The sequence below is a fragment of the Aulostomus chinensis genome, chromosome 2 (assembly GCF_037954235.1).
Source record: "Aulostomus chinensis isolate RoL2024-O1b breed Wild chromosome 2, RoL_Achi_v1.0, whole genome shotgun sequence".
Taxonomy (NCBI): Eukaryota; Metazoa; Chordata; class Actinopteri; order Syngnathiformes; family Aulostomidae; genus Aulostomus; species Aulostomus chinensis.
Genome location: NC_141321.1, coordinates 27,650,122 through 27,772,017, shown reverse-complemented (window position 1 = coordinate 27,772,017; position 121,896 = coordinate 27,650,122). Strand labels below are relative to the sequence as shown.

The 121,896-nt window shown below is 40.9% G+C and overlaps 2 protein-coding genes across 5 annotated transcripts; one reads left to right on the top strand and one right to left on the bottom strand.

The window, feature by feature from the left end:
* Positions 1–525: 525 nt before the first annotated feature.
* Positions 526–6,102, bottom strand: LOC147269646 (ubiquitin-like protein 7). Of its 3 annotated transcripts, none has more exons than XM_086188371.1 (13): positions 5,772–6,101; positions 5,577–5,696; positions 4,831–5,218; positions 4,223–4,399; positions 3,807–3,926; positions 3,597–3,682; positions 2,095–2,179; positions 1,924–1,981; positions 1,693–1,826; positions 1,478–1,527; positions 1,225–1,395; positions 1,020–1,133; positions 526–848 (listed from the first exon to the last, which is right to left on the bottom strand). In XM_086188371.1, exons 4-13 carry the CDS (start codon positions 4,395–4,397, stop codon positions 708–710), a joined length of 1,134 nt encoding a protein of 377 aa, XP_086044497.1. In that variant the 5' UTR covers positions 4,398–4,399; positions 4,831–5,218; positions 5,577–5,696; positions 5,772–6,101; the 3' UTR covers positions 526–707. The 3 variants fall into 3 exon arrangements, with proteins under 3 accessions (XP_086044497.1, XP_086044506.1, XP_086044487.1); XM_086188380.1 differs by having other exon boundaries at positions 5,653–5,696; XM_086188361.1 differs by lacking the exon at positions 4,831–5,218 and having other exon boundaries at positions 5,772–6,102.
* On the top strand, positions 5,643–78,197 carry cd276 (CD276 molecule). Of its 2 annotated transcripts, XM_086188391.1 has the most exons (8): positions 5,658–5,936; positions 11,993–12,088; positions 24,169–24,516; positions 26,154–26,450; positions 55,359–55,496; positions 58,904–58,945; positions 66,595–66,633; positions 77,348–78,195. In XM_086188391.1, the coding sequence occupies exons 2-7, from the start codon at positions 12,043–12,045 to the stop codon at positions 66,615–66,617; spliced, it is 894 nt and encodes a 297-aa protein (XP_086044517.1). In that variant the 5' UTR covers positions 5,658–5,936; positions 11,993–12,042; the 3' UTR covers positions 66,618–66,633; positions 77,348–78,195. The 2 variants fall into 2 exon arrangements, with proteins under 2 accessions (XP_086044526.1, XP_086044517.1); XM_086188400.1 differs by lacking the exon at positions 55,359–55,496 and having other exon boundaries at positions 5,643–5,936; positions 77,348–78,197.
* Positions 78,198–121,896: the final 43,699 nt, after the last annotated feature.

Genomic DNA, 121,896 nt, shown 5'->3' with positions numbered 1-121,896 from the left:
GACATCAAGAGGGGACGAGGCTGATTGATACTCTAAATTGACCGTAGGTGTGACTGTGAATGGTTGTCTGTCTCTATGTGTTGGCCCTGTGATGGACTGGCGACCCGTCCAGGGTGAACCCCACCTCTCGCCCAAAAGCTGCTGCGATAGAAAATGGATGGATGGATATCTCTCCGTTAAGAAATGTCTTCTTCCCATTGCTCCGTGACTTCAATGACTTTTCCAGGTTTTTCATAACTGCCTGAACCCTATATTTGGTGGCACGTTTTAACTTGCAAGTAAGTAATGTTATTATGCTTATATATATATACATATATACATATATATATATATACACACACACACACATATATTACTGTATAAGAAGCAAACAAAGATGAAAAGGCTAAATCAGAGCAAAAATCAAGTTGATTAATAATTTAAGTTGCACAAACTTATCCTGATAAATAGAAAAAATTGTAGTCAGAAAAACAAAATCAAATGATTAAACTTAATGCCTCCAAGCAAATGAACACACAGACGAGTTCAGGAGTTCATAAATTTATTACATTAATAGCCGCATCAGTAACAAAATCTAGATGAACCTCTCTTTACACAGCTGGATACTGAAGGTAAAATGAGGCCGCTATAAAAGCTTGTGTGATCAAGTTCCATGAGGCTCGTTCGAGTTCTCCCTCCATGAAAGCCTGAGTCCATGGGGTAAGAGCTCAGAGTCCTGGGCCTCCAGCAAATATGAGCTCCAGGGCAGCCTGGATGTCACCATCTGTGGCCTGCAGAGCCCTCAGCATCAGCTCCTCGTCCTGGATCCCCATGTCCCTGAGCTGCTGCATCTGAGACTGCCAGCGGCCCTGGTAACACAACACAAAAACACTCAAAGAATGCACTTCCATCTATAGACCACACACAATCTACTGAACCTGAAGAAACACATCATCTCTGCATGAAGACGCTGGCTGTATTCACCTTCCACTGCTGCCAATTAAATAGATGTTATCTGTGTAAAGCCTGCGTGGCCTCACCTGGAGTGCAGTCATGTTGGTGGCTTGCAGAGCTTGCTGCAGGGCCTGGCTGAACAGATCATTACTGACCGGGGTCCCTGCTGGCATGGGGGCTACACCACTAGATGGGTCCGCCTAAAAATCAAGACAAATAATTGAAGAGGAAAAAAAAATTCGACTGATGTGCAAAGTTGTATATGTTTGTGAAGCTTTTAATGAATGTCACCTGGCTGGCTGTGGTGGGAGTAACCGCGCTGCTGTCAGGGGTGCTGGCGAGGGCCAGAGCTGTGGCCAGCTCACTCTGGGTTATTGGTCGAGGGCCTGTGGCGCCCGTGTGGCTCAGAGACACTGGTCGTATCCCTGCTGAGGCTCTGTTGGAGGGTCCTGCTGGGCTCCCCTGTAGCATACATGAAAAAAAAAAATCACATCCAGAAAAAAAAAACAGTTTCTAACATTGAGGATCGAGCAGATGGACTCACAGACTGGAAATCTTCCTCGTCGTCAGACATGCCCTCAAACATGAAGCCTCCTGTTTTGAAAAGGGCAAAGACATTCTGACATTGGAGCAAAATGTGACAAAGCACATTAAAGAGTCAGTACAAGCTGGTAGCATTTGCTGTCAAACTATTAAACCGATGCTCCGTCTTCCTCCACAACCTCTGCCTGCTTCCTCTGATCTGTTCATCCTTCTTACCTGGCATGTCGCTGTACGAACTGGAGGAGACATTGCGGGAGGAACTGGCGCTGGACTGAGCGGGCATGCTGCCTGCCACGGAGTGCAGGACCAAGATGATGGCGTTGACGAGAGCCGGGTGTGAACTGACTAATCTATGAAACACACAGACACCAATGTAAATCACCTGCACTGCGCTACTCCCCTGATTATCTCCTAAAACCAATAATAACAGAAAAAGGTCACACTCACATGTCCAGCATGCTGGGGTCTGTGAACTGCACAAAGAGATCTTTGTCTTGGAGCACGCCTGAACATGGACAACAGCATTAGCAGAAATGTTTGCAAGCTGCATTGAGATGGTACAATGGTGTCCAGTAAAGACCTGCTGCCCAGGACAGAGGAAGACCAATCCAGTCTTACCTAGAGCAACTGGGTCTGACCGGAGTCCTGGCGTGGCCACAATGATCTGGTCCAGAGACTCTTTATTGGTCAGCATTTTATATACCTGCACAAGAGAGGAAAGAGAGCAAATCTTATGGTAAATGTGGCCGCAGCAGTGGTAGAAGCAGTGAGTCAGACAGTCACAGAAGGAGACAATAATGATTTAGATACTGCACAACACTTTAATCCATTATATCTTGGCCATCTGTTATAGAGAAGATAGTTCACATCGATGGAAGTACATCAGCGGGACGACGGCATCACCACCGATCACTACAACGCACTGTTCACCAAACGGCACAATGACAAATCTGGATATAGATGCTGGAGCCCGATGAGAAAACATTACGTGTGCTGTTGTGACTGACAAGAGAGATGAAAAACTGCAGAACTTCATACGTGCATCACAAAAGCAAGATTGGGTAAGAATGTGCTCTTTCTATCAGCTCTATTCCTCGATGGTTGTTTCACTGGTAGCAACATGAATTGTACAACTACGAACTAAGACACGTTTGTGTTGAGACTTGAAGTACATGTAAGCTCTCCCACTGAAATGTGAACAGCTGTGAGGGCAAACGACGGAGACTAATCACTTCAGCCTAATCGCCTTCTGGTAAAGGACAGTTTCGACTTTTTTTTTGTGTCCTCAAACATTCCACAAATTCCTGCAATCCACAGAGTGTTTGACAGTGTGCAATGTTTTACAAAGTTAACATTTTGTGTCTGATCTGTATTTTTATTACACTGACCAAATAAATCAGACCAGATACTCTGGCTTTCTGCCAAGTGCCAATTTGTATGGAGAAATGGGATGAAGGGATTTCTTAACAGAGAGATATCCATCCATCCATCCATCCATCCATCCATCCATCCATTTTCTACCGCTTATCCTGTTAAGGGTCGCGGGGTGGCTGGAGCCTATCTCAGCTGCTTTCGGGCGAGAGGCAGGGTTCACCCTGGACAGGTCACCAGTCCATCACAGGGCCAACACATAGAGACAGACAACCATTCACACTCACAGTCACACCTACAGTCAATTTAGAGTATCAATCAGCCTCGTCCCCTCTTGATGTCTTTGGACTGTGGGAGGAAGCTGGAGTACCAGAGAGAACCCACACAGGAACAGGGAGAACATGGAGACTCCACACAGAAAGATCCCGTGCTCAAACTGGGGCTCGGACCCGGAGGGTGAGGCAACAGTGCTGACCACTGCACCAACGTGCCGCCTCTCACAGAGAGTTAAATTAAATCTAAATCTGACAATTAGACACTTGTGACTGTTCCTCTCTGTTTGGATGCAGAACAGCAGAGTAAACCACTGGACATGAAGATTCTCTATAACCTGGACCAATGAGAACCTTCACAGCCAGCTCTCTGCTACCGTTGAGTGGTTATATTGTGGTAGAGTGGTTAAAACTAGAGGGTTCATCCTGTGTTTGCTGTTGTCTGTGCGTGTGTGTGTGTGTGAGTCCTCATCTTACTGAGTCTCTGTAGGCAGAGTTGAGAGAGTGTAGCGCAGCATGGAACACTCGAAACTCCCTTGCTGCAGTTGCTCTGTTCACTGGCTCTAAATGAAGAAAATGATACGAAATGCACTCAAAAAACAAATCTGTGCTCAAGTTTGGAGTTTTAGATTGATTAGCAGTAAAGCTTCAGCTATTATTCAAAGCCAAAGTGACACTCAGACACACCTGGACTGCTCTCAGGCTCTGGCCAGTTCTTCTTGAGGATGTGTAAGGTGGATCCTGGTTGAATCCCACAGGCATCCAGCGTAAGCTCATCCTTCAGTTTACGTCCACAGTGAACCAGCTCTGATGCAGAACATGGACACAGATCCAGCTTCAGTTGCGACAAGTATTCCTGGCATCAGGGTTACTGCACCGTGAGTCGCACGGCATAATGCACCTTCAAAACGATGATTGTCGCAGCAGCAGAACATTAAAATATACATTTAGCAGCTTTACTCTTCACAACATTAGATTTAACTGCCTACATATAAACATAGGAAGCACTACTCAAAGGAGGTCAGTGGAAAGTAGAGCATAGCCACAACACACGTTTAAATGTGTATCTATTACTATCAGAGATGAGACATGCACACACCTACCTATTAGCTCAGGGTCAGGGATGGAATCAGGGAGCTGAGAAGCAACCAGCTGTTTTAGTGTCGCTACTCTGTATCCTCCAGGTGGGACATCACCCGGCATCATCTCTGGGAAGTGAAAGATGGATTTGGACTGATCCACCAGCTTCAGGGATAGGCGCCATTCTGGAGAAGCCATCTCTAATGAGCACCAACAACGCGTAGAGTGAATAGTATGACAGACACTAAGGAGTTGCATTTTCGGTCATTTACGCTCGTGACGGTTGTGTTGGCAAATAGGATGAGCGCAATCATGTACACACTAAAGTGATGCAAAATTAAAAATAAACGAAAAACGTTGTGTTTTTAAGAAAAGGGGGTCTTGACAAATAAAAATGTGTACAAAATGTTTCTTTTAAGCTTCTACGGACACTCAAGGCGACGTAATGTTAGCAAAGCTGCTACACCGCCGCTAGCTGCTAATCCGTTCGTTTAAGGAACAGTCGGTTTACTAAATTCAATGTCAGCTGTAATTTTGTGATACAGGTCTGACATAATACACTGGTAACTCCAAAAATAGACAGCGAAATGCCAAATAACTGCACAAATTAATGAAAGAACTGCACACTCACCCTATTATTGTTGACACTCGACTCACTTCCTGGTTTTGGTCACGTGTTATACGTAACGTTTACCTCCATTGTCCAAACACAGGAAATTTTACATTCCTGTGGTTTTTACTGTATTTTGGCGGAACCTCCCTTTTCCACTCGTGGAAACACCCCGCGACTAAGAATAATCCTATTTATATGACAGCACCAACCCATACATTAGTCCTAGATGCTTCTTTCAAGTATGTAATCTACACTCGAGTTCATGCTTTTAAGAGTCAAATTCATTTTTTTGTTGCATGGTTTTCCAAAGATATGTCCTGTCACTGGCAAATGAGTTTCCATAAAGATGTATCTGGATCTGCATGTGTTTTCTTTTCTTTTTCAGGACATATCAATCATCACGCATCTGAGGGAAAATGAGACAAAAAAGTGTGGTAAATAAAAGTTTACCCTCAAACTAGCCATTTGACATCCGTCCAAATTGAGAGCAAACTGAAGTGGTAGACAAATCTTTATATATATATATATATATATAAATGATTTTATATTATATATATATATATATATATATATATATATATATATATATATATATATGTATCATATGATATTGTGGAAAGTTTGCTTATTATAAATGGCTTTAGTGATGCGTTTAAGGACCGTTGCTCAATACGTTCACTCTTGCAAATAAAAACTAATCTCAGCATAGCTGCCCCACTCGTGTATTTTCCAATCAGTTAATTATCAAAAGTTACAGTATTTACACAGCAAATGTTCCAGGTCGGCACTGGCAGCAAATGGGTTAACATGGAGGTCGGGACTCTGGCAACTCTTTCCCACCTCGGAATGACATCACAGCTGGACAAAGCAGCAAGGAGTGGTTTCTGTGAAAAGAAACCGTCCCAAATCAATGGAACATACACGCACAGTTTGATAAAGCAAATCGAAGCTTTACCCACCGTCAGAAACAGACTCTTCTGGCGTCGGTAGCGGTTATTCAACGTGCTTTGATGTGAGGGGAATGAACTGCTGTGAAAAATAACGTCGGCTGCCTGTGCTGGAAAGAGAAGAGTAACCGCCAGTGGATGGTTGGTGATTTTTTAAAGTGTCGCCGTTCTAACATGGTAAGCCCAAACTAACTATCATTGACAACAAATGCTAACATGGCTGCATGCTATGTAGACCTAAACGTAACAATAAACTTCGGTCAGCAGTTATTTTCAGCAACAGCTGGCGGGGAGGCGAGAGACCCCATTGAACTCCTCACAGACAGGATAACGGTTCACACAGTTCTTTCTGCTAATGTCTGTATTTATTTCTATGTTTTCTGCAATTTTGAAGAACGCTAAAGGCGCGTTAAACTAGCGTAAACTATTAAGCAGATGCGGCTAAACTATTTTGAATTAAAAAAACGCTGCGCCCCCTTCAGACATTAAGTGAACACTGCATTTAATTAGAGAAACATCTTCCATAACTCAAGTATGGATTCCATTATGATATTAACAGCTTACATTCATGTGGTGCACATTTACATTTTCTTTTTCTCTGAGCTCAGCCTGTCACACAGGCTCGATTTGTGCAAATGTGTGACCTCACCTGGGGACATAGGTGAGGTCATGGGTTTATAGATGGATAGAAAAGTGGAAAAAAGCATTTTCTACCACATAAACATAATTTTTTCAGACTCTCCTCTAATACCTTATGCATGTGTTGCATTAGCGAATCAAACCTGAGGAATAATATCAGACTAGCATCTTCCTTTTTTTTTTTTAAACGGATACTTTGATTGTGATACCCGTTCCTAAACAATACTTTTTTTCTATACCAATTAAGATCCATTTTAACAAATAGAAAATTAACATTACATGTACCAGCTAGTGCTGGACAATGAAGCAGAAATGTATCAAAAAACCATCGTTTAGAATTAGTTAATTCGGTAAATACTTTCCGTTTAATAAATCAGCATATTCACCTTACAGGGATTGTGGGATGGTTATTAGGATAGTGTAACAACATGCATCAAGGAATCGCTCTTTCTACAATTCTACAATTTCATTTAGCAGACGCTTTTGTCCAAAGCGACGTACAACACAAGCAAGAATTTAGACTTAATTAAGGAAAAGTCCATAGGAAGCGCAAAAGTGCTTCAGTTGTGATTTGGTCACAGGTACTGCCATCTAGTGGCAGAAGAAGTGTCGCCCCCCCTCCCTTTTTTTTTGTTTTTTTTGACAGACATACAACATCACACAACACAGTTGGTGCTACACAATCAGTAAGTGCTGGGTCTTGGACCCTCTGACTTATTCTACCCCACAGGACAAAGAGGAGAAGAGTCAGGCTCTTTAATCCCAAAGTAAAATCTAATGCAATTTAGAAAGCACTTTAAAAACAAAGTGCACAACAAAGCGCTGCACAGTAACAATGAAGTACTTCACAAACATGCAAGAGCAGGCAACAAGCAAGAAAACTACAAGTAAAAGTTTATAAAAATCTTTATATTGAGTTGAAGTCATGTCACCCAGCCTTGGGCAACTTGTAGATGTACTCCTTTGGGTGTTGAATGACAAGGCATCTATTGATATTTGATAGAACTGAAGGAGTTTGGTCGGTGAGATGAAGGCATTGAAGTTCGATACCCAGCTCTGGTTACAAGTAGGATTTTATGGGGCCACAAGCCAAAAAGTTTGGGAGTTCTTGGCAGAGGAGCTGCTTCACTCAAGGCTGCAATGCCGTTTCTTGGCGTTGTGCTGCCTTTATCACGTGCGTTTGCAGCTGTGCTCTGCTGGCAGGTACAGCTTCCTGTGGGATGTAGAGGACGTAGTATTTACCAATCTGAGAACTTGTGTGGGACGTGATTACTGATATGGTGTAGAAATAATGATGTAATTTGACGAGATGAGGGTGGGATGTGGTTGTAGTTGGTGACTCTAGGCGGATGATAGAGTTATTTCATCTCCATTCACGTAAATATCAAGCTGCTGAAGGATAAAGGTTACACTGAGTTGCTTTACAAATGCAGGATGTTGGCCGATACCTCACATTTCATTTCCCGCCATTAATCTTATACTTATCTGGCTTTGTGAAAAAACATCTGTCCTACACTTTTAAATGCTTCAATTGCAAACGATCTGTCACATCACAACCTACTACGATACTTCCTCTTTGGGCATTTTATTCAGCTTCAGTGATGCGGTACGCAGCCCCTTGACTTAAAATACCCAGATAGAGAGTTCTTTTGGTTAAAGTCTCCATTCAGAATTCTCCAGTAGTAAAGGTATAAATTAAGTATTTGTTGTTGGAATTACTAAAGTATCAAATGTTATCCCCTAAAAATACTCAAGTAAAGTACAGACACCTCAATATTACACCACTTGGGTTAAAATATTTCCTTTCCACCACTGGTTTCAGTGATTGAGAAGAAAGATTGGAGGAAAAACCGTCATTCTACTTTTAACCAGCTTTCATGAAGTTCATCAAGCTTTTTTTCTGTTTAGGAGGTGAATCCACTCATCCCACAGAAGGTTTCCTACTGCCACCCTTTGGATTACAAAATCATTCCATGATGCAGTTCTCCCCATATGGGGCTCGTGTGTTCCGGGTCGGGAATGTCCTCATAATCCAGGGCTGAATGGTTCCCAATGGTTTGAGGAGCTGGATAATGAAGCCAGCCATATGCCAATCAGAGATTAGGGTCCAGAGGGCCAGTCAGATTCATTATATTAATAGTGACTAAAAATGGCCTTGTCCTCCAGGAGTGGAGTGAACTCAAGAGTGCTACTGTCAGTAAAACATCGCTGAGATTTCTCAAAAGATTAGTGCGCCGGTTCCATGGCCATAGCGAAACTGTAAATCTTAATGTTCTGTGATACTTCGAGAATTATGATTCACTACTGCAATTTATAGCAGTTTAGTACTTAATCTCTCTTTCCTTTGACCTCTGTAATAAGATTAATAATCCATAGTGCAGTGTCACAATGAAATACACTCGTGGTAATGGCTCAAAAGTTGATGACCAATGACTAAAAATATAAGAGTCACACCATCAAACAGTCTTTCATTCTTCTTCCATGTTAATGGCCTTAATTGAGAGGTCACAATCATTAATTCTACGAGCAGCACTGAGTTCTGAATAGAGAGCCAGCTGTAGTTTTCATACACTGGTGAAACATTCTGAAGTGGCTGCTTTCTTAATAAAACTTTTAACAGTTGAAGTTTGCTTTATTGTATTATTCTTTCAGTTTTAACAGTGCTTGGCATGTTTTGATCTTTTATAATGAACTGAATTGTAAAAGTGGAATCGCAGAATGGAAAGAAGAGAAAAGGATTTACATGCTGGCATGGGGTGGATAAAGAACTTGAGTCATTCTGTTAAAAATCCCTTTGATGGCTTCCTGGTGTCTGGACAACATTGCCGAGTCAGACTGTGGTTTGCTATGTTGGCCTATTTTTCAGGTCTTGCTTTAAAGAGGAAAACTTGTGGGAAATAATGTCCTCTCTGAGAGAATGGCTGTGATATTTTGCCCGGTCTATCCTTCATTGAATATTTATTCCCATTTTTTGTATCTACATTCAGCAAATAACCCATTTTCTCTGCCTTATCTGGGGAGGAGATTCAGAGTTACCACTTTCTTGAATTGGCAGACTAATTTGAAAGTCCAGAAAGCAAGTGGTGAGCCGTGCTGTGATGGAAACTTTGTGATGAGGTTGTATTCCTTCCCACATCCTCTCTGCTGAAGCCATAATAGTGTAAACGGAACCATACAGGAAAAAAAAAAAAAAAAAAGTTTTGGTTTGTTGCTTCTCCAAATGTACAGTGTAACACTGCAGTGTGCTGTATGTGTACCAATCTCAAGCACAAGTTCAGCAAACCTTCACACCTTTTCCAGACAATTAGTTTGCAGGAAGTGTTAGTGAGATCCTTGCATGATTAAATTCCAGAAAATGTCCTTACCAATATAGCTATGGTTGAGAGGACTTGGAAAATGAGGCAGCCTGTCAACCTGGCATGGCTGACACGCTTCCTAGAGGGGAATTTTGTGTCCTCTCTCGCTCTGACTCACTGATGCAGTCATCGGCTTTTGTTACTGAAATGTTTTTGTTATCCGCTGATTTATTTCTAGACTCTCGATGAAATCATGAATTCCTCTGCTAAATGACAACAGAAACACAGATTTTATAATTGGACAAACTGAGAGTTTTGCTGTCAAAAGCCAAAAGATCAACCAGATGTCCAACAACACTCTGCTCATTTAACTTCTCTGAATATATGATGTCTGAATAATGTATCAGGTCACTACCTTCTCATGAAAATAGAAGAATTAGGGATTTGAGGTGTGAGCACATTTGATAATTTTTATATAAAACTACACTGGACTTTACTTTCTGATGTGATTAAAATGTCATGTTTTTAGTTTTGTCTAAGTCAGTCTGAGTGTAAATGGGTTGATAAGTACATGAATAAGGTGACTTCACTCTCTGGTTTGTGGACTTGAGTTTGGCAATCCGGCGGTTCCCATGGAGACTTAATGCTAACAGTTTTCCTGAAAGGGGAATATAGTTATGTAGAGCACCATAGCTGTTTTGCATATGATTATTTAATATGGCTGTAAGGGGTCTTTGGGGATTGATTTTCTTTTGAAGCCGTCTCTAGAGGTCACTCTAAGGACTGTAGACTTGGCATTTCGGTATTAGCTTCACTTCTGCGCCTGGGAGGTTGCTGCCTGTGTCAGTGATACACACACACACACACACACACACACACACACACCTACACCTACACCTACGACTGACCCCGGGGACTCTTGGAGACTGAGATGAATGGGCTGAAAACATCACCAGGATTGTCGCATTTTTCTACAAACAAAAACTGCCCTCCGAATCATTTGAAAAAAAGGCCCTAATGACATAGAAAGCTTTTAAAAATACAATGGTCATTCAGCTCTTTCACGCTGTCTCAGGGAGAGTCTCCTGCCTCCCGGGTATTAATAGGAAAATGGAGCATAAGAGGGCAGACAGGGGGACATGGATAACTCATCATGGGGAAATGGACACAGACAGGAAGCAGACCTCTGTGCCCTTGCTTTTATGTGCTAAAGAATGATGTGTTGCTAAATCAAGTTTTGACAGGAAACCAAATGGTGTGTGAATGCTGCTAGATTGTTGGTCTCATCTGTCTCTGCTCAAGGACGTGACTGATGCCAAAAAACTTGTGTTTTCATCCAATTTTTCTTCCTCTGCTCTCATCCACAAACTTGTAGTCAGCATATATTATATATTCACCCTTACAGTTTCTATCTAGATGTCCAAAAATCATATTATGATATTTCAACAAAGGTGTTCATGTTTCAAAAATGGAAGCAGGTTTTTTTTTGTGTTATGGTTAAAATGCATGCTATGCCTGTGTTAGAGAACAAAAAGCCTGTATTTTTAAGGTTTAACAAACCAACACACTTTGATGAGAACGCATCTTCAGTGGCAGAGAAGCTTTTGCTTTGTCGCTCTTAGTTTCCACTTCAGTTCAACAAAAGCAAACTTCCCTCTTCCTTGAAACATGTTTGAGCTCATTAATTCATGATGGTGAATACATTTATCAGCTGCCTTTTATCACCTCGTGATGATGTTGATTTTTTTTTTCTTGAAACACAGACTTGTTTTCTGTGAGTCTGAAATCTATGCAGCAGCTTTGCATTAATCCCAGAGGACTTGCAACAAGCAAACACCAACATAGTGAAATATCTCCCCTCTGATAAAACATTTGCTAATTGTGATATTTGAGTTTCACTGTGAAGATGATGTTTGTACAGAGATTGAGACACTTGAAGACTTTGGTTTTTCATTTTCATCTACGGAAAGTGGAAAGCTTCTCTGTAATCATCACAACATCAGAGCTGGTTGAAAAAAAATACATACTAATAACCGACACCATCAGAATCCAAGTGCTGTTGTAACTGATGATAAGTCACACAAAAAAAATACATCCTGTACTTAACAGAATATTTTGTGTGGTCTTCCCCCACTTGAGAGAGCAATTAAGAGAATACGAAGACATTGTTTCTGCCACTTACTTATTACCCTTAAGCCCACACATCCTGAGTGGTTTTGTTTTGTTTTTGTCACACTATTGTGTTACTGTAGTTATTATGATCTCGCTCCTCAGTTGTCTGTGTCTTTATCCCCACAGCCCTGCGTCTAAAGAGGTTGACCTGCGGTTCAAATCCACCCTGGGAGACCATGCTGTCCCTGCTGCTTCCCGTGATGCTGGTCGTCCACGCTATGGGTGGGTTTCACCCCTGCTATTAGATCCAAGTCACTGCGGTGGAAAAAAACACTGCCTGTTAAGCAATATGCCCTGCTGGGACCATTAGCCCCCCCCGCCCCAGAGGCTTCCCTGGGCAAAACAATGGTTCCGATGTGACTACTCCCAAAAATAATGTGTCTGTGGCTGCGAAGTTAAACCAGCCCTTTTTAAACTCTCATCTATTTGGAAAAGTTGACAAAGAATAGAGTCCTGTCTGAAGTAGTAAATAGATATTTTTCCACAATAATCCCTTATTTTGCAGGCTTACAACTCTCTAATGTGGTAGGGTTTTTATTTTATTTATTTTTTGTTCTCATAATTCAGCCTGTAAAATAGAATAGTGTTAACCTTTTCCAGACAGATGAGGAATAGAGCTGGGGGCAAGGGTGAGGCCTTCTACGAAAACTGCTACAAGTGCAGTTTTTCTGCTGTGACTCAGGGAGTGCGGTGTGCAAGTCATCCTCTTATATTTATAACACTGGGAAGGAGGGTGGTGGTTGATGTTGCAACTAGGATTCATAATTCACCCACTCAAAAGTTTTACCTCTGCAGAAAAGGTGCTCGAAGAAAAACTCATGTCATCATAAAAAAAAACCCAAAAAACAGATTTGCTGGGCTCACTTGACAACATCTCATGACCCAATAAATAAAAGAAAAGGACTGAACATGTCAAAAGCAGAATCAACACTGCATATATCATACAGCTACCCTTCTCCCAGTGGGTGTGCGCCTGACACAGAATGTAAATTAAAATGATATTCCTTTATTTATGTGCTGCTTGAAGATATAAGAGGAAGTCCACTTTGAAGGATTTCTTCTGCAGAGCGTAATCTTAAAATGTATTCTCCACACACTCTGGTGAACCTAAAAAGTTCACTGTCGAGTTTTATTGTCCAAACCGCCATCAGTTAAAATGAGCTAATTTTTTTTTTTTTTTTTTTTGCCTTTCTGCTCTCTGGTTGAGCTGACATCCTCCTATAGGCCATCAGTGGCACATTCCAATCTTGACTCAGTGGACCTAAGTGTCTTCAGTTGTTCATTAGGGACCTATTCTCTCCCAGCACAAATGGGCCTCCGGCCTGCTCATTACTGGCTGTGTGGCATCCACAGCCTGAATGACACCTCTCACTGTGAAGGTAGAGGAGGAGGAAGAGGAAGTGTCAGGGGGTTGATGGAGCTCTTTAACTCACAGGTAATGGGCTATTGTAGCTCATACAATGATTCAGTTTCTCTGCTAACTGGAGCACTAAGTGAATTAGCCGGAGTCTAGTTTTAGGCAGTTGTCTGTACATGTAACATGATATGATGATACAGAAGCACTGCATGCTTTACAGAACAGATGAGGGTACCTTATTCATATGATGTGATCTCAGTAACTTATGTTTGTGATTTAAAATTCGTCAACAACAGATGCAGTTCATCACAACAATGACAAATGTCAGGTTTCATATCTACGCTGCGGCCCGGAGGCATCACGTTTTTGGATTTTACATCTGTATGTCCCAGTCTCCCAATCTCAGGAATGCCTGAGTAGAATGTATTCAAATTTGGCACAAACCTCCACTAGGACCCAAGGATGAACTGGAAAGATATCCTGGTCAGAGCTCAAGGTCACTTTCACGTCACATTCTTATTAACCTGATATTACAGGAGGTCCTGTAGGAAATTAGATCAATTTTGGCACAGAAGTCCACTGTGACTTGAATATGACCTGAAAATGATTTGATGATAAAAGGTCAAGGCCAGTACCTCCTTACATATCTCATGAACACCTTGATTGAATTCCTTCAAATATGGCACGGGTATTCACTTGCTTGAGGACAAATTGAAAAGATTTTGGTGGTCAAGGGTCTGGAGCACTGAAACACCTTGAGAGAATTTCTCCTAAAACAGTGTACATTCATGTTGTACAATGCTCAAAGTCATGCAGCTGGTATGTGGCATGTCTAGGTATTTTTTGAACAACTGAAATTGTTGGAAACAGTGGTGTTTTTCATGAGAACAGTGCATGCTGGCAAATTAAGGTGAACCTTTTTTATTTTTTACCATTGTGATGGAAGTAATTATCTCCTTTCTAAAGACTGTGCGGGGATCCATTGGTGACTCACTGGAAATTTTATTGTGGTCACCAAAAAATGAGTAGAAATTCTTCCAGTCTTATTTTAGATGTGTTTCTGTTTTAGACTTTTTAGCCAAATGAGAACCTTGTTACTCCTACTTTGGTCTCATTAAGTATGGTCGGGAATGATAATTTATGATAAGGCTCAAAGTTTCTGTCCTGAAGGCTGGTGACTTGAGTGGTAGGGAGTTTTCATTTTTACTAAGTGGTTCCATATAAAAAAAAAATAAGATTGAAACACCGATCTAGCTAACACAGGTGTATGTATGAGCAGCTGTTTGTCTGTGACATCGTTGCTCGGAAGCCTCCTGGTCTCTCGTTGGGATTTACTGCAATCTTCCATGTATTCATCCTTGTCTTCCCTTGATCACTTTAGCACATCTCCGTATCAGTAGATGTTCATTGATTTCTGTCAACATACTTCCTGTCATGAGAACAGTATTTGCAGAAGGACAACTCATGACAACACTGTCATCCCACACAGGAACATTCTGTCTGTGGTTCCCAGCTGCATGCTGACTCAGGAGTCAGTGGCTCCATTTGGTGAAACCTCTCGCTGTGATGTTACTCACACAGCACCGCACAGCTGCTGTGTCATGTCAGATGCAAAGTCTGTAAGGAGTAATGTGTTTATGTATTTAGTTATTTATTTATTCATAGAACAGATAGTCTATGAAGGAGTCAGAAACTTGCTACAACAACGCACTCTGCTTTTGAACAGTGACGATGCTGTGGGCCTGTATTACAGCTCTCATCAAAGTCCATCGCAGTTTTAAGTGTTAAAAAGAAAAATCATAAATTGTTAATGAACAGTAATAACAAAACCACAACAGTAGCTGAGTACAGTAACATCCTTGGCTCAGTCTGGCACAGCTTACAGCAGTGTCAGCCGGTGGCAGAGCTAACAGGAAGCTGCCTAGCTAATTGCTTGTTGTTGTCTTACTCTCTGTGAAGTTAGCGCAGAGAGTTGGCTGCCAGAGCTCACAGTGTTTAACACCCAAACAATGAAAGAAAACTGTATTCATGCAAATGCAGGGGTAAAAATAAATAAAAAAAGGAAGCTGACCTGATTTGACTCTCAGTGATGGGAGCTGTAAGGTAATTCAAATTAATTAGCATAATTGGATAGATTGCATCTTGTGTAGTTGTTGGCAGTCACACATTATGGAAGGGGCCCCTGGAGCGTGAAAATAGCTCGCTCATGCCTGCATCTCTGGTGTCCTTTTTAAATGTCTGATAACTATAAATGTCCTCTTCCTGTCCTCCTTTTCTCTTCACAGCAATTGATTCTGCAGAGAGGGGCCGCTTTAGCCTGTGCAGAAATTCAATTTAGGGTTATTACCCCGTATCAGTAATGTTCTTGCTAATTTGATTGCGTCCAGTGAAGTATCCTTTTAAAAACAGTTGAAGGCAGGCTCAACAAAGATTGGTTTCGCCGCAATGCATACATAATGACCAGTCTCTGTTGGCTCTCCTGTGTCTCACTGTTTCCCCATCTCTTTTTTTCTCACTGTGCGTTCATTGAAACAGAGTGCATACCAAACAAGCACCTCATGATTATTTCAACAAGTCCTAAAAATACTGCCTTGTGGGATTGTTTAAAAATTGATTTGGGTAATATGCCGTGATTGCAATTCTGGAGGGAAGAAAGGCCTGGAGCTATATGTGGGGTCGACTGTGTGTCTGGTGGGCTGTGATGAATGGGTTGAGGGGTTGTTGATCTGTGCTTGGAAAGCATTACAACTACCGATGTGCTGAGGAGGCAACCCAGTAGCTGACACAGGGAGACCCCAGGGTGTTGCTTTAGTTACATAGTGGTGGGGATGCCAGGCATGGTGCTTCTGTTGTCTAGACAACGTGACTCTTGCTGTGTAAAACTATGAATCAGCAAATAATGCGCCTGTGGATGAAATAAATATCTCATAAGGTAGCAGGAGTAAAAACACAGAGGGCAGACATTTTCAAGAGTTTATGTAAATAATTTTGCAACAACATTGATTACACAAAAACAGCTACTAATAGATAGTAATGGGGAACCCAAAGTTGCTGCCTTGCAGTTTGTGCTTGATTTTGCAATTCTTCTCTGCTCATTCTGCATTTCCAAAAACAACCTGCCATCATTGGAAATAACTTCCATTCATCTCAGTCTGACCCCATGGCCCTGCTGCTACCTTGGGGTGCTTCCTTGTTTGTTGTGCCTCCCTTTTCCATTCCCACCCTCCAGCTCATCAAAGGGTTTTCCTCAGCAATCACCATTAACTGACTGCCAAAGCCCATTAGCAGGTTACTGACGGGGTATGAGATGGCTTTTACCTTTGAAGGAGGCAAGACAGAAGATGCAGAGACGGAGGGCAGGAAAAGCAGAGAGGAGGGAAAAAAAGAAAATATCACAATAGTGAGTTCCATTGTGATTTATGACTGCTGAAAATAAGGAAGTCAGAGTCCTTGTCTCCCCTATCTGCTTTCACCTGCATCGCTTCCTGAGCGAGGGGACTTGCACTCCACGACGACTTGCTGGAGCTGCAATGGGAAAGGAAGAGATTATGTTTAGAGCTTAATGTTGAAAGTGACCCTTTAACACTACAGGAGGTTTTAAGTCTCATTTAATCTCATCCATATTGTGCGTCTTTCTTTGAGAGGCCATTTGAAAAGCAGCACTCAAGACACACATCCTTTTCAGTTCGCTAATTTTAAACCAAACCATGCTTACTGTGCACACTCTGCGCACACTCTTAATGATTTCCAGATGCTCTTTTATGAATAGGAGTATTATAGACATCTGCATCTGTTGGAATGAAAAAGCTAGCTTTCCTTTCAGACTTTTGCAGGGATTGGTTATATCATGAGAATAATCAGTATGAGCTCACAGATCCTTTGAGCAAAATCCTTTGATGTTCAGGTGGTGCAAAATGTCCAGAATGAAAATGTGTTTGACTGCACATACATGCATCAACAGAGGGGGGCAGTATTGTAAAAGCTTATGTGTTGGTCTCGCCTCCTGGCCTGACTAAAACCTTCCGTCATTGCAGTCTGTTTACCTTGTCAATATCCCCCCTTATATTTGCCCAATGCTGCTGCTGCTTGACTCTCCTTGTGAATGAACTTATATTAGTGTTTCCCCCCATGTCATTTGTTGCGGTAGGGCTTCAGACATGCGCTTTGAAACATGTACTGTGTTGATCGAAGGGCTCCATTGATTGTGTAAATACTTCTGCACACTGTCTGTTATTGAACAGTTATTATCTTTATGAAGGTGAGCCTGTGAGGCACTAATATGCGTTTGGTGAATGGTATTGAACTAAGGCATGCTGAAGTGTTGTTCCATTATTGCTTATTGAGCTTAAATGCCTTGATATTTAATCACATGTGTGTGTTCATGTGTGCACCCTGGGTATGTGTGATGCATACAACCTTTAAACAACATGTGAAGTCAGTAATGAAAATAGACTTTGTGGAGAGCATTAGAAATTACTAACTTAAATAATGAAATTGTGTGTGTGTGTTTCTGCAAGATAGTACTGCGGTCCAGGAATCTGTGTTGTACTGTGTACACGTGTGTGTTTGTGTATATGACTGTTATTGGTCATGCTGACGGGAACCTCTCTGCTCCAGAGCAGCTTTGTAACAGCGACTCGATTGTAGTGTCAGAGTACCTCGTGTCCAATCCCTCAGACTTGGTTGCCGTGAAGCTGTCAGGAGTCATACAGGTGTGGAATATCAATGTGTTCTTTGGCCTTTGGGTGTCTGTTTCTGCATGAAATTGTATGTGTGCATGCGTGGGGTGATGTGAATATGGGTGAGAGGCTGAATATTATCCGGCTAATTTTTTTTGATACTGATACCCCTGATCCTCCTTATCGATTCTACTACATTCTGATTCTTGTGCTTTTTTTTTGTACCTGTTATGTCATTCACTTCACTTTTCAACTTTGCTAAGTATGATTACAATGTGGGGGATCTAAGCAATTGACTGAATTATCTACAGGTTGCTTGCTTTCAATGGGTCCCATGTTAGGGCTGTTCAGTCTACAGATGGTACATATATTTCTGTTGAAGGAACTGACAGTATGGTGTCAGCCTATGCTGCAGTGGTTTGCTTGGGGGTTAAGCACAAGGCCCTGATTGCTCCTCTTCAAAGCAACAAAGAACGGCCTTAGAAGGCAATGCACCAAATGAATTCTTGTTGTTCTAGGTTTTCTACTTTTGATGTATAGGGGAGCACCACAGACCCTTTTCTCTGTATTAGCTGATCATGTCACCATTTTTATGAAAATATGATCTTTCTTTAAATAAGGTAGCTATCCTCTGTTATTTCAGGGTTCTCATCACTGCCTCCACTCAATAGTTTCTGTGCACACCGTTCTGCACCTGTTGTTCGTATTGATGAATTATAACTGAAGGGGAGTATACTGTCCTGCACTCATAAGTAACAGAATTTTTTTTTTTGTAACTTAGTATAATTTGGTTTTTGATATGAGGATTTTTTTCCCCCTACAACATTACCACCATAACACTGGCCATGTGAATGAGAATGTCACATATCATGCATCCCTATTCATTTTAACCATTTAGCCTTCTAATCAGTAATAGAAACACAGAAGTCAGGCAAAAATTACCTAAACAGAAAGCCATCAACATCTTGCAGACAAAATGTTCTTTTAAACTCTGCCAGTGCAGCTTGAACTAGAGATGTTAATGGTTTAGCAGTTAACTGCAGAGATTATTTTAGACAATGTAAATTGTTCTCTTACGATTCAGTTTAAGTAGCGCTTGCAGTATGCTGTAGCACATTAAGAACAAGCACCCAGCTGCCACCATGATGGCTTACAGCCAAAGACCACGTTACTGCTAGACCAACGTGTTACCGATGATTGAAGCAGAGAGCAATGCATTCAAAGGACTGTAACTGGAGCCTGAGTATGTTATGTCATTTAGAGCTAATGTGACTAAACACAACAAAAACCACGCAAATCAAGCTAGTCTGGGCAGATGTGCTAATGCTGATGAGCCACTGCTGGACATCTTTTACGAATGACTGCTATGGCACAACTACCTGTCCATTTATTGATCCTGACTGGGTGGAGCAGTTCAGTGTGATCCTACCTCAGCACCTCTCTGTCCAGTGAACAACCTTGCTGAGATGGCGGAGACCTGTGACCTCAATGGCCATGTGCTTGCCTGAGTCCTCACTAATACCAAAACATTGTGGCCCCACTCTACAGTGCTTGTTCCTTCGGGCTATTAGGTTTGGGTTAATGGCTGCCAGGTTATGGAAAGCAAAATCAACTGAAACTGGCATTCGGACATTGAAGCCATATGGGGATGGAACAAAACCACGCTGTAGCCGGGACATGGCACAGCTTGCCGTAATGGAATCCTTCAATTAAATTCCTATTATCACAGCCGCTATTTACACAACTAGATGAATGACTGGGTGAATTTATTTATGGACTACTGTAGTGTAATAGTGTCACCCCAGTTATCTAATACTGTGCAGATACTGTATTTGTGAGTGCATGCAGCCCTCAACTATCTTTATCTGCCAGGGTGATGTGAGATATGTCTGGATTTTATTTACCAACAGCCGTGTGCATCAACCTGAAAACAGCCTCTATATAAAAGCTGTTATCCTCATATTTACTATCTGCCTGGACCCCACACTTTCTTATACTCAGCCTCCGTGCTCACTTTATGTGCCTAGCTAGCTTAAGGGCCTCCCATGCCTTGCACACCTGAGGAAGGTACTATCAGGGGAGGTCTTGACACTGACAAGGTGATGGTGTGTCTTGAAAGTAGAGAGGAGTGTGGTGTGAAGATCACTCGAAGACTTCTCTAGCCAGTCCTATGCCTTGCTGCTAAGCAGGGCCTGTTACCAGTGTTCGAAATGACTGTAATGAGTTTATTTCATGTCGGCTGTGAAAGTGCCCGTCTCTGTCTCGCAGGCACTCAAACAGAGCTGAGGCCCATAAACACAAAGTGCAGCGTATAAATCCCCACACTCTGACGTCCCCCAGCCTGTCCTCTATGGCTTCTGAGTATCTCCTCATCGAGAGGGGAAAAAATAGATGCAAGATCCACACTAAAACTCTGGAAAGACATAATGGATCCACGGTGCAGCCCAACCCCTGACCACAGACCCACCTTCCTTATTGTTCTTAACCGCTGCAACTTGCACTTTTCTTTTTGAAGAGTGCATGTTTTTCATGACAAGAGCCGACAACTCAAATAGCAGTCAGCTAATACACAGAATATCTTTGTTTGAAAGGGCTTGCAGATCAAAAACAGCCGAGTGTGCATGCAGTGATATGCTTTGGCTCATGGCATTTCACCTCTGACGAATAGGACATCATTTATGTGGTTTCCATGACGTCAGCCAGCCTAGCTTGCCCTCATCTCCTGTCCAAACCCCTCCCCTTGATGCAATGCAAAATGCCTCCCTCCTTCTCTGTCCAAGTTCAGGTCAGTGTCTCTACACAAGGTCCTGTATAGGCCCTGCTTTCTCTCGAGGCCATTTAGCGAGTAGTAGGTCACTGGTTAAAGAAGATTCAAGTGGAGGAGGAGGGAGGCGTTTCGTCTCTATCTTCTATCTGACACGGCTTTAGTTTGCGTTGAGGAATTAATGTGTGACACTCCACCCCAGCCTCTCTGTTGGTTTGTTTTCAGATATTATCTTAAAGTGTGAGCTTGATGCTGGCTGCTCTGTCTCTCAGTTCCGCTCTTCTCATCCCCCTCCCTATATGAACTCAGGGGTGTGAGTCATCATAGGCTGTTTGGGTAGTGATTTAATTGCTCTCAGTCTCTGTCTGTCTGTCTGTCTCTCCTCCTCTTTCCTCTCTTTCTCCCTCCTCCATTTTCAACATGCACACTAAGAGAAGGCTGTCACTGACCCTCTACTCCTACAAAAAACACCAACGACCTATTCATTGCTGCAAAGGTTGGGCCACCTCCAAACACACCAAAAAAATGAGCATCCCAGAAATGTGCTCAGTTATACCCAATTGATAGTGGCACAATACCGCCTGGCATGCTTTGCCCTGATAGCTCTTCTGTTTTTTGCTGTGCTGTAGCCCTGCTGTGAATGAATAATATGGGGCAGTAGGAAACCACAGCATCACCCGAAGAGCTTTTGTAATTACAGTGAAAGAAAAACCCCTCTTCTGTTTTCTCCATGGGGGTAAGAGGATTGTGTTGCTTATGTGTGCTGCATGTCAGAATTGCAAGAGCATCATTTTAAGTCACTGCTTACCCATATTGTGGACATGCTTTATTCCCCAATTGCTATCAGTTATCTTGCTTAGGCTGGGATGTGCGGCTGCTCCATCTTCATGTCTCTTTCCTTTTTCTTTCAAAAATCATATTCAGTGAATTATTTATTTTTTGGCATTCACACCTAGGTTAAGAAACTATGGGTTACATTGAGCATCTGAGCATGTGTTTATTAAAATTACAAATGTAGCCAGTAGGTGGCACTGTTCCTACAGATGAAGGTTGGTGGTGGTGTGATGTGAGGAGGCTACTTTGTTGGGATTGGCTGAATGTAATTGAAAATAGGTCTGCCTTGACTTGGCACTACCATCCGTGTATGAGGCCTCTCAGATGAAAGACTTGTTTGTTGTTAATAGGGAAAGTGATTATAGCACCGCTGCAGAAGTTAAATCTCACTCATACCAAAGTGATCCAACATTGACGATAGCTGGGTGATAGACAGAGTTCAAAGGGGGGTGAGGGGGCTAAAATGCCACAGTGATTATAACAATTAGAATGGCTGAGCATGAAGAGGAGTGTATGGCTCCAGGGGCCGCCTGGCTTTTTTCTCTCCTGTGATGCTGATGAGTGTCTCAGGTTTGTATAAGAGCAGACAGGGATCAATGGAGAGTGCTGACTTGAGAATACTATGAATGTACTCTGAACTGCCTGAGATGGCTACTAATCCAGAATAATTATGTGATGTAATGTTATCTATTGCCCTTGTCTACAAAAACAATGCACACCATTATGTACGCAACAACTCACACACATCCATGTATACAGATGTTGGAGAATATTATTGAAGCTTTAAAGATAAATCACTGAATTTATATGGACAGAGCCATCACCAGGAGGCACAGCCTATAGGAACACAAAATCCTTATGCGTACTTCAAGATCCCTCCTCTTCCCTCCAGCCCTCATCCTGTCTCACTAGCTTCCTGCTAATACCCTGCATAAACAAATGGGTAGTGTCTGAAGCAACTGTGGCATATATCTTAAAATGCAGCTCTGATTTTGTTCTTAAGGTTGAAAACAGCAAAAAGAATTCATGTTGTGCATGAGTGAATACTTTACATATATCCTTAACCTAGACTACATAGTTTCCATCCATCCATTTTCTTCCGTTTATCCCGTTAAGGGTTGCAGGGGGGGCTGGAGCCTATACCAGCGGCTTTTGGGCGAGAGATGGACGGATCGCCAGTCCATCGCAAGGCCAACACATAGAGACAGACAACCATTCACACTCACAGCCATGCCTACAGTCAATTTAGAGTATCCAGTTAAATTAGCCCCCATTTGCATGTCTTTCGACTATGGGAGGAAGCCAGAGCACCTGGAGAGAACCCACGTAGGCACAGGGAGAACATGCAAACTCCGCACAGAAAGATCCCATGCCCGAGGCGGGACTCCAACCTGACAGAACCTTCTTGCTGTGAGGCCACAGTGCTGACCACTGTACCACTATGCCACCCTAGTTTCTTCTAATGTTATTTTGTGTTCATTTTAGACTACCACGGTGACAAGTGGGCACTGTGTGACACAGATTATGATTGAAGAGGAGTCAAGTCAAGTCAATTTTTTATTGTCTAGCGCCAAATCACAAGAAAAGTTATCTCATGACACTTTACAAGTAGAGCAGGTCTAGTACCTCACTCCTTCAATGAATTTACACCCAACAATTCTCCATGAGCAAGCACATCCTGCAACAAGGGCGATGAAAACCTTCCTTGGAGCAGATCTGGGTGCAATGGGGACGGCCTTCTGCCTTGGCCGGTTGGGGGGAAAGAGAGCAGGAGGGCGGAGCAGAGACAAAGACAGATAATGGAGGAAGACAGACATACAGAAGGAAAGAGAGGGACAGAGGTAAAGAGAGAGAGAAAGGGAAGAAACTGATGGACAGATGGGGACGTGAGCAGGTGGTGCTTTGGGTGGCCGCTTGAGCCTCTTCAGGTCTGTAGCCCCCTCCAGCAGCACCCGGGATCTGGGATGGGGGGAGCCTGAAGGCTCTGGCGAAGAAGATGAGTTAGTAACACATATGAGTATGATTAATGTATAACACATATAGGAGGACAGAGAGGAGGAGAGAGAAGCCCAGTGCACCATGGGAGATCCCCTGGCAGTCTTAGCCTATAGCAGCAAATCTAAGGGCCAGCCTCAGCAGCCCTAACTATAAGCCTACAAGTCTTAAGTCTGCTCTTAAACATAGAGGGGGCGTCTGCATTCCTGATCGAAACTGGGAAACGGTTCCACAGGAGGGGAGCTTGATAGTTGAGGGCTCTGGCTCCCACTCTACTTTTAGGAACTCTAGTAACCACAAGTAACCCTGCATTCTGGGAGCTAAGGCTTCTAGCTGGATAATAGGGGACTAAAAGCTCTGTCAAATATGAAGGTGCCTGATTGTTGAGAACGTTGTTTGTTAGAAGAAGAATTTTAAATTCTATTCTGAATTGGAGGAGACTCTACTAGTGTTTTAAAAACATTTTGTGTTGAACTGACAACACCAAACTGATCTGCTGGGTCATCATGACTCGGAAAGGTTGAGGACTGCTACTCGAACACATTCCTGTCTCAGCACAGTGTAATTTCTGTTTGATTTTATTGTAACTTAAGAAATATAATTATATAATTTCATATTGTATATTTTTATTTAAAATTACTATCACTCATGTGCCCCCCCTCTGTTCTTGCAGCTGAGATGGAAGTGTATGTCCCAGAGCAGCCAGTGGTGGCGCTGTATGGAAGGGATGCCGTACTCAACTGCTCCTTCAGCTACACCAACTCCTTCAACCTGTCTGACCTGACCATCTTCTGGCAGCTAACAGATACCAGTAGTGTGCATGGGTACAGGGACGGACAGGACCGGCTGGAGGAGCAAGCTGAGCGCTTTTTTAACCGTACCAGCCTGTTCCCCAAGCAGCTGGGCCATGGCAATGCTTCACTCCTGCTGAGCAGGGTGGTTGTGGCTGATGAAGGCAGCTATACCTGTTTCGTCAGAGTGCAGGACTACGGCAGAGCTGCTCTGTTCTTGCAGGTGGCCGGTGAGTTAAGCTTTGCATGACACTTAAAAAAAATATTTTACACAAAATGGCATGATAAATGTAAGTTGGGAAATTAATTGATAATGGAATTAGCTGCAGCTCAGAATGTGCATTAGGCAGTGTTAAAAGTGAGTTGTAAGTTAAAATTAAGTACATTTCCATATGCCTACATCTTTCAAACTCTACTCACATGTTACAACTTATAAGAAACTACACTAGATGTAACATGAAATGAACAAGCTCTGCAACAGAACCATACATAGTTAAAATTGCAATTTCTGCCTTTTCACTTTCTGTCGACAAAGTTTGAATGTAAGAAAATTACAATGCTTCGAAGACTTTAACAGATGAAAATAAATTATGTTTTAAGGATTTTCTGTTAAGTCTTAGCACGTTAAAATTGATTATATTGGAAGTGGTTTGACCTCTGTGTTTATACACACATATACAACACTAGTATGCAATAAAATGTGCTGTGCACTTACCTATGTTGAGGGTGATTTAAGATAATTTCTTTTCACAACACATGAACAAGTGATAAACAGTTTCCTCATGGCTGCTTAGCAGTGTGTTTGGTCAATATGCACTGATTGTGGCCTCTGTTGTGGTCAATAGCTGCTGACGTTGATTATTAGCTGCTGTTTTGGTCAATCAGCCATCACAAACGTCTTCTCTGTTTGTATGACTACATCACCCACCATCATAGCAGAGAGTGATTTATTTATTTATAATGATGCTTGGTGTGTCTTTCTTCCATCTGCACATTCCTATGTCTGCTGTTAGACTGTTCCTGTATTCTCCAAGGATGGATGTGCATTAGGCAGTGTTAATGAATAACATTTTTTCCTCCTGGCTGGCAAGAGGGAAAACAATGTCTCCAACAGTGACAAATTGGTTCCATTTAATGCATGAGATTTATAGATGTTCTATTTTTAACCAACATTTATAGTTAACATTGTATATTTGCTGCTGTTCTGGAAGGAAAATTCAAGGAGCTTGCAATGGAAATCTTCTTGTCAGTCAAATGGACAGCTGAGGAAGTTAGTGTGCAATCTGTCTTTGTGTTGAAAGTGCATGTTTCAAAGAGCAGCTCGGATGAATTTAATTCAACTCGCCCTCAGCTCCACCCCATTGTTTGCAGTGCAATGATTGGCTCTGGGAATTCAGCAGTAACTTTCTCCACCACCTCTGTACTCATGTTTTAGCTCAAGGATTGGGATTTCAGCCGAGGTTGAGGATTCACCCCTAACCCCCACCTCTTTACACTCTTTTCTGTGCCCCAGGCTGAGTTGTCCCAAATCTATGAGCCTGCCAATTTTCCCCAGACCTGCCCACTGCCATCTCTTGTCTTAAATCATATTTCCTTTTATGGGTTGGCTCAGTGTTTTAGAGAGAGAGAGAGACAGAGAGAGAGAGAGACAGCAGTGTTTGAATGTAGAGTTGCCATATCAATATGTGCCATGTCTGAAATCTGTGTCTGTGGGATCTCAAACACTATGTTATGCTAAGCTCACTAAACATAATTAAGAATTTAATGGGAGTCATGTCAAACAGTTTCCAGCATGAATTTCACTGCAGTCTGATTAACTCCAGCACACCAACACCCTGTTTCTTTACACACTTCCTCTCTTTCTCAGCCCCCTACTCCAAGCCTGTCCTAACTTTGGAGACTGAAATGAACCTGCGGCCAGGTGATGAGGGGGCCTTGACTTGTGTGGCCTACGGAGGGTATCCAGAAGCTTACGTCATATGGCAGGATGGGGCCGGGCACAACCTGACAGACAATATTACCACTTCAGTGGTGGCCAATGAAGAAGGGCTGTTCTCTTTGACCAGTGTACTAACAGTTGTGCTGGAGCCCAATAGTACCTACAGTTGCCAGCTGATCAACCCCCTACTGGGTGACGAGGGCTACGCTTTTGTCACAATCACAGGTAAGTGAGAACTGTATCTCTCTTGTCTTCCTCATTTTGATGCAGAGTAAGAAAGCTAATTGTCACCAGCTACCCCCAGTTTTAGAATGTTACTGGCTGTCATTAATCTTGCTTTACCTATGCATATTCTGAATTTCTTATTAAAGACTTGTATGCTTTTGTAAATCAATCTGTCTTTCTAAAGTTCCTCTATTTCCTGATAAGAGTTAAAAGAAATGAATGAGAAATAATGAAATGTCCAATTAAGCATTGGTAAGCATAACCTGATCTTTTCATTTGCATTGTTAAATTAGATTAGTGTGTGATTATTTCCTAAGTGTCAAATAGTTTTTCATCACATATTTCAAAAAGGGAAAAGAGAGACCGTTGTAGGTGGAATGATTGATCTCATCTGCAGGAAACTAACCAGAAAGTAGATGATATATTTACTGTTCTATAATTGTATGATGTCCTCTTGAGCATGGGTGGGACTGTATCTATCCTATATGCTCGACCCACCCATCAGCACGACCCTCCACGCATGTCCCACTGGCCCTGCTGCCGTCCTTCTGTGGTAAGTGCAACGGGAGCGCCATGTAAGGCGGGCCAAGGCTGGGTCTCTAATGGGAGCATCACTGTGTGAAATAGCTCATAAATAAGTAGAGGTGGCCCAGGCCTTCTCTCTGGGCTAGGGTTGGTGATGAAGCTGGGGCTGTTGAGGCGGAGGTCGAGGCAGAGGTCATGGAGTGCTGCTCCACTGGGCTGGGAAATGACTGTGCTGTCTGGAAACAGGATGGCCAATTGGCAGAGCAGACCTGCTGGATGGCGAAGGTAGGGTGGCCTCTCCGACAGTTTGGTTGGCCTCTTTCAAAACATTACAGATAACCAGTCAGAGGGACCATTGGGGCAGTGGAAAGGTATTAAACACATGGTGAGAATGAAATATAGCAGTAAGGTAACGGTGTTAGAATAGTCAGTGGCTCCCATTTCCTCTCTCCCTTTTACTGAATTGATGTCATTTGCTATGCTATTTGAGGCTTGGTTGAAATAAATATGAACATTTTATTACCTTTCAAGTTGGTCTCGCCTCCATTTCCATTCTATTGACATATCATACTTGCATGTTGACAAAGTGGATCGATAATTTAGATGGTCATGTAGTTTAGGATTGTAAATTTGAAAAGAGGGTTTGTATTTTTTCAAGGTACGATTTGTAGGGGATCTGAGGAGGCAAGGGGCCTCATATTTCACACTCCACTGGAATAGGGGGAAGTGCAAAATGTGTGCACCTCTGTTGTAGAAAACAATACAATGCTGACATATTAAGCATAAACTAAAAGTGAAACTGTCACTTTTCCAGTCACTTTGATTTAAGCTTTGGACATTGATGGCAAAAGCAGCAGAATTGGTTTTGTCTATAGGGTGGATAGGCTGGGACACGACTCTCTAACAATGATAGTGCATCGGTATCAAGAATTGAGGAGCTCCAGAGAGTTACTGTCTGGTTAGCGACATACTGTAACTCTCAGTTCTGGAGTATATAGACACAGCCTCTTTTGTGTTACACTATATGTGTCAAAGTCTGGCCCATACCAGAGGAGACCTTGAAACGTACTACCCAGAACCAAACTGGACTGTTAATTGTTACAAAGCTTAAACCTTGACCCAGCCAGAACCAAGAGATACATACAGTACCTGAACTGCCACACTTTCAAAGCTGCTAACTATTATTAATGTTAAAAGTCACACATTGTCAAAACATTATTATCAAAACTTCTTTCCTTTCCAACCTAATGTCATAACCCTCTCCTGTTACCTCACTGAGATTACATCACCACTCATTTTCCTTAGCGCTTTGTATAGTACACATAATGACAACACCCATGAGACCTGCAATAAAAGAACAGGCATTGTCCCATTTGACCCATTATAATCTGTATTGAGCCTATTGCGGGTCTTGGAAGTCAGAGTCTAGGTAGAGCCAGGAAGACCTTTCCTGCAGTCGCTCACCATCGCTGGATTTAGAACTCAGGAGTGAGATTAAAGTCAATCCATGGCTTCTTTTTGCAACAGAGAAACACTGTTGCTTTGACTTTTACTGTAGGTTTTTGGTCATGATTCTTCATCACCTACCTGCGCCCTCAATGCCACACTAGGTTGGCCAGTCACAGTAAAGGCCTCCTGTCAGATATTTCTTGGAATTTTAGGGATCAAAGAGCCAGTGCAAAGATGGGGATAATTTGGATGCAGTGAATGACAGGAACTGTAAGCATGTTGCCACAGCCAACTCTAGGGTCAACAGGTCCTGGTCTCAGGTATGCCTGAATTATGAGAACTCCTCTTTGTATGTGGTTGCTCTCTCCTTGTCTGTATTTTTATTGTCCTTCATGTTTGTTTGTTTTTTTTTTTAACCAAACATTGCTGTTCGTTTGCCAAAATTCCCTGCTCCCATCTTGGAAGTGAAGATAGGCTTTGAGGAGTGAAATTCCTCTTCTGAGTGTCACGCTCTGCTCTTCTCCAAAATAAAGGAATTAGTCTGAACAGACTCAGTTAAAGAAACTGCCCAAGAGCAAACCAGTCATAAAAAAAGAGAGTGGTGTGCTCAAAGAGTAATGCAGTCATTGAAAACTGTCTTAGTAAAACATGTAAGATTAAGCACAAGACAGTAAAAGGAGCAAATAAACATATGAACTGAGGAAGACCCATAATTAAAACAGTGGTGATGATGATTTTCAGCAATTGGTCTACATGAATAAGAGTAATTTTTTTAGTAGGCACGCCAGCACAGCTTGATGATGGCCCGACTTGTTTGTAAACACACAGAAGATTTACAGTATTTTGTGTGCGGCGATACAACGGGGGCTTGTTTGAAATGAGAATGTATTTGCATTTGTTTACAACAGCTGGTGTGTGCTTAACAGCTTCTGTAATTAATTTTGACCCAGCAGAACTCTTCTGCTGGAGAAGCAGAGTGTAAAGTGTGCTGAGCTGGGGTTGATGAACACAGCTTGCTGTATACACTTACAAACGCAGTGTACTGCTCACCACACTCAGGCTTGGGAGAATCCTATTAAAAAAATGGGTAGAATCGACTTACATTTCTAAATGGACTATGACAGAAAAAACAGGAAGAAATGTGTGTGTGAGAGAGAGAGTGAGAGGAGGGAAAGATTGAGGGGGTAAAGAGTGCAAGTATGCTGGAATTTCACACTCTCCCCAATGTGTGATTGGAAAAATTACTATAGCAATATAAATCTCCCCCAGGCAGAACAGGAGTTTGACAAGGTTAATTTTGAGAAAATGAACCCTTTACCCATACTGAGTGGTGCACTACGTATGCTGGTGTGAGCTTCACTAGAAGTCTGTGTTAAGTGATCCATGTTAATCTCTGCTATAGTTATCATCAGTGTAACCACCTCACCACAACCGTCCTGCACACAGTCATTGAGCATCTCTGAGACGTTATTGATTTCTGTAAGCTCACCATGTGGCGCATGGTGACTTTTTAAGCCAACAGGCAGCGTTTGGTACCACTGGGGCAGCTTCTGTCATCAAATCAACCATATTTGCTTGCTTAGCCAGATTGGTTATGTACCTCACTCCTCCTCCTCTTCCCCTCTTTATAGCTTCACACTCCCAGTCTATTTTTGACCACTTGGCACTCTTCAAAAAACAATTATGTTCTTGTAGTTTTTGTGGCTCAAGAGTTTCTATTCTATCGTTGTTGTTGTTGTTGTTTTTTCACTGATCCTTTTCTCAATGTAGAGCTTTAGCATCGTATCCCATCTTCTGGAGCCGTTTGATTGCTGCAGTGTGTTGTGTGATGGCTTGATTTCAGGACACGTCACTGAACAGCCCCTCCAGCACCACCCCCACTCCGTCTGCCAGGTCTTTCAATGAAGATGGTGCAATTTCTCCGACATTACTATGCTAGCACAGCATTTACAGTGAACAGTTTTCAGATGGACATAGAGTGAAGAAAGGAAGAAGGTGGAGAGACGTGGCAGGGAGAGAGAGAGACAAGGTTAGGAGTGGTGAAAAGTGGATAACAGAAAACAAGATGGAGATGAAAGCATTTGCTGAGCTCAGTTGTGTCACTACGGCCTGACAGTCAGAAAACTGACTTGCTGACGGAGAGGGAGACCACCAAATGATGTGGAGAAGTCTTTCTGCTGAGTTTTAGGATCTAGCTGGCATTCTGGGGCTTTAACTGGGCCACACAAAGGAAGGGCAGTGCAACAGCACTGAGTGTAGGGCTTGTGAGGTTTTCTGAGACTTGAAATACACCTTATCTTCATATTCTGATTAGAGCACATGGTCCATAGGTGAGAGAAGAGGCACAAGTGCATGGAGATCATTCAAACAATTGTAAAGCAAATTGCTGCTACTTTACTGGAAATTTGATCTTCTTTCTTGTTCAGAGGTGATATACAGTGTCACAACCTGTTCTCCCTTGATTTTGATTATTTTCTACAGTTGACAAAAATCAACTGATTTATGTTGTATTGTATTTTCAGGGAAGTGTTCACAAGTCAAGAGTAAGATCAGGTACAAAATGCTAAATAAGTCTGTTCTTAACAGGTAGACTGATGGATGGTGCCCAAAACCTAAATTAGAAGGATGATTCCTTTACAAGACATAGACCAAAAAAACTATTAAAGTTGTTGTGCAACACAGGCTCATGTGCCTGACTCACTGCCACCTTCTTCCACCTTCTGTGCTATTCTGAGTCAGCCATCAGATTCACTCAGTTTGCAGTCTAGCAGTGCTCTCCAGGCCAAACTTGCCTACTGGCGAACATTTAAAAAATAATTCTGTGTCTAAAGCTCTCAGTAATAATTGTTGGTAGGATATATACTCACTGGACACTTTATTAGGTACACCTCTAAAATGTAATAAAACTCTGCCATTCTACTTTTTCAGAGATTTCTTTTAATCTGTTTTTGTTACCACTGCCAGGAATAGAGCACATTCAACTTGGTTTCATTGTTGAGGTCATGCTGGGTGGAGATACTGCATTTAATGCAATAGTCTTTGTGATATTCTGCCTGTTGTGTGAATATAAATTGGTTGACTGAAATATCTGTCACTGCAATGGAGTCCAGTTCAACGTCACTGCAAATAACAACCTCAATAATAAACTTGAAGTTAAATTGATACACTCAGTGTCAATTCAGACAGAAAATTATTATCTTTATAAAACAGAATTAATGACAGAGCTGTTGTATTGGATCACATAACATTGAAGTGAATATCATGAGAAGAATTCAGGCCTGTTTGTCATAAATAAATAGAGCAAATGCATAAAGATGCAGAGTCAATTTTATTTGTCTAGCGCCAAATCACAAGAAAAGTTATCTCATGACACTTTACAAGTAGAGCAGGTCTAGTACCTCACTCCTTCAATGAATTTACACCCAACAATTCTCCATGAGCAAGCACATCCTGCAACAGGGGCGATGAAAACCTTCCTTTTAACAGGCAGGACCGTTGAGCAGATCTGGGCGCAATGGGGACGGCCTTCTGCCTTGGCCGGTTGGGGGGAAAGAGAGCAGGAGGGCTGAGCAGAGACAAAGACAGATAATGGAGGAAGACAGACATACAGAAGGAAAGAGGGGGACAGAGGTAAAGAGAGAGAGAAAGGGAAGAAACTGATGGACAGATGGGGACGTGAGCAGGTGGTGCTTTGGGTGGCCGCTTGAGCCTCTTCAGGTCTGTAGCCCCCTCCAGCAGCACCCGGGATCTGGGATGTGGGGAGCCTGAAGGCTCTGGAGAAGAAGATGAGTTAGTAACACATATGAGTATGATTAATGTATAACACATATAGGAGGACAGAGAGGAGGAGAGAGAAGCCCAGTGCACCATGGGAGATCCCCTGGCAGTCTAAGCCTATAGCAGCATATCTAAGGGCCAGCCTAAGCAGCCCTAACTATAAGCCTACAAGTCTTAAGTCTGCTCTTAAACATAGAGGGGGCGTCTGCATTCCTGATCGAAACTGGGAGGCGGTTCCACAGGAGGGGAGCTTGATAGTTGAGGGCTCTGGCTCCCACTCTGCTTTTAGGAACTCTAGTAAACACAAGTAACCCTGCATTCTGGGAGTGAAGGGTTCTAGCTGGATAATAGGGGACTAAAAGCTCTGTCAAATATGAAGGTGCCTGATTGTTGAGGACGTTGTTTGTTAGAAGAAGAATTTTAAATTCTATTCTGAATTTAACAGGGAGCTAGTACAGAGAAGCCAGTACAGGAGAGTCATCTACCACTTTTCGCCAACACGCAGGCAGCAGTGTTGTGAACCAGCTGGAGAGTCTTTAGGGACTTATTGGTGTAGCCTGATAGAAGGGAATCAGAGTTTAAGGACAGATCCTGATCAAAGAGAACTCGGAGGTTCCTTACTGTTGTACGGTAGTGGGGTCAAGGTGATGCCATCCAGGGTACCTATCTCATCAGATAGGGTGTTTCTAAGGTGTTTTGGGCCCAGCACAATAACTTCAGTTTTGTCAAAGTTTACTAAAAGGAAATTATGGGTCATCCATGTTTTTATTCCCTTGAGACAGGCCTCCAGTTTTGTCAGCTGATTTGTTTCATGTGGATGCATTGATAAGTACAGCTGTGTATCGTCTGCATAACAGTGAAAATTAATCAAGTGTTTCCTTATAATGTAACCTAGAGGAAGCAGGTATAGGGTGAAGAGGACTGGTCCAAGCTCAGACCCTTGTGGAACACCATAACTGACTGTAGTGGTTTCAGAGGGGTTATCATTAGTGAATACAAACTGAGATCGACTTAGTAAATATGACCTAAACCAGTTTAGTGCGGTTCCTTTAATGCCAATGACATGTTCCAGTCTCTGTAGAAGGATATGGTGGTCAATCTGATGCTAGTAGGGGGTCATTGGTGACTTTGACTAGTGCTGTTTCTGTGCTATGATGAACCCTGAAACCTGACTGTAAATCCTCTAATAAGCTGTTGCTATGGAGAATGTCACAGAGCTGTTTAGCAACTGGTTTCTCCAGAATCTTGGAGTGAAAAGGAAGATTTGATACCGGTCTGTAGTTGGCCAAAACTTCTGGATCCTGGGTTGTTTTTTTGTGAGAAGGGGTTTAATGACTGCTACTTTAAAGGACTGTGGAAAGTAACCAGATAACAGCGACAAATTGATCATATCTAAGAGAGGGGTCTAACGAGGGATAGAGAGTCTTTAAGCAGCTTAGTTAGGATGGGGTCTAGAAGAACAGGTGGATGATTTAGAGGAGGAAATTATTTAACTAAGCTCTTGAAGGCTAATGGGAGAAAAACTTTCAAAGTGTATGTCTGGTCCAACAGTCCCCTCTAAGGATTCTGGGGTTGTAGGTGCCGTGTTGTCAGCTGATGGCAGGAGGAGAAAAATCTTCTCTCTAATAAGGAGAATTCTGTCATTGAAGAAGTCCATGAAATCTTTGCTACTCATTGAAACAGGAATACTTGGTTCAATTGAGCTGTGGCTGTCTGTCAGTCTGGCTACAGTACTGCAGAGGAACCTGGGGTTGTTCTTGTGTTCCTCGATTGGTGCCGAGTAGTAGACGGCTCTAGTTTTACGAAGGGCTTGCTTATAGCTTTTAAGGCTATCTTGCCAGACTATATGATACTCCTCCAGTTTCTGAGTTTTTTGTTTAAGCTGTCTGGTTTTGGAATTGTACCAAGGTGCTTGTTTCCTTGGATTCATAGTTTTCCTTTTTAGAGTGGCAATCGAGTCTAGAGTGGTTCGTAAGGTGCCTGCTGCATTATCGATAAAATGATCAATTTGGGAGGGACTAAGGTTGACAACAGTGTCCTCTGTAACAACGGGACATGACACTGAATTTAGCGCCAATGGAATTGCTTCCTTAAATCCAGCTTCAGCCTGATCAGACAAACATCTGGAAACTACAGTTTTCCTTCGTGGAGTGTAGTCGATTCGTACTAATTTGAAAGCGATTGATTGATGTTCAGATAAAAGCGCATTCTTTGGAAATACAACTAGATGTTCAGCTTCAATTCCATAAGTTAGGACGAGGTCGGGGGTGTGGTTGTGACAGTCAGTGGGTTCATGGACAGACTGATGGAAACCAATTGTGTCTCGCAGAGATATAAATGTAGTACCCAGACTGTGGTTATCAACATTCACATGAATATTAAAGTCACCTACAATAATGACTTTGTCTGTTTTGACAACTAAACTGGATATAAACTCTGAGAATTCGGATAAGAATTCAGAGTAAGGACCAGGGAGACAGTACACAATAATAAATAAAAGCGGCTGAAGAGTTTTCCAGGCTGGATGAGGCAAACTGAGAAAAAGACTTTCAAATGAATTGAAACTTATTGTGGGTTTGAGATTTATTACTCAACTTTTGTCAAAAATGGCAGCAACTCCACCTCCTGGGCCAGAGCCTGGAGGAATGTGAGTGTTAATGTGACTGGGAGGAGTGGATTCATTTAGACTAACATACTCATCATCACACAGCCAGGTTTCAGTGAGACGGAGCAGGTCAGTCCAATTGTCAGATATCAATTCATTCACTAATTCAGTTTTTGGCGTCAGCGATCTGACATTTAATAATCCACATCTAATTTTGATATTCTTTTGAGATAACTCAGTGGTTGTGTTAATTTTTATTAGGTTTTTCTGACTGTCTCCTCTACAAGTAGAATTGGAGTGAATTACCTGATGTGGTCGGGGGACAGACACAGTCTCTATGGAGTTTTGGGTGGATCATTGCCCTGGTGGACGCGCAGAGAAGCGTGTAAGATGTGGAGATAATTGCCACATCAGCTACAGTAGCTGAGATGATACAGATCCACCGGATGTCATGCAGACATATGCAGCGGGCATTGGTAATTAGCATAAATTGTCAAACTCTGGATCGCTGACCCATCCTAGTTTACAAATGGTTCTATCTTGGCACATTGTGAAGAGATGGTGTTTGGTAGATGGTTTTTCAAAGGCAGGCGGACTTTGTTGTACAGTTTTTTTGTACAAATCCGCACTTGCTATTTTTGAATGGATACCCAACATATCTGGCGTCATATCTGGAATTTATTTTTTGTCAGAATCTCTAAAAATATTGTGCAACTTTGTTTGTGTGTGTGTGTGTGTGTGTGTGTGTGTGTGTGTGTGTGTGTGTGTGTGTGTGTGTGTGTGTTAAATTGGTATAAAAGTATTGCTTTGCTTGAATTGCCAAAGGGCCAAATAGAAAGATGCAGTGATCTACTGGTTCAAAGGTTCTCTCATTAGAGTGAGGGTGGTGGTGAAATTGCAGTAATTGCAATTATTCATGAAATATTTTTCAGGCATATTTATGCTCTCCTTCAGTAGGATCTTCTATCCAAAGCTCTGTCAGTCAACTTTTGGGTAAAATGTTTTTCAAAATCACACTTTAGCTTGTAGCATCAAAAACACACTTACTAGTCCTTGTTCTTGACTGAGCATAGATTTATTTGAAAGCAATTTATAGAGCCTTCAGAGAAGTAGAAAACAGCCACATTAACGAGTGTGTTGTCAGTACAGCAGTAAGAAGGTAACTTTCCTGATTGAGTCCAGTATTAATTAGTGCCCAGTGCACAAACATGCTGTCTTCCTCTTGCTGACTGTGTGTTGTGTCTAATAAGGAACCCAACCTGGGAAAACAACAAACCAGACAGATAAGGTAATGTAGGCAGCACCATTGTAAGCATATTCATTCCTGTCAAGATTATGAGCTCGCACCTCTTGTCACTGTTTTGACTGTTGACTTTGACTGTGTCCTCTTCTGAGCTTTCAGTATATGAAATTTTAACCCTGGAATTATGGCCCAGAAAATGTTATTTGTCATGCTCCCAGCCTTACTGTTCGGCTCTGAGGGATTGTTGGGTTGGATTCAGTTGTGGGCAGTTTCTGGTCCGTGCTTCACTCCACTAGAATGGTACAATCAGACAGATAAAATGAGCTCTGCTCTTTTGTGCGGGGATTTAGTTTTCCTCTATTATGGTCCCTTCTCTGCCATCTTGACTTTTTAGAAGCTTTTAAAGCTTTTTGCAATGGTATGATGTCAAAATTATTTTTCATTGCAAGAATTAAAAGCTTGTGTTTTTTCTTCCTGAACACATTTTTTTTTGTGTGTGTTTGTTTTTTCTGGCTTTACTTCAGGCATTGTTCTGTGAGGGGCTCATCGTTTGGACATGTGATGTACATTCACGGGTGCATTTTTATTATCTACATATATGCACCTGCGGTTTCATCCTGTCTTCCTCATGCCATCCTGAAAGTCATCAAAGACCATAATAGCAAGGGTGATCTGCCACCTTCCACAAATAGCAGTTTGACATCTTTATGCCAGTCGGGTGGAAACCCGTCTCTCTCTTTCCTCGCCCGCTGTCCTTTTCAGGAGGCTTTATTTATGGTGGCAGTAAACGCACAAAAAGCCCTCTTTTGTTATTGATCAGGTTCATTTTTATTTGGACTCACAGCAAGGACTATCATTGGTACTGGTGGGACCTGCAGTGTACATTTCACACAGCTTCTGCTAAATCCTGTAAGAGGGATTGGTTTCGGGAGGTCTGGCTGGCATCAGTCTTTGCTGAACGATATGAAATCATTTTAGTCTCAGCTTTTCAGAGTCACTGGGAGGATAACCACCAACAAATGGCTGGGCACACCTTCAAAGTTTGTTCTTTAAATTATTCAGTCCATTTATTTGATGCTTAAACTCTGCACCTGATAACACCATGAATTATTATCCCTGCAAAGGATGTTTGCAAACTCAGTAAATGACCCTGTTGTGTGGAAACAGTCCACATTAGAGTCGGGCAACATACGAAGAGCATTGTCTGGCAATGTAATGTGTTTTCAATTAGGAGACGTTGTGAGATTTAGCTTATTCTCAGGATGGGTTGCTCCTTTCTTTAGTTGCTCTAGAGGCCAGTAATTGATTATCAAGTGTGAAATGGAAGTTAAGAATGGTTTGAGTGTGGCTGCGTCCCAGTGGAGAGGCGTTTGAAGCCCGCTATAGTGCTCGACTCCCTCACCTCGCTCTGCACTTACAACCTGACTTAAAAATATAAGTACCCACTTACTCACTGTGTGTTAAGAAACACACCTCTTACAAAGCCCTTTATTTAAACCCCAGTGTCAAATATCACAGTAATGACTGTAATTAAGCTGTGCAGCAGCCATACTCCTTATGATAGCAGTTTGAATGGACAGCGGCTTGTGATGACTCACAGCCCTTTCAGGTTGCATTAATATCTTCCCGCTAGCTCGAATTCTGTAGCCACGCCTGTCTCCCCAGAGCCTGACAACTTTTCTCTCTTAACAGACAAACTGTCCACGAGGAAACAAACTCACTCCTCTTTCCTTATTAATATTGTCAACTGTGTTTAATTTCATCACTTGCCCTCCTCGTGTGTGTTGCCACAGTAAGTGCAGCTCTCTGTCAAAGGCAGAGACAGCTCAGTGACCCACACCAAAAGAGTCTGTCATATCTATAATGTATCTGTCTCTCTGCTTTCAGCCATTTACTCTGCCAGATGAAGAGTGATGCCATTTGTAATGTGGGGTCATTTTCCTGATGTGGTTGTTAGAGGGGTTAAACAATCCAAACACTTTATACTTCTAAGAGTATTTCACAGTACCCTGCCTGTGATTTGGAACCAAGAAATTCATTTCAAATAAACTGAATTTCTTATTTTATTGATTTATTTATTTCAATTTTTGGTTTGTTGATATGCTAAATATGATTTAACACATCATTACATCCATACTCATAGAAAGAAACATCAGTGAAACAAGCGCTGGGATTGTCTGAGCTTCATCAGACACTGTTTTATACTGCAAAATGGGAATGAAGATGGCTGTGAAGGTCAGATTTCCTGAATGAAGCACTATCTCTCTCTCTTACACACACACACACACACGCGCGCTCTGTGATATATGCTATTTTCATTATGTACTGCACTGTACACTCCTAAAACTGTGTCTTACTCTCAGTGATATACAGTATCTCGAGTGTGTAGTTGCAGCCTGTGTGTACCGGCTGAATGACAAACTATGCAGGCTGACAACTGATGTCCTTGGATTTCAATATTTCACTGCATAATGACACATTACATTATGTGATGACACTGTGAGCCTGACGGTGCAACTGATTATAGGGTTGAAATGCACTACGTGCAGCTGTCTGTTAGTCATTTTGAACCGTTGGTATTTAGGTTTGGACCAGTTAAGGTTGTTCACTGGACTTGAGCTGCTTAAATTTCAAGAACAACTTTAAATATACAGGAGCTCTAAAATATCCGACCGTACATCCAGAGATAAACGTGAATGTGTCCGATTTTGTATTGTGTACCACAAGACGAATAAGTGGCGGTACTCCAAAGCAGGAGAAAAAGCTGTCAAGGTTACAGAGTAAAATAGGATTCAAGTTGTAATCCTCCAGAGTGTAAATCTGCCATTGATTCTGAAAGAATGTCGTAACACTGTTTTTCTCTATTTCCCGTTGTTATTTACATATGGTTTGAACTCGTAGTTTGAAAAGTTTAAAGTAGGCCTTAGCACGCCTTTTAACAGTGTCAAAATATCTTATTTGAAGAAGACGACTAATTTTTACATGTGGTTGAAGGTCTCCCTTTCATTTGGGTGGACTGGGGCCTAAATTGCTCTAATATGTAATTAAATGAGAATGGTATAGATAATTGGTAATAAGAACATAGATTATGCATGCTATTAGGTTAAATGTACATGTATGCACTGCACAGTTTATGCCATTACCTAAAAACTGTAGTCAGTGTGCGTGATGTGTGGCGAGAGACGCACACATCCCTTGCACCATATGTAAATGTATACAGATTAAAATCAGGTTTACACATTCGAATGCTACATATATTTTGCCTCTTAGACAGACGTACAGATATCTCTCCTTTATAGATAGATTCAAAGTTGAGAAATGACTGGTTTGTTCTGGCTCCCCTTTAGATTTACGAAACAATTTATAGTCTAACTTCAGACCTCATCATTTGATAAATATGAGGATAAAGGGCCTTCATTAGCTTTCCATGGTGTAGTCATTAAATTAGTTCTGTGGTTAGAACCATCCTCATGGGACATCGGTTTGAACATATTGTTCCTAACTACTTTCTCAGCCACCGCCTGTTCATTTTCTCAGACTGAATATCCCAGCTCCCCACAAGTAAGAGATTTAGAGGCACTTTTTCAGTCTGTCCGAAGGTATCCTATTTCTTGGTCTCGGGTCGGAGATGACAGGTGACAAGCAGTCAGAGATTAAAATCAGATCCCAGTTGGAGACCAAACAGAGATTAAAGTCAGACAGTCAGAGATTAAAATCAGAACCAAGAGCAAAGCCAGAGATTAGTCATAGAAGTTTTCTGACGTCACATCGTCAATCTGGCCCCTCAAGCAACAGTTATCCTACTAGAAAATTATTCTTGGGATGACACATCCCTGAGAGTGATGTTTAAACCATTCAGGGTCTTGAACAAATGATTTTGAAGCATTTGCAGGAGTGGAGCTCCTCTTTACTGCCTGACGTCAACAGCCCACAGTGATCCACAATGGACCAATCTACTTGACTCTTGAGTTTGCTGCCTACATGACTATCGATACAAATCTAGTTTAGAAAATAGCCGATAAAGCAGTGCACTGCTGTCACTCTGATGGAGAATTTGCTGGTTTGTAAAATGATAAAAATGACAAGGGTTACAATTGAATAGACCTAGCATTCGTGTCTGGTGATTTGGGGTTGTAAGATATTTGTGAGATGGTTTTTTTTTCAGGAAGTCACAATCCACAAGCCGTTCGGAAGTATCCTCATGAATCTATTTTTAACAGTTAGTGTTTTAGACATCTCTCAGTCCAGAAATTCTCTTTGATGTTACCTCCCACCAACAAAAGGGATTGATACGAAGAATCTATCATGAGAAATGTCCTCACAGACAGCAACCACTGAGCACCAAGAGTATTAGGAGACTGAACTTGACATCTTACCTCCCTGACATCAACAACTTCTTGGTTCCAACAGCATTTACGTGAATCTAAACCAAGACAAATGTTGTGTGATCATGTCAGAGGGTTTTGGTTCTTGAAGTGAACAGCTAACAGGAATGTGCTGACCTGCTCCAGAGTTTTATCCAAGCCTTGCTCAAGTGGATTCAGAATATTCATCTGTCTCTCCGGTAACCACCAAAGACTGCAGCAGATGAAAATGAGAAATGCTGTTTTATAATGAAAGCCCTAGGCAAAAAACATACAGAGCCATGTCTTTTTAAAAAATCTGTCATTATATATTCTCCTAGTAATACTGCAGTGGGAGATGCATACTAAGAGCTCACACTCTTTGAAGAGGTCCAGGCAGTTCTTTAATCTTTTGGATAGAACTACTTGCATTGCATTGTGAAATGGGGTTAATCTTACCTCTGTCATTTTGTGTTGAGATATGTTGTCATGGAAGCAGCATCTATTGCTACGGAATGGAACCAAAGCTTTGTTTCCTGTTAAGCTAACATTGACACTTGTGTATCATGCATGGATTATACCTCAATGCTTTTCCAAGTCTAACCACAGATATAATGTTAACAGAGTCAGCAATGTCCGGGGAAACTTTTGCAAAAGATCTGTCAAATATATAACTAGAGCATTCCAGAAAAAGATAAGCGTTGAATCGGTTTAGCTCTGCTGTTTCAGCTTCATGGCAATCAACAGAGACAAGAAGCAAATGTGAAAGATTATTACAGAAGTTAGTGCAATCGCTAGATGTGTTCCTGACTAAAATGAACACTTCAAGGGATGGTTCAATAAGTGTTGTGTTAAAGTTCATATCCTGGATGATATTTCTCACTCACTTTGCACTTTACTGATGCAACATAGGAGTTGTTTCAGCAATAGCTGTGTACTTCACAGAGTGTCTGCAGAGAGTTTCAGGCAGCAGTTTGTTCCTGGTGCAATGTTCCTGGTGGAATAACCACAGTTTGTCTCATCTATTGTGTTCAAGTGGCTTTCCACCAGTGTAGGTCTGAATATTGTTTGTCTCTGTCATTGAATTATTTTATGTTTAATGAGCCCTGTTTGTGCTTTAATCTGGTCAATTTATCACAGAAATAAAATAAATTCTAACCCTCTCAGTGGGAGTATGGAAGGATAAGATAATGCTACAGTACATTCAGGAACACATTTTAAAGCTACACATCAATACCTTTGTACTGACAAGTGGTGAAAGGTAAAATTTATAAAAAGATAACGTTATACTCAGCAAGCTAGGTACAGTCTGTGCTCATCTTGTACTACCACTTAGTTCCCGTAACGTTAAGGATCCATGGCTCCGCTCTGATCTCTTCACAGTTTGTCACCTGTGATAGTGTGTTGCTGAAGAAGTCTTGACTGCTCCAGAGGTCTGTGCATGTGGTCACAGTCCTGATCTTAACCCAATGGCAGTAGGAAATTTTAGCCAATTATACTATAATGTAGCATTGCTAGAGGACAGCAGTCTGCACAAGTTGACTTAAGAAACATATAGCAGCTGCCCAGAGGAGAGTTTGGGAATGGAATCAAACGGTAAAGCTGGACTTCAATCCATGCTAAAAATGTAAAATTTCCTTGTTTCTTCCAGTAGGAGTGGACACCCCTGCTTCATGGTAATATGCTGCCCCCTATTGATTTTGAGATTGAAATTAGTAACCTTTTTGAGACTGACTGCAAATTGTACCTTTTCATCAATATGTGTAATGTCTGCAGGAAATTTGTTTTTATGGTCTGTGTAAAGACGGTGGCACGGTGGTGCAGTGGTCAGCACTGTTGCCTCACAGCAAGAAGGTTCCGGGTTCGAGTCCCGGCTCGGGTACAGGATCTTTCTGTTTGGAGTTTGCATGTTCTCCTTGTCCCTGTGTGGGTTCTCTCTGGTACTCTAGAGTACTTCTTCCCACAGTCCAAAGACACCAAGAGGGGACGGGGCTGATTGATACTCTAAATTGACCGTAGGTGTGGCTGTGAGTGTGAATGGTTGTCTGTCTCTATGTGTTGGCCCTGAGATGGACTGGTGACCTGTCCAGGGTGAACCCCACCTCTCGCCTTAAGGCTGCTGGGATAGGCTCCAGCCCCCCTGAGACCCTTAACAGGATAAGTGGAAGACAATGGATGGATGGGTCTGTATTTAAAAAAAACCCAAAATATTTATTTATTCAAAGCCACAGCATCTTGGGGATCAAATCAGACCTAAAAGGAGACAAATATTGCAAGAAAGACAAGTGCAAAGGAAAACCAGTATTTGTGTTGCTGAATGTGCAAAAGATTATTATTTCTTTGACCGACACTGCAACAAAGGGATATAAAATTGCTTGAGCTCACATTTAGAATCAAATTTGTGTGTTTTGCAGGATCAGTGATAAAGGGTAAATTGACTGGTTCAGTGTTGGACTTTTTGTCTTACACATGGATGCAGAGGCTACACAAACATACACACACTCATAAACATACACACACTCATACTCAAACACACATACACACACATACTCACATAAAAGCACACACTCACATGTTCATAGACTGATTGTGAAGGGGTTCAGTTTCTGGCTCAAGTCAAACCAGGAATCTTGTGATTACCTGACGACCTGCTCCAGATCCGGAGCCAGAGCTTTGTTTTAAATGGTGCTTTATGCTTTGTTTATTTGTTGTTGTTGTTGTTGTTGTTGTTTTTTAAGCTTTTGTCCTTGTCACTCTGCTCTCAGCTCCTCTCTTTGGCATTATCAACGACACAGTCTGTTTTGGTAGTGATAGCTGTCACTAGTAATCTTCTCCTACACATCCTTGGCATCTCACAGGGAGCTCTTGTTTTTAAAGCTAATTAAAAATTTAGACAACACAATGGTGTAAACTGATTATTGCACCCAAGGTACGTCTGCAGTGCCGAGATGGCCTACTGAAGAAATTAAGCAACCGAGGAAAAAAAGGGAGAAAATCAATTGTCCACTCTGCCTCCAACATCTTAATGCCACTCTCACAGAGAAGGATGGTTGAAAGTGATGGAGTCTCTGTCAGTTGCTAGACATCAGAGGGGGTTTTAATTGAGGCCCCAGTGGGGCTGGGAGGGACATGGGAAACGCTGAGAGCTAGCCAGGATGTGTCAGATGAGGTGGAGTGTCCACCCATTCCAGCTTGACATGGACCATAGAATAAACATAGAAGACACAGCTGCTAGTTAACCTGCTGGTAACCTGCCAGAGTTGGAAATGATGGAGGAACCTTTGCCAACAGCGACGGACTGCTAAATCCACTTGTATGGCATTCGTAATATTTGTTGTTGTTTATAAACACACAGAGGAGTAACACAAGTAGTGGTTGTGTTCGAGCTGCAGTACACTTTCAAATAGTGCTGCAAAATTAATAGCAAACCACAGTATGACTTACTGGAATTTTTAAATTGTAGGAAGCCTCAATGTTTGTTAAAGCCTAATTGTGTGCCACAACCCCATTTAAATTAGTTACCCCCCAGAGATGTGCTGCATTTATATCATATTTCACAGAGATAAGAAATACATCTTTGTTTGATAAAGACCCCCCCCCCAAAAAAAGACTATTATTATTTATGAAAATCAGAATAATGATGTAAATATTAGTATTCCCTTTAATACTGTTAGGGTTGGGCGATTAATCGAATTTTAATCGTCATCGCGATATCAAAATGTGCGGTTAACACGTTGCAAAAGTCATGTGTCCACGATGAGAAGTTCATTTTCACATGCTGCGAAAATTAACCAATCACATGCGACGTTGTTAAATTCGCTGCGCGTTCGGCCCATGACATTAATTGGTGGTGTGGTGATAGCGGACATTAGGAAGCTCGTGGCCAGTGGCGCGTTACGTTGATGATGACGCAGAGAAAACGAGCGAGCGCGAGGAAAATGAAGTGGACCTGGTGGCGGAAAAAAAAAGCTCCTCACTAATTTGGAGCTATCTTGGTTCAAACGAGACGATGTCGTACAAGCCCAGATACGGTGTAAAACATGTGGGGCGGTCATGGCAACTATGAGGGGAAACACGACCAATCTTCATCAACACCTGAAACACCACCACAAAGACCTGCACAAACAGTTCAAAGACAGCCAAGGCGCAAAACAGCCGACAACACCGAGTCCGCATGACGTCGAAGGATTGCAGCAATCGTCCATTTCTGTGAGTTTAGCGAACACGACTCCGCAGCCACTCGTTCGCCCTCCGAGAGGCTCTTCAGCGCGTCAGGGAATGTGGTTACACGTCAGCGCTCCTGCTTGAAACCTAGCGAAGTGAACATGTTGGCGTTCCTGAGTAAGAACTTGAAATAAGATAAGTGTTGAAGGAGTTTTGGGATGAATAAATCTCCTTTTCTCTTGATTTAGTGGGTCTACATTACTCACTCAAGTTTTCCCCATCATGGTACTGTAATTGCCACCTGTTTAGCAAGATGATGGCATTGGCAGGTCTCGATCTTTATAATGGGAGAAATGTTTAATTTGCCATTTGCCATGTTTAATTTATTTTATTGATGTTTGCTCCCAGATATCTTTTTAGTGAGAGTCTTGGAAATTGTTTGACTTTGCTAATAAAAGCATATGCTGGATACAAATAACTGTTCAATTTCTTCATACAACGGGCATAGGCTATTAAATGTTTGTGGTCTATGTTAGCTGTAAATATTAAAACAGAAAGATATGCTTTAATGTACAGTAGATAATATGTACCCTTTGATATTTCATATCTATCTATATATATATATGTATATCTCGCAGGTCATATCGTCATCGCAATTTTGAACAGTTTAATCGCACATTGCATGTTTTCCTGATATCGCCCAGCCCTACTGCAAATCATACTGCAATTGCAATATCAGTAAAAGTAATCACAGTTGGGCTTTTTTTCCAAAACCCTCCATATTCTAGCATATATGTTTTCTCATGGTTCTGTCCATGGTTCTTCAGTGTTGAGCTGTGTGATTCCGTTTTTTTTTTTTTTGGCCTTTTCCAAGCATGCAAATGTGTATTTGTTTTAGTGTAAAAGGGAAGCATATGCTCACTGGTTAACATGCAGAGAGCTGATGCTCACCATGCACTTTTGACATGACATTTAAAATCCATTCTTATAACAAATGCTGCAGCCAGATCCACATCAGGGTGCGTTTCTCCACTGGTGTGAAGTTTATACTGCCCACATCTTACTCCAGGTCATTGTTTATATATTCCTGTGCAGAGTTATTACACATTCTCACACTCCTCTGCTCGCAACGTTGACTCTGCCCTGCTAATATGACAGCCATGCAGCTGGATCTGAGCTGCATTCATATTAGGCAGTCTACTGGGTATGGGATTACATTCAACTGTAAAGATGAGAAAAAATCATTCTAACCTTGCCCCTGGCATATCTGAATAAGACTTAAGATCATTCATTTGAACGAACCTGTGACTCAGCTTTGCCCTGCCATCCTCTCAGAATATTCATCAAGCGTCACATACACTGTAGGTCTGCTGGTGGAATCTAATAACAGACAGAAAGCTCCTTGACACTTCTTGAGATCCCTTGTTTTCCTCATATGATGCAATGTTTGACAATGTGTTGTAGTTGTTACTCTTGAAGGGAGCAAAAAAAAAAAAAAATCACTTATGTATTCTATTTTTTAAGCATCATGAAACTTTTTCTCTTGTTCTTCAAAATCCACTCTGGTTATTAGAGGTGTTTTTGCGCTTGATGTTTACGCTCCTGGGAATTAGGGTGATGAGGAGTAACAGTTAATGATGCAGTTTTTTTTTTGTTTCGTTTTTTCAAAACTGTTTGTTACTTTTCAGAACCAGGATGATGTAGAATAGAGGAGGTGCATCTTTTTAAGCATTTAAAAAAAAAAAATTTTAGGCCATTCAAGTTACAAAACCACCTTAGGGGTGAAAAAGCTTAAACCTGGAGCAGAGAAGGGTGGAGACAAAAGCAGAAGAAAGACAATTATTAGTCTAAAATAATCTTATGACTGAATTTTTTGACCATACCAGTGCCTACAGTGATAGCGTGAACAGTCTGACTCACCTCAGGGGGTCCCAAAAAAGACTTTTTTATTTCTAGAGATGGTCAAGTTTTGTTTGTTTTTTTCAAAAAAAGGCACAGTATATCCATTTTCCTTATTTCTTTGATGGACAACCCCTAAAGGCTGAACGATGTACTTAGAGGACTTTTTGAGGCTCTCTATTCATTTTTGACTTACAGTAGTTCCTCTAGTGTATGATGAAGGTTCTTCTCATGATTGAGCGTTAGAAGACACCTGTATATTTCCTTCACTTCTGGATCAACCACATTAAAGTGTGACTCAGTGGGAGATAACCTTACTACTCGTGAGTCTCGATCCACAGTGCTGTTCTACATGCAGAGTACCTCTGTTCTGAGAGCAAACCCTCCTCTGGAGAAAGGTCAGCACTAGCCTGACATGTTTGAGATACCGATTTCGATTTTAGAGTGGATTAATACCTCAAAACCTCATTATGATTCCAGCCAGTTCTGCATTCATGCAGTTACCAGTTCAAGGCCCGTTTACTCACTAAACCACAAACTCATTAATTCAATTGTTTTTTCCCCATGGAGTCATTTTGTCCCTCACCTGTTCATTCCAGCCCTCCATCCTTCAGACTCACATGTGAAGGGTTCTTGTATTATTCCATTAAAATCAATTGGAGCTGCTACTCTGACTAGGAGAGTGAGGTGTCTGCACCAGCTATTTTACCTGATTGGTCTATTTTATTTTCTCCTGTGATTTAAAATTGATATGTCATTGTATCAGAGGCAACGTGAGGCAGGTTTGTCTTTTCATTCCACATTAGTATAGATAAATTAACTGAATCTATGATCCTGTAGTGAAACGATCAATATCGTACATGAAGGGCAGCTCATAATGTCAAAGTAAAATACTGACAATCCCCCTGTGTCGACCTGTGTTCGTGCCTGGTGCATTTTAAGGGTAAATCTCACTCACCCTCCACCTTCACCCCCACCCTTACGACCAGATGGCTTTTAAAGTCCCCCTGCTGAGAAAAGAAGAGAGCTGTTAGAAACTTTGCTCCTATAAATGCAGAGCCATTACTCTGTTTTAATGTGCACGTCTGCACATCATAGACTCGTATTTGCCACAAGCCCGTGGCATCAAGGGAAGGGCAATAATGTCAGACAAATTGTGTAAGTAAATGGGCACGAGGTCGTCCTAGAGATGGGCGCAATGCTTCCCTGAATGTCAATAAGACAGTGAGGTAGCACCCTCCTGAAAAGCAATTTATTGAAATGCAAAAAGAGGACAGAAGGCTCAGAGCAAAGATGCTGACAGGACAAAAAACGGTCACCATCCATCTCAGTTTGCCAAGTTTTTCCTTTACAACTGAGCTTCTTGTCCCTCCAAGAGAGGAAAGGTGAGAAATACTGCAAGAACAGCCACTCTGCCATTACGGACGCATCATACTGAGACTAAACGGGGAAGGTTTGGTGGTTAAAAGCTATTGAGAGTTGGATTTTATCCCATTTCAAAAATCTTTCAACCTTCCTTAAATGGCAAACAGATTAAGCTGTAGACAAAATGAACAGAACGAGTGCCTACTATGAACACAAGTGCTGTGTTCACATGGGGACTCGTGAAATGAGATTCTAATTTGATTGATGCAGACCATTTCCAGATACAATCACAACAGCGGGTACAATCAACATCTTTCAGGCAACCAACAAACAATTGAGGCAGCTCACCCATGAAGCATCATAGTCACAGATTGATACCACAAATAACATAATAATGAAATGAAGATGTTTTTATTTTTTGATAAATTCACCGGTGTACAGTATAAACATATGATGCCGAGTCCTCAAAGCTATTAATTGAAACTGAGGCATAAACGAAAGTCATTCACCTGATGTAATCCTTACGTTCACGCTCCTGTTTCTCATTCAGTTTATTTGCTGTCGTCTGACACAGAGGCCATCTTCTTTCCATTAGCATTGTTGTTATTGTTTCTGGCAATCTCTTTCATGTTAGATTGGCGGTGCTGCACAGAAACTGAACAAAGAAGTTTAAATCACTATGTCAGCAAGCTGGCACTCACTGAGGTAGTATGCATCAATCACCTCACCAGCGTTAGGTGAATGTGATTTAAGTGTGAGCTCCTGTTTTGTCTCGCTGAGTTTTATATCTCATTCACTTTAGTGTTTGTTCCCCACCTCACTGTATTGTCTGAATGAATGTCTTCATCTTTGCCATGTAGCTCATTGTTAGAAATACATATATATACATATATATATATATATACATATTATATATATTATATATATATTATATTATATATATTATATATATTATATATATAATATATTATATATATAAAATTACAGCTATTTCCAGTTGTGTAGCTGGTTTTGCTCTCTGGTGTCCAAGCTGTATAGGCCCTCCAGCATGGCTGGGTGTAGCTGCTGCTCAACCCCTGGGATAGCCCATAGTCCAGCTCACTCTTCTGTGATCAACATTCCTCCACAACTGGTCCCATCTCTCCTCCTGTTTTCACAGCCGGGTAAAGGGTAAGGCCAAGTTGTTCATCCTGACATTGAAAGAAAAACCTAATTGACTCTTCCTCTCGTCTTCCTCATCCCCCCAGCTTGTCTACAATGAGCCTTTAGGCTCTTTGTAGCCTGAAGCCATCCCTCTGTCAAGGGACTTTATTCTCCTTTGGTCACAGCTTAAGCTAGGTTTCTTTTAGGCAGGTAAAAACTGGGCTGACAGTTGGAGAGAAAGGAGCTTTGATCTCCACCGTCTTCACATTGCAGAACCAAGATGACAGGCAAGGGGGTCTTAGGAGCACTTTATTCCACCAAAGGTGTTGGAGAGAAAACAGTCAGGCTTGTAAAAATGTCTGCAAATCTTGGCTCTGGCATTCACTGAAGCCCAAACAATACCTGAACTGGCCCCTTGCGAGTCCACTATACTGTCTTGCAGAGAATAAGGGAGCCTCATTTCTCACTGGCAATACGCCCTGTGTTAGAGGCTCCATATGGAGGTAGTGTTTTATCATACTCTTGCCTGCCCCCATTAAAAAAATCTATTTTTACCTTCCCAGTCTGCTGTGGGCTCCTATGATACAAAATACCCAAGGTAAAAGCATCACCCCTATCAGAACTAACAGTGGAGGATAGCCTCAGCTGACATAACCTGTACAAACTATAAATGCAGATTAGATATACAGCAACCTGGAAAATAAACACCCATAAAATATGTAAGGTGAGGTGAGGTTCACTTTTATGATGAATAAAATTTTAAATGCACTGTATTAACAATAACAACTGCGGGAGGTAACATATACATTACCTGAACACCTGCTCCACATTATATGGTGCAGGTGTCCATGTAATCTGTTTCGTTATGTGACCGATCATTAATGTATCAGGCAGATGTGATCTCTACAAGTCCAGTCAGCTGAGGGCTGTGGTCCCAGGAGGGGCCAGCAACCACAACACCAATGTCTTTTTATAGGAATAAAACTGTCCATATTCTCACTCTTTCCCTTGATTTGAGCTGCTGATCAACACCTATTCACTTGATTTTTACTGCTGTTTTATTTCCTATTACCGAAAATGGTCTATGCAAAAATAATATTAAGACTCAGTTTCAGCCGTGATTATGACACACATCAAACATAAAAAAATCAAATTCTCTAATCTGCTGAAATGTGCAAAATATGCATTGTAGCTCTTGTCCGTCATGTGACAGTAAATTCCGGCAGCATGCATTTAATTAAATTAATATAATTTTCGGACACAAATTCAAACAATAAAAGATAACAAAGGTTATTTTGTGGGCATTTCACAACGACGCTCTCTGTAAAGTTACAGAGACTCAGCAGTTCCCCTGTGAGCAAGCATCTGGTAGCAGTGGTGAGGAAAAAAAAACATTTTAAAGGGAGGAAAGCTTGGAAGAGAACAAGACTCAGGGTGGGCTGCCCTCTGTCTCAACTGGTTGGGTTGAAAACATTTGGGGGGTGCAAAGAGGTCGAGCGCGAGCTGAAAGGGGGGAGAACAAAGCATGATGATCAATTTTCAAAAGGATAGATATTACAATAATAATAATAATCATAGTCATATACAGGTTTGAGGCATCCTCAAGAGTGACAGAGGGCCCAAGACGAGAGAGAAACTAGTCAAACTGGAAGCTGGTCCAGTGAAGGAGCCTACACACTAGTGCTGTAGGAGAGTTTTATAGGGGGATGACATAATTATATAGACCAACCAGGAAGTTACTGTTGCCATGGCTTCCCTTGACCCAAAAGCCAATGGGATTTTTTCCATTGACTTTTTGATAGAAAAAGCTCAGTGGCAAAGAAAGGTTGGTGAGACTTGGAACACATTGTTGCTGGCAATCTTGGCAAAAGAACACCACTTTTTAAGATCTTTGAAGTGTAAATACAATTGTTAGAAATACAAAGCTATGTTATGCACAAACTACACTTCAGATGCATGACTGCATCATCGCTTACTTCTAGCTTCGACTTTGATGCAATGATGTTAGTAGTCTAGGTTAGCCACTTTGTTAGCAACTGCTATTTTTAACACTTTGAGGGCTGTATTTGCTGGCATAGAATGAACATTTAAATATGTTCATCTTGTTGAATCCACTGACTTTATTTCAGGGTTAATGAAATGATTTATGATAATAATAACAGATCAACTAAAAAGCCATTCAGAAACTCATCTGAGATGAGGGAACCAGACGTTCAACAATGCTAACTTAATTCCAGGTTTTAAGACTCATTCGTACACCACTGTGGTGCTATGAGTTTTTTCAATTATGCGATTGGTAGGTATGAGAAGGGCTGTAAATTTACTGAGCTACTATAAGAGAAGTATGACCTTGTCTCCTAGTTCATGTGCAGCAGCATTCTAGATCAGCTGGAGAGTCTTTAGAAACTTGTTTGGGCAGCCTGCTACGGCTTTTTATGTGAAGGTGAAAAAAGAAGCCCTGATTTGACTTGCGTGATAGTTAAAGGACATATTCTGATCAAAGACAATTTACGATGCTGGAGGCCAAGGTAATGCCATCCGCAGTAATTATTAGATGATGTATTACTGCATAAGCACAAAAAGTTCAGTTTTGTATTGAGTTTAATGGTAGAAATTTGCAGATCATGCTGGCCTGGTCATTACATCCTTAAGGCACTCTTAAAGTTTAGCCAGTTGACTGGTTTTATCCAAGCTTAATTTTGCCAGTTGAGGGCAGGGGGGGAATTCTGTCTCTTAATAATGAGGATTTCATGATTAAAGAAGCTCATTAATTTCTTACTACTGAGATCCAGGAACGCGGGGATCAATAGAGCTATGACTGTTTGTCAGCTTGGGCCATAGTTCCAAAAAGATGTGTTGTTATTTTTGTTTGCCTCTATTAATGAGGACTAATATGCTGTTCTGCCACGACAGCAGGTCTTCCATTGCTGTACATTCAACACTATGCACTTAACACATTCCAGACTAAACGGGATGGTTGGGATTAGTAGAACACTGTTTTTGGGAGTTGTAATTTATTCAGTAATTTTCTCATTTAGAGGGGCAGTTGATACAATCCTCAATTTTGGTGAACCTAAAGTGCTGTCAGCAAGAAGATCAGTTTAGGTAGACCAGTTGAGGCCCAGATGTAGGTGTGCTGACTCGATCCATCTGCAGTCTCCATTTCTGTCCATTTCCATTGTTCGTGTTACACTGAATGTTCTGAACCTAAAGCTGCTCATGAAACCAGCACATCACCATATTTTTAGTTTCCACAGCTGAACCGAATCATTAGTCTTTAGTCTGCAATTCAATGGAATCATCAAAATTCCAGCCAATAATAGATCAGTTTCAGGTCGTGTTTGGACACAATAATGTGGCCAGAACCACACTGTAATTTAAACAGAGGAGGCAAACAAAAGTAAAGGCTCCTTTACATAAGCAAAACTGCTGTTTATATTCCTAATTTCATTTTGAAATTGCAGCAATTTATGTCTCCATTTAAGACATTTTGAATTTCAACGCAAAACCCGAGATGGTTTTCCCATTTTTGAAAGTAATGATACTAATTTTCTTTTGTTCTATGTTCAAATTAATATACATCTATGGTTTTAGCTCATTTGTACATGGCTGAGGTACACGGTGGGAATAAATTGCACAGAATGTAATTGAAGTATTCATACATCAACCCTACCATCAAATATATTGCCATGCAACCAAATATACTTACATTGTAAGTACATACATACATTGTCAGAATTACTAAGACTAGTGTTACTGGTTTGTTTCATTCTCTACCATATCCCTTCACCACTATTAGGATCCCAAACCTCCAAAATGTTCTTTTTTTTTAGATTGTGTGATTCTGTACTTCTAATGGACAACTTCTCTTGGATATTTTTTTTTCTTTCATATATTCATTGTAAAGCCAAGTGTATAAAGAGGAGTAACCTCTAAAGCTATGAATTCTACAGCGCTAGATGATGTGACAGTGCAGTCCAAAGCACTCCATCCTTACCCTGGCACAGAGGGAATAGGGAAAATGGGGAAAGGGAGGCTAGGTAAACAGAGCCATTAGAGACAAATCTATTTCTGAAGAAAACAAAATCACATCATCAAACACGAGAAAAAGAAAAATATGATCCTGCAGCCCTTTGGGCCCCAGCGTAGCAATGATAGCCGACTATGGCATTTGTCTTTATCAGTCTGCCTTGAGGGAGGGAGAATGTGGTGTGAAGGTGTGAGAATAAAAGGGAATGAGAAAGACAATGGAGGCAAAGAGCATCACCTCTTTTTTACTCTTTTAGAGCTAGACATGTTTGTTACATTTCTGACTTTGAGACGTAAACACTTTCTGTATGATTATTCCTCTTTCATACAGGTTTCAGGTTTTGCTGTTAGTGGCTTTCAGATGGTCATCCGTTAAATATAGCGGAGTGAAAGGCTCAGTGGACAGCGAGCCACAGCATCATCAGTCATGACTAGCCTGGGGAGGCATACACAGCTTCATCAAAATGACAAGATTGACTTTCCAGATTTTATCTTTTTTTTCTGTTCTGTTTTTTGCTTGTTTATCCCAGATGTACGAGTGAGGTGTAATAGTAGGGCTGGTATATATTTATTTTGTGTGTGTGTTGTCTAATCTGTAGTTAAAATAAATAGCTAATGAGGTGGAATGTAGTGGTGGTGGAATGATTCAGGCATTACGCGATCTGTTTTGCTCATGATTATGGGAGCCGAAGATAGATGAATAATTGAATATTGATGCATTCAGATTATTGATTAATTTCCAAGCACTGAAGCATTCCTACATCCCTATTGTGTGCACATCCCAACTTCTTAAAAAAAAACCCACACATTTTTTAAAATCTTTTAAAAAGTCCTAATCAATCAATGCCCTGTTAACCAGCAGTTTCTGTTGGAAAGTTACAACACATTTTGTTATCATTTCAGGACTCAATATGTTGTTATACAGTGAATGTAATAAATCAATAAATAAGTGTGTATTTCAGGACAAAGCTCTCGTAGTTTATCACTTTCATTGTTATCAGTTAGAACCGCTCGCTGTAACAGGCAGTAAAGTATCTCAAAGTACAGAATTGTGGAAAGAAATGTGTTTTCTTCAATCAAACATGAAATTTAATCAGTCAGTCCTGTCTAAAGTATATATCAGTGCATGTGTTTGATAAAGTGTAACGTTTGACACAGTGGGAGAAGAAAAGGTAAGATAACGTGACAGTAAAGCCACTTCTGAATTCTGACCATTCTCCTCCTCTACTCTCTTGCCCTCTGTGGCCTTTCATTAACACTCTTTCTGGGGACAACACAGGTACATTTGTTTCCCAGCATCAGATGGTTGGACTTAAGAATTGATCAAAACGATGCCTCTATTTGCCCTCCATCTTGCCTGGACTGTGTTATAGCCTGCCTGCCTGCCTGTCTTAGAGCTGATGCCAGGTCTTTACAAATGCTTCATCCTTTCCTCTCTCCAGTGCCAGTCATTTTTCAGCTTTTTTTTTTTTCTTCTTCATTATTATCTGGAAAGAGCGGGTATTCTCTGAAGAAGCCTGTTTGTGCTACAGCCAGGCTCTATTTAGTGGCTCTGCTGATTTCTTCTTTTTTTTTTTTCCCTCCCTCTGTTCTCTTTGAATACTCCAGGGAAATTTGGCTGTCTGTCTGTGTCCTGCTGACCAGATTTTATTTCTACTCCTCACTTTACTAAGACTCTGCAACTCCCTTTTGTAGTCTAATTGTTTCCAAAGTGCAAAAAAAACAACAACACATTTTGTTTATTAATAAAAATATGCATATATTTTGTTTGGGTTCCTGCTTTAAATATTTCATTTCATGTTATCAACTGTGAAAGAGGTTATAGGAGTTTAATTCATATTATATTGAAAGGAAGCAAAAGCATCAAAACCTCTGATATCAGAGCTATGTATAACAGAAGGCATGGAGTTGGATAGTTAGCACCAATGTCCTCTAAATGCCGTGCAAATGCTGTTTGAGTGAAGCAACAACAATCTTTTGCGCCTGGTAAGCTATTTGCCATCTGGACGCAGCTGACTGACTCAAAAGACGATATGAAGACGCTTCAAATTCCGCAAAGCTTAACTCCTATTTCTGTTTTCCCTAACAGTTCCACTGTTTCTGAAAGTCAACCCTAATACAAAGAGGCTGTGACAGTGCTGACAGTGATTATGAGTGTAAATAATCATCATCAGCTTCATCATGCTGTGTTCACACTTTTGTAGTTTGGGATTTTTATGACAATGGACACTGACAGCAAATTGTCAAATGTTAGAATAATGGTGATAGATACAGTGGTGACAGCTGTGCTCTTATTTTAGCTCTGCAAGAGTGAATAATGATGCACTCTCTTCTCTGCCCCCCTCTCCTTGTGCCCTTTGCTTCAGGTCAGAACATAGCATTCCCCCCAGTGGCTCTGTGGGTAACTATTGGGCTGGCTGTGTGTCTGCTGGTGCTGCTCATTGCTCTGGCTGCTGTCTGCCGCAGGAAGATCAAGGAGAGCTGTGAGGAGGCCAGGAGAGAAGGTGGGAAATGCAACAGAGCACAGAAAAGACAAGTGGTGGCTCCACACATTCAACACCAGTGTATGCTCTCACAATGAGTGGTGAATCATTGGTGATAACTCCCTAAAATCAATGTTTAAACCTCAAATAAAAGCGTGTTTTTAGGCTGACTTGCCTTCCTTAAGGGCAAAATAAATGTGAACAGCAGCTTAATGATTTTTTTTTAACGGTGTCGCCCCACTGTGTACATAGTTCGAGGGCTTGCAGAAAAATGGATGCTAACCTATCATACTTTCAGGCCTTTTAAACCCTGACGAGGGCCTTCATTAAAATGCGTAATGACTCCTTAAACTCCGGCAGATGATATGCATAATTGCGACATGATGCCTAGTTCATATGGGAGGCACAATGAGGCAGTGAAAGACAGACTAGAAAGCAGAGATGTGCTGTTAACTGCTTAAGGAACTTTCAGAATCCAGAGGGGGTTCTGCTTAATGCATCTAGGCAGGATCTTGGATGGTGGGACTCATATCTTCGGCAGAGACTAACGTCATTACTTGGGTCCAGTAATTAGCGTTGCGGAATAGTTGAGGATCGCCGCAAGTGCAAAGAGAGAAAGTTTTAAAATGAGATAGATTGTGCAAAGCCACCAGCTCTGCTGTAATGAGATCTGCTCAGAGTGGAGGAGACATTTAAATAAAGGTCAGCCAGTGTCTGCACCAAGGCCCAGAGGTTTAAAAATAAATATGGAAGTGACACAGACTCAGAGGAAAGAGTAAATAGCTCCATGGAACATATGAAATCAAATGAAATGGAAAGAGAGAAATATAATGCAGTTCCTCCCATGAGCAAAGGGCTCTTGGGGTTGTGGGGCACCTTTTGTTCACTAGGCAGGATGAGGAGCTGCGTGCCTGCCTGCCTGCCTACAGCCTTCACAATGAATACGGGATTGATTATATGGTCATCCACTGTCTGCCTTAGCGAAATGTTTCGTCGTATTCTGTCCCCTGCTAGCAGTTTTTCTGCAGTATTTGGTGTTGTCCAAGAACAGGCAGTGCTGACTTATTCACATATCATGGAGACTCTTCCACTACAGATAGAATGATAGCATGCGAATACAGATGTGAAGGGATTTAAAATAGGATTCCTTTCTATGTACATATCCAGACCTATAAAGAGGGCAGGAATCAGGGAAGTGCAAACTAATTGTGGTTGTCTTATCTTTTAATGGGGTTACTGGGCATGGCCTGATTGAAGTTGACTCTCTCCTCGCCATGTCTGGGTAGTGAGGGTGCAAGGGTCAGTAAAAGTGGGGAAGTCAGTAAGTAATTTTTCTTCCCTGTCATAATGCATGTGGAGCAGCTTGTGGTATTGTAGTTGGAAGTGAAAGCTCAATTCCAGGGTTAGTGTTGTCTCTCAACACCAGCACAGGGCTGTTCCCTTTGATATTTTTTTCATTCATTCTTCCTCCCTCCCTTATATAATGAATGTGGCTGTGTGTCTAATATTTGCTTTCATTAACGTATCCGGGGCCACTACTCCATTTTTCGAAGTAGATTTTACATTTAGATAAGCCTGATTTAACCAGACTTGGTCGAGAGATTACGCGTGGGTGACTGGATGAATCGTTCCTGTGCGATACATGGAAGTCACAAGAAAAGCAATGTTGCCCTGATGGATTTTTACAGCGGCAAAGGCAATGTTTCACAGGGTTTAACCTTCAGGTTGACCCGGACCAAACGCTGTGACTGATCACCCGTGTTTGTCTCACATGAAATAACAGACACAGTATTCCACTCCATTCTAAGTCTTTAGAAAACACCTTTAATAACAATTTATAGAATACCAAAATGTCGGCAACAGAATACTACCCAGAATGTTTCTAATGAGCAATTTTTGTCATCAAGAGTTGATATTCAAAGGGAGAGAAAATGTGAAGGAGCACAAATCCTGCTGTCATAGGCTTAATGTCCTAATATGCACAAAGGTTTTAAAGAAAACATGCTCTGCTGTTTCTGGATTTGGAGAATGAATTAATTAGGCTCACTAATTGGTTCATCTTTAGTAATATAGCTTTACGAACTGGGGACATTTACTTTTTCTTACGTTGAAACATTTATGATGTCATATCAGTGTTTCAGCAGCGGTGCTGCACCGTTTCACTGTCTAGGAAACAGAGGCAGAGGGGTGGATGATGAAGTAAACAGTAATGTGTTTTTGGCTTCAGAGAATTGCAGTTTTTTCGCAAACATTTCATTTTTTATGCAGTTTATCACATCTTTTATATTTAAAGAAATAACCGACCCTCTTTTAAACAGAAATTAGGGATTCAGTCAATGAGGGCATGAAAATGTATCACTCAGTGTACAGGGGAAGCAGTTGTCACTCACTGCCCTGTGGATCCCCTCCTGACTTCAGGTGCCTTTAAATGAGCTCCTCTCTTAGTAAAGCCCTGTCCCTCAAGGCATTTATGCTGGAATTATTTTGTTGATTTGGAGGTGGTAAATGAAGTGCTGAAGGTAAACAGGCTCATGCATATTCTTCAGTTACATCAGTACAGTTTTGTAAATGGGAGATTTTGTGGATTTTACTCTCAAAATGGTACCTATCTTCTGATGAAAACAAAATTCGAAGATAAATGCCCAAAGCTATTTCTGGGATTGACAGACTGTGTCCGTGTCAGGTTGTGGCCATGTATGTGAATTTATTTGTACATGATCTGAATTTCAAGCACAACATAACACAGAAGAAGACACTATAGATTGTGTATTTGCTAGACTGCACACAAATGCTCTTTACATCCGGAAACTAGTACTCCTGCTGTAATAATAATAAAGGATTTTGCTTAATTTCCCCAGAGGATTATATTCTCTGCAGTCAACGTCAAAGAAAAACAGACGAATGTTTTAGACTGTAAATAAATGTATTGCGCTTCAGTTTAATTTGATGTATCAGACACTGACAGGTCCATCTCAAGCCACTTGGATGTTCTGTCCTAGCCTATTTTTAGCGTGTGCGTGTGTGTGTTTTGTCAGTGTGTGAACAAACATACATATGCATGGCACGTTTGTATGTGAGTATGACACTCGTCACACTGTTGTCTTCCTCACTCTGTTGAATGTTTTTTGGGTTTTTTTTAGAGAGAGAGAGAGAGCCAGCAGCTAAAGCCTGATGTGATTACTGTCTTGGTGAGAGGGATGGATAGGAAGTTGAGGGGTGGGTATAGCTGTTCAGAAGGTTTGTGTGTATTTGACATGGTGGGTGTATCATTGTGCTGAGCTTCATCGTCATATAGGCTCTCTCATCACAGTTTGTCCTTTGAGCTTTGTAGGATCAACTCAGCATAGGCTTGTGATAAAGTGACTCCATTGTGTGTCTGCTTTTGTACTGCAGTTCTCACTGACAATGGCTCCTCTGTCTGCCCACAGCTGAAGAGGCCAAGGAGCTGGAAGAAGAGGAGTCAAAGACAGGTCAGCCAATCCACACCTGGTCAAGCTTCACAGCCTCAGTGTGCATCAGGGGACCTACTGTGTGTTTTGGCTTTAACTGCTACGTAGGTTTATGTGGCAAATACACAGAAGAAATGTTCAATATATAACGTTCATCACTTCAAGCATCTCAAACATGACTGCAGTTACAGTGAAGAAAAGTGAGCGCAGTAAGATGTTTTTTTCAACACTGCATTACTTCTGCGTATCTCACCAATGCAAAAAAAGCCAGCCATGTATGTTTAGCTTGAAGCTAATAGCAGACCACAGCCATCAACTACGAGCAATCCAAAAACTGTCCAAAAACATTTGTTTACTAACCCTGAAGTATATAATCCATGTCGTCTTTATCCGGTCATATGTTCAGTAATCCACAAACATTTTTATTTGAGCTAAATACAAACTACAACCTTTCCAGTTTGGCCCTCATTCACAGTGGCACCAAGAGTGACCAGCTGGCTAATTCAGTTGAGCCAACTCACTGGTGCTCATCTATGATCGTCCACAGTAGCGATGAACCAGAATGGTTGTGGTTAGTTTGTTTTTAGCTCAAATGTCAAGTGTTCTTAGATTATTGAGTACACGGTTGAATAGATAAGACAGGGATCATTGGATCATATCATATCAGTTTGTAAATGTTTTTAGACAGTTTTGCTGCTGCTTGTAGATGGTTGTATATCGGCTTCAGACTAAATGTATGTGGCTGTCCCTTTCTGTATTCCGGTGTAACAAAGAAGTGAAAAAAAGTCCTTGTGAGTTTAAGTTACCTATTTTTAGGTACTTGAATGGTAAGATGCACTTCTTTGGGTGAAGTATCGCCTTAATAGTCTTTAGGCAGAAATCTAACATTTATTGAGAAAATCAGCTACCTTACACATTCACCGAAGACCACCACAACATTAACAGTGAAGTGACTTATTTGTGCATGGAGAAAAATATATTTTTATTCAACACAAATGCAGCCATGTTGAGTGACATCAAATCTGCTTCTTTAGGTTCTTTAAAAAACTTCCCACCCTCCTAGTGGATAGTTCCCAGCTCCATAGATTTTCCAGTGCAAAGAATGTGCAATAGTTGATTTTACTCATTAAAGACAACAACATAATTGTATCACTTTTTTTTAACTTTATTTTTATTTGTCAATATTTACAATAAACAAAGAATTTGTGGCCACAACAAATTGAACAAAAAAATACAAAAACAAAGACAATAAAACCAAAACACAAAAGGGGGGGATGTTACTATTCTTCATTTATTGCTACACAATCATACTTACAGATCAATCTTTTACTTATAAACAAGCCACTTTTCCCAGTCCTTCTTGAAACTATGCAATTGTATCACATTTAATCAGAAATATTGTCTAGAGATGTATTTTTCTACTGTGGCAGTGAAGTTTAAATCATTTACCAACACAAACTTCGCCCTTAAGGTTAGTCTGGCTCCCTAAAAAAGAACTCCAGGTGGCAGGTGGCAGGGACCTGACAAAACAACTGAGTGAATGTTAACTTTGTTCACTGAAGTGTGAGCGAACGCTGATGAAGCATGAATGCACATAAAAAATGAGAGCAACTCCAGGCACCAAGTCCATTCAACACAGCATCCTGGTGGCATAATTCTTACTCCACTGTGGTGTGTGTGTGTGTGTGTGTGTGCGCGCGCGTGTGTTTGTGTGTTTAAGTGAGACCGATGCACTAATTTAGTGATGCCAACAAGCTGTTTTACATTTTACATTCCCTCAAAGCTACAGCTATAATAATAAAATCTATCTTGTCTATAAAGTGAATCGTAACAAAGTTTCACAAAATGCCGACAATAGTGCTGCTGTGTCCTGCTCTCAAATGGTCCTGTTTATCAAGCCTGATGGATTTTGTGCTGAGTTCTGGCAGAAATGTTTTATGCATTTTGTTGTAACTTTGAATATTTATGGTGAATAATTCAGCCTGTAACAGACATGCTTGTAATGGTCCTTGCATCAAACTCCTTAGTGCCAAATTCTGATAAATTAAATCTTAAAAAAGGAAATATTCTTTTAATATCAACTTTTCAAGTGTTCCGTTGAATCATGAGAAAATACATCTATGAATGCTTCTTTTCCTCCATGATGAGGATGATGTGACATTTTGCTTAGTGTGACCTTATGAGTCCAGAATTAATTTTGCTCCTAGCAAACACAACAGGCATCTTGTGCTGTCCTAGCTTTAGTGACTACCACTCCTTGGTAGTTCTCCCCCAGTGTTAATGTTGTTACAGTTATTCATTTGACTCCCTCTTTTGTCTGATTGAATTATTTAGCCTTTCTATGAGCAGTAAAATTAATACCATGTGATTTTAATAAGCTAAGAGGAGAAGGGGAGTGTCTGAGTGAAGAGGGACAATGACTTTTATGCTCTAATGCCTACCTCATGAATGTTTCAGAGCGATCTGTGTAGCCAGGAGAGAGGGGGTCAGCCATCCCACAACTAGCTAGACTGAATAGTTCATCTTTAGCTAAAGGGGATAGGCAAAGTAGAACAGAGTTAGAGGATTCGAGCAACTCTGTGCAACAACTTGCAGTAACCCTTGCTCATTTTTCCTCTCATCTCCGCCCATGTACCTGGTTGATCCAGGTGGACATTGTGGGCGGTGAGCTGGTGAAGGCAAGCTAATGGCTCTGCTTTCTGAGATCACCCTGCAAGCACTCCAGACAGGCCGCTTTGTTTTGCCATCTGGCTCCAATTGTGCTGACAAAGGCAGAGGTTCCTGCATGAGACAAAGAGGCCGAAACAAGCCCCCCTTTAATGGGGATGATGGGGAGCCACGTTTGTGTGTTATCTTAATGAGCTGTCCAAAAGAGAGTGCGCCTCCCCTTTCAAAGCCATCCTGATTGGAACAATAACCAGTGATAACCGAGGACCTGGGCTCATTCATTTGCACTGGGGTAAGGTCCCTTTGTTGCCTTTACAGCAGTGGCAAATAATGTTTATCAAACAGTGCAGCTCAATTTATTGCAGGTGATGAAGCCAGCAGTATCCCCTTCACACACATAATCCACACAGGTATACACATGCATGGTGGAACATGCACATATGGACACGCATGTTTCCATTGATAATTGGAAAACACTCTTCTCAAGGAGTCCCACTACACACACTCGTTCATCCACAGAGGTACTGTGTAGTGCAGCAGTGCAGGTCTTGTGTGCTTCATCCCTCATCTCCCCACCTCCTCTCTGCAATATGTTCAGTAATCGGAGCATGATGTTGTGTGTAGTAACGCAACTGCAGCTCCTGTCAGAACCGGGCTTCAGTTTGTGTGCACTATCCCCTGTCTCTCTAATTCTTGGACTCCAAGGAGTCAGAGTTTAGCAACAAGACCCTGGAAGAGAGTGTTATTCAGTGACCCAGTTCTTTCATAGACAAAGAGTCACTGGAAAGAACAATTTGAAACGCCTATTGAGAAGAGAGCTCCATGTGAAAAATTGTTGTATTAACCCCTCTAAGCTGACGAAAGGTCCTGTGAAGGTGGAAGGTTGTGAAATATGCCGTTTCATAACACTGTAGAGAGAGAGACGTGTAGTGCTATGCTCACTACTGAACAATTAATGACTATTGCTGAAATCTATTTAAAGCTTCAGCTGCTCATCAGACTAAATGTGATGTGTTGATTTTAAGAAGCCAGGCAACTTAGGCTGTGTAAAGGTGACATTTCTCTAGACAGAAAGAAACAAGGGCAGCTGCATCAGTCAAAGTCACCTCTGCTTATTATATCTCCCCTCTGTCCTGCCTATTGAGTTATTCACTTAGCAATAAAATACATCACCTTAATGCATGAAGAACATAATATTCACTTTATGTTTCTCATGGGAATCAAAGAGTGAATCCAGAGTGAATCTCTGAAGGTGTTTGAGTTTTCCTATTGGGAAAGTGGCTGCATGTTCCTTGGAATTATATATTTTTTATTGTCTCAGTCACCTTCAATACAGATAGGCAATTGTTTTAACGTGCCCATGTATAAACTGCGAGAGAGAGAGAGAGAGAGAGAGAGAGAGAGGTATCTGTCTGTGTGGAGTCTGCATGTTCTCCCTGTTCCTGTGTGGGTTCTCTCTGGTACTCCAGCTTCCTCCCACAGTCCAAAGACATCAAGAGGGGACGAGGCTGATTGATACTCTAAATTGACCGTAGGCGTGACTGTGAGTGTGAATGGTTGTCTGTCTCTGTGTGTTGGCCCTGTGATGGACTGGTGACCCGTCCAGGGTGAACCCCACCTCTCGCCTGAAAGCAGCTGGGATAGGCTCCAGCCTGCTGCAACCCTTAACAGGATAAGCGGTAGAAAATAGATGCTATCAGATAATATCTATTGCAGAAAATACTGAATAAAGCTTGTCCTCGTCACTGAAATGTTATAAATTATTATTGAACAGTAGTCCTCTTAAACAAGGTTGTTAAAGATGTTAATTTGTTTCTGTTAAACAGCAAACCAAAGCTATGGGCTAATCATAAATGCAGTTGAGAAGGAGCTTTTGAGCCAAACCTCCTTACATATTAATCAGCCACTGCCACTGTTCTCGTAAATACAATTGATCCCTGTTTAGATATGATGAAAAAACATAAACCATACCAAGCAATACTTGTGGACAGCATACATGTTGTGGTGCATCGCATTTCCATGGTGCTATGAGTTGAAGGTAGACTGACTGAGAGGAAACATTCAAGTCTCCTCAGGGTTGCTGTTGTACAAACAACACTGCAATGAGCTTCATTATTCTTTTGGTCCAAATGGTCCCCCACCAAACTCTGCCATGCATATTCATGTTTTCTTTCGATTTCTACATCATCCCGTAGGCAGCTGAATCAAACTTAGTTGATTGCTTTTTTTCCAATGTTGGCGTGCAGCAGACAAGTCCATTTTGAACAGAAGAATCTGCAAGACAAACTGTCAAATATGCAGTTACTTACCATGAAAGTTAATCATGCCACTTGGTCCAAAATGGAGGAGGCAGCAGTGTTGTCAGAAAGCACAAGAGGTTGAGCTTCTTTACTCCTTGGCAACGTAGTCAGTTTTCTCTCTCTGTTCCCGACTGGTTGCTGTTCAGTTGTCCATCATAATTCCATGCAATGTTAAATCCTTAATGACTGATCATCAATCCATCAAACCCATCACTACTACTCACTGCAGAGGTTACCATTAATATAACCTGCTCTAGGTTTGAATTATATATGCTGCAAAGATAAACACTTCTTGAAACTGGATTCATAGAAAACACAGCTTTACCAGACGAAGGCTTTTTTTCTTTTCCTTTTTTTTTAATTTCATACTATATTCTTAGTTTGACAGAGCCCTCAAGTCTCTAACATAACCCCCCCCTCCTCCCAATATCTACACTTAAGAGTGATAGGAAGAGACCCTGGAAAGCAGCCCCAGGCAGCTCAGCTTGACATGCCCTTCCTCTCACTGGTACCACATACTCAGCCACTGGGCTCTCCCAGCGGTCACACATTACCAGCTAAAGATATGTAAATAGGACATTCATGTTGCCTTCATTATTAGATGTGGGTCACTGGATAACTTCAAGAGTGCTAATTAGAGCTCCCTGCAAAATATTGCTTAGTAGTTACATACACATTATTCCAGAGCTGCACTCTTGTTCCTTGAGGGTTCAGGACCGTACAGTCAGCTACATGTTCACTGCTGTGATTTATCCAAGGAATAGCGTTTCTGTTATGGCATTGAAGGCCAAGTAACTCTGATTGGAAGAGAATGGCAATTATAAACCTCTTATCATATGATCCACACACACAGGCAGGTGACAAATTAAAGAAAAAGAACAAAATAAAATATTTCTGGTTTGAGGTCGTCAAAAGCCGCCAGGTATACAGTTTAGATATTGTGACTGGAAAGATATGACATGATTCACAACCTTTTCATACTCATTAAACCATTCACAGCCCCTGGAGTCCTATAGATGAAGGTGGTATCATTCTGTTTTTCTCATTTATTCAAATTTTTCCTTAAAGTTGCCACCCATCTGTAGATTTCACTTTTGCAAATTGTTTTTTATGGTATATTAAGTACAGAAACATGTGCCTTGTGTTTCCTTTTCCTGTGATTGCTACATATTTCATCCTTCCAACATGAGACAGTGTTGCATTACAAAACTAGAATCCCAGGTGTTTGAGAAACTTGAGCTGGCTGCACACTGCAGGATAATCAGACTGATTTGGGGTCCCTCCCGACAATTGTGGGGAGGGCGTTCCGGATTGGGGGCTGATCTGAAGATTATCAGCCCAAATGATCCTGTAGCATGAGGGGTTTACAACATAATCTTCACCTTCTCAACTGGATCAGAGTCCTCCCGATTTAAAATCTTGTTGTGTGAAAGGAACAGCAACGGAATATTGAGCGTAAAATTGCAGTTGTCAATGACAGCGAGCTGACCGGGAAGCGTTACCAACTGGATGTTGCCTTCTTTGCGTTTGTAATAGCTGACACTGGCAGATCATAAATAAAACTTTATTTCTAATTCACTCAAGTCATGCTCATTCTGTCTTCTCAGCCATGACTTCATCCTCATTTTTTAAATCTTTTTCTGCTTGCGTGTGCTATGTTTTGCACACGCAAGTGCTGCTAGGGACAAGGCCTCTCTGCCCCAGGTTTGTTTTTCTGTGGTCTTGTTTGATCATGTATGTTTTCTGAAAACGGAGTCCCTGGAATCACCACACTCAAATTGATTACTAGAGTTGATGGTGCTCTCTGATTGAGTCATCTAATGTTGATATTTTTACAGTAAAACGTTAAAGGGTGGTTTAAATCAGTCATATGTCTGCGGGCTCCCACAGCTTTTTTAGATTAAAATTGAAGATTTGAGATTCTACCAGTGTGCACAGGCATTACACCTTATTTTTGGGAAGGAACTGATTAAGAATGCAGTGCACACTGAGCCACTTGTGCTCTCAGAGGTAATCTGCTGGTCCGTGAGGAAAAGGCCACCTGATCATTGTCAGAGTAGATGGGAGAAAATTAGCTTCTAAACTATTTGGAATAATGAGTGTTGTTACAGTTAATAAAAGCAGTCAAACCACTAAGTGCTGCACATCACAACAACAGGGCAGTCCCACTGCAAGCTGGTTTGCATAATAGACAAAAGTAACAATGTTAAGACAGCCTCGGCAAGAGGACAGGCGTACTGGTAGGAGTGAAGGCAATCTTCTCCTGGATGAATCCCCTGTACAGACACCATTTACATCCTCCTGCCATCCACCCCCCATTCCACCTTCTGTCATGTAATCTACACTCCTCTGACAGCATAGCCAAGGCCTGGTGGGAGAGTGCCTATCAATCTCACTCCCCCAATCTGCCTCCCCTGTTTGGTTCCACATGAGCACTCAGCTGCTGTGACTAATTAAATAAAGCGCTGTGCCCTCTGCTTCCTGTTAGCCATGGCAAGGTTGGTGCTCAGAGATGGAGCAAAGGAGGCGGAGGAGGGAGGACTGAGGATGGAGGGGAAATGATAACAACTGCAAAGCTTGTGTTAATGTTTTGCTCCACGAAACAATAATGAAAGTTTCAGTTGTGCTACCACTGTATATTACAACTGTACATTGCTCACAGATGTACTGTGTATTGATTCTCTTTGTTGTTGTTTTCTTCAGCCATGACACCACTGAAAAGCTAAGGCCAGGAGAATACGGGTAAGTCTAATTTACACTTGTTTTCATGTGTTGGTCAGACTTTTTGCCCTCTTTATCACAGTGGTGTGATAGTAGTAGAGCTCTGGATGCTATGGGTAAGCGCTGCTTTAATGAGGCTTGGCTGCATTCATTTGGCAGATCGGCAGGAATACGAGTCTTGTCATTATGATTTCAGGAATCACAGGGTCGATATGACAAATCTATTTCATTTTACTTGTATGCAAACACATTTTCTGGCCGCTCAAAGCCTCAGTAAAGGTTTGATTAATGGTAAACATTTAAAGGTGTGAGTCATGCAGCATTCTATCTCTCCTTTTCTGTTTATTTATACAGTAGCCCCCCCCCCCCCAACGAAGTTCTCATTCTGCCAGCATTAGTTTGTGAAGAGCTGCAGCAGACCATTTTGGTGTTTACGATGTAAAGCCTTACAGAATAAGGTTAAGAGGATAATGTTGCTAAGTCAAAGTCTCTTGTTACTTTTTTGGAGGGTGTTAGGCCAATCTTGAATATTGCCTGTATTTATTGTAGCAAAAAATACTCAAATATACAAGTATTAGAGGGGAAAAAAAACATCATATTCTCAGAGTCACAGATTCAGAAATTTCATCCTTACTTTCCAGGTAGCTACCCACCTTAGCTACCATTGCAGAGGCACATGCACACCAACATTTTTTCATAAACTATTGGCCATCCAGTGTAGTTCGATCTTGTTGATTAGCAGACTTCAGGCCACAGCCATAATAGCTCCCTCCCCGTTTGACTGATCTTAATGGTAGAATGGTGGTGAATTGCTGTAATTCTCTTGGTCTCCACAAGGCATGAAAAGGTTAAAAGTGGTTTATTTTCAACAGGGAAGGGAAATCATCATGGACATAGACACAATCAGGAGTAGAGTAAGAATAAAATCATGCGACAGAATAGGAACTGAAAACATATCTTTATTCTTTATGTATGTATGTGTGTTATATTACTTATAAAAATATAAAAATATCCACAGTGATTATTGTAAGCAAATATTACTGAAAGACTAGAAAGAAGACGTATACGTAGCCAAGGCTGGGGAGAGAGGAGAAGTTGAATGGACACTCAGTACCACAGACATTTCTTATGAAAGGTGCATCACTCCACACTGATGGTGATGTCGCTTGGTGACTCAAATTCATTTTCGGGGACATTATTTTTCTGCTGTGTCCATCCATTAATCCTATTCATGTGAACGTAATATCTCACTAATACCTTGAGGGGATTTCTTCAATTTAGTGCAAATGTTCCCCTTGACTTGAGGATGAAGTGATTCGATTTCGGTGGTCAATGATCAAGGTCACTTGTCCACACTATACACAGTATTTCATGAGTGTCCAAACATGGCTGTACATCGCAAGTACACTGGTTGGAAGAGGCATACAATAACTGCATTCTCCCTGTACCAGAGAAAACTGGCCAATTCTTTCCAAGATTAAGGCTAGACAAACTGTAAAGAACTTTATCAGTGCAAGCAGTGCAAAAAATACATTGAACCATAGATAGAGGAATGCCACGTTGTACTCGTGGGTATTATGGGGACATTGCCTGAAATTACCTTATCTGACAGTTTTTTCATGCCTTCTTCTGACTCTAGCCTCACAAAATCTGGGCCCATCAGGAGGTGGAAGTGGGCTGTTTTGGCCTAGTGTGCATTTACTCCCTCATGAGTGGCCTCTGGCTAATGTAGACTGAAGAGGCCTCCCTTCCTGTGCTGTACTTCACCCTCACTTTTCCAATCTACAAGGCATCAAGATGTCATTGCTATAGTTGTAATGTAGCATCAATGTCTGGGTCATCCTATACATCAATTCCAGGAGGATTGGAGACACCAGGTTACTGATGGTGCTTCCATAATTGATCTGTGTGATAAACAGACTAAAGGGGTAGAGGCCAGTAGCCTCAGTCTATAGCCACCCAGGCCATTGTGTTCGCGGTGATTATTCTTCCATGCAATCTTTGATTATACACTGCTATACTACTGAGCTGGACATACACATGAGGTGACCAGCATATTGATATGTTTGGACTGTGTTCATCCATTTTTACCATACACTAGATTTTCAAGAGTACCCTGGACTAGTGTGATCACCTGTAGAATTGCTTTAGTCTGAAGACCCTGAATGTTTTCTCAGAGAGAGAAGATGCCTGTTCCTTTTTGGCCTAATTTTTTTTTCTAAACGACTGAGAGGAAACTGTGTTTGCGCTATAGCAGGGTGACCTGGACCTGGGACAGCTGGACTATGAATGTGGTAGGCAAGCACGCATTTGTGGGAGCCAGGATGCTGGCAGGGTTTGGACCCTGTCCTCAGGGGAGTGGATTTGGACACTCTGAGGGCTGGCCCCATGTTCACTCAACCATGGCCAGTCTATGACAGGCTCCAGCTCCCTCCCTGGACCTAACGCATAAACCTCTATGGGCCAGGAAAACCCAAAACCTCAGATCTATTTTGGGAAAGCTACAGTACTGCACCCAACAAATGACAGAAGTTGTAATGGCAGAAAATCCATTTCCCTTTTGTTATGACATACTTTAGATGTTTTGATATTGGACGCTGATATTTTGGAGACTTGTTGTTGATTTGACTGATATTTTCAGTCTATGATAAATGTGGTGCCAGAGAGATAACAGCATAGTATAGCCTAATATAGTCCGGCTTGTGCTAGAAATAATGCACAATTTGATTACAGGGATTGTTTCTTCAAATGAAGGAGCACTTTGATTCATATTGAGACTATTCTAAGAATACTGTGGTCCAGTCATAGAACATTTTTGGTGTTGAATTCTGTGCAGATGTCTACAGAAGAGCTACGTGTATGCAGAGGAGAATAATGGACTGGATAACTTGGCTCAGTCCTATCGCTGTCTATGAGTCACCTTATCTTACATTAGCATGTAATATACAGTCTGCACAGGTCTCCACTGCACCTTTTTAAATCTAACTTTATTAACCATTTTCATGTCAGTTGCGTGAATTCTGTTTATTACAAGGCTGGACAGTTACAGCTTGCTTTTCTAAAACTCTGATTGGTCATTGCTATAAAGCTGTAGCATGTAGTGCGAGTAGAAGGAGATTGAAGGTGCAGAAAGTAATTTCCTGTAACTAGCCAAAATAAAGTCTGGCCACTAGGAGTCAAAGAGAAAACATTTGTCATTACTGTAGTATCCACTGACCTTCACAGAGACTGTTATTGCTAGGTAATATCCTGCAAGCCCTTAGACCTCTCTGCTGCTGAATCATCCTCGATCAATTATTCTAATATTTGTGTGGCAGTTTTGCTATCGATTAATACATTTATGCAGAGTGCAGCATATCTTATTTAATAACGCAAGGCTCTGCATTTAATTAACTTGTTTCGGAGTTGAGGGGGCACTTTGTTTTCATAAACCTTTGCCTTATCGATACGTATTCATTCGTGACTTATGTTTATCCACTAGAACTTTTATTGTTTCATTACTAGGAGCCAAGCACGGATGACATAGTTAATGGCTGGCTGCAGCAGCACACCCAATCATTTGCGCACTGCTTTGTTGCTGTTGTTAGTGCCTCAGCCTCGCAGTGTTCTATCATAAATATTGCTTACTGATTATTTTAATAACTTATAGATTCTGGAAACTTTGGCAATAATAGAAGTTCTCAGTAAACACAGCTTGATTTCCCGCATTCAAGGCAGATACTTTTTCTCAAGGTGGCTCTGAGTCATAAAGTTATAGGAAAGCAATAAGGGAAAATGTTTGCATTTTGTTTCATCACCTTTATGTACATCGTGAGTTCCTCCTCTTCACACCAATCCCACAGAGTTAAAACCACTGTTATAAATGAGATTTTAGAATCCACTATCTTTTATCCAGCGAGTAAAATGAGCGAGTCCACTGCATATCTGTGGAAGTTATCTTGCATTTTAGTCTTCAGTCCCCAATTTGCATTTGAAAACAACACTTGAAGGAACCTGCAGAATATCATTATAATTTTTCTTTTGGCAATGGAGTCAAATACATCACCCAGCTGACTTTACCTGCACGAAACTTAATGTCTCAGAAGTAACATTGTCAAGAGAAACCTTACAAGTTTTCAGGTGAAATTCTGCATTGGATTGCTAAACCTAACTTCATAGGCATTCATTATTTTAAAAGCTTTTTTTCTGTTCGTTTTTATTTTGTGTAAAGGGGCAAGAAGGAATGGTATTGTACGGAACCTTGGCCCAAGCCAAGAAGAGAGCCAGAGATGGCTGCAAATGAGAAGCGAATAAATATTCAGTGGCAGACATGAAGGGAATAAAGAAAACTGAGTGAAATAAGGAGGAGCATGGACGGTCCCAGTCATCTACCTGAGGACCTTCGATGAATTCCAATGAGAGAACAGATAACATTTTTAAAGAAAGGCCCTATAGGTGCAATTAGTGCACCATAATGGGCCCGTCTCCAGAGTTGAGAAATTGAATTCACCTCTCTATGTTCCCTTAAACTCTGTACAGTCGCGTGAATATGGGATTGTTTACACTTTTACACCACACCAGCTGAGGTTTCATCTGGTTATAGTTTTTTTTTAAGAACACACAAGGTATATGGGAAGCCCTTTCTTAAAAGGATGAGAGAGAGATGAAAGGGGTCAAACAGGACAGAATTTGAAAGAAGGAAAGGGGTCTGATTTAATTTAGCGATGTTTTTGTATTTTAAAAGCCTTCTGCTGCCAGTTGATGGGATGAAGAGGTAGAGTGGGGTTTGAGCTCTCGGATGATTAGATTTATTCAGTAGCAAGACGAGTGAAGACTGAAGGAGATGAAGGGGAGTTCCTCTGGTCTCTCTCCGCTGTATGTGGCAGGTGAGGCCCGGAAGACACTGATGATGTCAGACAGGACACTTACATTGGAGTCTCTCCAGGGAGGTTGGGGGTGCCTAGGAGTCGATTTTGTCTCTCTATTCCAGTGTCTCTGATCTCTGCATTATTTATGTTTTTTGTCTCAGCCATTTATCAGCATTTTTATACCTCACAGCCTCATTCCACAGTACATCTCCTGTGATGGAATAGACTGCTGCGATGAGCTGCTGCAATAACCCAGTACAGCAGCTCATATTGATATAAAAAAAATGTGAAATGTGCTGTGCAGCAATCTATGCATACTGTTGAAAACTTTGGCAAACACCCATTTGTATCAAAATCGGGCAGTGAAAAATAAACTATTACAAGGTAAATGTGCTGGTTCCAATTTCTTATCTTTATATTAATTTTTAGGACATGAACCTGGCAATATGTGAGCTGTGGTAGAAGTTGCACTGCGACTGAACCACTGATCAATGACAGTTAATGAACACGGCAGGAGTTCTGCTCTGTTTGCCTCTCGACAGAGAGCTGCCTTCTCCAGAGAGCTCTTTTTCTCCTGTTTTTGCCAGAAAAGCACAGGAGCCGTCATTGAAACCAACTGCCTCTGGGCTCAATTAACTACCATAGATTACTCATAATGCAGATGAGAGATTGTGTGCAGGATCAGTGATGTGGTGATGTTTAAAAATTACGCACATTCGGGAGAGCATGCACAGATGTAGCCCACTGGATATAGGATGTTGAAATATGCTGTCAACGCATAGATGAAAGAAAAGCACAGTGAAAAGGGCATTGACAACAAAATAACATCCGCTTTATTATAACTGGTTAACCTAATCATAAAAACTGGTATCATCTACACCCTTCAGATAAACACAATGAAGCCATTGTGGAACAGATGCAGAAGCAAGCATACCTAACAACACCTGTTACCCTACATTGTTTGTTTTGCATTGTTGTTGTTGTTTGCAGTTGAGAGTGATGTCATGATTTGTTTTGTGTGTTGCCCAGGTTATAGCCTTCGTCACAGCATATTAGTTTCACTTAATATGCCTCACTCAGGGTCAGTGTGCCTACCTAGCAGACATGTCTGAAGCACCATGAATGGATGGAAAAACACAATCCAAGTCTCTGTGTCTATTCATGTTGGCAACAGGATAAAATTAAACAATCCTTTTATTTCATATATTTCTCCAATCTAGATTGGTGTTTTCAGGTAATTTTCTAAAGCAAACTGTGCTCGTTGTTTACAAGGGATGGCTATCAAAGTAAATATGTTCAGCACCAGAGAATTTACAGATGGCACCAGCCTAAATGCTGAACAGTCCTCCCACTGTGATGGGAGTATGCAAAACATGTTGCTTATTGAACGGCAAGATGACTTTTATGTGCAGCTTTCTGAAGTGTGCACACATTATCGTTAAACTGCAGAGGAACTTGCACATGCTCATATAGAGGGAGATTAAACATGCACATCTCGGCATGCTAATTAACCGGTCCAGTGCGTTTTTAATGTAGGAGTAGATTTACTAAAGGGATAAGGAGGACCATGATCAAACTAACAAGTCATCCAAAATTAAATGCACACAAATAATGCTATTGAAAAGCACTTGATAACCACAATTTGAGTGTTTCTTGAGAGTGATTTGTTTATCTATTTAGACTAAAACCATCATATATTACATTTGTTTTAATATGTTACTTGAAGCTGGTGCAGTTGATGAATATTCATTCTGATCATGTGTCACAGAATAAATTAGAAATTATAATCCAGTTTTACTGCCCTGGTTGAACATGATCTCTTAAGTGTCTGCATTGCCTCTGTTGGTTTTTCAACATTTACCTGATTGTCTGTGTCATTTCCATTTTACAGTCTGCGATTAGCTTAGTAATTGCTATAAAATGCTATTAAAATATTTTTTTTGCACTTCATAAAACATTATCATGTCCTAAATTAAAGGGGGGAAAATGAATTGTTGTCAGTTTTTCTATCGCTGCTTAGTGTGGCGTTGACCTCTGTGCATACATCCATGGCTGCCTTAAGTGTCAGATGAAATGGTGCTGAATGTAAACATGTCACAGTCCTTCAGCTCTGTGCTTATTAGGTGACAGTCACCTTCATGCTGCATCAGGAAACAAATAAATCACAACACAGGTGGAAGTCACCGTGAATGTCATCCTGTGTCACCTTAAATATTCCCCCAGATTAGCATACTGAGAATTTAAGTGGTGGGGTAAATGTTTTAGTCACCTACTAAGGTGGCCGACATCCTAGTGTGAGCGCGGAATACACTGTGACTTTCCTTTTTCCTCCCTCTACCGTTCTCCTGGCACTGAGTCACCTCAGCTTTGGGGCTTACCACAGGAGTCTCTTCAAACGATCCTTTAGACTGAAGTGAAAAATCAAGATTAATGCACTTCCATGTCCCATCCAGGCTTGGGGGGGGGGGGGGGGGGGGGGGCGCTGATAATTAGCACCAGGAGGGCTGCAGGGTACCTTGACCATGTAAAAAGCACTAATAGAGGTGTAGGATTTGTAGAATGTGATGTATACTGCTGTGTCAGGATAACTGTGATGGTAACCGAATGACCTGGCCGATATCTCCCTCTTGCTTATTGTTATTGGAGCAAAATGGTTAGGTCTGTAGGAGGAGCTGCTCCATCATTCACAGTGATCACTCAGGCTTATTTTCTGGTTTGTTTGTTTTCAAGCCTGCGTAGACCTGCAGCACAGTTTTCTGTTAAGTAATTGCCTGCACCATCTTGCAGGAAAATAAGACACTTATAACCCAAATTTCATCTTCCAAAAGAATGCTTAAGCCAGCGGTAAAAGGAAATTAAAATTTCCTGACAACTTTCATTTACAGCACTTCTGAGGTCATTATATCTGAATGTTCACTTTTGCATACAGAGTTTTAACTCACATTTCCAACATCACATTTATATTTGCTAATAACTTAGCGTGACCTGTTATAATTCCAGACACACTCTGCCGTCCTCCTCAGTCATTTTGGATGAATTCACCAGAGGTCATTTTAAAGGACTCTGACTTAAATGTTGCCGAATTGTTATTTTTTTTCTTGCATGTAAACACAGCCCAAACTTTCAGCCCCTACACTGATTCTGCGCACGTTCAAGTGCTTCATCAAATTTGTCCTCTCGCCCTATTGCATCACGCCCTTTCTGCACCGACCCTGTTAAAACAACTGTGATCCCCGTCACGATATCTACACCCGCTGACATATATAAGTCTATGATAGTCCCAGCAGTAACACAAGACCGGTCTCTGCTGAGCATAACATTGGGTTTTTCCGGCATGGTCCACCAGGTGTAGCGCTATCTGGTCTTGGTGAGCATGCTGCATGTTTATAAGGCTCACTGACCCTGATGACACCACAGCCGATAAGCCGAGACGTCACATTCCAGCCGATGCTTTTACCTTCCTCAGAGCACTAAACAGCCAAGCGGATACGCCTTTTTCCCCCGACTTCTGAAAGTCTAACGATACATCCCCATAACATTGTACAAACATGGCTGTACCTGATTTCATGGTGTTTTTCCTCATTTGTCAGCTTCAAATTAGTTATTCATTACATTTATGTATCTGACTTCAAAACTTATAAAGAAAGAGGAATAAGCCATACTGCACTCTCAGTACTTTGACATAATGCATTTACATGCAAGGTTAAGCCTAATAATAATTCCCTCTTATATTTCTTCCCACGCTGATAACGCTGCTATTTAAATATACCCCACACCTTGTGTTCTCCACTTCCCCTGGGATCTTATTTCCATTGCAGCCTTCTACTATATACTGAAGACTGTAAGATACTTTAAAAAAAAAGTAAATCCATCCATAAAAGCAGATCTGTATATTGTGTGTGAGTAGTATATATAATGCTTCTTAATTAGCCATTCTCGCACAGTGACATTTTCACAATGTACTTGATCATCTGCTAATGATTTTAAAGTGTCGCCAAGGTTAAGGCAGTGTCTCATTATCTAGAATTCTTGTCCAAGGTTATTTCCAACATTTAGCTCCAGAGTCCCACGTCTGGTGTTTGTCTTTGATATCTTCTCTGATTGTTGTTATATATGTTGGTGTCACATAGCAGCGGTCCTGCTGTTCAACAAATATTTAAATAATAGTAATAATAATCACACAATGAAATATAATCTTACATTTCGATGTAAATGGAGAACCTAGTAGAGACGGTGCAGATTTACAAGGGTTCATTAGATTGGATCCTCTGTGTCCTTGTATCTCTCCCATGAACCATCCCCCAAGTAAATTAGTGTGCAATCTGGTGTACCTGCTGTAAATGAATCTGTCCATCAGCTGGCGTCTCAGGTGTTGGAGTACTGGAATAGTTCTGCTCCGCCACGGCTCCTTTGAATCCTCAGACGGAGAGAAGCTGCCTCTTAAACACTTAAGTTGGAGTTTACTTTTTGATTGCCAGTGTTAACAAGAAAAATTCCCAATGGGTGACACTCGCCGTGTTATTTTGGTAAGATTCACAATTACTCTGCTGTAGATGTTCACTCCTATTCTTGGTGGAGGCAGAGGCCTTTCATTTCACCCCTAACCTCTGGACTTAATAACAAAAATGACTCCTCTGAGATACAGGTCTGTAGATCTCTGTAAGGGCAACGCAGGGTTACATTTGAGGAGGATGAGACAATGCATGTGTGAAAAGTGTGTTCATTTCTGTGATGGATTCATTGGCAATTTGGATTATGCACTGATATAGAGGCTAGGCTTCATTTTCATATGCTGTTCTGCTCTGTAAAACAGATATTCGTAGGGTGAGCTTAGCGATTTCCACAGATTCCTATCAGTTTGAATAACAGACTTTATGACTCTATCAGTTTTGCTTTGACATTTTTGAAGCTGTTAGCAATGCCCTCAGGGCTTCACTTAGGATTTTATCCAAATCACACCAGCCTGTCGTGAGTAACATCAAATGAAGGGATGATAATGATCGGCAGTTAGAACGTAGGAAAAGCCCACTACTGTATTTGTATTTCGAGTATTAGAGGAGGGAACTGGGATAAGACATCTGCTCACTGAGTTCATAAAGTCAAAGCCCAAGTTAGACTATATCTTAATCAAAAGAGGCTAATGGCAGGTTCAGATGAGCACAACAAAGGCTTTAATTCAACACTGAGCATGAGCGGAATCTCCTGTGCCATGTGACAGAGATTATTAGCCTCTCCCGCCGTATTAATGTTGAATATCACACCAGGAAACAAAAATGAAAAGATCTCTCCCCATGGACACTTCTTTTCGTATAGGAATCCATGCATGAGGATCTAGCTGACTGGCCTGAATAATGTATTCAAGAGCTGAACCTCCGAGCATATATAGCCAACTGTGTTGCTTTTAAAATCTCCAAGTAAGAGGGCGCCATGTGTGACATAATTAAATTCCACCCAAGTTAATTCAAACTGTTTAATGACGCAGGGAGAACAATTTCTGTCAGTGTGTTAGAATTAAGGTGGTCCACAGTGGCTGCGAGTGAGAAGCATTAGATTTTCAGAGAGATGAGAGAGACTTAAAGGTTGTAGCGTCCTGGGGAAACCGAGCCTCCTGCTGATGTTTGAGTCAATTATATCAAACCTGTTTTATATTTCAGGTTTGCTGTCGCTAATTGCTATAACTCTTACTAATAAGAACAAAAGTATCTATATTGCAGTAATCTAAATGTGAATCTTATTAGTTGGATCACCTTTTGTGTGCCTTAGTTATGGGGGTTACATTTTGGTTACTGTGACCAGCCCGCAGGGTTTCATTATTTCTCCAAGCTAATAACCTCCCCCACGGCGAACAGCTGACATCATATTTATTGTGTTTTTGTGTCTTTCTCTAGAAATCGGGGCCAGACGGCGGGTATGAGATGAGTCTGGCGGGTAATCCCATTCCACCTACAGTGTCCATCAACCTGGAGACTATTTCCAGCATCCCCTACAGAATGTCAAAGCGCCGCTGAGCAGAGGATGAGTCCATCATCATCTTTCCCTCGGGTTTCCGTCACAACGCATCATGTGCCATTATTTTATATCGCCCTCCCTCCTTTTTCTGTCAATGGACGGCCACGGCAGTGAGTGAATGCGGTTGAGTGGGTTGTATCCTATGCAAAAGAGAAGCTCTTTTTGAAAACTACAGGATGTGACAGGGGGTGTGATGAGGCATGTGCCAGAGATCTCCTGTCTAATAGGAAGTGAGACACTTGAAGGGATGACCCTGCCTTACTTGCCGTCACTGTCTCTCAGCGAGAGAGAAAGCTAGGTGCTCCCATTACTCCTGCACTTGCTAATTAGCGTCTGTCGTTGGAGTAACTTGTATCTGTCAGTGTGTGCTGCTCTCCTATATTCAGTAACTTGAGGGAATTGAGATTGAATGCCAGCTAAGCTCCAACAAACTGCAAATGGTGCATGCGATACACCCTGATTTTCTCACTGACCTGACAGTCTTATATGTAAGAAATTGTTTTTAATGAACACAGACTATCTCAGCTAGTTGCAACTAGCTGGTGCGAAATGTTTTATCTCTTCAGCAACTAGGCCAGCGGCTGGAGAGGATGTTTTATTGGACTTCTTTTTAGGTACTGCCGCAAATCCCGCAAATATGTCCAAGTATGAATGCCAAAGTTTTGTCAGATAATCCAGCGCCTATTTACATTAAAGAGACATGGTGAAAGTGTCTGGTCATTTTGGTGATTATTCCCAGAACAAATTTGTGTTCATTCAGACAAAACAAAGTCGAGTTTATTATGAACATTTCTTCACCCACAGGATTAGTCATGCTGCTCAAATTCATCCTTCCCCTCTTCCATCAGTTGATTTATCTGCCGACTAGACTATTCAGTGTAATGAGTAAAACATGAATTATGGTCAGAGTAATACAAATATTTCATTTACATGCAGATCAACACTGACATGTTGAATTGTTCCCAGTTCGATGCAGTCCTATTTTAGGTCTAATCCCTCTCTGTTTGCAGATGCTCAGTCATCCCAAACATGTTACTTGTTTTGAATAATGGATTTTCTCTCTGATTGTTTGTTGCTGTCATATGCGAAATAGCTACCTTGCAAGTCTTACTTGTATAAGTGGAGCAGAAATACCTTCCTAGAGCGTATATATATATATATATATATATATTTATTTATTTATGCACACGCACGCACACGCGTGCACAGAAACGTGCATGCATACTTGTGTCCTCTTCCTAAACTGGATGAGACTGTTGATCAAACCCCAGGCTGTGCCCAAATGTGTACATCTCTCTGTACAGTAGCCCTTGACCTTGCCCCGTGTCCTCATGGCCCAGACACCCGCCTGAAATTAAATTACAGATTAGTGGCTTCAGGCCCAAAGAGGGGTTTATTTGGTTTGCCCCTCTCTGAGTAGCGCTCATTTTCTCATCTGTGGACTGCAAAAATAAAATATCCTGGGATTTAAGAGGGAAAGTGCCCATTTTAAGGCATTTTTCCCTCTCAATGTGAGTGTCAACTTGTCTCCTAAAACTGAAAAGTCTAACATTTAAGGAAAGAGGTATGGAGAGCCAAAGGTGGTTGTGGCGAAACTAGATATATGAAGAAGAACCCGAGCAAGTCTGTAGAAGCTGCTCCTTCATGCCTGGTGTGGTGTGTTCTTTAGACCCTGCTGAATGTACACCTAGGAAATTAAAAACTCATTCTTGTGAGACAAAAGAAGCAAATTTCAAATCCTCATTAATTTAACATTTGTCAAGCCCTTCATAATCCGTAATTCCAAATTACCTTCACGTCAGACCACGTTCAATAAATTTGCTATCAAAAAGGAATGAAAATGAGATCATGGCAGAAAATGTAAATTTAGACTTGTTTTGTTTAAAAATGCAAGAGAAGGGGTGACAAACAACTTTTAACATAGCCTAAATGATTAAAAAGCTCAAGGGTCATTATTTTGCAGTGGGTTTTGTTCCACTGAGAGTGTGATCTTGTGAGGATGCATGCCCTTCACAGCTGGTATGGACAAAATAATGATTATAGTGTCATTTGGCACTGTCGGTATATTCTGAGGATGGATAGACTTCACCTGCCAACTGCTATAACAGTTTTTCACTTATATGCTTACGATCAAATGTCGATCGATATCAAAGACTGGAGCACAAGAGGATAAAGGTTTACACAACTAATGTCACGTTTTTATCAGAACATTTGGCAAGGTTTCCGTTTGTCCTGCAGCTAAACCTTGAACCACTTCACCATACACAGAAGGATAATATCACAGATTCGTTTTCTCAAAAAGAAAAAAGATAGATGAGGAAATAATCATGCAAGATGTAAAAATGTGGGGTACAAATGTCATACTTGTGCTACTTGTTTGAGCTGCTAATACCCTCAAAGTGAAATCATTCGAGCAGAACTTCCCTGACTAATCTCTGACTCTGGTCCCACTTTGATCTTGGGGGTTCTTACTTTCATCTCTGACTTTGATCTCTGACTCACCACTGGCAGTATTACTACTGGCTGCCATGGCTCACATTTTTTACCTATTGCAGTGCCTGTTGTTTGAGGGGCGGGGTCATGTGCTATGTGATATCACAAGACCTTCCTGACAAGTTCTTTGATTCAGTTGCTGTCAGACAGGTTCATACTGTTCAAGCATTCTGTTGCTAAAATGCTTGCACCTGCTCTTTCAATTGAAACCTGGACTGTGGTGCAAAAATCATTTCATCCATTTGCTAGATGGCGCAAGGATCACATGCTTTATACAAATCACGGGGGCTGCATGGTTGAGGCAGCTCAAAGGGCCTTATCTCATGCATGGCACAAGATGGCGCTCAGTCAAGCACAAGCATCATTGCTAGTTTCAAACAGCAAATGACATTTTCATGGCACCCTTTTACTAGCAAGAGATCTCGCTTACACTCATTCACTGAAAGACCTACCGTGGAAAATACCATTTGCATGTTGCTGTACATCACATGAAGCCAAGAAAGTGCTATTTGATGTCAATCAGATGTTGGAACCGGGGCACTAGCACTCGAAGCACCACTCCACGCTCACGTCTTCTCATGGCTCGGACGGTGGTCACAATAGATTTCCATTAGCACTTTAGTGAATGTGTATCTAGTGAAATAGTCATTAAAAGAGTCCAGCGGTGATCCATACATTTTAGTGGACAGTAAATGCATACCCTGTGCTTCAGTAAAAACCAATCAACATTTCCCCCTTTGTTCAGTAGATAATTCAATATTAGCAATTACACGTCTTATGTCTTTTTATGGCCAGCTGAATAGTTTATTTCCCTTCCATTATAAAGAAGCTCAGAGAAATAGAGAGGGACATCTGGTAGTTTGTCCCTGTCATTCCGTCTGGTGTCCATATTCAGTTTGAAATGAGACACCTGAGGTCATCTGTGTTCAGTCCAAGCACTCGGGACTGGGAGCTCTACTGGTTCCATTCTAGCAGTCTAATCAGGGACTGATTCAAGCCAGAGACAGAAAGTGACTGCAATTAAGTCGACGGTATAAAGAACACCAGCCCCAGGGACAGGATTGAAGACCACTGTGTAATTTGTTTATTCATGGAGATGTGGGATACTCTATCACACATTATTAAGGTGCATGTAAGTAGCTCAGGCTATGGCCAATTCCTTTGGATGACTAAACACAGATTCTTCCCCCGCTGAAGTTGAAAATGATTATAATGATGTTACAAAATCAGACTCCCTGCACCTCTAAAGCTCACTTAATATTCATTGTATATCTTGTTGATTTAATACAAACACAAACTGGAGGGGAAAAAATATGTGTTCATTATTGCGAGTATCTGAATAGGCAACTGCACCTCAATGTTTCATTAATCACTCCTGTGGTGTTGGAGATATCACAACTGAGTTTAATATACAGCCTTTTTTTTAATTATACCTCCTTTGTAGACTGGTAAGTCTGAAAACATGAATTTGAAGACAGGCCTGTTACATCTTGAAACCTGTTCTCCATGTTTTCCATTGCTTGGAAAGATGCTGGAAGTCACGGCTCGTCTGGGCGACTGCATCCGGGTAAGCCGTGCAAAAAGTGCACATAATTCAATACGCTTTCATGTCTATTATTGTTAAAGTCATGTTTACTGCTTGTTTGGGGAGTAGTCGCCTTCTCAAGGTTCTACATTTTGCTATTGTTTGGGACGAAAGTGGACTTAATTCATGAAACCGTATGCACAAACACACAGTGGATTTGTTTTATCCCTCAATCTGGTCATCAGCAAACCCTGAAGGCCTCTTGTAACATTAAAGTGTTTCCAAGTCTGAGTGATTGCCAGTTACAAGAGGTACGCAGTAGATGTCAGGAGCAATGAGTTACAGATAGACATCAGGTTTTACTTCCTGTCTGTACTCTTAACACTAAATTAGGGATTTTAAAAAAGTACTATGGTGTTCAGTAACCAATTTGGGCAGACATGTTAGAAAAAAAAAAGCCCAGTGGTCCTGTGTGAATAAATAAAACAAACACTTTTGTTTTTTAATTGTGGACTGTGAAATTAACAACCTCTTAAAGCACCAAATATGCCAGGTCTTTATTAAATATTTTACAATCTGGGTTATTTGCTGCTTCCCATCGACGAGTCAGGCTCAGCTGCTACATCGGTGTAGTTGCTGCAAGATCATAATTAAAGCCAGAGTAAAGGTTCAGGGGTTAATTAGGATGCTGTAGGAACACAGCACAACATGGTGATAATAGATCATGCATTTAGGGCCATAGGGGTCAAAGCAAAACCATGAAGCTGATGGAAGGTAAAAGACCTGGCTTGGAAAAAGAAAACAAAAAACATACTGTGATAAAATCCTGTTAATGCCCAATTTTAAGAAAGATTTTGAAGAAAAACGTTCCCATGAACACTTGCTCTTGCACTTGTCTTTTCGATGATTTGTCTGTAATATGTATGGCTGCAGGCAGCACGGTCGCCTCGCAGCAAGAAGGTTCCAGGTTTGAGCCCCGGCTCCATCACAGGATCTTTCTGTGTGGAGTCTCCATGTTCTCCCTGTTCCTGTGTGGGTTCTCTCTGGTACTCCAGCTTCCTCCCACAGTCCAAAGACATCAAGAGGGGACGAGGCTGATTGATACTCTAAATTGACCGTAGTTGTGAGTGTGAATGAATGTCTGTCTCTATGTGTTGGCCCTGCGATGGACTGGTGACCTGTCCAGGGTGAACCCCGCCTCTCGCCCGAAAGCCGCTGGGATAGGCTCCAGCCCCCCCGCGACCCTTAACAGGATAAGTGGAAGAAAATGGATGGATGGATAAATGGCTGTTGTTTTATTGTCCAGGTCTATATTCCACATTTATTAAGTCATAAAGGAAATAGCATTCCCTGGAATTTGAAGTTTCAGGATGTTAGAGGAGCGGGAGCTTCCTTCAGCAGGAATCACTGCTTGTTGAAAAACTACATGCTCCAATACTGTATTTTCTCAAAAATCACCAGAATTAGGATGTTTGAAGGTATTAAACACGTTGCCAAATAAGTGCAAACTGCTCCTGACCTTATTTCATGTATGCCACTTATTCTGTGGAAACCTTGGTCACTGAAAGCAGCACTAATCCGTCTTTTGGCAAAATGGAAAATAAAATGGTTAATCCCCCCCCTTCCAGCTAACTGAACCTGGCAAGCCAGTCCATCAAAATACCATGATTTGCCACATGAGTGAGTCACAGCAACATGTCCTCTATACAAAAATTGATCTTGCAATTTTACACTGCACTGCAATTTCAACTCTGCAGTTCTGTGGACAGCGTTGTGTGAAATTTTGACAGAGTTCCTGCAATTGTCGGTAACTAAACAAGCCCTAAAAATAAAAGGTCAGCTGTTGTGGTTCACTGTTAAAGATGATAAACAGGGAGATGGAATGATATGCACATCACGTGGGTGTGAGAAGGCAGCATCACTGGGAAAGAGCATAAAGCTGCTCTGACTCTTGTGTAATGTTTTGATCTGATGTGGTTCTTTCTCCTCTTGAAAAATTGTCTCTTTGATTACATTTTGTAGCTTTGAATCTGTTTTATTTTTCCTCATTAATATTATTGTTGTTATTTAAAAAAAGATCAACATCAAACAGCGTGTATTGGATACAGTGGGTGTGGAAAGTAATGGAGCTTCACTTGTGGAGAACAGAGGGTCGGCCCCCCACTGCTGTATACTGTTTAGTAACTTGAAATCCCTTCATACTATTGTAAACATCAAAGGAAATACCATAATAATTAGGGTCCAGAAAGTCAAAGGTACATCAAAGGTAGAGAAACCATGGGATGTCATGAAAACACCATCACAGCATGGAAGCACACAGATGGGAATATTTGCCAAAAGCTATATTATATTCACTTTACAATAGGCGAGGTGTTCAACAGGGAGCCTGCTGAGTGTCGAAAAACATTTTCCGTCTCGGCTGCCTCCCTTTTACCTGATAATCAATTCCAAATCAACCATAATGGAAATATTTTTGAAGTACATTTTATGAGAATACAAGCATTTACTTCGCTATTATAGGCTGGCCACAAACACACACACACACACACACACAGCTCATGCACAATTTTTTTTTCTTATTTTCCTTTGTTCTTCCACAAAGCAGCAGGAAGAAAATAAGGAAATCTAACATTGGATTAATGAAACGTGCTGGCGGCCAAATCTGTTTTTACACACCTGGGTACGTTGATGAATCATGTTGGATGCATGTGCCAATGTGTAATTAGTAGAAGGAGGAGATACCAGCAGACTAAGGTGCCATGTGCAAACCACACAACAATTTATCAGATAACTTTAAACTCAGACAAAAGAAGAAAAGAAGTAAAACTCTATTTTTATAGCACAATGACTGCAGGTGGAAGCGCGACAATCTGGATAGCATAGAAAATAAAACCAATGGACCATACACAAATAACATGTGGCTGAAAACCTGTTAAGAATGGAGGAATAAATTGGAGTAAACTAAGAAAAGCATGATTAAAAAAAACGATCAAAAAAGAATGAAGATAAAAAAAAATAATAATGTGAGCAAGTCCAAATATCTAAAGTAGTTTTAAATGTTTGGGGTTTTTTTTCCCAATTGTTTTCCAGTTTATTAGCGACTTTTTCAATTCCAAAATCAATCATAACAACACAGTCAATAATTAATCGTCAATGTTCAGCTTTTTCCATTAGATTCAGAAGACTTCATTGCTAATAATTCAGCATAAAGCATAAATTTATTCAAGAAACAAACCATACATTTTTGTTCGCCCAATAAATACATAAATCCCAATCGTGTGCTATAACTCTATTTTTGCCCCCCCTCTCCATTTTGTTTTCTTCTTACTTTTGTCTGTATCTTTTCTACTTATGCAGTATCATTCATGTTTTCTGCTTAGCTGTATTGTATTTGTTTGATTTATTTCAACATTATGAAGGTCACTCAAAAAGCTTTTTGGAGTTTTTTGGTTGCTCCTGCACATCTTCTTTGCAGAGTTCCTCATCATTATGAACCATATGCATTTGCTCGTACTGAAATCTGTTGTTTATGTCCGGAACGCAAATGATAGAATGGAGCAAAATACTTCAACATAAAATGAGAACTAAGACAAGAAAACCAGAATACTGGAAGTTGCAGCTCAAAGTAATGTGTTTTAGTTTTTACAGCCCACCTAACCTGACTGAGGAGGATGTTCCAGCACCTTGGAGCATAAAAATTAAAGCAGATGCAATGAAAGATGGAAAAAAAAGAAAGAAAGAAAAAAAAAAAACCTTTTTGTCTAGCAAACAATTTGTCTTCAGTAGCTCGAAGGTATGCACGACTCCTGCATGAGGCTCAAAGAACATTTTAAAGATGCATTTATTAAACAGCAGATATAACTCTTAATTCCCGAAAATAATTAATGCATGGGGGGAAAAGTGGCTGCAAGCTTGAACTCTGAACTGACGTCAGGTAAAATACAGTGCAACCAGATCCCGACTGACCGGCTCTGATTCTGATCCGATGCTCTCTGACACTTACAACCTCTCATGTATATTTAAGCTGAACACAAACTATATGGGATCAATTTAAAGCCTTTATGCATCTCTCAGATTAGAATTTTAATGAAGTCAAAGCCTTTTCTTGTAATTGCATTAAAGTATAATCACTGCTTATCCATTTCACATCATGTCAGGACATGAAGTTGCACACGCCTCACTTGGCGCCCTCTATCTCTGGTTGTCTTCATGAGTGCATTGCACAGCAAAGTATTTAGCATCAGCATCCAAAGATTTGACTTCAGTCAGAGGTTGAAAAAGACCCCCACCACCTGCCCAGTGATCCTGCTGAGACGGACAGAAGGAGGGGGGACGCATTATTGCAGCATTAAGCAGACTGAGAGGGACAGCAGCCACGTGATAGGCCAGCATTAAATGTGTCGCTGTTTATTGGGTAGAAGTGATCAGCTGGAGAGGGCTGGAACTCAATCACGCCTCTGGAATATTTGACAGATAGGAGGTTTGATTGAGAGAATGACAGTTCAGCGACGAGCCATAAAAGCACATCTGAGTGCAACATTTCATCTTCTTGACTGAATTTTGGCTCAGCTCCGTTTGGGAGCCGTACGATAATCTGTAAATCACTGGAACATTTCCTACCTCAGTGCTGGATCTGCTTTCCCCTCTTTTTTGTACATCAGCTGTTTGGTGTATTTGAGGACAATGTTGGAGGGAAGCTTTGTAGATAGGAAGCTACAATTGACTGAAGATTTGACAATGACGCTGTCGGGAACTGAGCAGCAACAAACTACTGTAAATGTCAAAATTCATTTTGAATCCGGTGTCTTGTCATCATATTTCAGCAGTTCAACCTCCCCTCAACTGTTGGCCCAAAGAATAGGCCAAGGACTAAAGGTGCTTTATATTCATTGGTCATGTTACACACCTAAGAGGTGACACTGCCGTATCTTTTGTATTCGAGTTTCATTTCTCCAACAAGAAAGTCTTGTTTTCTGTTTGGTTTCTCATTGCTCAGGATTGCAATAAAACAAACAAAGAACAAAAACAATTGAACCAATTTTCTTGAAACTTAGTGGGAGGAAAGGGCTTGGACCAGAAAAGAACCATCAGCTTCGGAGCAGAACTGAATAAAAGGCAGAGCCAGGATTTATTTATTTTATTAGCCATTTCCAACATTGCAAAAATAGGATAATTTAGCAGATTTTCATTAGTTTCTTGGAAACTACCCAGTATAATATAATGAAGACTAAGTGTTTTCAGTTTGGTTTATTAATGTGTTTTCTAATGACCTCCACCATAACGGTAATGTGGTTGGTTTGTCCTTTTGTCTGTAAACGGGAAAAAAAAGAATTTGATGAAACTTGGTATGATACAACAGAGGTTGAGGAACAATTGCATAGAATTTGGAAATGATCTCTGCCTGACACCAGATTGCCTTGGCAGAGGCATGCACTCCCTCCCTGACCTCCAGTTTAACAAATGCAAATATTTGATCATCTTATTAACACTCATTCTGAACAGGATCTTTGCCCTCCTGCATGTCCATACAGCAAATACTGAATATAAAAAAGACCCTGATACAACTTTTAATCAGAAATATATTTAAAAAAAACTCCTTCAGAAGTGCTGAAGCATATTACTGGTTCAAACAGAAAGAAAAAAAATAGCATGGCAGAAGCTTATTTAGCATCTGAAATGAGTGCTTTGTCAGGCTCATTCAATGGTGCTGGTCTAGGCTATCCCCTAATTAAAGTGTTCTGCTCTACAGAGTCCCAGACTGGTCCTGAGCATGCAGAAGCTGTCTTATTCTTTCCATCCATCACATCTACTGTAATTACTTTTGTTTACAGTGGAGGAAACGGCAGCAGTCTGATTAGAAGTTATTGAGGAGATAACTCATAGGTAATTTAGAAATGGCGCTCAGCTTCTCTCCTGGATGCAGATGAATTATTTCCTGTATGAAGTGCAGGCAGGATGTTGAGCCTCTCGTAGAGAGCGACCCAGACAAATTACCGCAGGGCTGTCAAATCTCCAGACCATTTTCCTCTTTGGCCATACATTGTTGTTTTCCTTCAGTGCTGATGATGCTTTCTCTTCTCCAGCAACAGAAATAAACAAACTAGGATACCCACAGTGTCGTGAGTGGTTACCAGAGGGCTTTGTTGCGGCGTTTTAATATGCAACATATAGTTATGTCTTTTCACAATTATTGTAATGAAAACATACTGCTTGTTTCTGTGAGATAGATATGGAGAAGTCTGTTCCTTGCATAGACAATGGCGCGCAATATCATAATAGAGAATTGTTACTCTAGTGTCATCCTGTGGTACTAAACCAACAATATGATGTGGCTTTTCATCCAAAATCCAGAAACCCATGATCCATATTGTTCACATTGGACCATTTTTACTTCTTTGCACCAGTGACATCTGTAGACATTATGTGTTCAGGTTGTCTGCGTATGTCCATGTATCCATACACACTAGTCTTGTTTCTTCTAATTTGGCTCAGATATCCATTTTGACGGTTGGATGTCAAAGATCAAGATCACTGTAAGAGGAGCACATCGCACAGGCATAAAACTGCAACCGGGTATTTCTAGTTTTGCTTTTAATCTCAATTTTTGTTGTTGTTTTCCATGGTTGTGTTCTACTTTTGTCTGATCTCAACACTGCACACCGAATGAGCAGACAAAGAAACAATGCAACAAGCTGTTTCACCATTTTCGATCTACTAAAATTCCCTAATTTGCTTCTGCTGTATAATAAAATGCAGCAAACTCCACACCAAACATACCTCTGATATTTCTAATTTGCCAAGTGACTGAATTGTTGTTTTTGTCCAGCCGCTCTGTGGATGGCGTGGTTGCAGAAATCGGATGTTTGTTGTCAATAGTCTCTATTAATGGCTCTAATTAGAGAGTTTTGAATATCAACACAGTTAATGTTGCACTGACAGTCATGTAATTTGACATGTTAGTCATTAACATTTCTAAAACACATACTAAATATGTTAATAAGGGGTACAAAGAGCATTTAGATTCTGCACGGTTGGAGGTGCATCATTGTGTGTGTGATAACAGCATATTTGCATGTTGTTTATTGATTTATTGTCGTCTTTCATCTCTTGCTGTTGTGTGTGCCAGAGGTGCCTTTCGATTGTGTGGTGAACACGTCACGTGTAGTTTCCGATCCTTGCGCTGCCTCCCTTTAGTCCTCGCTGGCATCATTAATTTGTTATTTGGTGTCTCTTCATGTGTAAATATTATAGCTCAAACCAGCTTCAGTGAACTTGATGCTCGTGCTGCAGAACCCCCCCCCCCCCTTCCCTGCCAAAGTGTTAGATTAATTACTTTGCTGTAATGGGGCCCACTACTGGGTACTGATCAAGAGTTAATGATTGGTCCCTTTGACTGTTACAAATAAAGATGCACAGAATCATTTGTGTTATTCAGGTTGTTCAATAAAGAGATTAGGCCCTGTGTGGGGTTGAGGTTAGCGATGGGGGGTGCTGGGGATCCTTGCTATTTCTACTAAATTACTCATGCCTTCCTGCGGTGTGTCTCTGCTCTCATCAATGCATATTCAGATAAACTTTGGATTATCTCACTGGATAAGAATAGTGAATAAACACATCTGTTCATTGGCATTCATCTCCTTGAGCCCCACCTCTATGAATAGCTGGAGAAAAATAAAATTGATGTAATTTAAATATTATATTGGTGACTCTCTCTCCTCTTTTACTGAGTGTTGACAGCTGTGTCTGGTGCTGAAACCTGCCATGAATCTTTCCCCACGAGGTCCTGAGAAAAGGGGGCGCTCTGCAGAGGCTGTCATGGTAGGTTTGGTTCATACATCTTATTATAACGCAAGAACTCGCTAAATACGTATGTCTGACTCAATTATCTCAACAACCATTCATCCTGTCAACGTCAAACTCTGTGTTTGCATTGCTGGTGCCTCAAGGGAATGAACCTGAGCTTTATTGTCAGGGGTCAGGTTTTTGACGCCACACAACCTATGTCCCCACTTGTATACTGTGCATGTGATGACATCACATTCATAATAAATGAAGGCTAGTGTGATTCACCAATTTTTATTATTATACACCTTCCTTACATGTGAATTAACTTTGTTTGATAACTGCCAAGAGATAATAAGTTGTTCTCATTGGGTAAGCAGGGAGAAACTGACTTCAGAAAGTTGTGTCATCGCTGTATCCAGCTGTGACTGCTGTGTTTCCCTAAGAAAACTGTCTGAAAGTATAATCCGTGTTGTTGTCTCAGGCTTCAGTGAGGCCTTCGGGACTTTCATGAGTCACTAAGTATGACCAACTTAATCATACTAAAACTGTAGTCATTTTTCCTCTTGTCAACTGTCCAACTTCCAGGCTGGTATGTTAATTATAGAGGCTAATTGTAGAGAATAGACCCATTTAAATCACAAAAATAATTATGTCTTTAGAGGCTTGTAATGTGCAGATATTTATCAATGTGATGTAGGAAATAGGAAGCTTATGCTCATAGTGGTGTGATGGATGAAAAGAAAGCATTAGTAGCCTGGGGCGACTGGCCAAGAGCTGCAAAATTATCATCATAATAAATTCCACCAATTGTCAATATTTGTGTGTTTGAAATATGGAATGCATGCAATACTTTTCCTGCATGCTGTCTCTGCTTGTTTGCATGTCTCAGTAACTGTGGGTGGATGGATAGATCTACGGGAGGCGGGACGATGTAGCAGTTTAGCCAATAGCTGATCCAAGATAAAATGATGAGATAGAGTTAGGTCAATCAGCACCCTTAAATCTAATCCAAGCAGAATATATTACTGGAGGAAAGTTTTACAGTAGAAGAACAACTTGTTCATTGGTGCAAAGCTGGTGGGTTTCAGCAGCAGAGAACTTTATAGAGGACTGTATACAATCAAGGCAAAATGTGATTTAAAGTGCATAAGGAAAGAAGTCATACTTCAGCCCAACACATGCTGACAACCTGAAACTGACTTGTCACGCTAACTTCAGCCGGTGGAGTGTGAGTTGGCTGAAAATCCTTCATTTCATGGCATTTTATTTCATGCAATTAATAATTGGCAGTTTTACAAGAATTGAAACGTCTGTGCCAACACCTCTGCTCTATGTAAGTGTTCCTCCACACTGTCTGTTTTTGATTGTATTTTTTTTTTTGGGGGGACTTTTCACTTGCATCTTCCCTTTGCTGGATGCAGCCATCCCTACGCCTCAGAGCACCTGACTCTCGTCCTGGTGTCCATCCAAGTGTCTGAGTAGCAAAGACAAGTCCCTGTACCTCCACGTTTATGATGGCGTTATTTACCACTACTAGTGTTGGAATCAAACTTTTAGTTAAATAGTAGCAATATGTTTTATAGCCTTTTTTCTGCCTTACACCCAAAGTGTATAATTCTAACACTTGTCATACTACAGAGTTAAACTGAAGACTATTTCTGTACAGCGACTTAATTGGCCACCACTGGCTTCTTGGTACTCTCTCTTTGGTGACAAGAAGCCACTGCACCCTGCCGACACACAGAGTCACTTTACATTTGAGTTTCATAGGGATTAAACAACATGGAAGTTTTAATTTGGATGCTTTAAATTTGCATAGAGGCAGGTTGTGGTATCTTAGGACAAAGCCAGCAGAACTCTTTTCTCTTTTGTTCAGTCTTTCTGCTAAGGTAAGCTAAGAGGCTGCTGGCTCTAGCTCCACATTTAACAGACAGACATGAGATTACAAAGGGAGAATGTATGTAATTAAAGACAATGCATAAACTACTTGCTACTGAAAAGTGTGGCACATTCAATAGCCTTCATTGTGCCCACATGAAGCTAGACTAATCCCTTGGAACTATTTTGAGGATTTAGTAGGCGACCGCGAGTCTTCTCTCTTGTCAACCACAATTATCACGGTGAAGATAAAGATTGTTATCCCGCAGTCAGCAGAACTGTGGTGATGTGGTTTGTCCCCTAGCCATGAAAAGCAAGCTATTTATTGCTAATTGACACACATATCCACTATATTAGAGTTGACATGTCAGGTAGTGCGTCTTCTAAAGGAAATAACATTTGATTTTCATCATTCCGATGCTAAGTGACATAAGCAAGAACTCAAATGTAACTTCATGTGATACTCCCATTAACCAGCTGTAGAAAGTTGCTGACAGATGGCCAAATATGGCATTTGTGATGTGGTCAGGTCATGTGACGCACCTCTTACTGGCTTTTGAATGATAGGATTCTGGGAGAAAATACAAGTAACACAAAAAAGGCGAAGCAACATTTTATCCACAGTCAGGGGTCAAGCAAAGGAACGTGCTATGATTTGGGAATTGTGGAAAAAATAACTAATGAATGCCTAGCAATTAATTCACATGCCAAGCAACATGTTACATGAAAACTTGGCACTCAAGACACTTCCAGCAGCATCTCAGCAGGAGGAGACGCATGAGGGATCGGAAAGTACTGCTGCGTTCTGACTTTCTCCCTACTGTTTGTCATCACTGGACCCACTAGGGGCTCGATAGAAATGTTTCTCAGCCATATGACAGCCTCTAGCTCAGTGATGTAGGAATATGTTGATGAGGCTTAATTTTTCCACCGGCATATCAAGCCAAATAATTTGTATCACTTATGAAAACGTCCCCAGAAATGCTGCTAACAGCCAAGCACATGGATGAGCCTTTGGAAAGGAATCCTCTAGCTTTTGATACTTTAATGTGATTATATAGGCATTTTGTGATATTACTTGTGTGAAAAACAATGCTTTTACATGAAATGTGTGAATTTCATGCATGATTCATATTGAAAATTGAATATATAATATGTCAGGCTTTCTATTGTAGGACTGCAGGGCAGATACCAACACATTAGTGCCTGCTTCACACATATTTTCTTTGCAGTATACAATGCACTGAAAACACATGGTATGTATGAACAGATTGCACATCTAAAACTGCATTTTTCCTGCCTCAGGAGAGCAGAAGTTCAGCAGAGGTCAGCTTTGGCAAAATACCTCCAGAGAGATGGACAGATTCAGTGTCTGTCAACAGATACCCAGCTGGAATAAAGGACTCAGATATTAAGACACAGACCCTCCAAAGACCTCACAATACAAGTAAGGTTCCCCCTAAAGTCCACAAGCCTCAGACTCTACGATCAGCGAGGCGTGTCAAGTGTTATTAAGTGTCAAAATCCACCATCCAGGATTATAGTAACAGCTATGGGTGCGGAATATTCTCAAAATTATTTGATATTAACACAGTATTTCATTGTTTTACAAGTACTTGCCATTAAATGTGCTGAATTCATGACAGCTTGATGAATCCATGCTAGCCATGAGTTGGCTACTGGAAGCTAAAGGAAACCAAAGAACAGTAAAACTGTTAAAAAATAAATACCAAAACTACTTACTTACCAGAAAGTACCCGACAAGAACAGTTCAAGGTCTCTGCCGCTCTCCACTTCAGAGACACGCTGGAGCTCAGAGTTTCCCACTGAAATGAATGGACTCGCATGTGTCCACAGAGCGAAACAAAGCAAGCTGTCCAAGTTTTGCTCCGGTCTTCTTGACTTGATGATGTACCGCTTCTCTTTAAACCATGATTGAGGATGTTTTTTGTTTTGTTATTTTTTTTTAACTTATCTAAAGAGCCATGTGATAATGTTGAGAGGGAACATACGATGATCAAACCCAAAGTGACTCCATTATAGCTTTCCGATTCCAACACCAGCGCAACAAAGTAACAATAGCTTTTCATAAACAGCATTTTACAAATCAACATCTAGATGTGATTATGAACATGTTTCCAAGAAAAAAATGCTGTCGTGCCACAGAGAGAATTTGTGTTTAATTGCACAGTAGATAATGGACAGAGGATAGTAGCACATTGCGGGAGGTGCTGGACTCAATGGTGCATGATAATTAAACAAAATCTTAATGACACTGGACAAGATGTTTCCCCTCCCCTGACTCATCTGATAAATATTAATGTTTCTTTAAAACAATGACAGCAATGCAAAATGCCACATCACTGTCAAACTTTTGCTGCTGTTAGGTTTAACTATCTTAACAATTTTCAAATGCAGCCCCTGCCAGCACTCTCACGACGGCGCGCTGATGAGACAAGGGAATTGTCTTCAGAACAGAGCCTGACTGCACACTGAAGAGTTTACCATTAACTCAGCACTTGTCATCTACTGTGTATGAGTGTTTATTCTTTTGACGATTAAAGAATTAGAAATCATAGGCCTATTTACACAGAACACAATCCTTTATGTATGGACTATTTCTAGGATAGTTGTCATGCAGAGCACAGCCAATAGACACTTTTTATGTGACAAGAACCATCCATTACTAAAAGCCCTACAGACTTTTTTCTTTTCTTTTTTTTTGTGTCACAGTTGACAGATGAATAAATGAGCGTCTTGTAGAAATGAGAAAGTAAGCCGCACGATCCTGAGGAAGTTTGTACATTTGTCATGTTATTTTGGCCACCCCGCCTCTGTGTAAACTCGCTGTACACAGTCAAGAAACCCGGATTGAGTTTACCTCTTTGCTGCTTGAAGCCACATAGACACCAGAGAGAACGCTGATCAATACACTGTACTTTGCCATCATTATCAAGACTTATATCCTCTTCAGCTTGGGGCCCATTAAATCACAGGACCACATTCTTCCCGCCTAGTGTCTCACTAAGACTCTTGAGTCACATTAAGGTCTGATTTACGCATCTTTAATGACAGGCCACCCTTAATTAGCTGATGGCGCATAAACGCAGCCGCTGCCGAATAGGATGACCATCTATGGCTCAGGAAGATGTTTGCCTTGGGTCATGTGCAATCTGTCATCCATATCAAGCAGAGTTCACATTGCAGAAACAGCTTTCTCTGGTGGCGCTGGTCATGCCTCATATGCTGAGAAATGCCAGAAGCAATAATGAATTCTTTCCGAGATGCTTGCTTCTCTACAATTGGTTTAGGGCACCAGTTATGTGAGGCTTCTGGTCTGCAGCCAAAAGCTTCACACAACAACAAACGTCTGAATCATTCACTGTTAAACACTGGACTCTGGCGACTTCTTCTTTCTCTCTTATTTTGGTCACAATCTATTTGTTGCAGCTTGAGAGGCTCCTGATATCATTAGCAAAAAAATAATTTGGTTATCTTAATGGAGTGACTTAGACTAACAAGTTGTTGCAACAAGAGTACCCTGAAGTGAAGTTAGATGTATTAGCACAGCACCAGCGGCTGCTCATTAGCTCCTTGCAGTGTTATTGCAGTCAGTCTCATAAGAAACCTGCATAATATCTATTCACGCTTGTAAAAGAGAGGCAGCTGATAAATAGCTTAATATCCAGATTAGCAATATGTCACGTAAACCTGCAGCGAACCGCAGGTGAATTTGGACGATTCCACCCTCCGTGTAAGATGAGAAAGACATAAATAGAAATCCTAAATCACCTTTTTTTTTTTTAACATGTTACCTTAGCAGAAATAATTAGAGACTTGTCAAAATGATGATCATCAATAAAGACATTAACAAAATATCAAGTCAAAGGTCACTTCTATTTCAAAACTTGTTTGTTGTGTTAGTAATGCTTTTTTTTTTTTTCACTACCCATCAATCGTACAGTCACAAGGCGCACTGTGGCGTCTGTATGGGATATATCGGGCTTCCAGCTAACTCCAACGTAAACCCTTGTGTAAATATCAGACTTCAGGCTTGGCGTACAACGACAGTATAAGACGATCCGTGTGAGGAGATGTATAGGCGTGGTGCTTGATTCGTGACTGTAACGACCAGTGCAACTCTGTAGACAGAAACAGTGACCATACACACTTTCTACAACCATTTTGATACGTATTTGTAGAATGTATCATTCTCATACACCAGTTCAATGCAGTTTTAGGCACAAAAAAGGAAAGGTTTTAAGGTTTAAGGGTTAAATATTTGTCAAAGCCAGCTGCTTCTCACATACAGATACACAGTCACATCTGTATGTCGACGCCAGGAGCCTTGATAAACTGTGACTATCTCACTAATCTAAAATATGCTACATCTGCGCATGGGTGCTTTTCGGAACAGAAAAGGTGACATGACATCGCATTCTGTTGGCGAGTTAAATGATCATAGTGTGAAAGTGAGAGTGGGGAAAAAGGTAGAACAATATTTGCACTGCTTTCAAGGTCAGTGGGCTCAGCGAAGGCCTGGCCGGACGGTGCAAAGATTACATTTCTTTGTTTTTTAACGTAAAAAAAAAAAAAAAAAATCTGTATAAACACCATAGGGAAACGTTTTTATGAGCATGTCCTTGGTAGCTGGAGGAAAGTTCCTTCTCTCAGGACTAGAGAGGACATAACTGAGAGTGTAGCTGAAGATTATATGAGCTAAGCTAATTTCGCCTTTTCTTCCTCATTCTGTGTAACTGTGAATACACAGTTCAGTTACATACAGTTAACCTGTTGTGTTAAATGACATCATTAAAAAGTAGATGACGTGTAAAGGGAGAATTAAATTCAACCTGTACTCTTTAGAAATAGCAATGATAAAAAAAAAACAATGTATGCTCCTTATGCAGCAATTTTTTGAAGTTATGACAACGGTGTTAATGCTTTAGTTCTTTTGTTACGAAATATATTTTAAACAATGTAGAAGACCGATTAAAAAAATAAAGGGGTGTGTTCCATTTTTCAGTTTAATTTTGATACTGATTTGGAGTCATATGACATGCAACATATTGAAAAGAAATAAATGTATCTTTCATCCAAATAGTCTTAAAGGAAAGGATAAAAGATAATCAGCAAAATGCAAGAGGAGGAGGTGTGTCCTATTATTATGGGATATAATTTAGAGTTCCTAGGTCACATGATGTTGAGGAAAAATACATGTTTTTTTTCAGTCCCATAATTATACAATGTAATTGGATGCAGTAAAAAGTAATAAAAAAAGAGGTGTGTCCTATTTTTCAGGCTTAGCACAGTTCATTACTTTACAGTATAGATTTGTTGTCTCTTGGTCACATGATACTGAGGCTACGGAGAAAAAAAATATTGAATTTTGGATTACTGTGCTTCGTTAATCACACGCTGTGGCATCAGAATACGGCGCCCTGGCACTGGAAGGAGCTGGGTTGGTTCCACTTGTCAGGAGCGCTTCATCCTCAGGCTGCTTTACATGCTTCTGCGCCAAGTCAAAAATTGGCATCATGTATGGATTTTTTTTTTTTTATTATGTTTAGGCCTATGAATATGAGTTTGTTTTTATTTACTGCAGCTCAGGCTGAGGAGTTGCACTTCACCTGTTTACTGTGTTGAAAGATTTTGGTTCACTCTCAAGTGTCAGTGGAGCTGCTGCGTCTCAGTTCTCTACAGACCAACAAATGAAGAAAGTGAGTGTTCCAGTGATGAACAAGCCAAGCCATGAATTTAGAACAGAATATTGGCTAGAGGGGAACTGTTTGGAAAGTAATTACATCAAAGGCTGTTTGGGAATATTTGCCACACAGAAATTGCTGCCGATGATAAGCAAGGCCCCACAAGGCAGTAATTAGGGACTCCTCCTGCCTTATGGCCAGTGTATTGTAACTCTTTCTCATGCAGTATAATTCTTATATTTATGAACCTGCCAATGTATAGGAGCTACACTAAGTGCTAAAATCTGTCTTTGTGATTGTTTTTTTTAATGCCTCACACTGACAGAATCTCACTCATGAACACCTGGAGCATAATTAAGAAGTTTTAATCACACATTAAGTGTAAACCACAGGTGTACACCATAGTTCAGGCAGGCCACATAAATCTGTGAGCATCAGCCAATCACTTCCAATCAGCGCTGCCTCAAATCAACCACAGTTGTGTAGGAGGAAGTCTACCCGGTGATCATTCTTCTAGCTGGAGTTCCCACTGATGCACCTTCCTCATCTCCAAGTCCTCCTTTCATTCTTGTATATGCTTTTCGATCCATCCATCCATCCATCCATCCATCCATTTTCTACCACTTATCTTGTTGAGGGATAAGATGTGGTCGTGGGACCAACACATGTAGACAGACAACCATTCACACTCACAGCCACACCTAAGGTCAGTTTAGAGTATCAATCAGCCTCGTCCCCTCTTGATGTCTTTGGACTGTGGGAGGAAGCTGGAGTACCAGAGAGAACCCACACAGGAACAGAGAGAACATGCAGACTCACACACAGAAAGATCCCGTGCTGTAGCCGGGGCTCGAACCTGGAACCTTCTTGCTGTGAGGTGACGTTGCTGACCACTGCACCACCGTGCCGCCCTATACGCTTTTCCAACAAAAATTATTATAGGGTGATGTTTCTGGTGTTCTACTGAAGTTATGGTATTTAAGGTGCCTTTGTTGGCTCTTGGGTGTTCTTTTGATCTATTTACTCTCAATGTATCACTGTCAAAAACTAATTTCTGCTGTAGCTATTGGAGTGTTGAAGCTTCTGTTCCATATGATTAAAGTACTATTGTGACAGAGAACCCCCCAACGAAGCCGTTCTGGTAAAATTAACTGTTAAGCAGCCTCCCAAGATTCACTGATCTACAGTTTTCCAGGATGAGAGTTGTCCTGACTGAGGTTATTTTGCGTGGGTCGCAGACTTTTGTCATGCTCTCATCTGAGCAGCTTAAATTCATGTGTGGTTTCTATTATCTGAGCTACTGTCATTGCTAAATACACGCTTTATCTTTCCGTTGTGAGACGCTCCATGTAATGTCTGGATATTCTCATGTTCTATGATGCTGCTGCACAGATCAGTTGGCTGCATGACTTGCTCATATACTCTTTTCCTATGTTTTCCCATTTGCATGTGCATTCATTTCATGTTGAAGTCTGTAGAACTTGCTGCTAAGACATGTTTCCATTCATCTACTGACAAATATGCAAACTATATTTTAACAAGCGGTAGAAAATTTTGATTGAATATATCAGCAGACGAATATTGCAACAGTTTGCAGTCCAACTGCACCACTGTTATTGTGTGGGAAGTAAAAAGAATCCCACAACACAAAAACTATGCAACACCTAAATGAGCAGCAAGCCTAAGTATGTAGCTGAGAAGATGCTGCAGTCATAGTTGTACTTCCATCAACAATTACATCAAATTACATTTTCTAGAGTGACAAAAAATGTATGATTCATGAAGGATCACTTTCATACATACAGTTATGCCATATGAAGCCAGAAAAGGAGTAGAGTCAAGTTATGACATCCATATTCTACAATTTCATAAACTGACAGGCCCCTATAATACTCTCATTTGCACAACATAAAATATGATTTTAATTATCCAGAGGAAATGGAGTCGGGAGTTTTTCTTCATGAAAAAAAACCACTGAGATCTTCTGGGAGTCTCAGTGTGCACTGATCCATATATAAACTTAATGATTTCACTGCATAAACTAGCAATCTGCATGGAGGAGTCTGACAGGATGATGCGGGGGAAAGCATTGTAGGATGTGTGCTTGTTTCATTTTATCATTACTTCTCGAACTGTACATGGATATAAGTTTGGTATAGTAACTCTGGGTTGTAGGATGAGTATAGGTGTAGCCTCAGCTTGAGACTGCATCACTCATGAAGAGAACAGCCACAGTCTGAAAGAGACACTTCTGAGAACACGAAAACAACCTAATCAGATGCGTGATGAGGTGCGGCGGCTGCTGGGTGCTCTCTCTCGGGGCAGGCTCCTCTGTGTTTCTGATGCTGACAAAAAAAAAATCTCATCATTCATGAGTCTCCTCTCACTTCCAGCTTCCAGCTCCTGTTCAGTTGAACCACTGCACTCTGGAAAAACGGTCCAAATATTTCAGCGGGGGAAAATAAGAAGCATAAAACAGCGAGTGTGATCTAAGGAAGTTGACCGTGTAAAGCCAGCTTTTATTGACTTTCATCATGCCATGCACAATCAGCATCCTGGTGAAAACAAGGGCCACTCACACAGCTGCTCTGAAGTCTATGCCTTTGTCTGGTACCACGGTCCGGGGCTGATAACTATGAAGGAGCCAGCATGGGCTGCTCACACCATTTTTCACACTTGCACCAGTGTGCCACTCAGTGTGCCTGTGAATATGAATGTGGACAAGAATCTGTTACAAATGATGTAGCTCAGAAAGCAAGATGGCGGCCTTATGCCTGGTAGGCTTCGGACTGATCTCAGCAGCAACCATTTGGCTGTCAGGATGAGATGAGGATAGAGGGCTCTGTACCCCCCTCCAAGGTAGTGAGTTAAAGGCATCAGACTTGTTCCCACCATTGGGGAGCTCTCCCCTGTGAGGAGGTCCAGCTCAGTCTCTGACAAAATGTCCACCACTTCAGTCCAGTTGTCATAAATGCTTCTTACAACCTGGAGACAAGCACCGAGCTGGCAGGGAGATGCTGGGTAGAGCAGTGTGTGAGGCACCGGTGCAGCTGCAACATGAGCAGACACTGCTGGACTTCATCCTCCTGTTTGATGCTCACTTGTTGACTGCTGACGATGAAGAATGGGAGCAGAGCTCAGGTCACACGATAATTCTACACTATAAGTCCTCAGCGCAAGGCTGCTAAAGGAGATCTTCACTACTGTGCATGCGTGCAGGAGATGAACCCATCAGCTGTGGGAGGGTGAAGCCTAACGGGAGGTTAATGTGCGTGTCATGATCGGTAAACATGCACCATGTTCCTCAGACTAGAAAGTACAGTTGCGGTGTGCATTGTTTCTGCTTTACCAAGTAAAAGGGACATTTCCTGTATATCATACAGGACACTGCAGTTGTCTGAACATATCAGATCTGCAATTTCAGATCTGAGTTTCATTAAGTCAGATTGCATGTGTGCCTGTATTGTTTCCCTCTTATTCTTCTTAATTTATTCCTCTTCTCTACCAAGTCTTTTAAACTTAGGACTTTTTATGCCGTTATAGTCATCATGATGATTAATTGGATTCATTCAATACTTCATTAATTACTTGGCCATTAAGCTTGATGATGTATTATTTTACAAAGACTCCTGCTTTCCACCACATATGGAAAGGGCTCTTGTCATCACTGAACTGATACCAGAGAGTAATTAAAATAGAATTCAAATGCTCCTAAGAAATAATTATTGGTGTATATTTCACTGGCTATGTCTACACTTCACAGCAATGCCGTTTGAAGGAAATGTAATGAAAGGTGCAATGAACGTTGCACTTGGTGTTGATGAAAGACCATTCAAGCCCGTGTTTTGTTAATTGATTTGAAATCAAAACAATGACAAAATTAATTAAGAGTTATTGTCTTTTGGTAGCTTTTTTGCTTTTCTCTTCTTTTAACTTTTGTAAGTAATTATTTGATTTCATAGTAGGTGAGAATGATAGCCAGTGATATGAGCGCTACAGATCAGTTTTGATGTGAAAGAAGGGAATTCATCCGTGTTTAAAAGCTGTTAGTTTGTGCCACGTTTTGTGCATCATCATGTATGTTTAAAAGGGCTTTTATGTGTCTGTTCAGGTGTACCAGAATAATACATGTGCAGATGTTGGGGTAGAGGTAGAATCTGTGTGCAGAGGCAGATGTTTTCTCAGGGGGTGGGTGGCACGCTCAACAGTGTTTGGGAAAGGATACACACTGTGCTCACTGTAATTGGTGCATGTGTTAAATCCAATCCTTGTTGAGGTCCCTTGTGCAGTTTGTTATCCTGTATCCCTATCTTCTTCCCAGTGAAGTGAAATCCAGGTCGCTGCACTAAAGACACTGAAACTTGGCTCGATGAACTGAAGGGAATACAGGAAGACAGATTACGGTCACCAATATTCCCTACACACTTCCTTCTTTTCCAGCTTCACATCTTTGCTGCATCTTGATCACATTGGTGTTTGATTATTGATCCCTTGAGTTATGAGGAAGTAGTACAGCTCCACTGTCTTGTAGAGATGGCGCTGAATAGGTTTCCTCTGCGTCCTTCAGCCCATCCTCTGTGGAACAAAGGTTAGCTGCACGCAGGTGTTTACTTCACCCAAAAAGTGTATTTTGCCTCTCAAGTACTCACAAATCATCTTGAGCTCAAAAAGAGTTTTTTTCCCCCCTTCCTGAATTAATCTTTGTGACACCAGAAAGCAGAAAGAGCCAACCACATATATTCAGTTGGTAGAGATACTCGCTGTAGCTTCAAGTTAAATACATGCATCCGGTCCTTTTTACTTCCTTTCTGTCCTATTTCTGAACAACAGTCTGACCCTAGCGCTTTACTGGAGCATTTCAGGTTTCCCCTCTAATCTTCACCGCCGCCCTCGTGATAATACCTGTAACAGGTTAACAAAGCTTAACACAAACTCTTCAAAAATCACCCAATTAAAAACCTCAGAGTGAATTTATGAACATTTACATAAACAGAAAAAAAAAATGAGCAGATGGAGGAGATAAAGGTCTATTTGCTTTACAAAGTGCATTATTGTGGTGGCGGTCCAGCTCCTTATGAATATGTACAGAATATGGACAATGTATTGATGAAGAAAGAAAGGAAGAAAAAAGGAGTCTAACGTGAATAGATATGAGCAGCATAAAAGACGCATAAAGAAGCCACAAAACAACATCGTATTCTTAGTGTTTGCTATGTGCATATAAATGGGATCTCATAAAATTCTGCCTTTATGATCCCAAAACTCATATTCACATATCAATAGCTGCATTGTTACTGTGTGAATGATGCACCGCACTAAATAGCAAATTTATGAGAAATGGAACATTCTCCTTGAAAAAAGGATCAAACAATCAACACCAGAATAATCACATACTGTGTAACATGAGACAAACAGTATCTGTTTCCTCATATTGATTTACCATCACTAATGATCAGCAAGAAATCTTTCATAACAGCAGCTGATATTCCACAGGAGATTAAATATAATGCCCTTATTCCCTTTTCATTGAGGCTCTGGCAGCTGGCTGGCCATGATGCTCCCTCTGTGCTTGTCAGATTAGAGGCAGCCAAGACCCTGCAACCAAGAGACTATTTTTAGATGGCTAATAGGAATTCATTTAATGCAGCGCCTTCAGTTGAAACAATATGTTCAGTGAACACTGTCAGTGGAAGAATGAGGAGAAAAGTGAGCAAAAATGATAAATTACCTCCAAGACTGTTGTGGTTCATCTTTTACTCATAACCACATGTAAAACATTAATGGATTACTGTGGTTTTCAATTATGCCACACAAGCTACAGTAACTGCAAGTGTCTATTGTATCAAATAAATATTTCAAGCTTCGACATGATAAGGCCCTTTTCCTCTGTGTAGCTCTTTGATACCAGATTCGCTCTTAACCAGAGACAGCCTGATCTGTCTCTGACCCAAAAGCACCATCTAGATGCATTGCAGTTTCACACACTGTGGACAGCTGTCATATGCAGTCCAATACAACACATCTGAAGCATGCAATATTTATGGCAATAGCTGCACAGGCGCTTGAAGAGACACAACTGTTGCAAACTGCTCCCTAGCTTTCTCAATAAAGAGCTGCAATTCATAACAGGCTTTACAGTTTTACAGTACATATGGACATGAGTGCCTGTGGGTGGTAGCAGAACGATATCAAGAGCTTTGCACTGATGGCTGCCCTCATAACATCATTGGACATAATTTCAAATAGCCCCTAGACCCTGCATGTGGAGTATGAAACAGATAGTCTTCTTATGATGAATGTGTGCTCTCATTGACAAAAGAGACTGTATAGAATATAGACCTCCTTCATGAAACGTTCTTATACCCAAATTTGTGAATTTATACACAATGTGACTTTTTTTTTAATATATTTTAGCTCGATTTTATCTTACAGAGAGGAGGCAACATTGTAAAACCATCCCCCTGACATCCAATGTCTCATTTGTAACATTTAAGTCCTGGCACACATGGGCTGTCCATCCATCCATCCATCCATCCATCCATTTTCTTCCGCTTATCCTGGAGCCTATCCCAGTAGCTTTGGGCAAAAGGGGGGGTTTCACCCTGGATGGGTCACCAGTCCACCACTGGGCCAACACATATAGACAGACTAGCATTCACACTCACAGCCTTGTACTGTGGGAGGAAGCTTGAGTACATGGAGAGAACCCACACAAGCACAGGGAGAACATGCAAACTCCACACAGAAAGATCCTGTGCTTGAGCTGGTGCTCGAACCCGAAACCTTCTTGCTGTGAGGCGACAGCGCTAACCACTGCACCACTGTGCCGCCCATACACATGGGTGAGTTAGCAGATAAAAAAGAGCAAGAAATAAACCCCAGGCCCTCTATGCTGCTGCCCACTGGTTGGGAGCAATCAGCTTCCTATGAGGGGATACCGGCATGGTGAAGATGTACAACTGCGAGGTTAGCATAGATGCTACCACAGCCTTAGTGTTGTCAGATCTCGAGATGACATTTTGTTTGACAGAAGGGCATTTCTTAGTGGAAAAGATGTTTTTACTCTTCTACTGACCAACTTTGAGAACTATGACAGTTTGTTGATCTGAAGTTAACTCATTATAGGTGGGGACAGACAGATGTCTCGTCCAATCACCTGCCATGTATTTAAAAACAAAACAAACAAAAAAACAAACATCTGGTCTTTTCCAGACTGGTTCTAGAGCCATCATGTTAGGTTTGATGCAACATTTCTGACTGCACCCGATCATGCCGTTTTGTTTCTATGCAATATTATAATAGCAAAACCCACCATGATCACTTCCTATCTGCAAATGCTTTATGTGTGACGTTACATTGCTGGCATCGGAAAGATCAGTTTCTGGGTATAAAGATGGAGTAAAATAATACGGCATGCAAATTGAAATTACTATAATATATTCATGATTTAAAACAACAATATAATCTGATTAGATTCACTCGAAGCCTTTGTTCTTATTGTAATGACTATCTGGGATGCCGGGGTTGAGGCAGTTGTCATATCTCATAAATAAGCAGCAGCTAGAGAAATCAAACTGGCTACGATACAATAATAGTTACATCAGTGTCAGTGAATTATGGTAATTAGGTAATGAGAACAATTCCAAAATGATTATAACAGAGCTGCTCGAAATTATTTTCATCCATATTTTCTTTTAGGGATGTAGTGGTGGTGGGGGTGGTGGGGGTGGGGGGCTCGAGGTGGTTAACAGTTGGATGGCTCGATGTCCTACTTGAAACCCGCCTTGGAATTGTAGCTATGGAGAAAATAATATCTTTGAGAAGTTGTGAGCCAGAGAGTGGTTGCCATGGTGATGCAGCGGCAGAGAGGCTGGGAGAGCTGTATGCTGGTGTCTATGGGCCCCAGGATGTCAGAGGGGGTGTAGAGTAGCCAGGGTAAAAATGAGAGCTGTTTTGACAAACCACATGATGTTCTTGATGGTTACACCCAGACCTGCGAAGCTACAGGATCCCGACCCCCCTCAAATCCCTTACACGGCCCTTCAGAACCAGGGCCAGTGCTGCACTGGATGAATGCAGATTGTAGGCTTCTCTTCATATGCAGATGAGTGCATTTAATTGTTGCATCGCCTAATTCCTAATGTATGAAAGGCAAAAGGAACTGCAACTGAAGACGTGCATTCAAATGAAATATTCAAGACCTCTAATGAAATATTCTGTCAGTTTGGGTTTCTATGGGCAGCACAGCAAGTGGGTCTGCTTTTAAGAAGAGGGGTTAGGCTGCTGTAATGAGCCTCCGAGCAGCCTCTGCCAGCCTACTAAACTCTGCCTGTTTGTTTTGTGCTTTATTCATTTGGGGGGGGGGGGGGGGGGGATTTTTCACAGCAAGATGATGGACCAGACATTCCATGAATAGCTTGTTGAAATGTTGTGAGCTGCGTTTCTGTCTGTTCAATACGTGTCTGTACGGATGAGTTTCATGTTCCTCGTCTTGATCTTTATTTCGATTCCGATCAATCACGCGGCTCATCGTTTCTTTTGGGACCAGGATTGTGTTTTATCTCTGTTTCAATTAACAGGGTGACAGAAACTGACACACCACTGAACGCATAAAAGCAAAAATAATCTTACAGATTTAATTTTTTTTTTGTCTTATGCACATATCCAGATTACTTAAGAAGAGACACATACGTTAATTATGCAAAGAACAAAGTAGCTGGAGTGTTAAATTACTTCACAAATGGAGTGGCCCATCCACTAAAATAAAATCAAAGCTGTTTAAAAAGGTTTGAAATGTAATAACATGGGTACAAAGACAACGTTGAGAGAATAACAGTGCCCTTGATTGTATCTGGAGGTGAAACTGCAGAGAGCGGGTGAGCAATTTTATACTCGAGGGAGGTGTTTATCAGTGTTGGCTATGAAACATTTCCTTTTAAGCTTTGAAGTAATTTTAGTGCGTGTAGTGAAAAAAAAACGCGCAACTAGATGTTGGATTATGCAAAGCAATCAAACTCTTTGTAAAAATTAAATGGACTCCACTACTGTACTACACACCCTTTTTAACGACTGCATGCATAAATCAGCACCTAATCACCAATTTACTTGCTTTCTTTCTTCGGACTTTTTATTGTATGCTCTTTTCCTGAATACTGTCTTGCAAATCTCATTTTTAACAATTATTCATTTACTACGTGGTTCGAAAAATCCATGCAAGAATTATGAGTGAATGACTTTGACCTCAGATTTGATGATAATTCTAACAGGTGTAACGGCACAAGTTGATCACTGTCTAACCTTGTTATTGTTGCCTGAAGCATTTTAAAGCCCAAATTAGAACAAGAGACTGTTACTTTCATTCTCTGAAACACAATCAGGCTCAACAATCTAAGAAGTTGAATTGGTAGCGACAAGGATAACACATTTGACAAATGAGCAGTCACATAAGGGGTACGTGCTGGTAAGGGGATGTAGAAAGAGCAAAAGGCAGGTGAGACTGCAACTTCCTCGGATGTGTGTGTTTGTTTTTGACTGCAGCTCACTGCCACCGGCTACTGACAGTCTGTATTAAAGATTCGTGTTGCTGCATTATGTCATACTCAACTAGACAAGTTCATTCCGACAAGTTCAAGACTTGGAATTTAAACTGTTCTGAAAGGCTTTTGGTGACCCTGACTGTTTCTGACAGTGACCTCCTTAAAGGATTATTGCATAATAGAATAGTCCAGCCACTGAATCTGAAACGGCATCCTTCCATCACAAGTTTTTTATTTTTTCATTTACAGAATGCTTCTTCAAGACCCTCCTTAAACATGCATCCACTTAATTCTCTCACCTACTTGAGACAGTGGGACTTCGTTATCAAACTCTTGGTTACACACCCAGAAGTTACAGAGCAACATTACCATTCATTTGGATTTACAGAATTGAAGAAGTATGTCAATACTGCTGCTAATAGCTAGAAACTCTATTTACAAAAGAGTCATTTCCTTAAGAGAGTCAAAATATTCTCTATAAAAATATAATAAACCTACCATTTAGCTGTGACATTTACAAAATGTACTATACTTGTTGAACTTGATATGAATTGCTGACTGAAAAGGGGGAACACAATTGTGTTTTGGTTTTTTTTGGTTTTTTTGTGCTGGTGAATTTCACATTCCGTTGATGCTGGCTGAAATGAGTCAGTACCACATCCAGCCAGCACCATGACCGGTCTAATGACATCAGCGTTCATCTGATCCACGTGTCTCTGGCCATTGTCACCGACATTAGCAGAGAAAATGTAATGCACCCAAACAGCAGACTTAATGATACTAGAGGATCTTCAAGCCGGTTAATCTCCGTTTGTTAGTGAGGCAGCTGAACAAACAACATCTATCCCTCTGTGAAAGCGTCCCCGGGGAAGTTCTGAATTAACTTCCACATACACAAACATTCTGCATATGCAGCAGAGACTGGACTTATGCTTCAATTCCACACACACATACGCCTGAGGTGTCTAATTTTGTACAATAGCAGATATGGAGTGTGCCCCCACAAGACGATAGAAATGCCCACTGATTAGCCCGGGGTGAAAGGCTAATTTATCAGTTTTTCGACATTTAGATGTGTGGAATATCTGCATGGTACACTTCAAAGATGGCTGCAGAGATCGCCAAAGCCTGTTATTTAGACCACTTTTTACCCTGTTAGCTTGTTCCTGCTACCGTATTGTCCTGGTCTCAGTCTTACTGAAATGCCTGGCAAAGTTTTCATACTAACTTTCAATGTACACAAATAAATGGGAGGTGGGACTTTGCAAGCACATTGGAGATCTCACGTCTCCATCGCAAATGAATGGATTTGTGTGTGGAAACAGGATGTTATGCAGCTGAAAATGTTTTGTTTTTTTTAATGGATATGACACTACATTTTGAGGGTTGGCCTATACAGTATAAATGTTTGTACCCAAATTTATGGCCACTCTACAACAGATTACATTGTGTGTTTTAACAAAAAAAAAAAAAAAATTTACAAGACAAACTGATACAGGTGACAGTTGGTGCACTGCATCTTGGCCAGCCAGCAGGGGGCGTTGTAACTCATCTCAGTTTAACAAGTCACGAGCTTATAAAGTTTGAGGAACAGTCTTGTTTGTATGATGCAGGCAGAAAAAAAAAAAGACACAAAGGAAGGCGACATCTGCTCAGACAACCTCAACAAAGTGTCTTTTGTAGCATTAGGCGAAAGTTGTGTGTTATAGTGGTAAGTGCCTTTTATCTTCATTCTCATTTTATGATGCTACAAATTACCCAACAACAACAACAACAACAAAAACCTAAAAAGATGCAGTTTGACAGAAAGATGATGCAGTTGTGCTGCCAAATGTTGCAAGCTGGTGAATTACAAGTAGTTGCAAGTTTCAACTTGTCTGGCTGTGAATCTTTCGTCAAAGCTGGAGTGAAAGTTTGTGTGTTTGGTACAAAGACGTGTCAAATCACTGTCTGAGTTAAATGTTGGAACATAACAAGTCCTGGAGTGTTGTGAGGCGACTTCTCATCGTGTGCCATACCTAGAAACACATGGATGAATTGGAACACATTTGAATGCCTAATGGTTTGCGGGTTTTTTTCTAGGTTTCAGAGTCCTTTATTCAGATTCCTTGGCCTAATTTCAGTGAAATTTGCTCAGGAAAAACAAACAACAAAATCTATAGAATTCAACATTAATCTGTTTCTTTCATGTTAATTTGTTTGGATGTTTGGGTCTGTAAGAAAATATTGTTCCAACATAGAACCCAATTAACCACTGCAGAAGAGAACCAAATTCTATTTTTAATGTGCAGTAATTAGATCTGCATGCAGAGAATGAAATTAGTTTGACTAACATTGGCTTTTTAGTGATTAGAGACGATTTACTTGGACCATTTCAAAAATTCTAAATAAAACAATACAGTAGAGACATTGCTTTTCATTCCAAGAAAGCTGAAAATATTCCAACAGTTGAGTTCTGCACCTGAGGAAAAAGTGACGGTAATGTAATATTCATACCCATTTAAAGGAAGAATAGCGTGGTGGTTTTAATTACTCTTTTACTGGTTTACTTCCATTCATTAGAATAAGAATATGAACACCGCAGCTCAAGGTATTTATCAAAGTCACTCTACCATGTGTTTGTTTTTTTTCATTTTGAGGTAGTGTTATGCTCTTCTTGCCAATGTACAGCATCAGTGGGTGCTCAGATGTTGCAATAGTTGTTTGAGACTGACTGCACAATGTTGCCTTATTTGTTTGTGGATATGAAGTCGCTCCCTTGTGTTTCGCCTTCGTCTTTGAGGTTTAACTGTTCCTCTCGAACACTCAAGCCCTCCTCCTTTGCCTTCATAGGACCAGTGGTGAAGCAGATGGAGCTTTACAATGAAGTGTGCGTGGAAAATTAATAGTCCTTAGGTGCAGAGTGTTGCATGATGCGTTTATAAGTTAACAAATATTTAATGTGTCCTTCTGAGGAGAGAAAAACCCATAAATTATGCATGTATCCCTACTAATGTGTTAGGCTTGTTGGATAGTTAAAGTGTAAATACATTTGGTGGTTATATTATCAAACGTTTTCTCCTCAGACTAGGTAACTATATGGTGTAGTGTATATGATTATATATTATGCATAACCATAGCTTGGCACACCTGCTGTGCACAGACTCTGAGTGGTATCTGAACTGCTTTTGATAGAGACTGAAATGATGATCAGAGCTGAGGTAGGGAAAAGTTCTTTTCTATTTGCAGATAAAACGTAACTGCCTATTTGGCTATAGCTACTTATTGAATTGGTAGCACGGTGGAGCAGTGGTTCACTCTGTTGCCTCACAGCAAGAAGGTTCCAGGTTTGAGCCCCGGCTCCAGCACAGGATCTTTCTGTGTGAGTCTGCATGTTCTCCTTGTCCCTGTGTGGGTTCTCTCTGGTACTCCGGCTTCTTCCCACCGTCCAAAGACATCAAGAGAAGACGAGGCTGATTGATACTCTAAATTGACCGTAGGTGTGACTGTGAGTGTGCATGGTTGTCTGTCTCTATGTGTTGGCCCTGCGATGGACTGGCGACCTGTCCAGGGTGAAGCCCGCCTCTCGCCTGAAGGCTGCTGGGATAGGCTGCTGCCCCCGGTGATGGACTGGCGAATAAGCGGAAGAAAATGGATGGATGGATGGATGCTTATTAAAATTTGAGTTTTTTACATAATTTGTGAATAACTTTCTTTTCTACTTCTTACTATTACTTTGTTTTCAGCATGAAGGAAGAAAAAAAGGGTCTCCAGCTTGTGCCAAAAGCGCTCAAAATCATTTTCATGTATAACAATTTTATTAAATAGGTTGAGACGTTATTGCTACAAATCATTTACCTCTACAAACAAGCCTGATTAATCTGTGAATGATAGACGACATGGTTGTAAATATTCAACAAACATTAATTATATGAATCTTTGTTTAATTATATACCTGAAATACTTGCTTGCATTTGCATTTGGAAAGGCTGGTTTCTGCACTCGTGACTGCGAACATTGTATCACTGCATGATATTTCTATGTAGTAATGGATACATCCAGGCTACGTACCAAGATAAATCATCATGATCACATTATTATAGAAACATGTACAGTTCCCTTAGGTTTATTTGCTTTTTTTTTTTTTTTTCATTTTACTCCTTGCTTGACCCCAGGCTCTGTGCTATGGAGTGTGTAACAGCATCGTGTCAGAGTAGACACCGCTGCTGTGTTGAAACGGGGGACTTCTTGTTTGACATCGATGCGCCTTCGTGCTATTATATGTAAATTGACCAGGATGAAGGTGGAAGCTGTTTGATGTGCGGATGATGATTTTGGGGCACAGCAAATGTGCAAACCACTGCTTTTTTTGTTAATTGCCTTCTCTCTGGAGTCAAGAAACTTTGATAGAGAAAGAATGAATGTATAATATAAAAAGAATGTGTGTCAACTTAATGGAATGAACCGATGAAGGACATGTGTCACACATCACTTCACTCAATAAAATCCTAGGTTATGATTTTAGCTCAGTTTAAGCCAAGCAGTGATGACTTGCAGTGACACAGGGACTCAGATAGACACAGTACGGCAAAGCCTGTCATGGTTCTGAGCAGGGTGCACTCTCACAGCTAACATAACCTGGGTTAAGAGAAATGCTGCATATCTGTGGCAAAAATCTCTCACTGCAATTTTCCAAGCTGCAGTCTGTGTGTCCAGATCAGATACAGGTTTCCTCACCTTTATTGATTCTCTCCATACAATAAAACTCTAATATAAGATGTTATTACAATCTATGGTGTATCATGTATCACCGTGACCTGCTATCTTACACCACAGCAAGAAAACAGCATCCAAACAGGATGTTTACAGTAGCCATACATCAGAGTACAGCGCATTGTGATTGGCTGGCAGACATCCAAATAAACCCACGCCTCATGATATGGAGTAGCACAATTATTGCAAGGTTTCTACTCAGCATTTCTTTACCGTTCACACCTGCAGCCCAGTTAGTGTGTAATTAGCATTAGTCTTTGTCTCTTGTCTTTGCAGGTGAAAATGCATTGTTTCTTTAGATCTATTTTCCTTTTGCATAAACCTTTGATCAGCCATAGTTGAGGTTTCATCAAAGACACTGTTTGTAGCCAATCGTGATCCACCAACCACAGCTTAAAGGCAAGTGGAGTCTTTCTGATGCTGCACTGGAGGCAAGAGAGCAGGACTCTAAGTGCACACAGGAGCAGCAAACACGTCTTAAGATGTGGATAAGTAGCTAGCGATGAAACATTATATTAATAGAGAAATGTGTTGGGGATTGTTCATTTCTGGACCCAGACGCAGACATCTTGGTGAGAATAAGTAGGTTTATTGAAGGATTAAAGGGTTATGTGGTGGTGATGGGCTGCTGGCAGGAGCTGAGCCCAGGCAGACAAAGGAGTGCAGAGCAAGTTGAAAGATGGGGAAAGCAAGCTGAAGCCAGGCAGGAAGTAGAGCTACTTATTGCAGATGTTAGTCCACTAAAAGGGTGTAATATCAGTTGCTTCCCCTATTGCTAGAATGGTGGAACAAAAAATATTATGCACCTAGTGGTTGCATATCATCCCCTTTGTGTGAACTGCCATTGTAAGAAGAGAATAATAAGAAGAGGAGAATCCGGGACACCATATATGGTGCCATGAAAATAATCTGGTATGTCTGGGAATGAAGGCCAGGTTGTTTTACTGACCAGCTAATGCCCGAAAGGTCAACTGACGAGGAATGAATTGCAAGTGTGTTAAGCCAGGTAGCTGGGAAGCCCACAAGCTAGCTGAAGCTGGATGTGGAATTATACACCAACAAAAAAGAAAGTACCAAAATGGGAAATACGAGGAAGAGAAAGAGGCACAGTCGCAACACTCATGATGCAAACTTGTAAAATTTGTTTTCTTGTTTTGTGGTTGCACTTAATTAGAATTGAAGAATTAAATTGTAAATTTGTAAACGAAAAAAAATGGGCAATAATGCTTTATGATGTCATAGGCTAAACAGTTTCAGTGTGTAACAGCTTTTCCTGCTAATATTTAAATGTATTGGCTATAGCTGTATATGTATTTGAAATCTACTGTATTTTAACCTGGATCAGTGCTGGCCTGAGCCTTGGGGGGCCCTAAGCAAATTTAAAAAAAAAACAAACAACAAAATAAAATGCTCGATTGGGGGCCCCCTGGTGGCCAGGGCCCAAGCAGCCACGTAGTTCGCTTATGCCTCTGGCCGGCCCTGACCTGGATGCCTTTTCAAGTGTAAATCAGAATTACAGAGTTTGATTGTGAGCTTACATTCTCATCTCTCTGTCTTTGGAACTACACATTTTAAAATCTCCTACTGTATTTTGTCACCTTTAGTTGCTGGCTTGTGTGTTGTTCACTGTCAGATTGAAGCTGAACAAATGGATTTAAAATGTCACGTACGGTAAAGTCTTGTCAGAATCAACCACTTTGTCATCCATTAAGGAAATATATGTGTGACTCATGAAGAATTAATGGACAACATGGGAGACAACTTTGCTCTGATATTTTTACAGCTCTTTTTTTAAGGGCAAATGTCCACTGCACACATATGCATTAATACCTCCATGCACACTGGATTAAAATGGAGGCTCCTCTTTTCATTTATCCGTTGCCATGGTGAACTGTTGTATAGGCCCCAGTCAAGTTTCATTCGGCGTGCAAAAGCTCAACCTAGTGTGAACATACTCGGACTTGGTTGACCTAACTCACATCAGCTGTTTTGTAATTTGAGGTAAATCCCCACAGGTTCTACTTAAGCGAGTCACACAGTCTGTGTGTGTGTGTGTGTGTGTGTGTGTGTGTGTGTGTGTGTGTGTGTGTGTGTTTGTCTCGATTTGCCTGCGTGTGTGTGGCTGTAGCTCCCAACTCAAACATTATTTACAACACTGCTGTACAGGGGACCAGCAGACTGTTCACACGGAAGTATGCTGAGGAATGCATATTCTACCAACCGGAGGCAAAATCAAGGAGCTGTTAAAATGCGGTATGTAATAAGGGATTTATGTAGGAAACGATCATAAATGTGTTCATTTTGTTCCTCGGCTGGCCTGACAGATCTCAGACATGTAGAATGTGGATAAAATTACCACATGCTGGAAATCTAGCCTTTGTATGTTACTGTTACGCGAATAAAAACTACAACGAAACCTAAATTATTTCAGATATTTGAAAAATTCCATCTGCCTCAAAGTCAGTACGTTGTTGGGTAGTTATGGTCGCACAAAAAGAAAAAGGAGGAAAAAAATCAGTGTGCGTTTCCACAAAATATGCCACTTCATGAAATGTGAAACAACCCACGGCCGTAAGAAGCCATCGGCACGACAAACCTGTGTGGGCTTCCAGTGTAGCTAGCAGCTTGGAGTTTATTGTTAATGGTTCAGATTTAAGTTATTTAGAACAGAGTTGACAAAAATGCACGCAACAAATGAATGCAAATAAAACCAAAAGGTTGAATCATCATTAGACGAAACAGATAGGTTGCATGATTGCATTACGTTGTTCCATTTCTTTCACTCTGAAAACCCCCCTCAAAAAAAAAAGAAAGTGCCCACCTACAGATTCTGCATTCAAAAGCAGAATTCGGCATTCATATGCAGAATACGTGTGTAGAGATACTGTAGTGAGGAATTTAATAATTTGCTCTCTTAGCCTGCCAATATCTGCCAGTAGATAAGGCTTTGTCTTATGTTTTAAGCAGATATTTGACACAAAGACGGGTGTTTTCTGCGCCTTGGAGGAGTGAGGAATAAATTGGGTAAAAATTATCAAGGTTGAATAAGGACAGATAAGAGCAGCAATTTTATACCATCAACTTTCATTGAAAAACAGGGCAGACAAGCAGAGGAAGGCAGGGAATGATAAATAAATACTGTTAAATATTTCAGAGCTAATTTGAGATAGATGAGCTTCAGGAAATATCGGTGCTAATCTTTGCTACTACCAGTTGTGACCTTGGAATATCATGTAACAGCCGTTAACAGCTGGATTAATAAATTACACTGTAGCTGCAGGGAGGAACATTAGACGAGATAATGTCAACACAACATGAACAATATATTATTAATGTCCATTATTCATGATTTTTGCCCGGCACAGAAAGGTATGATATGATTAAAAAAGTTCAAAATAAAAAAATCATAGCGTCATTTCAGTGTGTGCGTGACGCGTCTCAGCGATTTTTTTTCCTCGTGTTTCATGACTTCCATGTTAAATTTACCAACGTTTAACAATCATACTAACAATCCTGACCTCCAGAAAATAATTATACTTCGAATTGCTACGCATTTTTTGTGTTCGACACATTATATTTCTTTGTTGACAAACCAAATCCCCATAAAAAATAGACAACAGTGGACAGATACATCCTGAGGTCTTGGATTTATTCTCTTGCAATACAGATATGATACAGATAATATCGACTTTTATTATTTATTCCATCAGGGAAAAAAATAATACTAATTTGATTTGGGGTCAATATGACCCAGGAAAACCAAACAATTTCAAACAAATGTATTTAAGATAAGATAATCCTTTATTAGTCCAAATACTTGGAAATTCCCTTGTGTTACAGCGGCAAAGTGGATGTTTAAGTTGAAACATCAATAAATACACAGTCATAAATAGTTGACAGGCAGTATGAAAGGGAAAAAGAGTTGCTGTGAGTTTGTCACATTCTCTCCAGCATACATTTGCTCCCGTCATAAACGTGCATGACATGGGAGAACAAAGTTTGAACAACAGTGGCTGAAAATGTTGTCCTTTTAACGCCAGCATTCAGAAAACTAGTTGTTTCTTTGCATTTTGACAAACTGACACAGCTTCGCAAGTGTGTTATACCTGAGTGTTCCAACTGTCCACCTGCTGGTGCCTCCCCTCCAAGTTTGTCATCTTAAATTGAACCTTTTCAGCTGATGGTGGTGTTAAGAACTCTGCTGGTCTGGAAACCTTTGACTAAGTCTGCTGGTTGTTGACAGACAACATGAGGGTCAATCCATCAGAGGACGAAGCCTCATTATCAGCCTGGGATGAAACTGACCTCAAATGAACACTTGAAAACAAGTCATGTTCATTTTACATTTTCCAAGTTGACAATGGTAAGAAAGTCCGAAAAAAACAAAGGAAAAATGTAAGCCAGTCATGAAGACATGTTAAACCTTGAATAGGCTCAAATTGACCTCAAATATCAATTCAGAAGCTGATGAGTGTGGTAAAATAGTTTGTATTGCTTAATTTAGGACAGTAGAAAAGGTAGGGGTATCCTGAAACAAGTCCAGTTTCTTTTTTCTTTTTTGTTCAAAGTACAGCAATGTCATTCCTACTGTCAGTGTTTTTGTGAGCTTGCAGGTTCACAGTACTCTGTGGTTTAACAGTGGCAAAGCACAAGTTTTCCCTTTAGAAGACCAACATTTTACAAGAGTAAGTTTATCTTCTTCCACTTAACTACTTCTTCAAGTCATGCACAGCTGTGACGGGCGCAGCTTCCTATGGAAGCAACACCTTGAGAGGAAACGTGAAAATAGCTTTTCAGATGAACTGCAGTTTTCCCTCAGCATGTGAAGGGCTGAATTGTGCTCAAGAGAAAAATCACTTTCCATAGACATTATAATCACCTTTAGTTTGCCCCTGTCTGATTCTCAGGGGCTGTAAACACCAACAGCAATACAGGGTCACGCTTTCCTGGGTGAGGCCGGTTGACTCCAGCCTCCAGGTTGAGAGCTCTTGGGGTTTTGATCACAAATGAGAACAAGACGAGACGGCGGTGGTGGTGATGGGTGATCAGTGTGGCGTCAGCACTAATCGAGCTGTTGCGCCTGACTGTTGTGGTAAAGCAGGACATGAACCAAAAGGCAAAACCTACAATTTGCCAGAGTCCCAAAAAAAATAAATAAATAAAATACAACTAGTTAAATTGTGTTTCCTCCATAGGGTGCCTGGGCTCAGCTTTCCAGAGATGGGTTGAGGAACTCATACATATGGATGAAGCTCCCCTGCACTGAAAGGAGCCAACTGCCGTGGTTCAGGACTCAGATTAGGATGCCTTCTGGGTGCCCCCTGTTGGAGGTGTTCTGGGCACAACCAAATGGCAGCAGACCCTAAGGCTGATCCAGAATACACTGGATGGATTATGTAGCTCATCTGGCTCAGGTCATACCGCAGGAGATGCTGGAGGGTGTTGCTGGGTGTCTGGGATAAGTCTGTATTAATACAGCAAACTGGTCCAGCGTAAAAGAAAGAAGTGATAGCTTACTTTGTCATGAGTGTAATTCCCTGCACTAATGATACTTGAAGGAAATACATTAATGGGAAAGGAGGGATGTAATTCATATGTTGGCTGCCATCTATAAATTGGTCTGGCTATTGCAGCTCCTCTGGGCTCTAAAAGATCCTCTCATAAATTCTGTAAGCCATTTCATTGTCTTTTAGGACACACTGGCTTTTTATCCTGCTTTTAAATGCCTGTCTTCTGTACTTCTGCTCTTGGACCGTTTACAAGTCTGTGATTCACTGTGTTTACAGGGTTCTGTTCAACGTAGATTAAAATGGTAACTTTTTCAAATAATATTTAAATCTCCTGCAAGCTAGACTGTTATATTCCAAGTTACCTCGTACTAGTTTCTCTGTCACTGTCTGAACCCTTCTGGTCATTCTGTAAACAGCAAGGCCTGAGCTAAATCAGGTGCTTCTTCAAGGGTTTACCTGGGGTCGTTTTCAAAGTGCTTTCCAAAGACAACACACAAGAAACAACTGTACATATTACAGCAAACCAAGTCACTGCAAAACACAAGTGGATACTGTAATTAAAAGATTACTCTGAGAATTTTACAGATTAATGACACAAAATTTAAAACAAGTTAAATTATTGGAATAAGCCTCAAACTGCTACTTTTCCTTTTCAAGATCTTACGTACAAATAGTTGCCTGGAGCTCACGAAGATGTTTTTGTTGTTTTGTTTTTTTTTGTCACTGCTGCATTCCATCTTTGTGACCCCAGAATGCAGAAAGAACCAGCAATGGATGCATTTAGCTTGAAGCTGATGGTTCCGAAGCTGAGTTGAGCTGAGGCCATGACTGCAAGAACTTGATCTGGAGCAGCCTAACATAGCAGATGTAAGACTGGTTCAGGTTTCACAATGGCTGGTTCCTGGGCCTGTTGACTGACATGAGTAGGATTCTAATAAGTTTTCTACTGTAAAAGAAACCAGTATCTGGTGCAAATAAGCTACAGCAAGGTGGTGTTAGAAGAGCTTTTGGTTTTTGTCAGACGTCCGGCCGCAGACTGCAGCCAGCTTTGACTATTCAGATGGGTTAATGTCTGGTTTCTGTCTTTGCTCCGGTCATAATTAGTATGTGCCAGAGTTCACCTGCCATACCACCTAATATTATTTCTCCAAGTGGCAACTGGCCATTTAATGGCAAGATAAAAATACCTAAGTCTATCCAATAATTATTCAAAATAGAACTTAAGCAAATGGTCTGGTTTACTGGATGGATGAATGGACGGATGAGTGGATGGATGGAGCCATCATTTCTGCGGCCTGCTCATGATGACAGAGATATCTGTAGAAAAAAAAACACACACTCAAGAAAAAAAACAAACAATGAAAATAGAAGCTGGTCTAATTATTCAGCTTTAGGGTGATATGCTGCATAAGCCGCTCAGTTTGAGACAGAAGTAGCTTTCAGGTTTTGTTTTGGTCTCCTAAGGTTAGTCTAAATCAAAGAGTTGTAGACTGAGAGGAGAAAGTGATTTCAGTTGTGTTTTGTATCTCAAAGAAGTGGGCCTTAAACCCCTAAAATGGATCCAATTACAAAGAGGGCTTTCTGGTGATGCTTGTGGAACTGTGTGTAATTGTGTAGCCCAAAATTTCCTGGCATGGGGGCCCTGACAGAGGCCTGTCATCTCCCTTAAGCCTCTTCTCTCAGGCACGATGCTGAAATGAGATCTCGTCTTAGCTGCAGAAATGCTGAAAGTAATAGAACGGACACTGAGTAACAGAAAATCACCACCGGCCTCTAAGCTGACATAATAAAGGGAAGAGGTCTGTGTGATATTCACTCATGGAAGCTACGATCTAGCAGATGAGAGGACACATAGAAAAATGTTCATCTCTTTGGGCCTTGAGGAATTTAATACCACATTATGTTTTTGGTTTTTTTTTTTTCAACTGGATCGACTGAGATTACGTGTCCATATATTTCAAGACAAAATGATGGAAAATTTGAACAGGGATGAGGTGAAAGTGTATGTGCGTGTGTGTGTGTGTGTGTGTGTGTGTGTGATTGGCCAAAATCACCCGTGTTCATCCTTCCCTCCTCTCCGAGTCTCTCAGACCTCTTAAACATCAGCAGCATCCTCTGGCAGTTTAATAGCTCGTGAATGTTTTATAGCAGTGCATGATAGTGCAATGACATCTGGATATTCTGTGTCTTTCTTGGCTTTGCCAGTTCGTTCCGAGGCGCTCACACTGCCATGAGGTATCTATTTGTTTAATTATTGATTGTTTTCTATTTTTTGGAATGAAAATTAAAGTGATACTTCATCCAAAACTCATATTTGCCACCAGTTACTCACTGAAGTTAATGAATTCACAATTTTATTTATTTTTTTCTGCATGACTTCTTAGTGAATCCAGCCTCGTGATGCTGGAAGCTCATGAAAACTAAACACTAACAACAATAAAAATATACAAAAACATTCCTTACAACCTCTCAAATGTATTGTTCTGCTAAATGGATTATTCTTGAAAATAATATCGGTCACAATTTGAGCAATTCATACAATTATGTTATTTATTTACTCTTCAATACTATTGAATTATCTGATTTATCAATACTATTTACATATTCCATTTCTTCCATGCTCTACTCCAGTGAAACAGATACGGTTTGCCAAATGCTTTTGGACGATCCATCTGCCAAATGTTTTGATTAATGTATCTGAGAGTGCATCAAACCAAACCCACGGACATTTTTACACCGTCTACATGCACTTATTGGAGGTTTTTGTAAGTCGTTCATCACCCGAACTCAGTGCTAAGCCAGTCAATTGCAAATGTCTTTAGAAAAAAAAAAAAATCTTTGAATACATCAGCAAAAGTAATCTGTGAGTGCAATCCGTCCACAAATGCTTTCTGTACACTTTTTACTCCACATTACTTATGGTACGAAACCCCTCCCATTACCACTCCAGACGCATTTTCAAGATTTGTGTCTGCAATATTGATTTGGTAATACATTAACACATTTTTACTATTTAATTATTCTCCCATATTTATTACTTTTGACACACTTAGTACCTCTCAACGGATGAAAAAAACACACACACTATATTTTGCTGAATGGTCCGATGGAATACAAAATTGCATGTTCAAGAAAAAGACTTCAATTATCATAGCTTCCCCATGACTCAATAGCTGAAGTGGAGACCACTGGGTCCGCTGGTGCTATGCTCTCTATTATTTGTGTGATGTTGCTGGAGAAACAGCATTTGCACCTTTTCTCTTCACCTGATTTCCCCCCTTCTTTCCCCTCCCACAGACATTTTAGTGTCTGAACAATATTTACTAGTGTCATCAGAGTGCTGTTAATCTGTAGCTTACACTCCCTTTTGCTGCAATGACTCCCTCTTTCCAACATTTGCTCCAGGAAATTAAGCTTATTCAACTGTTTCTCATGCCGTGGTTCACTCCGAAGCAGAGGGCAAGCTGTTCAAAAAAAAAAGTAAATGTAAATAACATAACATTTAATTGTGTAGCTGCATTATTTATGACAAGCAAAACACAGTGTTAAGGTTTTTATTTTTCCTTTGCTTATAAATGCAGCGAGCTACCAATGAAGTTAGAAAAAAAATGACTTGAAAATGACCAGAAATTATATATTATTTATACAATTCCTTTTTATTTCTTCACTATAAATTCTTGATGGTTTTGTGAGGACCGTGAGGAAGAAGCGTGGAATTAATCTTCTGCTGCCACGTCGCATCCCTTATGTCACTCTTCATTTAGGTGACTCGCAGCCATTTCTGCCAATCAATGACATTTTAATGACCAAAAGGCAACTCATCAGTCCAAACAGCGTACAGTAATTTGTTCTTTACCGCCGTCGACATCAACAGTATACTGAACTCACAGCAACTATCGACCCAGCTTCTGTTTGTGAGATTTATACAAATGTTGTTTTGCAGTTTTCTCAAGATATCGGCCATAGACAGCTGGTAATGGTACCCAGTATATTCTGTGGACAGTGATTGCTTAGTTTTCCCATAATGGAGGAGATGACAAAGTGAATAAACAATTAAAATTGATCTGTTTGCTGAGCAATGGTAATCTGATCCGCTGCAGTATTCAATTGGTGGACTTCTTCAGTGATGATAGCTGAAGCCGAAGATTAACCACCAGCCTTTTTTTCTGAGTTTTATCTCTTGTGCATACATATATTTATTTTTTTTAATGTTCACATTTATATTCATACAGCTATTCAGGTAGTTATTGTTCGGATCGATCAAAATTCCTTGAGGTAAGGCTATACAATTTAACACCAGAGTGGCTTTCATTCTTCCAGAGAGTTTGAATGATCTATTTCAAACATTTTAATGGGTTGATTGTGATGGTTTTGTATTAATGGGTACTCTGTTTGCATTACATGCTGTGTGATTTCAAGACCCATTAGATATCATAGAGGTATCTCCTGCATCATTTATCTCAACATTTCAAGGTACTCTGTAGAGATTTCTCATTAACTATGACACTCCCAATGCAAATTTTTCTGTCCGTGTGTTTCTAAATCATACCTGATTGAAAAGACCAAGTAATGGCATTTCTGAGAAGGACACTCAGATGACCCCGACTTCCAAGACGGGCTATTTGAGCTCTACCTCCCAGGTGATTATTAAAAAAAAAATCAATGTGTACTCTGAAATAAGAGTGGTTTTATTAACTGTTGTGGTAATTTATGTATGAGAATCAAATGAGTTAAGTTCACTTACTTTTATCATTTAATTAAAGCTGTCAATGAACAATGAAGAAATTTTTATTTTTAGTCTGTGGCGTGCAGCTGTCAAGGAGTTCATCTCTTAGTGAGAAAAGTACCTGTAAATTGTCAATAATGATTAAAAAGCCTTCCCGAAAGGAAATAAATGAATAAGCAGCATTAAGATGGCAACTTGATCTCATCTTGTTATGAGAGGGAAACAATAATCAACTTGGACATTCTTACTCGAGTCACTCTTATTTTATTGAGAAAACATAACAAAACAAATATAACCATTAAATGCATTTTAAAAATGTAAACAGTATTATATGACTATCCTTGGAGTGACGGCTAGCATTAATGTAACATTACATTTTGCAGATTAAAATGTGCAGTGTGTTTTTCTTTGCGACAAGTCAAAAATGTCTGAGCAAGATAGGAGAGCAGCCTGCAAAAGTTGAAGTTTTCTAATGGAAATGCATTGATAATAAGTTATGAATTGATTTCTGGCTCTTC

What these genes read in the sequence shown, in the direction of transcription:
- LOC147269646 (XM_086188361.1), bottom strand. Translation starts at nt 4,397, where the DNA reads ATGGCTTCTCCAGAATGGCGCCTATCCCTGAAGCTGGTGGATCAGTCC. An exon ending in TTCGTACAGCGACATGCCAG is followed by an intron (nt 1,528 to 1,692) that starts GTAAGAAGGATG and finishes TTTTCAAAACAG; the next exon opens with GAGGCTTCATGTTTGAGGGC. An exon ending in CCAACATGACTGCACTCCAG is followed by an intron (nt 849 to 1,019) that starts GTGAGGCCACGC and finishes TTGTGTTACCAG; the next exon opens with GGCCGCTGGCAGTCTCAGAT.
- cd276 (XM_086188391.1), top strand. Translation starts at nt 12,043, where the DNA reads ATGCTGTCCCTGCTGCTTCCCGTGATGCTGGTCGTCCACGCTATGG. An exon ending in TCTGTTCTTGCAGGTGGCCG is followed by an intron (nt 24,517 to 26,153) that starts GTGAGTTAAGCT and finishes TCTCTTTCTCAG; the next exon opens with CCCCCTACTCCAAGCCTGTC. An exon ending in CGCTTTTGTCACAATCACAG is followed by an intron (nt 26,451 to 55,358) that starts GTAAGTGAGAAC and finishes CCTTTGCTTCAG; the next exon opens with GTCAGAACATAGCATTCCCC.